This window comes from Hirundo rustica, chromosome 11 (assembly GCF_015227805.2).
Source record: "Hirundo rustica isolate bHirRus1 chromosome 11, bHirRus1.pri.v3, whole genome shotgun sequence".
Classification (NCBI taxonomy): Eukaryota; Metazoa; Chordata; class Aves; order Passeriformes; family Hirundinidae; genus Hirundo; species Hirundo rustica.
Genome location: NC_053460.1, coordinates 13,736,944 through 13,879,962, shown reverse-complemented (window position 1 = coordinate 13,879,962; position 143,019 = coordinate 13,736,944). Strand labels below are relative to the sequence as shown.

Below are 143,019 nucleotides of genomic sequence, written 5' to 3'. Positions count from 1 at the left end.
AAAATGCAAACTTTTAATGAAAATAAAGGAGGATATGCATACTATTCAAAATAATATAATATTTAAATGAGATTTAAAACCTTTCTGATGATTCAGAATTTGACATTCAACGTGTAGCTGTAATGACTATCAATTTTCATGCTGACAGAAACTGAATTTCACCACTTAGGTGATTTCTCCCCACACAGCTGCCTTTTCTGATCAGGATATACGGTCCTGCATATCCATTCAGTAGCTGCTGGCAGCTATCAAAGGTGACGTGTACAATTGCACAAAACACCTTTCAAAAATACTGAAATTGTTCCAATATAGAATTCCAGAAGGGAGAGGAGAGGAGAGGAGAGGAGAGGAGAGGAGAGGAGAGGAGAGGAGAGGAGAGGAGAGGAGAGGAGAGGAGAGGAGAGGAGAGGAGAGGAGAGGAGAGGAGAGGAGAGGAGAGGAGAGGAGAGGAGAGGAGAGGAGAGGAGAGGAGAGGAGAGGAGAGGAGAGGAGAGGAGCTTACACTGTATATCGCATCACTTATTTTAATGAGGTTTTAACTAGAAAACTATTGTTTTCCAAACAAACTGCACACTAAATGGAAACACCTCATAAAGTGACTAAACAGAGGCAAGTTCCAAGCGCCACCACTCTCCAGACGAAAGAATGCAGCGTTGGTGTATGGTTACTGCACAGCGGGCTGTTCCCATTTCTGGGGGTGCGCGTTGGAGTGTGACCCCCGCACTGCTCCAGGACAGCTCCCCGCCAGCCCTGCGGTCCCAGCGCTCCCGGAGATCCCGGTGCCGGCAGCAGCGCGTTCGGGACACACCTGAGCGCCCGGGACACACCTGAGCGCCCGGGACACACCTGAGCACACCATCCCTGGTGCTGGCAGTGGAATCCCGCACGCCCCGCACACCCGTGCTCTCCCGGAGCGGCGAGCAAAGCCCCGCAGAGCGATGTTCTGAAGGTTATCGCCTCAAATCACAGCGAGCACCACTCTCTTTAGAGAGACCTCGCTCCAAGCCGCCCGTGTTCGCGTCCGTCCGTCCTCACCGCGGGGTTGGCGGGCAGCTGAAGGGAAGTTTTATACCAGAGTGCCTTCTAGTGGTTCTGGATCTCAAACCTCAGCTCCGAACAGCAATCCCAACGCCCGCCAAATAATTACTCACTGTTATTCACAAAAATAAATCCGTAGATGCCTTATGGGAAATATTTGTTACTTGTCAGACCCGCAGTTTTCCATGGTAAAGCTGTTTTTAAAAATAGAAAAATAATTTCGTCATAAAAGGGTGTTATTTACCAAACACATAAGCAAGAAAATAATAGATACTAAAATGCAGCGTTCATCTTTGGGAAAATATTTAACCTGAATTTCAGGTTTTTGCCAACTAGGAAAATTAGCAATATTGTGAGTTCATTTCATTAAATAACAGAGAACAGTATTTTTTACAATTATTTTTAACTGTACCAGCTACACGTTTATGTAATATTGAGCTATAAAAGGCATAGAAGTTTACACTTGGATACTGAAAAAACCTCGCAGTCTCAACTGGAAATTCCCCAATATACAAAACAGTCTGAAAAGGGGAAAATGCATGGCCAGACTTCTCAGGAATCATTGCATTTTTCTCAGCCTATCAATCTGAGCTGTAAAGTGTTCTGCAGAAACTTTGCATTTTTGTATTTGCACTGCAGGTGTAGCTCCCTGGTTGCTGTGTTTAATGTACTTTCACTAATGGCAGCAGGCTTTGGAACAACTCTCTTGCTTAAACTGTTATATGAAGAAGTGGAAACTACTGGTGATGGGGATTTGTGCATCTTGAGTGAACCCCTGAGCTGTGTCAGCAGCACTGCACCACATTGGAGCCACCTCTTCAAGTTCCCTTTTCTGTAAATATGGCAAACCAGTGTCCGAAAACCCTGGAAAACTAACATTTCCAAGGAACCCCCAAACATGCTGGGTATGCACCAAACTGCTGCTGCATTTATTTGAATGTTCCTCAGAAGAGAAGCTTAATAGTTACAGAAAATGTAGAGGGAAAGCTTCAGTCTAGCTTTGGGTTCACTAGTAAAAGTAGTCAAAGCTGATTAAAAAATTCTATAAAAAAGAAATAATCCTTAATTTCTAACTCACTTCCGTAACTGCCAACCACATTATTACACACACATCCTTCTTAATTACCCTTTTTAAGCCCAAAAGTAAATGCTACTGCTCCCATAACCCCCAACACAGACCTGTCAATTAAGACAGCTACATACCAGAGGATCTATTTCATTCTCAGGATGCTGTGTTTAATTTACTTACATTTGTTGATAAACACAACAAAAACCTCTGGCAATTTAGGGAATTGTTCGTGCAGATAAAATCTGCAAACTCTAGACACCAGCTGAAGTATCAGTGCCCCTGCAGTGCCCTCAGGTGACCTCTGAGACAACCATTTCATAGGAAAAAAGGTGTACAAAAATAGAAATAGAAAATGAGGCAGCTTTGCTGTTTGCCGTGGGGCGACCACTGCTGACCCCCCTCAGCATCTGAGGAGAGGAGGAGTCCTGTGGTGAGAAATTCCTTCACCCTGCCCTGGGTTGGGGTGGCACAGGTGTGTCCTCAGGCCTGGGATACAGGAGCTCCATCCCTGGGTTGGGGTGGCACAGGTGTGTCCTCAGGCTGGGATACAGGAGCTCCATCCCTGGGTTGGGGTGGCACAGGTGTGTCCTCAGGCTGGGATACAGGAGCTCCATCCCTGGGTTGGGGTGGCACAGGTGTGTCCTCAGGCTGGGATACAGGAGCTCCATCCCTGGGTTGGGGTGGCACAGGTGTGTCCTCAGGCTGGGATACAGGTTTCTAATATATGACCACACCTGCAATTCCATTCTCTCCAAACCACTCTGCTCATGAAGCAAATTCCCTCCTACTCCCCCGCAACAGTCTATGTGCTTGTGGTTATATATTCCTTCTGGGTTGGGAAGTGATACCAAGGTGAATTTTCCATACCAACACTTGACCCAACACATTAATAGTACAAGAATACTTCTCTGTTTCAGCCTCTCATCTTTCTCTCAATATATTTGTAGTAGCTATTGTAATACATGTATTGTGACAGATTGCACTCTGGCAGCAATTAGAAAGTTTGAAGTGTGTGCTGGTTATTTTAGGAGCATTTCATTCCAAATCCAAGCACGTTTTCTAAAGGTGTTTGCTTCTGCTTTGTTTCAAATACATTTGGAACTTTCACTGCATCTTCACTCTACTCCATCCTGCTGCTGGAGTGTTCAAGTGCCCAAAGTGCAGAAAAGCACGCCTAAAAGAAGCTAAGCCCTGTCTGCTGGTACAGAGACACCACCAGCCACAGGCAACTGAAATCTAAAGCACTTGGAAGTCAAGAGATGGACTTTCAGACATCAGTTGCTTTTTAAACAGGTGCTTTATGGTTCTGAGAAATTCTAGGAAAGCTTTCATATGACCAATGCATGTGAGCAGTATTTCCAGCTGAATGTCCTGATTACCAAGAGGGATCCCATCAAAGACAACAAGAAGAGGCTGGGTTGGCTTTTACTGAAGGAAGCCACCAAATAGTATATAACACTAAAAGAAATCATTAAAAATGCAGATCTAGAATTCTGGAAATATAAACGGCATTAAAACAAGTGGGAAAGTTGCAATGAGACAGTGCATGAATTTGGCAAACACTTTGTTAGAACAAATAAAACCTGTTTTTTTTCAGAACTTAAGCAAAGAACAGCATTGCTGCAGCAGAGGGGACTCTCCAAAGATTCTTGTCTGAGTGGTATGTGCATTTTTTACACCAGTGCAGAAGGAAATGGTTTAGATCAGTTAAAATGGAAAGAATATAATGTTGGCTGCTTCACCAAAGTAACTGAAGAAATCCCAGCTTTATGGTTTTGCTCTTTATCTATATCTTTTATTAAATTGCTTCATAAATAGTCTTCCTCTGAAACAAGAGAAAGCTCATCCTCCCCAAGGTGGTGAATCGATGCAATGAATATCCATTTCTGATTGCTATCAGGCAGACAGCAGTTTAGGAGAACACTTAAGCTTTAAGGAACAAGCTTAAATCTTACTGGAGACAATTATGTCCTTTGCTAACTGAATAAAATGGTTATAGTACCTTTAACAGAGGCTCGTGGTGATGTTCAGCAGTAAGAAATATAGTATAAATAAAAGGTAGTAATAGAGTAGCCTGGACACAAAAATACATAAGACAAATAGAAATTACCTGCTGAATTGGAGTGTGTTATATTAAAAAAAATAATAATAATAAAATGTTCCCCCAGTTCAAACTGAAAACCAGGGGGCCAGACTGTGTATTTCTGTTTGCCAGGACTGAGGTGGTTTCACAAGGCACAGAAAAGAACACATGTGCAAAACCATCCCCAAGCATTCCTGGCACTGAGCTGCTGCCGTATCCAGCACTCTTACAGCTCCCAGCTGGAAATAGCAGCCACCAAAATGTTCGTTTGTAACTGGGAGAGTTGCTGGCGCTGGGCCAGGAACTGGAGGTGCAGTGGAGCCCAGGAATCAGCACTTTGGCTCAGAAGGATCAGAGAATGTTCTCTCTTTCACACCTTGAAGGAGCACAGACACACTTGGCAGCATAAACCAGCACGATGATGATGCAAGGAAATGTAGGATGATGTTTCTCTGTCAAGGGAATGGAAAGCAGCTTCCAAGAGTCCAAGGCAGTGGGAAGCTGAGAAGGAATTTGTGCCACTGTAACCTGCTCCCTGTGGTGTTAGAGTGGCACAAATTCCTCCTGGGCCATCACTACCACATTCCAGAGCCCATCCAGAGGGCTGGGTGCTCCCAATGGCTGGAACCAAACCACAGCAGCTCCAGGGGTGGGAATGTTTACCACTGGCACTGTCCTGAAGGACCCAAATAGGCAAGAGACTCTGGGCAGTGTCAGCCCTCCCACAAATCTGCTGATCTGTTATACCTGACCGGGTATCAGAGCTCTAACCCAAGGTCGTTCATTCTAAACCATGTTTACTTTATATCCTTCTGCAGAACAGGACAGTTCTCTCTGAATTTTGGTGTTAGCCTGTGTTTCCTTTGTACATCTGCAGCTCAAATTATGATGGAGCTCTCCCCCATATGGTGCTCTAAGCTTTCCTAAATTGATTACAATTAAAATAGACAGTTCTTTGACTGATCCTCTTTTCTTAAGCACAGCTAATGCAGATTAACTGTCCACAGAAAGAGGTTTTAAGTATCCAGTGCAAGGAAAACCTCGTATTAAACATTACCAGTGGCATCACCACGTATCACTGTCATAGTTTAATCCATTGTGCTGTTTGACAATATAATAAAAATTAGCAACTAAAAATACTTCTGTGCTAAAAGACCCACAATTTATTCCCTGTCATGCATTTCATCTGTGCTGTCTCATTGAATCATAGTTCAAACTACAGCACAAAGTAATCCCTGGGTGTCCTTCTGCCTAAGAATGACCGCAGTTGTATCTACTGGAAAATCTACTCTGTACACAGAGCAATAAATTGGAAATTTTTTAACTACTGTTCAATCTTAATTTTGTTTCTAAACATATCCAAACACATAAAATGAAAGAGATGTGTGATATGAGAATGAAAACATGACAAACTCTCATATTAGAGCAGAACATTTTTCACTACTTTCTAAGAAAAAAAAAAACCACAGTGCGTGAGCACACATAGATTACTAAATGACTGGACTTTGAAAAATACATTTCTTAATTTTGGAAAAGGGTTTTATTCTGTTTTGATGAAAAGTAATGGTCAAGGAAAGAATTTCCAGCACAAGGAGGCAGATGAATAGAATTTGTACAACTTACTATATAAAACCCAGTAAGTTTTCTGTAAGATAAACTGTGCCCATAAAAAGCAGATGGATGCAAAGGACTGGTTCCTAGGATACTGTGAGTGAAATAAACAGCAACCTTGCTCCATTGCGATTAGTCCTCACAGAACAGGTTGATGAGTATCTCAATAGCTGTTGAAAGCACAGCAATCAATGCCTGTGAAATTTATGCGATTTAAAAATCCTTGCTGTTATGAGGTTTTTTAAGTATTCATTTGCTCATCTCCATTTCTCCTCCAGTGACTCACAGAGCTTCGGCTGCAGCTATTGAAACCCTCCAAAGACATTCCTGGATAAAAGCAAGAATGAATCCAAGGCTAGGGGAAAAGGAGCATGTCTGGTTCTTAATGTTCCCAGACATGACTCCTCAGGAATTACCAAAACAAAACGGAAGGGTTACTCCAACACAACTAAGCAGTGGAATGTTTGTCAGTGCTTCCTTAAGAATTGCACTTGTTTATCTATAATCCAACTTCTACATGAAGATTTGGCCCAGCTTTGGGAAAGATTTTCACTCCCAAATGATTTCATGCCTTATATACTTTACTGTATAAAGAATTAAATATATATATATCCTTTCTATGCTTCAGTATCTGAGGAAGCTTTAGAACTAACAAAAGTATGTCTTAAAAATTGCTTTGCAACCACTACTTTCTTAAGAAAAAGAATCTTTGATGACTAATTCTGCAGAAACGCATTGGTATTGAATTTGACTGGTACAGAGTTGATAATGCATCAAAATAAATGCCATGGTGAAATGTACCTGGCCTGATATCAGCATGAAAGCCCAACCAGGACAGCCATACACCAATTGAGATAGTTGAACGGGACAGAAATTTTTTTTTCAAACTTGTATATTTTCCAATAAAATGGTTTAATAATAAACTCCAAAATTAGGGTGATAGTTTCTGGCAGACACAAGAAGCAGGGATGAGCCATGCTCCCTGCAGGCCATTATTAAAAACGTGAACTTAACCACACAAAAACCAGCTGGCAGGACCTGTTCAGGCTCACAAAAGGCCTGTGACAGAATTCTTCATAGGAGTCTGCTAGAAAACCCAAATGAAGATACAATAAGAAGAAAAATACTTGCTCCAAACTACAACCTGTCCAGAAGATAGACATTAAAGAAAGAATAATAGGTTTACTGTCATTATGGCTAACGAGTAACAGTAATACCTCAAGATTCTGTGCAGAACTTTTCTCCTCAATTTAACAGAAAATATGAACATTTTCTATCTGTCGAGCTTGGTCAGAAAAAAAAACATCAGAACAAAACCAAATGGATGATCTGGAATAGAGATGGTAAGCAGCATCCAGCGGTTTTGTTAGGTATACTGTGTCCTGCACACAAAATGATTGCTGTGAGAATTGTGTGTGTGCTCCTGCAGAGCCATGGAGCTGTGCCACTGCTGCCAAAGAGCCTCTGCCAGGATTCCTGTGCTTCCATGGCCAGGGCACCTCTGCTCCTGAGCTGCACTCTGCCAGCTCCTGCAGGTTTATGCACCCTATCTCCTGAACAAAGCAACTGCTCGTGTAACTATTGATAATTTATCATAATCACAAGATGAATTTTAGGCATATGTTAGATTTTCTATTGAAGAAGAAAATTACTCCTGTTCTGTTTCTGAATGAGTAAAGTCATCAGGAGGCAGCTTCCACCTGCCAGTCTTCTGAATCACAGGGTAGAGCTGGATTTTTTTAAAATCCACAAACCTTTTTTTTTTTTTAATGATAAAATGGAAAAGCTTTCCGTGCAGCTTTCAGCATGAAAGCCATATAACTCCCTATTCTTTGCACTGATTGCAGCACTTATCGAAGAGAAACATCTCCTAGAGTACAAATACTGCAGAATAATCTTCTTTGGGTTAACAGTCCGTATTACCATCATGATTTTTTTTTTTTCCCTAACCAGATAGCTATAATAATTTTAAATCAATCTAATGTGCTATGATTAACTACTGTGAATAAATGAAGGAGAAAGTTAAGACCACAGAGACCTCAAGGCTTCTGCAGCATCCACTCCCTGTTGTAGGTACAGGAGGGACTTGTTAGAGATGGCAAGAAATTGAAACTTTCCACAGAATCTTGACATATCACAAAGATCAGATATCACGTGATATGCAGTAAACGTAGCTTTTAATTGCAGAACTAAACTACTTTGCACTGCATTGTATACAGGTGAGAAATCTAAATGAATTATCATTTTTGGCAGTGACTATCAGCGTTTTTTCACTTCTAGCAGGTGAGCAGAATTCCATAGAATAAAGAAGGTGTGGCTGGGCCAGTTCCAGTAAATCCTCTCCCAAACAGAGCCATGAGATCCCTGGGCCACAGGGATGTGGTTGTCTTCAGCTTGTGCCAAGCTCCCCTGCACACAGGGACACCTGCACTCGTTGTGGACTCTATATTTTACAAAGGCTGTTCAGGCTACAAAGACTGACCAATTTACTGTCCAAAATCACCACTGCTTTGGTGGAAAGCCCAGAGCAGCTTTGAAAAGTCACTTGTGAAGTTCTTTCCCTTCCTGTGAACTGGTGTTTTGTGGTAGCTGAGTATTTCCCAAGGAAGAGGGCTGAATGTAAAAGCACAATTATCCCTCACCCATGTTCATCCTTTTTCTCCACTGACATTTACCATACCCTTCACTCACTACCTTCCTCTCCGGCTGTACTTTTGCACAATGAAGCTGCTGTGGCTTTCTCTTTTGTGCCCTAATTTGAAAGCCCTGACTGTGTCTTGATATATGAAACTGTCAAGATTTACAGGCACTTTTTATGTCCACCCACTTTTCCTGGTGTGCTCACCTTGATTTAGTGTGGGGGTTTTTTTGTTTTTTGTTAAAAAAAAAAAAAAAAAAAAAAAAAAAAAAAAAAAAAAAAAAAAACACTAATAGATGTATTCCAGGAGGGAAGGAGCTCACATGCAGTACCACTACCTTCTGACAGTACAGTCTTACACACAAAAGTGACTGAGGGGACAAGAGAGCCTCGGGCAGAGCACTCCCACAAACCAGTGATCTACACAGGGGAAAAGTGGTGTATTCTGTAAAAAAGGCTTGTTCTGGTTTCCCCTGTGTTTCATCTGTTAATGGTTTGAGCCAGGTTTTGTATATTCCCCTCTGTTCCCTATATGATCATTCCCTGCCTATTTCCCCAGTGCCTTCCCTGTCAATTACCCAAACCCTGCCTTCCCTCCTCGTCCATTATTGCAAACCCTACCCTTTTATCTAGAATGTTCTACGTTCATCGCGTTTCCTTTGAAGCCCTATTGGGCTGGGTCACACAATCCCTCCTGCGCTGTGCCCCAATTGGTTTCCCTCATTGTACTCTCCTCCCTCGGCTCCTCCCCGGTTGTGTGCCGCTGGGTGGATGTTTGTATCCTCCCCCACCACTCCTTCAGTTTGTGCCGGTGCACTGCGCTGCTCCCCGCCTTCCTTCTGTGGATCCTTTCAGCCCTGGGACCCGTGGATTTATCCCAGAGAAGAGGTCTCCTCTAATCCTTTATCCCGGTCCTAGCAGACAAGGCCAAGGCTGCAGGAGCTCACCTGTGCTCCAGCCGGCTCCGTGTGTCCTGAGGAGCTGCTGCAGGAGCTCACCTGTGCTCCAGCCGGCTCCGTGTGTCCTCAGGCACTGCTGCAGGAGCTCACCTGTGCTCCAGCCGGCTCCGTGTGTCCTGAGGCACTGCTGCAGGAGCTCACCTGTGCTCCAGCCGGCTCCGTGTGTCCTCAGGCACTGCTGCAGGAGCTCACCTGTGCTCCAGCCGGCTCCGTGTGCCCTCAGACACTGCTGCAGGAGCTCACCTGTGCTCCAGCCGGCTCCGTGTGCCCTCAGGCACTGCTGCAGGAGCTCACCTGTGCTCCAGCCGGCTCCGTGTGTCCTCAGACACTGCTGCAGGAGCTCACCTGTGCTCCAGCCGGCTCCGTGTGCCCTCAGACACTGCTGCAGGAGCTCACCTGTGCTCCAGCCGGCTCCGTGTGCCCTCAGACACTGCTGCAGGAGCTCACCTGTGCTCCAGCCGGCTCCGTGTGCCCTCAGACACTGCTGCAGGAGCTCACCTGTGCTCCAGCCGGCTCCGTGTGTCCTGAGGCACTGCTGCAGGAGCTCACCTGTGCTCCAGCCGGCTCCGTGTGTCCTGAGGCGCTGCTGCAGGAACACGGTTCCTCTCTCCTCCGTCTGCCCCGCAGAGCCAAGGCGCTGTCACAGACAAGTGCTGTACTTGCCCTGGGACTGCCTTACACCGGCTTTAAACTGTTTGTGGAGAGACATTACACTGACATGTTTCCTGTCTGAAGCAGTACACAAATAGAAAGCCACGCACACGGTGAAGCATCAAATTCAAACCAGCCTCCATTGCCTGTTTCTATAGCTACCAGCTGCAGTAAGTGCTTGGCAGAATTCTTAGACTTAGCCTATATGAATTGTTTGTGTAATCATATTTTACATGCAGACAGATCTCTGCCTTAACAAAGTCACTGTATCACAGGAGAGATGTGTGCTTTACTGCCTGCATTAGCAGGACAGATGGAATGCACGGCCCCACCATGAATACAGCAGGAGACTGAATTTTCACTCGGAATTTCTGACAGTTCTGTCACATTATTACTCTATGGTGTGTCTGTTCTGGGACATGAAACGCAGCATTCTGTCCTTAGAGCTGTCAGCCAAGCATATCAGAAAGCACTAAATTCGCTTGTAAAACATCTAAGTGGTGTTTCTCTTACAGTATAAATATTTTCCAAAATTACTAATATTTTTACACAATCAAAGAGTTTAGAGGAAATAAAAGTCCTGCTAGAGGGACATCTGCAATCTGGAATGAAACCTTAGGAATGTCCTCAGAATGCGCAATAATCAGTCAGCTATGCCTGTTTTGTCTGGGGAGATAATCTGAAAGTTGAAGCCTCCCATGAATATTTTGTTCTCCCTTTAAAAATGCTGAATTTCTTGTAAAAAGGAATATACTCAAAAGCTCTAGCCCTTCCTGCTGAAGTCTAAGAAAATGCAAAATAGGAAAGTGATAGCTATTAAATGCAGCATTAGTAAGATTTAAAACTTTGCTTGTTACAAAGCAGTGCATCTAACGAGAGCACAGCATTTCACCCCCGTACCCCCAGGATGTGATTAATATGCTCCAAAACATTATTTTCTTATGGATTTGAAAACACTGAAGCAAGGGAAGTTATGATGCTAGTCTGTGTTAATTCTAAGCCCCTTATTAACTCATTTGAAAATAAGGTCTCCCAAAAGAAAGGCGTGAGTAGCACAAAGTAAAAGCATGTACAGCATTCTGGTAAGATTCGTCAGTTGTTCTGTGTTCATTTCTTCCTACTTTTGGCTGAAGCATTTCAGAATTTAGAACAGAGAATTATTCGTAGCAGGCTACGCTTTATTTTTAACTCTCTACATAATCTGACACTACAGTCATGGAATTAATATAAATTTAAATCAAACTCTCTTAATGCAATGTAAGTTAAGTTCCCTTTAAACCATTTTGTCTTCAAGAAAGTTCACCCTGCTACTTTATTTCTCTGCACATTTGGTGGCATAACTGCTTTTTAAGGCTTTTATTCCACCGTTCTTTGTTTCCTCACTTACTGACACACTTCCCAGGTTAGAAGCTTCTTGGCTATCAATGATCTTTACTGGATGAGTTTTTCCCTATTATTTGTAGAAATAAAACATTCATTCTGTACTTTAGATGTAGCTTCTAAAACATTTTACTGGTGTTGTCCGAGGCCTATGTTCTTAAATAATTCAGGTAGTTAATTCTATTGCAATCACATCTTCAAAAAGCAACATGATAAGGCCAGATCAGAACAGGCAATTTTATACAAAGTTTTGTAGAAGCAGCACTACTGGCAGTAGCAAAAGTAAGACAATGTGTTCCTGTAAGATACAGTTCAAATTAAAGTGGCTCCCCAACCCATAATGGAATTATATTCTAAGAAGTATCTAAAGAGCACATGAAACACAATTCAAGGTGGCTTCTGAGACTGCTTTCCACATTAGCTTGTCCTGAAATTAGGCTGGGAATAGAAATGGTGGATTTCACCACAACAAAGGGGTCTTATACATATTAATTGGTCTCATCAAGGTTCCTATCACAGCTTTTATTTGCTACAATATACATTTATCAGAGCGAGGATTTCCTCTGTGCCTTTATTATAATTTCCCCATAACATTAGAGAAGTCTCAGACAAGTTTTCCCAGTAATATAGCAACAGAGTCAAAGAAAATTCTAAAACAGCACTACCAAGATAATTATTGGCTGGTTGAAATTACTCTTCAGTCAGGGAAGGAACATAAACACAGATGATGTTCAAATTGAAAACTGCAGAGTAACATCCTCAAACAGTAGGAATGATCAAAGTTACCTTACATTGAAACGATGAAATTGATTTTTCATTAGGAGTAAAAATGCAAGTCCCTCATATACCTAATGGAAAAAACAAAATCAATGTTCATCTGTGTGGGGGTTTTGACAATTTCTTTATTGAATTGAAAGAAATTGCAATTTTGTAAGTCCAAAAGATTAATTTATTATATCACTTTACTATTCAGCAAACAGCAAGAGTTAGCTTGGTATGCATGGCCCAAAAGGCAGAATAAAACTTACCATAATGAAATGTCCACGCATAAATGGATACATTGAAATAACTTAAATCTGGCTAATTCAGCTGCTGTCTTTAATTATACTAATTAAAATCATCAAGCATCTATCTGCCATCAGACAATTACAGGCTTGCATTTTCATGTCCAAAAGAAAATGCAAAACTTCACAACTGAAAAGCAATCTATTACTACATGAAACAATGCCAAAAAGAAAAATATGATCATCTATGAAACCTCCCCCAAGAATGGAAATGGAACACAAGACATCTGAACAGGGAATACTCCAGGCAGTTGTAGTTTACAGTTTATTTCCACTAAATGAGGGAGCAGAAGGAAATGACTTCAAAGACCAGAAAACTGGTGAGATGCACAACAGAGGCTTTCACACCTCCTGTCATCCCATCTTAAGGCCAAAAGGTTTCTGCTGTTTCTTCCTATATATCAAACAAGTCAAAAAGGAAGAGATTCTTCTGTACTTAAAAAGACAAAAGTAATGAGCAGTTCTGTCTGCCCTCAAAACACCAACACCCAGAAGCAGGGAAAGGACAGCACGCTCCCAGGCTGCTTTGTAATTCAGCATCTAATGTTGTAAAACCTTATTCCTTTATCTTGCCTTTTGTATCACCATCAGCATAAGGGAAACTTTTGGAACTCAAAGAAGAAAAGGGTGGCATAATAGTACAGAAGCTGTAGATGTGAGGTGGTGAGGAACCAGATGCCCAAAAGCTAGGCTGGAAATAAATCCCCACAGACCCATAGATGTCTATGGTTCTTGTTTACTGCAGTGCTGGAGCTGAGGGGGATTTCCCCTCCTAACTCACCCACCTTTATCAAGTGCTGTGGTGTATTTATACAATAAGGATTGCTGAGTGCATGGACCAGGCTCTGCTCCTGGGGCTCAGCAGTGGCACAAGAGGAACAGGCAGGAACTGATGCTCGGGAAATTCCACCTGAACGTGAGGAAGAACTTTGCTGTGCAGTGACTGAGCACTGAACAGGCTGCCCACAGAGGGTGTGGAGTCTGCCTCACTGGGGACATTCCACAACAATCCTGGACACAATTCTGTGCCCTGAGCTCTGGGATGGCCCTGCTGGAGTAGGGAGGCAGGACCAGATGACCCACTCTGGGCCCTGCAACCTGACCCTTCCTGCCCTTCGGTGCTAAAGCTGATTTTAAAAACAGAGACAAGGCATTGTCGAGAGCTCAGCCAGGCTTAAAATGAAGTGCAAGGGAAAGAAGTGCTACCCTGTGCATCGCAAAGGCAGCTCACCCAGCAGATTTAAAGCACGGAGAAGATGAGACAGAAGAACCAAGTGAGTTTTTAGTCACAGTCCTTTAATAGGGATTACACCTGGGTAATAAAAACATAACACCATAGCACAACTCTTGGCATGTGACCTAATCAATAACGTACAAATCCTACCGCAACGCCAGCAGGAGTCAGGTCAGAAGAAAAAGATACCAAAACTTCCTTTCCCATTCCATTTGAACTGATTGCCCTCAACAGAAACAAACATTTCCTGTGACATTAAGTTGTCATCAGCATCTGTAAATCCCAGTTCACTCAGTCTTTTCTTGTGTTTTTGGCTCTTCTTCGCAGAAGCAGCCCCAAGTACATTTGCAATTTCAGAGTTGCTTTCAGTTTGTTCAGAAGTTTCAGCTCGCTTACAGAGCTCCAGCTCATCAGTTACACATCCGGGTTCTTGCTGGGAGCCCTCTGCACAGGCTGTGTCATCACCTGCCTGGGTAGGCTGTGTATTCCCTAAGGCAGGAAACACAATGTCACCAACAGTCATGCAAAGCAGCCACATCATTAAAAAGTCCTGGAATTCATTTTCTTCAGTCTTAACACTGTCAACCCATCCCACTCTTTGGTTAAGTACTTCATGACAGCTACAAATTTCAAATACAAGTTAGGAAGTATGCAATCCAAAAACCTGGATATACTAGACTTAGTTAGTAGTTTTAGGAGTTCCTTCTAGGAAAAGAAAAGTACCTTTTGTTTCCTGTGCTGAAGCATCCTTCATTTCAGAGGGCATCGCTGGTCTAACCAGGACCACACCATATCCTTCATTATTGTGGATCATATTATTAACCATGGTTATCGTGGGAGCCTCATAATCCTCATCTAAGAAGTTCTACAGAACAAAAGAGAAATCTAAAATGTCATGTCCAGCTTAAGGGACACAAAAATCTTCTAGTTTTAGGTAGAATCAGTTCTCTGTATTAGCTAGAGCTAATTATTTATCTACACAGGAGACATTTTCTCCGTCTGGCAGATAAATAAAACCAGGTGACTGCTGGAGTGGATAAAAATGAAAATATCACACTGCAAAGCTGTCTGTCTGTAGGAGGGGTTCGTCCTTGCAGAACTGGTTCATCCAGCAGGGATGAAGGCAAACCCAAGGCAAGCATCATGTGTGACACATAAGAGTTCCAGTGTAGCACAGCAGGGTGTTGAGCCAACCCAAACCTATTGGCACTAACTGTAGCAGTGATGAGCTTTTGGCAAACCAGTACCTTGTGCCTGGGACTGACCTTGACCAGTATTCCCTCCTTGCAGTGGTGGATCCCGTTGTGCAGCAGGGTGCACACACTTCCTGGATAGATTTCCACACCAGCGCCCTACAAGACATAGTTGGGAGCAGTTCATGAGTAGTTTAGACACACTTTTAACCCTACAAGCTGTAGCTGGGAGCAGTTCACAAGTAGTTTAGACACAGTTACCATTGAACTTGACTACTCCATGCGCAGCTTTGTGTTCATCTACCAGTTTGCACAATGCAAAACTGTGTCACCCCTCCAGCTTCACAGCTTTGTCACCAGCTCAGGCAGCATTACTCAAGGCTGGGGCCCCACAGCATGGGGCACCAGTCCATGAAGGACTGGTGATGAGTAGCTGAACAGCCTTGCCTTACTTGCTTGTGCTTTAGTCATCCCTCAATATCTCAAGGCCATCACACTTCAAAATATCCAAAGCAGAATCCATTTTTGTGTTTATCATCCCTCTGTAAGAATCAAAGGTGTCCAAAAAGGGCATTTTGCTTGCAGAACAAATGGAAATGAGAAAACTAATTATGGGTAGAGAAATCAGAAAATCACTTTAAAGTACTGCAGGACAGGAATCAGCTATGCAGCAATGATTATTTCACTGATGCCCCCTGTTACTGCTTCACTTTGCTATCATCACACACAAATCAGCCTGAGACATTCACTAGGTTTGTAAGAGGCTACACGACCCCTGGGACTAATCTTGATTCAGTTACACGTAGCTGTCCAAAATTAATTTGTTCTCTCCAGAGTAACGGAAGCCACCCTGTGACTGCCTGAACTATTTCCAAAGAGAAAACTTTCTTCTAAATTAGGAAATAAGCCAGAGTTAGATTGAGTGTGTACCTTTGCCCCATAGAGATCTGAGTTTCTCATCAGTAGCTCAGCGGCTGTCCTCACTGTTATTCCAGTGGTTTCACACTGTAACACACAATTCTCCAGTGTGGTTTTCCCATGATGGACATCTGCATACACAGAAACAAGTATTGCTGGATGAAACAGTTCTGCAAAGACAAACCCCTACTAAAGACAGACATGACAGCCTTGCAGCAGCTTTGCAGTGTGATACTCTCAGTTTATCCATTTCAGGTTCAATTCACTCATTTTCTCATGAGTGGTTTGAACTCGTGCTGTCTTTCTGGTCTAAGCAGAGACGCTGCTGCAAGGGAGCACTGGTTGGAGATTTGTCTTAGAGGTTTTTTGACTCCTTTTTTTATGACAGCAATAATTATTTTCATTACATTCCTAAGAGACTTCTGGATTCAGGAGATACTAAATACATGCATATGAGTGTTAATAAACATTTTAACATGTTTAAAACCCAAATGTCTGTTGAGGAAAAATATTAGTTGGCATCTTCTGCAAAGACAAAGCCACAGCCAATAAACTACTCTAATACAACTTAGATTTAGTTGAGTGTCAGTTTGAAGATGGTGGAAACAAAGTTCTACAGCACTCCCACAGCATATGCTGTTCCTCAGGGGAGCACTGCCTGGGGTCAGCTACAGCTCAGTATTGCCACGGGGGCTTTTCTGTGGAAGGAATTGTTTCCTTCTCCAGGCAGCCTGACACAGGCTGTGCTGCACTCAAGAGTCAGGCTGCCTTAGCAGCAGAACAATGATCAAGTTAATGATCTTTAACCAGTAGAAGAATAAAGCATAAGAGCCACAACAGCTTGAAAGTACAAACAGAAGTTATTTTGATGTCCACATTAAAAACAAGTTAAAAAAAGAGGGGGAAAACTCAGTATGTATACCTGTAAGGCTCCTCTCTACGATATATGGTTAAACTGCAACACTGGGTCCCAGCTTTAATTCTAACACTAATTATGAAAGAGTCACAAAAAGGTCAAGATGCTTTTACACTTACTTAAAATCCCCTCCACAGCATCATGCTGCACTAACTTCAAATTGGAGATCTTTATATTGGCTCCTGTACAGTCAAAGAAGTTGTCTCCTTTCCCTTGTTTTTCTATCACGACATCATCTGGCAGGCCATAGCCTAAGAGCAGAGGTGAAAGATGCAAGCTCAGAGAATATCTGGTGACAGTGAGGTGCTCAGTACATAACAGGCATTTAAATCAATGACAGAAGTTTAAAGCTTGATGTTTTAATACCTTAAAAACAGAATTTTCAACAAGTGGCCAGGCAACACCTCACATCCCCTCTGTGCCAAGGTACAGGCACTCCCAAATAAATTCAAAAGTTACCTTACTTGAATGGCACACAACAAAATGCCAAGTTATCTGAGAAAGTTGAACAAATGGATAACTCAGCTCACATTTGCCAAGGCCAAAGTTCTCACTCCCAAAAGTTACCAACAGCACTGGGGGGATGCAGGAATTGAAGACACACGGGCATCTCCAGCCTGCTCTCACAGGACAGAAGTTCACTACAGCAGGCAGAGGTTCCAAAGAACACAGAGCAAAAAACAGTCACAACAGAACATGAGGGGAAAAAAGTGCAAAGGGCTAGATATTGTTAGCATGCTTCATTCAGCTTCCCTGTTTACACAGAATTTGGGGGGAAATTCAGTGTTCCTGTGTTTCACAGGCTTCCAGATTAATTCAGTTTAAAAAGCAGCTTTCACAAGCACATGCCAACATTGATTTACTAAGCCATCCACAGTTGTCAGCATTTAAGCACTTACAGGAAAATTTATGAGCATGTAAAGCTTTTATTGCGTGTCACTGACAAGAATCATGATAAGGAAAGCAATAATGCAACATCCATTAAAGCAGCACGAGTCCTATCATTTTCTGAAAGCACACACAGGTAAGAAGTGCCCGAGCAGGATGCCAGGTTTTAACCAAGTACATAAATAAATACATACTGCCACATGCAAGTAGAAAGGTTAAAAACAAAATTAAAATAAAAACCTTTGAACAAGAGTTGGCAGAAAGTTTTAAAGACAGGCAATTCAACGCAAAGTTAAGTGATTGATACTTCAACACATGATAGTACCTAGAAATCTTTTCCCACTGCTACTGATTTATGGTCACCCCTGAAGAGGAGGTGGCATGGGGCAATTCCAGGATGTAAAAAGAGAGCACCACAGGACAGTAGAAGTTTAACTTCTCACCACTACAGAAAGATGCTATTATTCAAAGCAGGTGATTCAGCAATGTTTGTCCTGCAGAGTGCCTGCAGTTTTCTAACTGTGCCTTTAGCTTGCTTTACACTTCACCTCTGGTGTGAAGCAAGATTCACCTGCTGCCCAGTGGTGCTCACTCCCAGCAGGGCTGTGCTGAGCCTGAGGGGCCCCACAGCAGCCAAAGGCCACTGTCATCCACTGCCCCTGAGCACAGACAGAGAAGGGCTGATGATGCAGGTTCCCAGCCAGCTGGAACAACTATGGCACAAGCAGAGGGCAGTTCTTAGGTGCCTCTGCAACACCTTTTGGACAGGCATGGAAGTTATCTTTATCATCGCTTCCTGCAGCTGCTACTGCTTTAACCTTATTTAGTTCCTGTAAGTTTTTATCTATCCCTGATTTAATAATCTTCATAATTTCAGCCTTAGTACTGACTGTACATTGGCTGGGAAAAAAATAGAAGCCCTACTAAGCAAAGTGACATATCTTTCATGAGTCAACCCTCCATCCCAAAAAAGCCACCAAATCAACCAGCTCAGATTAATGCCAGCAAAGTTTGTCTTGATGCTCCTACTTCAAATGTTCCTGGCTGCTCCTTCTGCTATAATACCTTATCTAACAGGAGTCCTTATAAGAAGATTAAATACCTGACAAGTACTTGTTATTCAGAGCATGGTTTGTTCTAAAAATATATATTTATATGCCTTGCTTCTTAAAATAGAGCAGCTCATCCTTAATGTGTGCTACTGCACCATTTGTATTTCAGTTTCCTCAAAGCTAGAAAAGCAATAAATAGCACCACACACAATTTTAGAACAATGTCATTCTTGAGATAAATAAAGCACTTTATCGAGGTCCCTTGTCCTGCAGGTGCACTGGTTATCACAGTGTGTGTCTGTATAAATCAAACACACATGGGAGATGGGCAAGAAAGAAAATGACTCATAAAACAAGAAGGGCGAGAAAAATAAAGTCCAGAACAGCAGGAAATTAAACTCACAGCCTTCTTCTCATTAAGAAGCTTTGACAAGAGAAAAATGCAACTAAATAAGTATCTGAACAGCTGCAGAAGCCCCAGTGATAAACAGACTGTAACACTACAACAGTGTGTGCCTGCCTAAAGCAAAGGGATACACTGAGAAATCAAGAATGGTGAGGGAGAGATAGCAACATATCCTAGGCAAAGCAGAAGTATTTAAAACACAAATATTTTGCAAGAAAAATCCTAAAATCACATCTGTTGTGTCTGTTTCTGCAGAAAAAAAAGAAGTGTTAATCCAAAGTTCCCTCCTCCACCCGCACGCATCACACTGCAGAGCCAGGCTGGCAGCTCCTGCTCCCCCAGCACCGAGATGCTCCGAGTGCCGTCAGTAAATCCCAACAGCACCTCCTGGGGCTCCTTCCCCTGCACTCCCTGTGGCTGGAGCAGCAGTGGGGCTCACAGCCTGCCCCTGAGGCACATTCAGACACACAGAGTAACAAGGACATTTCTCAAGTACTCCTAAGGTAGTAGAAGCCTCTCAGAATTACTTCGCTTTTTTCACTATTACAACCATCAAGTCCCTTGGGTTTCTGTTGAATCCTCTCTATATAACCACCACTTATGCAGACAAATAGGAGGAAATGATGGATCTGTTATTAATCTGCAAAATCTGCAGTTTATCTGCACTGTGGGTGATGAAACAGCTCACTCCACCCTGCATGAGGCACAGCTCTACAGCAGAAACAAGAATACTTTGAAGAAAAAAGCAAATGCTCCTGGTAAACTCTGAAAAGAGTAAATCCTTACACAGAGCTAGCTTAAGACATTCCATTTACTTGTCTGGGGACCTTTAGACTAGCAAACCCTCTACCTTCTAGCTCTACTGAATCAGCAATGGAGAACACGCCATCGACAAAATAATGGCCAGGACAGATGATGACTCTGTCTCCTTCATAACAGGCATTTACAGCCGCCAGTGGATCACGGTGGAACTGCAAAAGAAAAAATACAATCCTAAAGGATGCTGTAAAAATGGATGCATTTATGCCTGTAGAGCTTGCTTTCAATTAAATGTTGCTGCTTTTGCTTAAAAGAACCCCTTTCAATGGCACTAATAATACAAAATTTCTACTTTGAATTCAAGAATTGTAGCCCTCTGCAGACAAAACCAGCCTTAACACATTACTTTGATGTTTGTGTCATGCCCATTCCCCCCAGGAGAAAACTGTGGCACACACAGATCAAGGAGCACATGCACCCCAAAACAAATTTCACAACGGCCTTGGTTCCAGGCCAACACTTCAACTGTGCGACTCGCCATGAAGAAATAGATGACAGAAGGTAAAGAAAATAAAAACCAAACAACTCAGTAAGTAGATCAGAGTTGGTCTGAACACTGTTTTGTTTGCTCCTGGTATAAGTCATCCCCAAACAGAGTTCAGGTACCAGAGTGGTAAATAGTGTTCACATGACCCTTTTCCTTGATAAAGAGGGCAGGCTGATACCCTTCTGAGGGATTCCATATTGAAGGATAACAAATAGTACATAAAAACTACACATTTATTGCTTCCCAGCAAATTCCAGGGTAAGCATAATAAGAGCACTTTTTCAGTTGCAGTCAGAAACTCAGATTTATAGCCTAGAAGTTACTCCAAGACCTTCCCCATGGCTCCATTTCAGCAATCTGTAATTCACGAACATAATCAGGATACAGCAAACCTGTATTTCATTTGGGTCCAAGGAATTCAACCTCTTCTTAACTGCTGAAGTAGCAAGTCTTGTCTGAATTCAACAAAACTAAACATGACTGCTCCTAAAATAAATGTATTTCCTGTGCAGTACCAAAGTGAGAAAACTACACTTCTTCCTTCAAACTCTAGATCATCAGCAGCATCAAGAGACATGAGCATTTCAAAACTAAATTCAAGTGTCATGCCTTAACAGTGGTTCATTGTACAATTATTACAGGTTCATCTCACTTCCTACACATAGGAAGCTGCTTGTATAGAGTACTCAACACAAATGAATTAAAAGAAATTATCTGAATCATCCAATTTTACCACTTACTGTTTAAATGACAGTGATTTTTTTTTTTTCCCCCAAAACAATCCCACCGCTGTAGTACCTAGCTCATGCTAACTTATTCTTCCACACTGTTTCTTGAGAGGAAAAGCCATTAGCAGACAGAAAATTCCTGCTACTGCACCTGTATTTCTACATCTTCACAAGATTCTGGGCAAAGTTTGTCCCTTGCCAACAGCTGGAGCAGACTTGCTGTCATGGTCCAGGGCACAACGTGAATGACCTTGGCACCTGTTGGTCTCAGTCCTTTAGCCTGCAGGCTGCCGTATTTTTGGTAACCAAACACGTACCTGCAACAAGAGCAACAGAGCCAGCAGCTCTTCTCAGTAAGCACGTCCTCTGAGTTCTGTGATTCCCTTAGGAGCCCCCTCCCTGCATAAACCCTCCAGTTACCTCAGCAGAGGATTCTCAATTAGTTTTAGCTTTTGTTTTAAGTGCTCCACTTTGTCATACAATTTTAGTCCTTCCACCATGGAAACGTTTTCTGCTTCTGAGTCCGAATCATTGCTTGATATGCTGTTTCTCACATTTAAAAATTTCTCATAAAGCTCTTCACATTGAGACAGGAAGTTCTGGTATTCAGCTACCAGCCCAGAAGGCACCCGGTGTTCCAGGATGTCATAGTGCCTGCAATTCAGAGCAAGGGGTCAACACACGGCACATTCACAATCCTCAAAAACCGAACACGAGACTGGACAGAACCTGAGGAGTTCTGCATCAGTACTTGAGTCAAGGCGCTCTGCAGTCTACATCAACTCCATGCTCCATTTCATTTGAAAGCAGCAAAACCAGAAAATCGTAACAGACACAAACACTTTACTTTCTAAACAGCTGCCCACCCACCTTAAAATATTGTCTACAACTATCAGAAACTCACCCTAAATAAAATGCGTAAGCACAGCGATAAAAAAAAGAAAAAAAAAAGAGTAACAATTTAGAAGATAATATCTAAGCCATTATTAGAAAAGCTAAGAAAGATACACACACCTCATGATCAGTTTATGAGGTTTTGTTTACATTCAGCTCTGTTGTAGTTTTTCTTTTATGCCCAGAGATAAAGAATGGAGCATCCCATGCCAGCTTTTGTTAGGATTACAACTCGCACCAGCGTGAGGATGACTATTGCTGAGTTTGGGGCACCACCTGATGGAACACCAAGGCTCAGAAATCAAATGGCAGCCTCAGATGTGTTCTCTTTCCATACAAGATTTTGACCAGCAGACAGTGAATGCTGTTAGAACAAACTTGCTTTGGTTTACAAATCAACAGGGGCTTTTTATACCTAATGGTTCTGCCCTAAGAACAGCAAAGGTGTTGCACTCACAGTCTCAGTCGGGGCTCAACACATCGCACGAAGTAATCAAATTCATCCTCCTCCTCCTCGTCCCACGTCCTCCAGATGCAGCGGTAGAAGAACCTTTGGAAGCAAAGTGTTAACTCATACAGAGGAGAGCAGAGTCAACAGCACTGGAAACACAATGTAACCAGTTTGAGAATTCACCTCTATCTAAATTCATGTTACTGTCCTGTAAGCTGCTCAGTACACACAAAGTCATCTTTCCTGCCTGTTGCTTACCTGCAAAGTTTTATTTTGTGTCTAAGCTCAAAATTCATAATAATCTGTGTCCTACTTCCTCAAAAGGAAGTGAACAGCTAAAACCCAGATTTGAAAAGCAAGACTGATACTCTTCAGATTCTGAGGCTTGTTGGTTGTTTGGTTTTGGCCAATCACCCTTCAGCTAAGCTTTCTTTCTACTAATGTAGGTAATTCCTTTTTTTGTCCAGTCTTACAGCCTATTTGTAGAGAGGTTTCAAACAGCTTGTAATGCCTGAAAGAAACAGAGGTGGAAAAGAGACAGATAATAAAGAAGAAAAACAAAAGAAAATATGTGTAGAGACACCTAAAGAATAAAGAGTAAATTTAGATGCAGAAAGAAGAATAGGACCAAAAAAAAAAAAAAAAAAAAAATCCACCAAAATGTTATTGAAAGGAAAGAACAGTGTACTAGCCTACAAGGGATACAGTCCAAGGAACTCTGGGGTGAAAGAGAGAGGGAAAACAGTCTCCTCAGAGCACCAGGCATCAGATTTACTTAAGAAAGCTTGGCTTGTGGAGCTGCCAGCATGGCCCAAGAACTCACGACAGGACCCACTGGGTAGCAGCAGGGTGCAGTTGTCCTACCTGACATGCTCTATGGCTAGTGCTGTCTGGTCAAACTCTCCTGACTCATCATACACCACCCACAGCTCCTGCAGCAGGATCTGATGTTCCTTCAGCTCCAGGAGCTCCTGCATGCACTCCAGGGTAAAGCTGCTGTCCTGGGACTCGCACAGGAACGGCTCACTGAGCTGCACAACTGCCTTCAGGGCCGGGAAATTCACACCAACCACCTGCGGGAACAAACAGCTCCGAAATCCCTCAGAACCGCAGATCCAGCTGAGGGAGGGGAATGTGATGTGCCTTAGTCAGGGCCATGTGTGTCCCAACTGACCTCACACAAACAGCACTGTACAGCCAAGGCCATCTCAGCAGCTGAAGTTACCCAGCTTCTCACAACCCCACAGCTAGAGAGCCTTCTCCACATCTAAACCTTCACTCAAATCCCTCATAATGCTCATAACAAGGCCAGTAAGTTGCTTCTCCCCCCTCCACCTCCTTGTGTTGTTTTTTTTTTAAAATGGCAAAAGCAATATCAGACTCAAATCAATACCTCACAGCCCTTTGGGACTCCTTTGTGGCTGATTTTCCAAAGTGCCCATAGGATACAAACAATCCAAAGAGATAGTCTGGGCCAGTGAAAGCCATTTTGTCACTAACTGGGCAGAAAAGAGCTGAGGAGCCACAAAGTTTATCCCTCCTCAACCACATGATGGAACTGCAAGTTTGAACATCCAAGATTTGCAACACAGATGTATGACCTGGACACTGAGAGACTTTGAAAAGTCTGTTAGAGAGGTAAATTATGCTAAGTGAACAAATGCCTGAGCAGCAGCGATCCACTCACCCCAACAAGGACCTCAAACACATCAGTACGCCAGATCGCCTGCCAGCCAGAGGGCTCAAGGACCTTCTCCAGGTACTCAGCTATGAACCGCTTCACCTCAGAAGCTTTGCAATCAGCTAAAAACAAATTGAAGACACTACATTTATGCAAGGAATGGAAGAAAAGTCCTCCAAAATACTGAAAAATTGAAGTCAACACAACTGAAATGTTCCTCTCCCACCTCTAAAGCTGGACTTCATTCTGGTAAGCTCATGATAACCATCAGCACTTTTGCTGGTTTGTGCTCCTCTGAAAGATATCCAGGACTCAGCCTTCCAGACACTGAAGGTTTCAGTGCCAGTGGTATTAAACACATAACCTGTGCCTTATCTTAAACAGATTCACAATACACAAAAAAATCTTAGGAAGACCAGCTAAAGCAAGGCACAGAATCCACTACTTATTAGCAGCTCTGTCTTTGCATCATTCATATTTTATTTACTTATATCAAAATTACTGCCTCCTGGTCCACCAGCTAGAGCAGCTGAGGTTAAAACATAAGTGATGGCAGGACACTGTATCTTTTCCAGCCCCCATTAATATATGCAATTGGCTCCACTTAAACCAAATTGTTTAGTTACTACAAGAAAACTAACACCATGAAAAAATTACTTACCCAAGATGTAATCCTGGTAAGCTCTAAATCGCTCATAAAACAAAAGATGATCGGTGTGAAAAATATCCGGAAAAAGCACGTTCCCGTCTGGCACAGTCCTGCCCAAAGTAGTCCCTGGTTTGTCACGACTGCCATAGTCACTCCAAGAGTCAGCACTCCAGTCACTCTCGGCATCTTCCCGTCGCACTTCTGGGAAGGGGAACGGGAGTAAAGCAAACCCCACGAGCTGTCACTTCAGCTACTCACTAACTCACTCACTCCTGTTCCCAAAGAACTCCCGTTCAGCCCAAGGTCTATCATGAACCTGCCTTCTACAGCACGTCTTAAATTACCCTTGGTGAAGCGTTTCAAACCCACATACGTTCCAGGACGCCCATTTCAGCGCCCGTAGGTAGGCACTGAGAAACACACCAGAAATTCACGAGTAAAAGAAAAATTAGTGTTGATTTCCAGAGCCATCCCTACGCTTCTCTCGTTTCCAGCCCGGTGCCCACGCCCCGAGGCAGGGCGCGGCTGCGGGGCCGGCCGGCAGCAAGGGACATCCAGCCAAGCGGGCGTTACCCCGCCCGGGGCGCGGCCCCCGGGCCCGGACAGCACGGCCTGACCTGTCCGCCCCTCGTGTCCACACCGTCCAGCCGCATCCCGCGGGCACCGCCCGAGCGCCGGGAGCGGGCCGGGCTGCCCTCCCGGCCCCCCGCGCCCTCCCTGCCCGCAGGCACGCGCAGCCCGTACCCTCGGCCTGCTCGGCGGGGTCCCGCGGGCCGGAGCCTGCTGCCGGCGAGTCGCCGCCGTCCCCCCGCGCTCCCGGCGGCCACAGCTCCGCCATTCCGCCCGCTCGGCTTCAAACCGCCCGGCGGCCGCCGCGCGCCAGCGCCGCGCCCTCATTGGCTCGCGGCGGGCAACGCCCAGCTCTGATTGGCTGCCGGGCGCGGCGGCCGTTGGCGCGCGGAGCCCTCAGCCGCCGCTGCCGCCCCGTGCTTGGCTCTGGAGCGGGGCGGGAACGGCCGGAGCCACCGCCTCCGGCCCAACCCAGCATCATAACCCGACCCAACTCAACACACCGCGCGAACCGCTGCGGGCCCGCGGCTACGGGCGGCCCTGCCGGCGGGCGCGGGTCCCACACACAGCCTGGCTCCGGGAGAGAAGGAGCGGCCAAGCCGCAAAAAATGTAAAAGCACCCAACAATCAGCACCCCCAACAAAAAATTAAAAAATAAAGGGAAAAAAATCAACAGTAAATCAACGAATTAAAACCCCAGCCCACGACTAACAGAACGGAATTCTCTGGAGCGCCGGGCAGCCCCACTTTATTTTCAGCCCTGTCCGGTTTGTACACAGAAAGCACCCGATCAAGATGTAAAACACGGGTCTGTGTCACGTCCCAGCGCTTCTCCTGAGGCCGCTCCGTGTGTTTCGAGCTGTGACAGTAAGTGGCGATGGGATCAAAGCCACAGCAATCGCTCCGAGCAGCGGCCACGGGAGGGCCGCCTTGGATTTCCGACGAGGCGAGGCAGCAGCTCCCCCGGCAGAGCCGGCCCGTGCTCGCTGCCCGAACACCGCTTGCTCTGCAGCAGCACCGTGCCCGCGGCCCCGAGCACACCAACAGCACAAACCATCCCCGCATGACCGGAGTAGGAGCTTCTGCAGGTCCGCTGAAACCATCCCTTGCCCCTCATAACCCCAAGAAGAGAATGGCTTAGTCCCCAAGAGCCTTCTGTTGACTGCTGTCAGAATTTAACCATTATACTGGGCATAGTTGTTTAACCATACCCATATAGTTGTCATCTATCACAATTACCTACGAATTTACAGTTAAATATCTGAAACCCTCCCAAAAACTTAACGGCAGTATCAGGCTCTCAGAGAAAAGTGTGTTTGTAAATAAAGTGTCTTTAAACTGGCACATGTTAAGTACTTAAGTGTAGGGAAGGGAAACCATCCATCCAGTGGATTTTCACAGGCTGAAAGGGGCCTCTTGGCCAACCCCATGCATTTGAACAAAGCCAAGAGCCAGATTCTGCACAGGTGGTACAGGCTGGGCAGAGAATAGACCAAGACTATTCCTGGGGAGAAAGACTTGGGGACATTGGTGGATGAGTAACTATATAACCATAAAGTAATGACTATGGAAGTTCCCATATTTAGATGTTTCAATTATTTTTCCTCTAAATAGGCACAATGAATTCAGGGACTCCTCAGGGTTTACAGTGCGAAGATGTGTTCTTTCTCACCAAGGTGAAACATCGCGGTGCCTTTCGAGGCGTTGTCTCACACTCACCCGGGCTAGCTCGGGCACCATGGCAAGCTGAAGGTACGGACAGCAGGCAGCATCAGCTGAGCCCATCCCGGTGGGTCCTTGGTTCCCTGAACCTCGTCGGCAGACACTGTTAGAATGCTACGACAGCAGCAGAGGAGTGAAGGAAGGACTCTGTAAAGTAGTCACAAGAATTTTACTACAGCATCCGGGGAGACCTCATCACCACCTCAGAGCCCCCCAGGCTCCCTGACAGCACCTTTTTTGGGGGGGTGGGACAAGGGGAGGAGGCAGGGATTCAGTAAATCTCGGATCAATAGGGAGGAGTCACACGGGTGAACGACATTTCCATAAACCAAACACAGATGGGTAGGGAACTCCTCTAGATCCGACCTACCACTTGACGCCCTTGGTAGAACTTTCTAGCTCCAGGCGAAGGTCCCGAGATGACAAGCAGACCCCAGAGGAGGAGGAGTGGGGGTCTGACCGTTAACTGTCGGGGGGGAATTCCAGGGAGGAACCATGTAGGGAAACAAACAGGGGTACGTCGAACAAATCATTTGACAGTAAAGCAGATACCACAACTAAATAAAACTTGCATCACAACAGTGAAACACTGGCACAACATTGAGATCAGGAGAACCCATTTACCCCTATTTGTTTTGTTTACAAAATAGCTGAGGGCAGACTGTGTTCCATTATATAAGACTTACACAGTGTTTGGTTAATTATCCCCAATTTTTGTAAAAGAGCTGTGTTACTTCAAAGAAACACAGCCTTGGCAGTTGATTTCCAGAGACAGTGATTGCTGCTGCAAGTGTCATGGACATATTAAGCTCCATTTGGTCAAAAAACTCCTCTGCATTTGGTTTCCTTATCCTCATATTGGAAATAGAAACAGTCCTCTTATTGTTGGAAACCTTCCACTTTTCAGCTTGCATGTATGTGCAGACCATCAGTTATTTTCTTGAACTCGAACAGTTATTTTTCTCCATGCAATGTTATCAATCCAATTTGTTATTGAGTGTGATATATGTCCTAAAGTTAATTCGTGTTAAAAGATATAAAATGTAACACCATCCCTGTAAGTTTTGTTTTAATCCAATATGCTATGAGTTAACTCAGAAGAAAGTAGCTCAGTAAAGGTGCAAGAATTTCTCTTGCCTGAAAAGACAGGGGAGGGACACGAGACAAAACATGATTAGAATTACCAGAAAGGAGGACAAAAAACTGTTACTGCCAGGAATCGTTGAAAAGAAACAAAAGGCAACGGAAAACGGGGATAATAGCCCGGAGGACCCGATGATTGTATCAGATCCGTATCTAGATGGTCTCCGGCTGGAATTAACATCTCCACACCACACCTGGACCCAACCATTAAGAGCATTGTCCTCCTCCGCTGATCCATTCAGACTCTTAGAACTGAGACCTGCATGTTTAATGAAGATGCCTCGGAGGGAGGACCGTCGACATCCCGAGCCTCTCTCCGCGATCCAGTGTATAAAAAGAGACTGCTGCAAACCACAAATGTGAACTTGGGGATAACAGACTGGCAGAGTGTGTTATCATTGTTCACCCAGCGGCGACCCCGGGCTCGACGCTGTCCTTTTAATTGTGGCTGTCCGAGACTGTCATTTTGTCTCTCAATAAAATTCCAAATTTTGATTTATCGAATTTGGTCCATTTCATTTATAACATTGAGCGTGAATTAGTGCTTTCCTGAACCTCATCTGGCAAGTCACAGTCTCCTTTTGCGCAGCACACTTTCCACTTACCATACCGCTACTCTTTTTTGCACTTTTTCCCGAGCTGATTTTTTTCTTGTGTCAGACTGACAAGGTCCAGAGGACTGGCGATGTTTTATGTGGAACATTGACACTCCTGAATTTGAGAGGAGGAAGAGAAAGTGCTTGCCCTCACACTCTGTTCTCAGCTCTCACACTTTTGAATGAAATCTCACTGCTTGTTGCTCCTGTGAATGAGATGAATCACTGAGCTCTTTTTAAAACCCCCAGCCATATCTTGGGCCCCAAACAGATTTTTCACTTGCTGTTTCCCCTGAAATACTAAAGCAGTAGAGGTGCTCGTATGCAGCACTCTGTCTTTTGAAATCTGAAACAGGCCTCCACTTCAAAACTTGACACAGCAAATAGAGTTTGAAAATCGTAGAAGGTCATTAATTGTTTTACTGAAATGAATACAAGTGCAGCTCCATAAGCCTAAGGAAATACACAGCGGAACTAGTGTCTTACTACTAAAAAATAATTGTCTTTTGGTATTTCAGCAATTTTAACTGAAGAAACACAATGGTAAAGCAGACCCCACATGTGTTTCTGGCTCACCTGGGTGTCCCAGACATCAGGAGCAGTCAGATCACAGTAGTTCCAATGCAGGTGCCACAGAGGCATCAGTGAGGTTGTGGTGGCACAAAGCCTGGTGGTAACACACCCCACTGGGTGAGAGGAGCCTCAGCTTTCCACGGTGCAGCTCTGGTGGCTCCAGCTATTACAGGTAAGAGCATGCAGCCAACTGGGCCAGGATATCCCTGCCTTCCATATGTGGGCTTATGAAAAAAAACACCCAGGAGTATATGTAAGATAACAAACTCACTTGGTCACTCTCAATCAGACCTTCATTGTGCCACTGATCTCACTGGAGCGATGTCTGTTCATGCCAAATAAAAATCTGATCCAGAGTTAAAAACCTGAAGAAAAAATAGTAGAGTGTTTTAACCAGTGTTCTTACCCAAAATAAAAAAAATCTCTTCATTCTCATTTACTGTTGGCACTAATTCTCTTTTGTGGATGTACATGTATCTCATTTGAGAGCAGAGACTACTTTTGCTTTAAGATGTCTTAAAATAGTCTCCTCTTAACCACGCCTCTGTAAAAGGCAACCTTAAACTACAAATCAAATTAAATCAAATCAAAAGATTAAATTATTTAATTATATGCAATGAAAAAAATTGTTAGCTAATATAAGGCTTGCAAATCAGAAAATGTCTATGAAATGCGGGGAATAAGCAGCTGAGCCAGGCCAGCAGAGATGTGACAGCGATGGGAAAGAAACAAGTATGCACAAAAGAAAAAAATTTAGAAAGAAACCACTATATAAGACAGTAAAACATTCCTGTGTACCTTTCTCGTTTTGGCACACATTTTCTTTGTTGCCATGGCAATCACTGAAGTCTTTCTAGGCATCCATTTCTGCACTATTAAATGCAGATAATATTTTTTACTGCATATGTTTCAGTAATGCATTTGCAAACCACTTTTATGGCAGGGGATGAATGGTGTCACTTAACTATATATTGCTGTCAATTAGTTGGCTTATTACAGATTGGCTTAGATAGCTGGTGTTCTTTGACAGGTTTTCAGTCTTTAGATTTTCTTTTGTAGCAGTATAAACTTAAACCACTGTAAACATAAATGCATTGATCCTTACAAGGAAAGGAATTAAATTTTTCAAACCTGCTCTCAATAATTTTCAAAATTTTCTCAATATTGGCTTCTTCAGGAAAATACTGGCTGGCTTTAGGATTGTTCTAACAGCCACTTTATATTTAAAAAAAAATATTAACAGCATTGGTTATTTGAATTTTCATGTTTATAGATTATTCATCTCTTGCAATTCACTTTACTGCTTACAAAATTCTTACTGTTTTTTCTGCTGGGCATTGTGTTTTCCTTAACCACAAACATGCCTGATACTGCCAACCACTTATTTTTCAGAAGTGCAGGTTTCAGCAGACCAACCTTGCAAACTGAACCTTGTTGTGAAGAGCCAGTTCAGTTTTGTTATGCCTCAACGATGGTTGTCAGAGGCACATGGGGAGGGGTTGCACTTATGCCATATCCAAGAGGTACTGAGGATAAGATGGAGCAAAGCCTTGTCTCTGGGGAGACTGCCAGGCAGCCAGTTCATGTCTCACATGGGACAGCAGTCAGCAGAGCAACACCAGAGCCACTGTGTGGCAGAGACACTCAGCAATCCATGGCAAAAGGTCTCTGCCAAGGGACTGCAGGAGACATTGGACTGGGCCAGTGGTCTCCTGTCAGCAAGCAGTCTCGAGGAGGAGATAGGGGCATAAAAGTAACTGCACCACAAGCCTTGGGGGGCTGTTCTGTCCCTTGCCTTTTGACTGTTTGGGGACTTTTGGAAATTGCTTTTTGAGTGTGGGCTTTTGGCTTGGGGGTGTGTTTTTGCTTTTGAGGCTTGGTGATTCGAGGGGCTTTTTTGAGACTTGCTTGCCAACACTTGCTTTTGAGTCGGGGCTTTTTGAGTCTTATGCTTTTGCCCTGGCCCCAGCTTGGCTTTTGGCTCTCCTGCCCTCGCTCACTCTCGTTCGCCTTCGTATCTGTCCTGCCTCCCTGCGTCCCTGATCAATGCCCTACCTGAGCCACCTGTGTCCATCCCTGGCCGCCTCTGAGCCTGCCCAGCGCCATGATCCTCGCCGTGACCCTGTGCAGGCTCCCAGCCCTCCTGCCCTTGTGCCCACACCTCGTGTGCGGCCACCTGGGCACAGTCCCCAGGCAGGCAGCGAGCACAGCCTCGCCTCGGAACATGGACAGCACTCCCCGGCTCCACAAACCCTCTTTGCCCTCTCTCCTCTCTCTCTCTCTCTCCCTCTCTCCCATTTTTATTCCTCGTGCTCTGTCTTCTCTAGGCTTCCTTAGTAGGATAACTCCTTTTTATTTTTCTCTTTTGTTACCAATAAATGGTTCTCAGATACAATGTTTGCCCTGTTTGGCTTAATTTTGTTCTTGACCATCTACTTTTAAAAGAATTTGCAGTTTCCCACAGTGGAACGCAACTCTTGTGACCTCATATCAGGAAGTGGTAAAACAGATTTTAGCCCTTTGGCTCATTGAAGAGGATGCTGCAGTTCTGTTTTCAAGACCCACTGAAGAGCAATAGAATACAAAGGAACATTCTAGGAGACCCTGCTTTGAGCAGGGGGATTGGATTAATAACCTCCAGTGGTCCCTTCCAACCTTACCCATTCTGTGATTCTGTGAGAATGCTTGAGTACAACTGCATACAGCTGAGAACTGAGGTGAGGGGGGGGTATTTTTTCCTCCTTTTTTTCCTTTCCTTTTCATTATTTTATATATATTGAGACGTATCTGTACTTCAGCCATGCTCTCACCTGAAGGAACACTGATTTACAGTAGGACTCTGCATAATAATGGAAATTCAAATTCATGCAGAGTGCTTGACTAAGACTCAGCTGCAAAAGAAGAGCTATTGATCATGTTTCCTTGGGACTAGGAAGGCCCCTCCTCCAGATACTCATCTTTCTGGGGAAAGGCCTTAAAAGAGCCAGGAAGCTCCTTTTGAGATGCCTCAAAGTTGTCAGGAGCACCCAAGGCATAAAACAAAGCTCATGCAAGGTGTTCCTCAACTGACTGCAGAGTACAATAGGAACACAGCCCACAACAAAATGTTTTCTTTGTTTGGAGATAAACAAGAGGCAGGCAGATTTTTCCAACAAATGTTAAAATTGAAATTATGAACTATGGGAATAAAGAGAGACTTTGGGCAAAACCAGAAACTGTAAACAGGCTTCAGCTTTATGACTAATGCCATGAGATCATGTAACAGGAATTTAGCATTGTATTACAGAGTGAATGCTGGTTTTTGCCTTATTACTGTCAAAATTTTCACTGGCATCATTGCCATTACTGACTCCTCAACTTCCTGGCCCTCTAGAGCTGCTGACCACATCTTTGAAAGAATAGCTAAGATGCAGTGATTATATGTAAAGATAAAATCATGATAACACCAGATGCAGAATGCAACAGATTGTGAGGCACAATTATGTCAGGAAGAAGGCATGACTGAAGAGAATGAAAATCACTTGCACTAGTGATTTTGCATGATCATTGCACCTCTTCATTCACTGTAAACAAAACAAAATTAAATTTACTAATGATGCAACAGAATGCAGCTGTTGGAGATGGGATATGTTGTTTTGATCTACACTTTCTTTTCATCTCAGTTAAAATTTTGAACGTGGCCATTTAAAAGCAATTCTCCTATAATTTTGTGATAGTTCAAGCACTTAAGGTTCTTTTTTCCAGAGGACAGCTGTGTTGTTATCTTGACAACTAATGTGTTGTAATGACAGATTAAGGTCTTAAAAATTAGCTACTAAAGTGTGTCAGAAGAGAGATGAATTAGCCTGAAGTGATTTTTGACAAACCCTTGTCAGTGGGTTTCTGATTGCCTGAGCAGATGGCAGTTTGGGAAGCTGGAGCTGTCTCAGTGCGCTCCCTCCAGTGCCAGTCAGAGCAGAGAAGAACAGACACTTCAGCCTGGGCAGGAGAAGCCAGAAGAAAGAATACAGAGTACACTGGACTTGTGGATTTGCTTTTCTGGTATTGACCCAGTTTTCTGCAATCTGCTTGGCAATTTGTGCATAATCACCATGATCTTACTACATGCTCCAATAATGACATAACATGTAACTACATGCATGCTAAAAAGATAAAGCCAATTCCTGTTCTTACAGAATTCTTAAAATACTTGGGAATTTTAAAAATATGTTTCAGGGAAAAAAAGTGTTTCAGAAAAAACACAAGTTTTCTGCTCAGTAAAGCAGGTACTGGGGTACATCCTCAGGTCTGTGGTTTATAAAACAATAGTGTCGCAGTGTCCTATGTGCGCTGACCAGCGCAGCCGCAGGCTAGCTCAGCGGGTTTCCCACTGCGGCAACGTGGAATGGTCGCGGTGGCAGGCTGGGCAAGCCACCTCCTCCCAGTGGGGACTTGGATCCCCCACACCAGCGACAGGCACGAAGATGGGAAGGCAACCGCGGCAACTGAATAAAAGGCTGACTCCTCTGGACAGGATACAATGTTGGTTTATTGGGGGAGAGGGAGCACGCACCTCTGCACTCTCTGTCCTGCTGCCCAGAAGAGCCCTGAGAGCAGGTGTGCAGGAGCTTATAAGGAGGGGTGGAAACAGGTGTGGCTACAACCGGTCAGCAAATCACAGAACTTGGGGGTGTAACCGGGGGTGTAAACCACAGAACAGGGGACCAACCACAAAACGCTGGGAGGGGATTTCCAGGGCCCCAGCCTATCACTCGACACCCTCCCGGGAGCTTTCCAGAAGCCAGGGAAGGGTCTTGGAGTGATAGACAGGGCACCCAAGGGGAGAGAGAGGGAATTGACAACCTGGGTACAGGGGGAAGGGATGTTTGACAGAAAACGAAGTGGGAGCACTTTGGAGTAAACAAGTCTGAACCAATACAGAAATAGGGGGGTACAAGGAACGAACCATTACAGAAAACTGTATAAATTTACATAAAACAAAGAAAACAAACTGCGCACCACCACACAATAGGATATGTGACCCAGTGATTCCAAAGAACTGCAGTCTATGCAATTAACTTCTTATTCATTTAGCTTGTATGAAAAAAGGAGCGCTCCCCCCCCCCCCCAAAACCATATTTTGGTTATTTAGTGAAATGTTTTAATTCAAATATGACAATTTAAATATGCATTTTGACCTATATATATGATCTTTATACTGAAATAAATAAATACAATAATTATTAAGTAGTGTAAAATAAAGCATTATTTTTCTTTTGAAAAAAACCCTTTGGTTTTATCCAAACCAATTTCCTCTCTGGTAGCCCTTTAATTAGCTGCAAATCTTACCCTTCAAAACCAGACCCCTATTTATGTAAAAACAAAAATGATAAATCTTAAATTATCTGAAGCCACTGCATTTCTTTCCTTTGTACACATCCCCACTCTGGAATAGTGTCTGTGATGTAGAACACATTCTACTGAGGTGGAAAATGGATCTTGGCCAGCTAAAAGTAAAATGAAATTAAATAAAATTAAATAAATTCCAAGTTCTTAATGTTGTTTTTATGCTCTTTCTTTAGATAAACCTTTTTTGTTGGGAACAAAGCAAAGCACTGCGTGCTGATGAGAATCCATTGCTCTGTCTGCACGGTCGAGCTCCTTCACAAACCAGCCAGAGATTGTCCTTAAAGCAGCACTGCTGCTAGTGACCCCTCTCCCTTGCCAGCTTCCGTCCTTGCTTCCCAACACAGGAAAAACACACAGCAGATAATCCAGCATGTGAAAAATAGTCTAAAGTATTTCTAAAGCATGCAAAGGCGGTAATTTTGCAAGTCCCTTTCAAACATAACATTCTGTAAGTGCCACTGTATGACCAGCAGGATCTCCACAGGCTCAGTCCATCTCTCAGCTTCCCCAGCACGGTGCAGAAATGCTCACAGGGACCGCACAAAGGCTCAGATCCACCCCCGCTGTGAGGTCTGGACAATCTCATTTGCACAGAGGACCTGATTTCCCAGCTCTCCAGGGACCCATTTCCCCACTGTCTCTGCAGGGAACCAGCAGGGGCTGTGCTCAGGGAGCCCTGAGCAGCATTGCAAGGAAACCAATTCAGCACCACAACTTCCATCAGCTGGGCAATGACTGACACCGCTGTGACCTTTAGTTACAACTTCTGGAGGTACAGCAGAAAAATGAAACACCAACAGGAGTGGCAATATCCCCACTAAGTACTTTAAACAAAAATTCTTCTCTTGCTAATACAAAGGCAACTCCATTTAAATACCAATGTAAGACAAAATTACTTGTTAAACCTCTACGAAAAATAACAGTAATAAATATTAGATAGGTAGAAGTCTTAATGATATTTTATTGCTTTTTATTTTACTACATTCTTTTAGACCCCCTCCTCTTATATCCTTGTTCTCTGAACAGAATGGCTGTTATGCTGTTTGAAAAGCTTAAAAGCAAAGAGTATTCCTGAGGTGGAAAACTCAGCCCCATCCATAGTAGGACAGTGGCCCCACCTGTGGCTGGAAAAAGCTTGGTGGAAGAAAGCAATAAAAATCCAATTAAAGCTGCATTAAAGCACAGGCAGTAGAGGGTGGGCTAACTCCCCCAGCTCCCAGGCAGTATTGCTGTGGTGTACTCAGCAGCTGTTCCAGGAGCTGGTGGCACAGGGAAGCATGGATGTGCCCAGCTGGGTGAGAAGTGCCTGGCAGTGTGGTACTCCCAGGGCCTGAAAACAACTTTTTGTGTGTTCATGACAGTGCTGGTGCATAAAGGATGACTGGCTTTGCTCATGCCCACCTCCTATCTCATCTTAACTCACTAAATATGCAGCTAGACAGATAAAACACCAGTATTCCAAATCTTGTTCATAAAAAGCATCTTCTACTAACATCCTTCTCTTGATATCAAGCATTCTGCAGCACTTGTAACCACACCCCTGGCACACGTTTGTCACTGACTTTTTCATCCCAGATTCCTTCCATTCATTAACTCCATTCCAAGTACGAAAATGCCGAGGTTCCCCTGTTGTCAATGGCAACAGTACATCAGTCATCCCTACCACAGCCTCCTGTGTGACACACCAGCTCCTGTTTTCCTGCTGAAGTCTGGAGGAGTGAGCAGGCACTGAAATACAGCAGATGACCTGAAAAGCCTTCACAGGAATATCATCAATATGCTTCTAACAAATGTGCCCAGTGAGAAATCCTGCTTTTGGCCAGGCAGCAGACAGACTCCTCTCCAAAGCTGCCAAGAAACGCACAGTTCTAATTCCCCATATCACAAAAAGGTGCTGCTATCCAAGAGTTAACACTGGTACTGAGCCAGATCTTTCACCTCTAAGAAGAAAAGGCTGAGAGGGGCTGGGAGACACTATGGTTTTGTTCATAGTTTTGCTACTGGTAATAGTAAGATAACAGCAAATGGTTTTCTCTTAACTGTATCGAACAAACCCAGTCCCAGATGGAATATCCCATATTTACATACATTTACTTTCTATATGCCTCATCCATCCTGATCTGTAGCTATTTCCTTGAGTTTATCAAACATTGTTCTTTATAGAACTCTGCTAATACCAACACACAGCCTGGCTTTTCAAATTATATAACAGATCAACATGAAATGTCCCAGATATTGCACTGGAAAGATTGAAAGGAGTTACTGTATTCATCTCTTGTCCAATCAGCCTGGTAAAAACAACTTGTCACAACTCCTTGCCAGAATAGATACATACTTGGGAATGACAAAAACCAATAGCTCTTAATAAAAGGCCAGAAGAGAAGGTGGTTATTTTGGTGTGAATCACAGTGCAATGCCACTTACATTGAGCTGTTGTACTGCATGGGAACAAAAAAGTCCTCCAGAAACTTGTATAGCCAGGACAAAACTCGAGGATAAAGCATAAAAGTGGGGACTGAAACACCAAAACAGTAGCAGAAACCCAAGCAAAAGCAATTAATTTTAAGAGAGGACAGAAAATGCATTTCAGGTGTGTCTGTATCCATGCATATAAACATGCACGGAGAAACCTTAGTTTAGGAAAAGACAACAGGAAATCAGTAATGGAGCAGACTACAGCTGCACCCAAAAAAAGCACAAGTGATACAAAACCCCTTTCCTACGTACTAGAAAGAAAATACAGCAAATATTTTACCTGTGACTAGAAGAGGGACTGACTTCTAGGGAAATCAGGTTAGCCTAAATACTGTAGATATATGGTGTGTGCTTATACTTTACTCATGACGTTATTCATTTCAGCTTTCTGAGGCCATCCGTGGATATAAATAACAAAAAATAGAATAGAATAGAGTAGAGTAGAATAGAATAGAATAGAATAGAATAGAATAGAATAGAATAGAATAGAATAGAATAGAATAGAATAGAATAGAATATCTTACTCTAAAATAAGAAGGCTCAGCCTGCCACCACTGCTCTCTTCTAAAGCATCTCCCTCCTGATGCCGAAAGCTAGGCTGGAAATAAATCCCCACTGACCCATAGATGTCTATAGAGCAGGTATTTGTTTATTTCAGCACTGGAACTGAGGGTCATTTCTCCTCTTAACTCCCCCATCTTTGTCAAGTGCTGTGGTATATTTATACAGTAAGGGTTGCTGAGTGTTACTGTGTCACTACAACATCATCATATAGGTGCCTGAACTAACTTATATTGTAGAATCTCATGTTATAAATAGTTCTTTTGCCCTGAGCTTGCATCTCCCCAATTCAGGGGTCCTCAGGGGTCTTTGATGAAAGCTTCCAAAATCTTCCTCACATCTGAACTTTTCAACTTTGTCTTCGGAGCATGCGCAGTTATGGTGTTCCTTGGTCTGGTCCTACCCGGCCTAAATTCTTTGTTTTGTGGTTAATTGGTTTTGCACTTGCCAATTTCTCATTAGTACTATACTTATCTATCTCTAAAGCTACCCACCTAGTGAGTTTTTTCTTCTTTTTCTGTCTGTTCAGCATTAAGCAACTAGTTAATCATATATTAGCCATTACATTGTACAGAAAGTTATTTATATCAGGTTATATAGGTATAAAAAGCTATGATTCTGGTTATATAGGTATCAAGTTATATAGATATATAAAAAGTCATGATTTAGGTTATATAGATATCTAATAACTCAATTATATAAGCACTTTGTAACTTTGATCTAAGTTGTAGAGGCATCACTCGAAAGCAGCTACTCAGCATGGCCCTTGTTGCAGGCTTAACATCTTTAACAGTTACTGCAGAGCCATGAACTTCAAGTATAACTGAGAATTTAAAAGTGCAAATACCAGCTCAGAACCAGGAATCCTTGCTCAAATTACTTTTTCACATAGTTTGTTGGTTTTTAAGAGGGATCCTGGTCTGATAAAGTTATCTGGGGATAGAAACAGATCCTTCAGACGAAGGTTTTGTTGCAACCAAAACAGATGGAGACACTATGTCCACAGAAGCAGCAGCTGGAAAAAGCAGCTGCTTCATTCAAAGCAGGCAGCAGCTCTGCTGGTTTTAGTTAGTCTTGTTAGCAAACTTCCTTGTCTGGAACAGGAGTGAAGACTGCTCAGGATGTGGTGATGAATGTGCTATTCTGCTGCCTCTGCAGCTGATCAAAACACAAGCTGTTCAGGGAACATCCCTCCTGACACTGGCTTAGGAGCAAAGTCTGTATGACATTTTGAATAAGAAAATGAAGCTGCTATCAGCATATCAAATTGTGAGAGTTAGTTAAAGCAAAGACTATGGCCAAAGGGAACAAAACAACCCTTATTTTTCTTAGTTTCATGTCACAGATGACTATGTAGAAAAATATTTTAAGATGACACCTTCTGGTTGGTTTTATACCACTGACCTGCTGATTGCCAAGAATCCCATCCATTGTGCATCTCTGCTTCTAGGAAAAGTTCCTGTGCGGCCTCAACCTCTGCATAATGACTAAAGAAGAGAATCCTAGGAGGGAGAAACCCAACAAAACCCAACCAACCAAAAGGTGCAGAAGAGACACACAGGCAACTTCCACAGGTGTTGATGTATTTCATAAGGAGGCAATGGGAGCTTTTTCTTATGGAGTAGATCCTTCTTAGCCAATAACTTCTTATTAAGTGTTCCCATTACGGCTAGACTCAAAGGGGTGGTCACAGCCTGAACAGATGCATCAGAGCTTGATTCTAACGGTAAGGAGCCCTTGAAAACCTACACAGGGGATGAAGAGAAAAATGCCAATAATATCTATCATTAGCAATTGTAATAACATTTCTCATTTACCATAGTGTCACCTCTCAGAAAAACCAGCATGGATCAGCCATGATCACCATAGTGGCTAACACCTTTGAGTATCTGAGAAATGTTACACCCTCTTCATCTGGAAATTTTCACAAAAATTCTTCACCCTGTCCATGGAATAAATAAAGCTGTTGCTGCATCACAGAAAATCTGAAGGTTGAGCTGGTGGAAGAAAACTCATTCATCTCTACGATGAGATGACAAGTTCAGCACATAGCTAGAAGTGCAGCACCTCTCCATTTCAATTACATTCTTTGTACAAATAACAAAATTGAACTTACCATCAAAGAATGAGTATCAAATTTTAACACAGCAGATTTTTTATCATCCTTCTTACAAGCAAGATGAAAGATTAATCTGATGAATCTACACTGTGTCCCATCAGCCAGACATGGGCAGGTGAGTATTCACAGGAACTTCAGACATCTAATTCAGGTTCCAGTGTTCAAAGCCAGGGTCACCCTGGATAGTCTTTGGGAAGCACAGACCCCAAACACAGGTGTCTTGATTAACCCTGGGAGGCACCTACTCTATAAACTCAGCGGAATCTGGTAATTTACATCAACACCCCTGCAGAGCAACAAATGAAAAGACATGTACTTCACTGAAAATTTAGACTGGGATGTGAAACTGCATGAAAAAAAACCACTGAAGAATCTCATTGATTTCTATAAATCCCAGATCACTTTCTTATTCTGACCATCTCTTAAATATTTCATGGTCAGAACCAAACATTCCACTGAAATCTGGGTTTTGGTTCTCACAGATAGCATACACAAGTTGTTTTGGTGATGATTTGAAAGCTACAAAAATGCAGAGCAATGTCAGAAGCTGTTTTTTTAATGAGTCAGACATAGTAAATACACACACATTGATACACAAAACTTTTGTGTGAAAGGCTTAGGGAGAAAACATTTTTTTCATAAATAAGATGAGGTCACTTGGAACATGAAAGGAAGTATAAATGAAATCACAAGTTAAATCAAAATGCTAATATTAACAGCTGAAGGAAGATAAAAGGGGACGGAATTCCCATCCCTAAACTGGCACTGAAGGCTGGTTCAATGACTATAAAATACAGTGCAAATCTGAGGGCAAGACAATCCCCGTGACAATAATTACCAGGTCCTGGTATTAGCAAGAAAAGGGCATTTTTATCATTACAGATGTACCTAGCAGAAATGTTACTACCCATTAAAGTCCCCCATTATTCTGCTGTCAGTTACCATCTGTTAATGAAGTCTTCATGATCTGACAGCTCATTCTGTAATTGTCACACTGTGCCAGTCTCTGGTTCACAGCACACTGTGAGCTGAGCCTTCATATATTATACATTTCATGAGCTGAGTTTTCCAGGCTTCATCTCTGATGTGATCTTTATCTCCTCCCTAAGTGAGATCCTCCTATGCAGCCAGCCCAGGGCTTCAGAGAATCCTTTGTGGACTGATAAATTACAGACTTCTGTGCTATTCTGACAATGGAAGAGTATCCATATGATCGAGCATTTCTTTCGAAGTTTGCAAGTCTCCTGTGAGAAGTGTCAACTGGAATGTTTGTCATTAAGAGGTATTTAATGCTAATTATCCTGCCATTCCTCAGCCTTGTCTCCGGAGTAGTTTTTAAGTTTCCATAGATACCAGCTCTGTAGCTCTGTTAAATAGCACCCTTTCAGAGAATTGTATTTTTTTCCCCTCAAGAAAAGACTATTTATACTAGAAAACTGTAAAACTACATTTATGTTTTAACATCTCCTTTGCACTCTGATGCCTCTCAAATGCTCCTCTCTCCATGTGATATTCCCACCACTACACAGAGTCAGGTGTTCCAGGTGTATATGGCATTTTAATAAAAGGTCCACAAATATTCAGCACAATGAGACGGAAGCCACAAAAGCTAGACAAAAGGAAACTCTCAAAGAAATAGATTTTAATTACTTCTTTTCTCAATTTTAGATGGCAAAGTCTCCTTTGCAAGGAGCTGTGTATATGCTGGAATTCTACAATTAGAGCATTCTCCTGGGGAATAAAAAAAAGACGAGGGGTTATTCATCAAAAACCAAAAGAGATGTCCAAACAACCAGGTAGCAATTCCTTCATCCCCCACTCTCCCTGCAAGAGCTGTCACTGCAGCACCTTTAGAGATTTGGGGAACTCAAGCTCAGTCTTCTCCTCAGTCTTTTCAGTTTCCATCCTGACCACATGAATGAATGGAGGGCTAAATGGATCTACCTCTGGCACATCACAGAAGGAAACATGAGCCTCAGACATGCTGCAATATAACCAAATTTCATCTGTGTAACTCAAACACATTGCCTTTTCAGCTCTGAATGGTCTGACATCAGGCCAGGTCTGTGCACTGCCTTCTAACACAAATGGCTAATTTCTAATACTCTCTTTTGAATTTTATAAATGTTTCTGAATTTTATAAAATGTATCCCTTCCTCCAACACACCAGGTATCTCAGTTTAGTTTCTTATGAATGGGAGTTTTCAGAATTTATGTTAATTTATGATTTAATCTTGCATTGTCCTGCTAGATGCAGTCTGCTCTCAACGGCAAAGCACTAATTATGTTTCCCTTTGATGCAAGAATTCATCATCTGGCTCTGCTTATGATCAAGGCTGAGATTTTGAAAACCCAGGGCTAATATAAGAACATCCAAACCAGATCAGGCCCAGTGACTTACATCCTGTCTCACACAGAAAGCTTTCCTGGGAAAAGAACATGAAAACAAAGCAATCATAATGAAACTTCCCCAGAACACCCTCCTAGTCTCCAAGGATTTGCAGCACAGGGAAATCTTGAGAATGAAGTTGCAGGTTTGTGTGTACTTACCCTCAATGGATAAGTTTATGGTCAGAAGTTACATGAACTTTCAGTATCCACTATGCCCAGTGACTTCTGATACAGACAAAATGCATCTTTAGAGGTGCTGGGGAGAATACTGTGAGTCTGTGCTTATTATCAGCTTGCCATAGAAATACCTTCCTGGCTGGGGCCAGGGGAGATGGGGAGAGCTGATGTTCTTCCACCTTATTCCTTGGGAATGCTGGACCAGCAGGAGATACAGAAAGCAGCCATGCCGGCAGCTTATTCCTGGGGAATGCCATCTGCTGGTGGAAAAGAAGGTGGTGTGCAAATACATTCAAATGCCAGAAACAGTTTGCCTAGAACTTGAGTATCACTCAGGCTAGAATGTCCAGAATAGCTGGATTATGTATCTGGACATTATCAGTGCAAATGAAAGAGGTGACGAGTCAGAGGGAAAAGGAACTTTTCCAAGAATTAAGGAAGAAGGAACTCAAAATATGAAATAAGCCACAGTCTGAATACCTCTGATTTTTGCAATGCTCTCATCACCAGTACAATGTCAAGAGATATTTTTGGAAGTCTGTCCAGCCCTCACTGAGTGTACCCGGAGAACATTTGGTCCTCTGTAATGCACTTGCAGCCGAGAGACAAAATCGGGATGACATCCTTTGATGCTGGCAACATAAATGAAATTGCCTAAGTGAAATACTGATGCGTCAAGTGTCCAGGATGGGGAGCACACCAATGCCAAACATACCAGACTGCTGAACTGGTAATGCAGGGTACCAAGAGTAACAGGTGAAACTGCTTAATGTATCCAGAAGGAACAAACGGAAATAAAATTACTTGTAGTGCCTATATTTTGTTACCATGCTTCTCAGTGCTAATAAAATTCTGGTGTAACCTTAAGGGAATTGCCTATGGGATGACTGTTTCTATTTACTGCAGCCTAATTATCCAAGTCCATTAGTTAAATCATATTTCAAATGTCTCATCTGCATTCATCAAACTGACCAGTCTTCCTTCTTGAGAAACGGTTATTAAAACAATAAAGCCAGACATCGGGGAGATCTCAGGCCCGTGATGTTTGGATAAATTCCCACAGAGCAGGACGTGGCAATCACAGCCTCCCCTGAACTGCACAACACAGAGCAGACCTCACTCATCGCAGCCTGGCCCCTCTCACCTCCCTGCTTCTGCCTCTGTCACATGTGAGCACAGCAGGGTTTCATTAAGCAGCAAGTCACACTAGAAGGGGATGGAAACCAGTTTCTTGATGTCTGAGCAGGTAATGATGCCTCTCATCAAGAAGTAGAGGGGTTGCAGCCTGCTTTCTTTGTGCCAGAGCCATTCCCTTCCAAGTGCCTTAGAAATGGGCCGGGATAACTACACCACCTGCTGCAACTGACACCTACACCAAAGGTCCCACATCCCTCACAGGACTTCGGTCTAGTGGATGTTTCCTGACTGAAGAAAAGCAAATGGCTCCTCGGTAAATGGTAGGTAACACCGTGAACTCTGAAGCAGATGCCTTCCACTGGCATAGATCAAACTGATGCCTTTTTCCTGCATGTGTGGGAACAAGAAGATGTGAACTGCATCATACAAAGGAAGACTTCAACAAAACATTAAAAAAAAAAATGAAGGGAACCAGTAGACAAGCAAAACCCTGGCTGGCAGGGAGTATAAGGTGAATAAGAAATGCTCATTACAGAATTTGGTTTTCCCCATTCATTTAACTAGATCAGCTCCAACAGCATTATTTGATTTCCCAGGTGCTAAAGCCTTATAGGCATTTTCTCAGAGACTCTAAATATCATTCCTCTTTTCCTGGCCAAAGTACTGATCACTCATAGCAAAAGGATCATTGACAACAACATCTAAATATAAAATGGGGCTATTAGCAAGTAAATATTCTGTCAAGAATTGCAAAACTACTAATGCATAGTTTCTTTTAAATAAGTGAAGGTTCCAGCTATGGCATCCCGATCTTGAAATGTGCACCAATTGCCCTTTAGCTTCAGTAAAGCTTTGGTACCAGAGAGCTTGTGGCACACTGAAAAAACTGCCCTGCATGTGAGATCTTAGGACTAAAAGTATCTCTGTAAAGAACAACAAGAAGAATATTATGTACACTGTGCTATTTGGAAAGGGCACAATGATTTAGCTTTGGGTTCAGATTCAGGCAAAGACCCAATGTAATATATTTATTATCTTACTTAACTCTAAGAAGATACCAGCAGAGGTCTTCAGCACCCTCTGGCCCTACAGGCTCTACAGCCAGCTGGAGTGTGCCCCCTCTCCCTGTGGTTTCCCAAGTCTTTTTGGAAGATAATTTTGGTCTGTTGTGGGAAAAGTGTTATCTGTCTGCAGTGTGGGAAAACCATTCTGTTTTTCTGTCATTGCTCTGGATATACTCACCCACATATGCTCGAGTCATGGGAAATGGCATGATTCAGACAGCTCTCAGAAATTACTGAAGGATGCCTTTGGAAGTGAAAACAACTGTCAGGAAATCACAGGAGGGAAAAAAAAGTTAAAATTTCAGAACACATCAGTATGTATATGCCTTGGAGAACAACACTCCATCTTTAATTTTCTTGGGCTATTGTTATTCCTCTTTATTAACTTTAATAATTCATGTTTCTTGCTCTGAGGATTAGAAAAAGATAAAGAACAAATTCTGTTTTCAGAAAAAGACAGTAACTCTCAGGACATTAAAAAAAATCTTTTTCAGGGTAAAATAAAATGCTTGAAGTCTGGATTTTAAGACCTGCTGTTCTGAGAGTGCTGCCCACCTAATGCACATTTGTATCTGTTGTCTGCAAGGTCTCTGGACAGCACTAGCACATTATTCAACAATAAGTCTCCAAAACGCAGAGTTATGGACTGATAGCTCATGTTTTTAGGAACAGAATTTTGTTAAGACATCATCTCTTGTCAAAGCAACAATAATAAAGAAGCATTAAAAGGCAGTAAAGGTAATTATGGGACTTACTGAGAATCTTAAAATCTGCCAGGAGGTATAACACTACAAAAGCTACTTCACATAAAGAACACACGTTTACATGCTGCAAATTCACTGAGCTGCTGTAAAATTACTTTACATTAGAGGAATTAAAGAATGTAGCAATTATTCATGAAAGAATAAATTCTCCCATGTTTTCCTGGTGCTTGAGATATTTATTTTTTGTCTTTTGAGTCTCTTGGCTGACTCTTTATCTTTTAAATACCACAACACAATCAGAGAGCAGTAAATATCACAAACTTGATCTTCTCCAAATTGAGGTGGACGGAAATCTGCCGATGGGGTTCAAAGGGTAGAGAAAATGAGTCCCCAAACTAGGGGTTAATAATAATCACTCTGGTAATTAGCTTCATTGTTCCTTTCACTTTTGTTTTGCATGGCTTTACTTATTTGCTTTAGGGAGATAATGATATGGGGACATGTAAAAAGAGTATTTTCCTCACACATATTAGATATGCAGATGCCGTTTCTGTCTCTGGACTGGCCATATCATAAGCAGTTTAAATTGCAATCCATCCTCAGTGGAGCTCCTGATTTACAGGGATTAACTGGCCTGGCATTTGTACTTCTAGCATTGACAAAAGGCTTGATCTTTCCCCCTGAGGAAAAGGCTGGTCCACTTACCCTGAGAGAACACATGCTCCACCCCAGACAAATAGTAGATAAGTTATTCAGCTGCTCTTGTTGTCTTTACCTGATGCCCATTGGAATAGTTCTCTTTAGAAAGCTGCTGTGATTGCTTTGAAACTTATTTCAAACTTCTGATTAATGCAAATCTTTTATAAAAGAGTTTACCACATGTGAAACATTAGCTGAATTAAGGGAAGATTATGCATTGGTTTTGAGCAAGTTCTGTTGTTTTTAGTGATAAAGGGGCCCTACCGAAGGCAGCAAATCCCAAAGTGCTCTCAGCCTGCATGGAACTCTCACGGAAAGTGAGGCAAAGCCCATCCCTCAGTGGTCACGTATTTTAAGGCAGATGAAGATCCAGTGGGCCAAATCAGGAGAGCAGAGGTAAAGCTGCATTTTTTCTTCTGAATTACCCTTCAAAGTCAGCAAACCTCAGCAGCCCGAGCACGCATTCAGGGATCACTGTGTCCCGCTCCTGCTCCCCAGCCCCCTCAGCCCTCATGCCAGAGGATGAGGGAGGCCCAGGCCCTTCCCTGGCTGCTCCTGGGTTTGGGTTTTGGAACAGAGCTGCCTTCTGTGGTAAAACTGGCTCCCTAACACCACTGCTACAATGCACTTTATACACTGTCCATCCAGGGCCACTGCCAGTTTCGAAAAGAGACGTCTCACAAATACCTCATTCCTGCAAATGCGGAAAGGAGTAGCCAGGCAGGGCAGTGAGCCCCAGTTAGCGCTGTCCCGGAGGGAAAGGCTGAGGCGGCCGCAGGCAGAGCTCGGCAATGGCGGAGGATGGATCCCCTGAGGGCGAGGGGGCACAGCCCGCCCGGAACGGCGGAGAGCAGAGACCATCGGGGAGCCCCCAGGGCCACGGGGACGGGCTGAGGTGCGGGGCAGGCAACAGGGCAGGCAACCGAGCCTGCCCCGCCAGCGGCTGCGAACGGACTGGGAGAGACTGGGAGCGTCCCTGCCCGGCTGGAGCCCCGCTGCTGCAGCGCCCTGTCACCACCGCGGCCGCCGGACTCCGGGAAGTTTTGACGAAGCAGCGCCGTCTCCGGCAGCGGGCGGGTTGGGCTGGGCAGGACAGGGAAGGACAGGGCAGGGCTGCACCGCCCGGCCCCTCGCTCCGCCCGGCGGGGCGGTGCCGCAGCCGAGCTCCGGGTCCGCGCAGCGCCGCGGGCTCTCCGCCGGCACCATGGTCCGGGACGGGCCGTGGCTCAACCTGTCCGGCAGCGCCTGTGCGGCGGGCGGGCCCTTCCCCGCCGGCACCGCCGCGCTGCTGGCCGCGCTCATGGGGCTGCTGGTGCTGGCCACGGTGCTGGGCAATGCCCTGGTCATTCTGGCGTTCGTGGTGGACCGGAGCCTCCGCACGCAGGGAAACTTCTTCTTCCTGAACCTGGCCGTCGCCGACCTGCTGGTGGGTGAGTACCGGGGCGCCGCGGGGCGGGAGTTGGCTTCGCCCGTGTCACCGCCGAGCTCTGTCCGCAGGTGGCTTCTGCATCCCCCTCTACATCCCCTACGTGCTGACGGGCGAGTGGAGGCTCGGCAGGGGCTTGTGTAAGCTGTGGCTGGTGGTGGACTATCTGGTGTGCACCGCCTCCGTCTTCAACATCGTCTTGATCAGCTTCGACAGGTTCACCTGTGTCACCAGAGCGGTAAGGGCTGGGCAGGGGGTGCCAGCGGGGGCTCCAGGCATTCCAGGCAGCGGGGCTTGCTTAGGGCACCTGGCTCTCAATGCCCCTGAGCCTCTCTGGAACAGCACATGAGACAGGGGCGATCGAGGCAGCTCCTCTCAGTCCTGGAAATAGTTCTGGGAGTGATCAGCTTTGCCAGAAAATGTATTTCCTCCTCACTTTTACAGTGGAAGAGGTACTCTGCTTTAGAAACAGGCACAGGCTGTGTCTACAAAGGGAACAAGGTGTACTTATTTCCTCCCCAGCTATAGATTGAATAAGCTTTAAAAGTATTGCCCAGCCGAACCAGAGCTGCTCCCTCTGGACACAGCCATGCCCCCATTGGCAGCTGACAGCCCAGGACAGCCCAGCTGCAGCACAAGGCAGAGACCTCCCTGCAGTGGGTATCAAACTGGCAGGGGAATGTGATGCGTACGTCTGTGTATGGGTCAAAAGTGGCAGATGATAAATTAACATCTAGCACAGGATGCAAAAGCCATTTCCATGTAACAGCCACAGAAGTAGCTCAAGTTGTGTCTGCGACATGCCACTTATGAAAAAAGGAAGATTAGACTTTGCACTTAATTTTCACGTAGCCCATAATGCCTCAAAGTATTTTGGATGGTGTCAAAATAACACATTTTACCTGTTAATAGGTTTCACACTTCTACACACACTTCTTAGTTATGTTCCACGCACATTTTCTTATGTTCACTTAGGTTTGTTGTTCATTTAAATCACGAATTATAAGTACAAAGAGAGGCTGTAGAATCAAGTCAGCAGTTTTACCAACTTCTTTTTGAAGGGGGAGAAATGAACAGATTAATTCTTAAACCGTCAACACTCAGAATTCCTTTATTTTCTAGGTTCTGAATTAGCCATGAATTTTTCTTTCATAAACCAATCTCTCATGACTATGCACATAGTATAAATATATAAAGTAGATGGTTTCAGAAACAGAAATGGAAACTGGTCATAATAAATGAAAATAATCATCCACTTTAAAATACTCCAAATTAATCCCTCATATAAAAATCCCTCCCCAAGCAAGAATACAGAAAATGACTGTTGGGTTAGGGCAGTATGAGAACATGTAAACAGGAATATCTGAAATTCCAAATTATTCTCCTGAAATCATTCGTAGCTTTGTTAAGGACTGCAAAATCAGACCCAGTTCAGACACACTCAGGTTTCCTCAGCTCTATGGCTCCTCTACCAAGGCCCACAGATGGGGGGCAGTGAAACTGAACCCTGTATAGAATTTAAGGCTGAGGACTTCATATTTCACACACTTTGTGGCTGCACCGTGGAGACGTGAAGGGTGAATTCCAAGCCCCTACATGAGTATTTGTCCAGTGCCTCAAGGATAAAACATTCCAGGGAATCAGAATAGAGAAGATGATCTTGACTTTAAGATTCTGATGAATTCCATTGCTGATATGGCTTACTGACTCAGTATTACTGACACACTTCTTATTTCTGCACCTTAGCTTCTCTATTTTCTAAATAATGGAAATCACTTATTCTGTAAAGCGCTTTGCAGACTAGAATGCTCCATCTATACACCTTAACTGCAAACAGGAATTCTGCAAGTACTTAATGAAAGAATGAAATTAAATATATCAAACAAAAGAAGATGTCAATTTTTTGTGTGATTTTCACATTAGGAAAAAGAGTCTTATCTACAAAGTAGAAAGAAAAGAACTTACATGACATTCTGTGAATTCAAACCCTCTTATGTATTTCAAATGATTTAAAAAGTCCAAATAAAGGGTCCAATAAATGTCTTTAACCATTCTGCAAACAGGTATCACAGCTAATGCAATTAAATACGAAGCAACTGGTGATAACCAATTCTAAGAAGAGCAATAGTTATTTGCTTTGAAGGAGACTTGGTTTTTGAGCTTTTAAGATCTGATGCACATTCTCAGAACTTACCCAATCACCTTGATACAGTTTCTTGGAAGGCATATTTCAGAAATAACTCTTTTGTGATACCAGTGAGCTTGGTCTAACCCTCCCTCATCCCAAAACCAGTCTCTCACCAACCCTCACACGTGACAGAGAGGGCCATGCTCGACAGCAGCCACAGAACTGTTTGGGATATGTGTAATGTGTGTGACTTTTGTCCCTCAGGTCAGCTACAGGGCTCAGCAAGGGATGACCAGAAATGCAGTACTGAAAATGATGACTGTATGGATTGCTGCTTTTCTCCTCTACGGGCCAGCCATTCTCAGCTGGGAGCATGTTGCCCAAAAGAGCATTGTCCCTGAAGGAGAATGTCATGCAGAATTCTTCTACAACTGGTATTTCCTAATGATTGCCTCTACTGTTGAATTCTTTACACCTTTCATCACTGTTACATACTTTAACTTAAGCATTTACCTTAACATCAGGAGACGCACATTACTCCGAAATGAAAACCTCTCACTTGGTCAAGAGGACTGTGAAATGAATTTCCAGGGAGAAAAAAGGGAACACGCTGTGTTTTTTGTAAAGCCAACTAACAAACATGAGAAGGGAGCAAGCAGCCTTCTTCCCCCAGGGAAGGCTCCAAGGCTTCAGGCCTCGGCTGAGCTTGGCAATCAGCCATCAGACCTGAGTGTCAGTCCTGACCTTCCACCCCTCCAGGTGGATGTAAAGATCAGGCCTCCCAGGAACAGTTTCTTCAAAGCAACAGAAAGCCTTTGCCACCGCAGCAGCAAAGCGGACGTTGCTAACATTATGGCAAACAGATTTAGACTTTCCCGGGATAAAAGAGTAGCCAAGTCTTTAGCAGTTATTGTCTGTGTGTTTGGGTTGTGCTGGGCTCCATACACACTCCTGATGATCATCAGGGCAGCCTGCCATGGGCACTGTGTGCCTTACTCCCTCTATGAGATCTCGTTCTGGCTTCTGTGGGTGAACTCGGCCATTAACCCTGTTCTCTACCCACTGTGTCACACGAGCTTTAAGAAAGCCTTCATAAAACTCCTGTGTCCACAAAAGGCCAAAATTCATCCTGACATTTTGATGTAAAAAGTAGGAAGGCTGAAAATTAGTGCATCTTGTAGTTGGTGGGAGCACCAAAAAGCAAGTATTGCATACCTGCAAATATTTATGGAATACTGGTAAGTAGGCACAAGTGTAGATATTTATGAATATGTAGAAATACAGTTATCCACATAGCTGGGAAAATCACAGCAACGAAAAGAAAAGTCATCTTTCAGAGCTCTTTGGGAAATTACACCAACAGTATATTTTCTAGTAACAGTGCACTAGTGTTGAAGCGCTGAAAACAAAAAGTAACGCTCATGGCTAGTAAATAGAGTTCAGGTTCTGTCACTTCCAGTAACTATAAATATGCTGGAATTTCATAAAGCATTAATCTTGGATCTGTTATATCTTACCCCAAACCCACTTGAAGACATCAAGGGTCTCAGCTGTTAAGTCTATGATGCTTTCCCCCTTCCACTTAGTGGCAAGCCAGACAAGACACGACCAACAATAAAAATACAGGAAAAGCATGGGACAGGAGGCAGCACTACAGTGATGTTATCAGAGAAGCTGAGCAACTTGTAGCAGGTAAGGGAGCACTGATTTGAGTGGAAAAGGTGATGGAAATAGGAGTGGAATATTTAGTAGAACAAAGTCCAGAAACAGAAGTATTTAAAGGGGTTTTGAGCTTTGTAATAGGAGATACAAGAATATGGTGTATAAGAATACTTATACAGTGGAAGAGTTTCACTAGAGTTCCCTCCCTCAGCAGTGACCTCCTGCTCCCCACCTGACCTCAGTAGATTCCTGCATGGGCAGGAATCTACTGAGGTCAAAACGCTACTCCTTACAGGGCTGAGGGTATTACTCTATGCTTTGCTGTAAGGACTGAGTGAGCCTAAGTAGCTCTATGAGATCCATGACAGAGGTTTAGGTAAACTTCCCTTCCAGTAATTTCTAAAACATTTACAGTTGGACCATTACTACTTCTGGCTAGATCTAAAAAGTGTTTTCCCCTACCCCACCCATGGAATCTTTCCATCCATCGAGTCATTAGTGATGAAGAAAGTATCACTTCAAGTGTTGAGATACTTCCCGGGTTACGCATCATGACTGGCATGACAAAGTCTGTTACAATTTGCAGCCTTGCTACTGCCCAAAAGTGTCTCTGCCATTGTGCCTGTGCCACAGAGCAGCTCACACAACTGATCTGAGTTTGGAGTAGATTTGTCCCACAAGGTGTCACACTGAGCATCACTAATGATACAAGTTTGTTCCAACATCACCAGCATTTCCTACATAACCTGACAGATGCTTTCCTTTGCTGACAAGTGATAGTTACTGTGATAGTTACTGAACAGCCCTAGTTGTCCACTGCCACAGTCAAAACGCATGGTAATACAACTGATCTTAACGTTTGCAGGCAGTAAAGTTATTTACTTTGTAAACTTTCAATAAAAGTAATTAAGAGCTGTGGAAGAGTCCTAACTGTGTAGCCCTAACAAATGAGAGAGGGTGAAAAAGCACCAGTCTACATTTGGGTGACTGCAGTTGGAACTGCAAAACTGGTATTTCAAAGACACTTTCTAAGTTACAAGGACTGGCACTGAGAACTAAACAAACATGGGTAGCAAATACTGTAAACTAGGAGGGCATATCCCTATGCTATGAACATATCCACATGAACATCATCACCATATTCTGCTATGGATGTACTATAACAAAACAGCTGAACAGTTGTCAAAAGAGGAACAGTTTCAACAGCTACAGAGCAACATGAAGACTTTTGAATTAGCATAACTTATAAACCTGGGGAAGTAAAGCCTTTAAATTATCTCCCCATTCATTCCTCCTCCCTTCCAAGCCAGACTTATTCATCAGTATATTAATGATCTAATTGTTGTCTACTCTACAATTGTTTCCTAGGATTCTATTTGCCTTTTTCAGAAAACACGTAGCATTAAATTACTGAACAATTCCACCAAAGTTTCATTTACTATGCAATCAAGCCAGGACACATTTTCAGAAAACAGTGGTCACTCAAGAAGTAATGCAATTCAATCTGTTATCTTTAGGACACCACATTCAGTAAAGGCAAACCAGATAGATCCAAACTTTCAGCAGCTGGCATTAACCCATGGACTGGCCCAGCTTTGCAGCAGCTGCCACTGGCCGTGCTCTGCTGCTCAGTTTTCTACAGCACTGTCATTCAATTGCCACTCAACTCTCTGGCACAGAATCCAGTAGGATTCTTCCTCACTCCAGGTAGTCATAAAAGCATTCCGAAATGTGAGCACACATCATCTCAGCACCCTGTGGAGAAACACTGGGTTTGCATCACAGACTCCTACATTAGAAATGGCAGCAGCCACCCAGCTCAGCCAGGGTAATTACACCTTGATTTTTCTGTCACTACAAAACAAAAGTTCTTTCACTTTTATCAGAAGGTTCAACAGTGGGCTCTGAAGAGACATGAAACAACAGGTGTTAATAGCAACTTTATTGTTTCACTGGTGCAAAATCATGATACTGAATAGACTTGTGTAATGCATTTTCCCCTAAATTTACAGTAATGAAGGTTATACATATCTATATAGATTGCAATTTCTCTATTTTTTTTATACTATTTGGAACAAAATTATCTTGATAAATATGCCCTGTGCACAGTACTGGCCCTCACTGAATATCAAAGAGCCTTAATATGCAAAATATAACTTCTGTTTTTGAACATGGTACTTTAAAACTCTCCAAACATGCATTAATATATTCTAGTTTTAGGGAAAAATATTACACTTATTCTTAACTCGCATTAAAAGGAAAGCACAAGCAGAATTTGACGTACAATAATCCCAAAAATCTGATGCTCTGTAAGGATCAGACACAGTTTCAGCTGACAGTCACTGCCAGTTTAGAGCTCTAGTGCTACAGAAGCAACAGTGAACAGACAGAAGAGAAATCAGAACTGAAGAGCCCTACCATGTCACATGGACTTCAAAGAAAGTTTCAGCCATGCTAACTGATGAAACCTGTAGCTGCTGGTCCAACCTTCCAAATTTGTTAGAGTACTCAACACAAGTGTTTGAAGTGCCAGACTGAACACATGAATGTTAATTTGACGTTTCTGAAAGGCACAACCTAGGAACCTATCTTAAAAAAAACACGGTATGTAAATGAAAACAGGTACAGTGAGTGTCTTTCTAAAGAACAAGACCTTCATAAATTGGCCCCTCAGATTCTGGTGATTCCCTCCTCAGACGCAAGTGCTCCAGTGTGTTGTGAAAGTGTTTGTTAATTTGTTCTGTTTCTTCAGTAGACTCAAGGTTCGGGAGGTCTTCTCTGATCTTCTGTATAAGCTGATTCAAAACCTGAATTGTCACCTACAGAACATAAAACAGAAGTCATCAACACCAGCTGTGTACAAGTGCACAGACATTAGTTTTAACAGGCTTTTCTTTAAGCTATCTGTATTTGGACAGTCCTTCTAAATGCTGCTAAGACTGTATGTAGACAAGCTGTTGGGGAGTGCCTTCTCTGGTTCCCCACAGGATCCTTTCCATCCAGCTTCAGAGTTCTGGGGAAACTGCGCCATCCCAGCAAATGTGAAAAACTTGTCATTAGCCTGAGAGCTTTTTAACTACTCCAACAGCATTTCTTGCCAGTGTATTCAACACAAATTTAAAAAGCTTCAAACAAATGGCACACACAATCAGATTGTATATGCACTGCAAGATAATTGTTTCTTATAGAAATCAGTCAGGATGGTAAAATCAGATTTAAAGTTATTCTTAGAGAACAAGTCATAGCTGCCTATGGGCTGAAGTTCAGCACTACACAAAACAGTATCAGCGAGCCACCAGAGTATCCAGAGAGTATTTTTACATCTGCCAGGTGCTTTGAAATTCAAAGCTTTATTTTCATCTCCATCAAATACAGCATCTCGTATGCTAGAGCACTCCTATACTGAGAAGCCAGTTCAGTTATTGGAAAGCCAGCAAATCCCTCAAATTTCTTTAGGAATTCTCTCAGAACTACAGGGTATTCTTTTAATGTCTGCTCTCAACCAATGAGGAGACACTGATCTCTACTCGACCAAGCAGGTTTTGCAAACTGCGTAACTCTTCTTTATCTGCTAACAGAAAATGGATCAGGTAACTATCTCAGATCATACACACATACAATATAAGCTGAGTATGTATGGTGTCATATCTGCTTTGTGAAATTAAAGCTTACACCAATCTGGCAGAGTCAGCAGTAACCATAAACACCTGTAAAGAATTTTCTTTCCCTTATGTACACATTAATAAATGTGCAGCTCTAAAGCCAGGATCTTACTACTTTCTCGTGTAAGTTCCAGTAAGTTTTAATCTAAAATATTTCAGGTATACAAGTCTCACTATTTAAATTCATAACTAAACTGCAAACATTTCCCTCCAATGTGAGAACAGTTTAATCCAGTGGTTTTACTAGCACATCAAGAATTGACTCCTTTCATCATGGGAACTTGTGCCTCTCATGAGACTACAAGGCAAGCTGAAGAGAATTTGTGGTGTAAGTGTGAATGAAGAGTTTAAAGAAACGCTCTTTAAAAAAGATGCAACAGAGAATGGATTTCCACTCACCGCCTCATTTTCCTTTTCATAAAAATAGATATATCTATTCAGAATTTCTATGAAAAGCTGGACTTGCAGAGAAGGGTCCATGCACTGATTTGCTATCTTCAGAGCCTTCTTCAGGCATTCCATCACTCTTTTTCCTCCATGAAGCTAGAAGGAAAAACACCAAAGTTACAATAAATAAAAGAACCTTAGGGAGCTCCAGTATCTCTTCCCTTAGCGCACACAGTGTTTCCTGGGGGTCTGCCACAGAAATACAAAACTACACAAACTGCAAAGAGCAAGCTGTCACTGAAAGCCCACCCTGTCTGACTGCCACCAACATTAGATTTTGTTAAATTGCACAGTAACATGAATAGTTGTTGAAAGCCTTCCATTATGAAATCAATTAACTCAATTTTGTAACATGGACCATAATGCATACTTCAAAAAATATGTTTCAAACACTGCTCTTTAAAATGACAACAGCTTATGTGACAAGGCCTGAAGAACAGAGAGGATTTTTACCTTAACTTCACAACAACTTGTGGCTTTAATTTGGAATTTTAGTAGTCGACGTGCAAACTGAGTTAATATAATAAATACAAGCAAAGTGCAGGGCAGTCAACTGGCCTTTAACTACATGACACTCAAAAGCTTGCCTGGTACTTCCACCCTTAAATTAGAGTTTTCTCCATTTTCTTTATTTATGCAGTTTACACTGCAGCAAGTATTAGAAGTTTCATGTATTAGAATAAATGCCAACCAAACCTACTTCACTGATGTGTCTACTTTAGAAGTGTCTACAGAAGGAAGGCAGAGCTGTTACTGTGGCAGGATATGTCCCACTGCTGTCACTTTGCTCATACCTCCTCTCCATTCTTGTCAGTGTTTCGGCCAGACCAGAACAGATGGGCACAAGTGCTCACAGCTCGGCACTGGTCTGGCTTCTTCAGGAGTTTGGAAGCTGCCAGTGCACACTGAGTCCTCAAAGGCTCGTGGTTCTCCTCACTGAAGCACTTCATCCTCTCAAATGTCCCAATTATCAAGGTGATTGCAGCCAGCTGTGCTTTTGAGTCACTGATTTCATCTTCATATAGAGAGAAGGCCTAGACAAGGCAGAAAGCAAGACTCAATCAGAACACATCAGGAAAAAAAAAAAAATCACACCTGCTACTGACACAGCAAGAAACTGTCCAGATTTGCATTTGTTAAAAAGCTTCAGGCAGGAAAAAACATCTTTCATATAGTGTGTAAAAATCAAGTAAATCCACAGACCAGAAAAAAGTCTTACAAGAAACAGTATTCAAGTGGTCATAGCAAACATGTGAGATCCCATATATAATCTGAAGATTGAATTTTTCCACATTTCAAGCACTAATTCAAACACAGAACTTCAGCAGCAGAAATAGTCCTCGAAGAAGATTTGGTTCTTTGAAACACACAAATTAGCAGAGCAGAAGTTGATGGCAGGTCAGTGATGACATAGTAGGTAAGAAAAGCACTTGCACTGTTGCTACATAGATGGAGGATCTTCAGAGAATAGACAAATCTTGAACCGTATCTCTAACGACAGACCAGTACATAATTGCCATGCTGCTCTCATCTTCAGAACTGTGCTACAACAGCAACTGATACAACACAGTGAGCAAACCCAGCTTATCAGCAACTCTGTTTAAAAACATGCATTTAGTAGCAGTATTAGAAGAAAGATTAGGACAAAGCTACAACATGGATAACGTGGAACACTTTGGTTCTTTATGTGATGGGTAGGAGGGGAAGGTTTTTGCAACAAGTAAGACTTAAGACCGAGTTACAAGTTCAAATAGATTTTCAGAGTAGTTTACAATAGGTTCCAATACAAGGATTTTAATTGGCAAAGCCCAGCATAGCAGTTGTGAACACTGCAGATTTTAGAAAACTTCCAAAGAGTGCTTGTGGTCAGGGCAATACCAGCTGGATATCAGGAGCTGGAGACAGAAGCAGTGAAGGAGCATTTTATGCTGAGAAAACTACACTCCTCCAGTGAGCCAACTACACGAGCAGGAGGCAGCATTGCAACATACCACTGTTGTCAGACTGAGTATTCAAATCAGTAGCAATGGAGCTTAATTCCACAGCAGCCTGGGAAGCAAGAATGAAATGAGGAGTTTCTACCTAGTAGCATTGGCTGTCCATCATTTCAGGTGTTTTAATCACACCGGATGGTTCAGTGTTCAGCAAACCTACCCAAATTAAAGGCAGCACAGGACACCAGCCCTAAGAGCTGGACACGCACCTGGGACATGAACTCATAGGCCACAGTTTCGTGATTCTCAAAGCCAATCTCTCCTGCAGCCAGTGCTCCCTGCAGGAAGAGTCGGAGAGGCAGCTCTGCCAGCTCTGCTTTGATCAGAGCACTGATGGTCTGATGAGCAAACGAGAAGATCTTCTGGCACTTCTTTTCCCATTTGTCATCCTAGACAAGAAAAACAAGTAAAGGCTTGAACAAGAGCATTGCTACAAGGAAAAGGGAATCTAAATTGTACTAAGATCTGTTAAGTGCTCCAGTCTGTTGCCCTCGGATGCCACTTCAGTCTCTCCAGTGCCCCAGCAGTATGGCAGCCCAGTTGGCTTCAGTGGGTCTGCACAAAGTATTTCTTTCGGTTACAAAAACTTCACACACATTTTTCCTACCAGCCTTCCTCAGAAGCCTACACGTAAACTGCAGTTCGGGCAGCTAAGCTTAGCACATAAAGGAGCAAAAGCCTAGGGGAGAAAAATTCTGTTCAGTCCAGAGCAATCAGAAGTGGAAGAGAATTTTAACAAACATTTAAACTTATTTCCCTATAATGTAGGAAATACATATTTAAGGTAATTATCTCAATCAGAAAGCATTTGATAGCCAAAATGGATCAGTCAATACTTTAATGTATACTTTTACTATTACTGCGTAAGTTAAAGCAAGTGCTTTTTTGTAGATTTAGAAACATTACAATAATGTAGCTACAATTTAGGAACGGATGAACTTCAATATCCATATTTAAATCAGTTTCATGCCATCAGTTCTGGTCCCCAGTAAAGGCACATAATCAGTCACCTTAATGAATAAACAAAACTGGCCAATTTCTGCTTCATCACTTCTCAAGTACTAAAAGCATCAAACCTCAAGAAAAAAAAAAAATCTGCCTTGAGAAAAAAACCCCAAAAAGCTAGCCTTCTGTATCAAGTCTGAGCACACTTATGCAGCCAGACAAAATGCATTTTCAAGAAAATAAAGCCGAGCAAGCTTAAAAGAGCAAGCTAGAGGTGAACTTACCACTTTGGAGTTCTCTTTGTAGCGAAAAGCGAGCTGGTAGGCAGCAAAAACCAAGGGTGGCAGCGTGAAACGAATGCGCTGGTTCCCCCCTGCCCCAAAGTGCTTCCGGGCAGTGTTGAGGATCTAGAACAGAAGCACTGTGAGCTCAGAGAATCCTTCACAGAAACAAGCACCCAAGGGAAGCTCAGTGCCCCACCCAAATGTATTTTTCAATTAGATGTAGAATTCATGTAAATAACCTGAATATACAAAAGTCTGTAATCACACATTACACACTGGTTAGCCACTCCGGCTAATACACTTGGACTAGGCTGTTTGAATTTGCATTTCATGTATCTTCCATACAGAATGCATAATTTAAAGTGAGATACTGTGAAAATCCTATAGCCTTGGATTTTTTTCCTGCTGCTGCTGCATTGTAGAAAAATTTGAGGCAAGCATTTGTGATGCTGAGGAAGCTATTAAGCATTATTACTAAAAGGTGTTACTTCGCTCATAGAACTGTACCCAAAAGATAATGTGCCAAATCCCCTGATGGTATTTAAAGGTGGCCAATGTGATTAAAGCAAAGCACTGCTAGATGAGAAAGACAGACACACAGTATCTTTGCAAAAACAGCTTCAACATCTCTAGCTATGTAAATTCTTTTGGGGTAGAAATATCAATTTCCTTGGTGCCAGCATTCCTTTGAAGGAAGCTTTGCTCTCTATAAGAAAGAAAAAAAAAAAAAGGGTGTGGTACGTTTTTTTGGTTTGCCTTTCTGCTTTACTCCAACAATAAGGTCTTGAAACACAACAGTCACCAATTCCTGTAAAGCTATGCTTCTCCCATTACATAAGTTTCATTACACTTCAAGCAAGAATTTTTTATACCAGATCTTAAAGCCAAGCTACATCAATGCTAGTTGTGTTATGCACAACTTGCACTTCATTCTGTTGCTCTATTCTCACTGTTTATATACATTAACAACAGAACTATATTAAGCTGCCAGAGATCAACTCAAACCATTACAAGTACCATAATGCACGAGTTTCAAGGACGTGTCAAATCTATTGTTACAGATGGACCAAGCAGAGCGGAAAAGCATTTGGAACCAAGCAGCAGGACACCGTATGGTGTATAAAGACCCCATCGTTCCAGAAATTAAATTCTGTAGGGCCAAACAGACTAAGCTGTATTTTCTGAGATTTTTTACATTCTCTTGGTATCAAAATACACAAATAGCACACAAAGAGCACTTGCTGTGTTTTCAGTCGATGGTCATATGAAGTTGTCAGAACACTAAGTGTTCCACAAACTAATACAGATAGTTGCCACCTCATGGGATCAAAATTTTAAATCAACAAATGCTCAAGTCCTCATCTGCTTTTTCTGAATAAAAAACATATCCTAGCCCTAAAAGGTGTTATACAGAACGTTCACTACTGAGTCTGTAGTGCCAAGTCAGTGACCCCCAGGCTGCCAGTTTCACTCAAGTGTTGTGCAGTCAATAATGCAAGAAGTGTGACAGTAGAGAGCACAGACATTGAGAAGCACCAGTCACCAACCAGGTACTGTTGGTCAGGGTCATCAGAACGCAGCAGATGAATAAATCTTCCCACAAGACTTTGCTCATCAGCAAAGTCCTCAGGGTCAGGATCTTCAGCAGGCTGATCTGGCTGATCCTGGATCAGCGTGGAGACCAAATTCATGATAGCATCAACCTGTTAAAGGTAACAGAAGCTCTGTTTAAACTACAGCACTCCATAAGCATAAATTGCCACCAACTGGGAACATCTTTACAGCCACTCACAGTGGTGATGCTTCAGACATATGTGCCTTACACCCTGAAGAAGGGTCCCTCTCAGCACAAGTGAGACAGGGCAGCACAGCCGTGCAGAGGAAAATTCAGATTACAAAGGCTGTGCAGCCTTCTTTAGATAGCAGACACAGTTTTCAAGGGATTCAGGGTCTTTGTTCACACCTAACAGATTACTGTCTAGGCTGAGGTGTAAATCAAAAGCAGCCTCTAGGATGAGGTTAGGTAAGATTGTTCAAAGACATTTAAGAACACAAGAGGAAGAATTACCAAGTGAGATATAGTCTGTGCCAGGGGAGGCAGGGGCACGCAGGCTGGGAAACAAAGCAAAGCGTGCCCTGTATGAAGTCACTATGTGTGTTTTCAGGTCTTTGAACAGTCATTTAAATACCTAGAATTTCAAGTTAACTTGTATCATACCTGTTCTTGGGACACGATTTCTGTGTTATAATCCAATACATTGCTAAGCACGTAACAGCTCATGCTCTTCCTGGACTCGTAATCAAAGTATTCAAAGAGTGGGTGAAAATGTTTTAGTTTCAGAACAGTCAGGATATTGTTGTAAGTATCAACTGGGATTTTCAGAAGTCTAGTCAGCTCCTTCGAAACAGCACTGCTTGTTGCAATACTAAAAGAAAATAGATGCAAAAAGCCACAATTAATCAATGGTTCACATACCTAGACAAGTTTAAAGTCTGCTTCAGAGTATCAATTCTGAGGTATACAACAACCACAAAGCAACTTAGTGCTAGGGAGAAAGGACAGAGTATCAAAATGTCAGAGCTTGCTCTTTGGGACATACAGTAACAAATGCATGTTTTAATTTGCTGCCAGCAGAAGCAGAGAGTGTGGCTGCAATGCAACAATAGCAGAACTCTAGAGTGCTGTAAGGGATGCCTACAAAATGCACACACATTGTGTGGCTGTCCAGCACAACTTACGCACAGGGGAGCAAGTCCTGGTGAGTCAGGAGTTCATCAGGGCTGCTGCAGCTCAGTCCAAAAGCAGTGACCTTACACATCCAGAGCATGGCTCTGCTATCTCGCCAAAACGTGGTGAAATGCAGGTGGTCTGATTTTAGGGTATTAATTGCAATGCCAAAGAAAATGCAAGACATGCTTACTGTTCCAGATTAAGTTTGTTGAATATTTCCACAGTAGTCTCCAACACCTTGTCAACATAGTCCACACGGTCTGGGTAGCATTTCATAGCCAGATTAATGAGAGAAACTTGCAAAGACACCACATCCTCTGAGGGCATATCCTGCCGAGACTGAAATTTAAGACGGCACAAAGTTGACACTAAAACACAGAAGTCTGCAAAAAAAACCACCCCCAAAACTGCATGCAGGGATACCCAACATACCTGTATAACAGTAGCAACCTGCTGTGAAAAGATATCAAAGAGTTTGATATCTGCTGGGATACCAGGTCCATCTTCACGATGTGCAAATAAAGCTAACCTGGTGACAGAGCAAGGAAAGCAACTTGGTCAGGATTGCTTTTCCACTCCTCAAATACAGAGCAGAAGGAGGGACTGGCAGAAAAAGCAAGTCCTTTAGGTATATTTGGAAGCTCTATTACAAGCAAAAAGGAAATTAATGGAAGTCATAAGCCTTATGAGCAACTGAGCCTGGTAACTATCAGTCCTGGAAAAGAGCGCTGATAGAAAAGGCAAGGTGAAGAAGGAACAGGAAGGACATTTCATAATTGATGTTTTTCAGCTAGAAGCAAGTGCTCTGTTTTTTCTAGCTGATAAAGAGGTATAGAGTAGGCTGATGGAAGAGCAAATATCCTGCATTTATTCATTCAGTGGTATTACTGAAATTAGGAACCCAATAGCATCCTCCACAAAACAGCCTCTGGAAACAAAACCACACAAAAGGAATGTGCTGACTTAACTATTCTTTGTCACTAAAGACCAACCAACATCTTTGGAACTTACACTATTTGCAGAGAAGAAAATACAAAGAAAATAGAAAATTTGAGAAGGAAGGAAGGTGGGGGGGGCAGTGGGAGGAAGAAATCACCATCCAGCAAGCATACAGGAGATGGTGAGAGGCATTTTTATCTGTAAGAGGAGAAAGTCATGCCAACCACCATTTCTGCAAAAATGAGATACAGGACAGAAAGCACCACTATCAGAAGACTAACACTTTAACAGAGTTGCAGCTTAAGAAGCCCAGCACTGCTATCTTGACTTCCTAATTATTGAGATTATTCTACTCTGAACTAGAAAAATAACTACAAAAATACTGAGGAAAAGGCATTGCAATAATTTTTTTTTAAATTCTTTCTACAGGGTTTCTCAGTTTTAATTCTGAATGAACTCTGGATCTGAAATAAAGAGACGCATAAGAACAGCCTGGGAGGCCAAAAAACTTCACTGCCAGGAAAAATAAGACATTGAACTAATCTTATATTTGATTAGGGTGGTAAGACGCAGACTTTCTAAAGCCAAGAACAATCACTGCTTTTTCTTAGAGGCATAAGGCAGCTTTCCTTGGCAACAGCTCAGTGTAAAGCCAGCAATGCTACAAGGTATGAACAAACTGCAGGCAGATGGCAGCATAATTAAAAGTCATGAATGGTTTAGTAAGGCAACAAAGATCCCAAAGCAGCAAGACAATTTGCAGAGATTCCTTTAGCAGGAAAGCCCCACAGGAAAAAGGATAAAATTTTCACAAGCTTCTTCAGCAGTCACTGATGTTCAGATTCAATTACCCAATGCCAGCTGGAAGAAAGATGAGAAATGCCAAGAGGCACAACTATACAGAGCAGCTTCACATCTTAACTACACAACACTGAAGCTCGTGGCCATTGCTGCTACCAGCTCCAACACAAACACAAGAGCAACATCCTCCCTACGCACATGGATTCCAAGGACAGATCCACTCATATGCTCCAACATTACAGTCAAAATCTCAAGCTGTTATCAAAGATAACCATCACACTGCTACCTTTCTGCCCTTGTCTTACAGCCCAAAGACAGAGCTCTGGAAACCTTCAGCCTTCTGCCAACAGACCCCAGCAGTGGTAAGGCTGGGAAGACAGAGGGTCACTGCTGGTCAGTCCCCTACTGGTGTTTGTAACAATAAGAACACAAAAACCTTACTGTGGAGGTGATACCAAAGTTGAACAGCAAAAACTACACAAGGAAAGCCTCCTCACAAGAATGACACTGCCACACTCCAGTGTAAGAGCTTAGCAAAATATCCCATGACCTCTTCTAAAAGTAATCAAGATAGTCTCAAAAATCAGTTACAGGAACATTTCTTGGGATTTGTGGGTTTTGTGGTGTTTGGGGTTTACAGTTCTGGATTTTTTTTTTTTTTTAAGCTATTGAAATTATGAAAAATCTGAGTCACAGCATCAAAGTGTGGGAAACCAATGAACTCCTGTAAACATCCCTGTATGAGATGTCAAAGTCAGCACAGTGTCTCGGACAAATGCACAAACACTGAAAGATATTCCAATAAAACCAAAGTCTTGAACATACAAATCTGACGTAACGTGGAGAAAACTAACTACAGATTTGCTAAGTAAAAAATTCAAGCACCTGAGTTATACCAATCATGCCCAATACACACAAGTCCTCTCCAGGCGCTGGAGATGATGCAGTAATCCTACCCAATTCTGAATGCCAGGGGGACCCAAGATCGCTGTGGTAACTGAAGTCCATCCATTGGTACATGGACCAGATGTATGAAGGTATATGTTTGGATGCAAATGCAAAGAACAAGGCTTTTCTAGGGCCTGAGACTGGCCATGCAAGTGCACTTCCTTTCTGCAGTAACAAAGTGCAGGTGCTCACTGAAAATCATCGCTTCCTTTCAGAATACAAATTAAAACTTTAGTTTGACCTTAAAAATGTTTTCCAAACTAAAGGATTCTATGATTTCTCCCGAAAATCTGAACTCAGTGCAAGCAGTTTTAAGCAGTATCTCCACAGGAAAAACACGCTTTTGGGAGAACAGTCAAGGTGCCAGTGGCAAGCTAAGAATTAAGAAGGTAGCCCCACTTCCTATTAGCTCTGTTCTGAAGAAGCACTGTTATGTTCTCTGATCTTTGACCCTGCAAGGTAAAGATGATTTAGCCATTAGGATCTTCAAGTTTTCAAGAGGTACCTATGAGTGATATGGCGGTCAAAGCAGGGCACTGCTGTCACTTCAGTTCCAAAGCATGAAACTGCTCAATACTAAATGGGCTGTTTCCTGGTTTACAAGTCTTAATCCATCCATAAAGCAGGTTTCATTGGAAGCTGTAAAAGCAGAGTTCAGAGAGTAGAAGCTACAGAAATAATATTCTTCACAGCTTTAATTACAGCTGATAGAAAGACAAGGAAACAGTGAAGTGGTATCAGAAATTAAACATTCAAATGATAGAAGAATTATCATCTGCTTGTGCACAACACAAACTTAATTTTGAGTCAAGTTCCACCCCCTTAGTCACTCACCTGTCAATTAAAGCAATAATTATATTTTTCACATTCACATTTTGGTGCAGCTCAGCACAGGCTCTGAGAAATGGGTTCAGGGTTTGGAGGTGAAATTCATCTGGGAAAACCTGAAGTTTTAGATCAATAGTCATCAAGTTATAAACTGAATTTGCCCATTGTTACACAGAAGAAAAACGTTACACAGAAGAATAATTCTAAAGCAGATAGCCACATAGTAATTACACTCTGGCCTATGAAGCTGACCTTGACTGGGTAAATGCATGAAGCAAGAGATATAAGACAAAAGGGTAACTCAGGGGCCCACTTTTCTATTACAACTCATAACACAAGCACTGCTGCTCAGGTGCTTACAAACTACTGCAACAGAAGGAGCACAAAATGGATCCACCTCCACTCTGCCCATCTGGTAAAAAGTAAAGGACAAGTCACTGTGTACAGGTCCCAGTGATGAAGTTTTCCAGTCTGAGGAAGATGTGAAAGCTGCCTGATTCTGACTAAGTGTACACAAGTATCCCTGTGTCCCATCACTGCAATTGAACCTAAGCAGCTCACCTGTATGATGCACTCCATGAGGTACTCCTGAGCTAAAGCATCTCTACAGTTCACAACTTGCTCCAGTATTCCAGGCAGAACAATCTGGAAAACAGGGAAAAGATCTTGCAGTGATTTGACAATTACCTTTTAAGTTTATATTCATATGCATGTTATCCAAACAGAGCAGAACTTCTACCAGTTCTCAGCTGACTTTCTATATAAAAGCTTTCTGATAAAAAGTCCAATTTTTCTGCAGTTCCTTCAGAACTTCAGAGAAAAAAAAAAATCTACCAATCTCAGCAGTCTGTCCCTTTCATACATTATGCAAGCTTTGATTTCATAAGTCAGTGCTACTGACTTTGCTGGCACATACCCAGGGTCTCAGCAGCACCACTCAAAGCTGTTTTCAGCAGCTGTATGGTAGAACTTACAAGATTTTTAAATAATACATTTCCTTCTCTGTCATTTCACACAGTAACAGTTCTCTTGAATGCTTTGGGAAGCACAGCCTCACAACTTGTGAAGTCAATCCCAGAACACTGGATGTACACATATCCCTTAGACCAACCCATTATTTTGCAAGAAAAACAGGAATCTGGAAGGAAAGTTTTACAATTTCTTGTCACTGTAGACAGATTTACAGGAGAACGTGCAAATCATGTCCTTGGCCTAAGAACACACGGTATACCTTCAGGAGTATCACCTTTCCTCAGGTGAAGAGTTTGAGAAGCACTGGGATTTCCAAACTTTTGGCAAAGCTATAACACTTCCAGGTGCTCATCTCAAGTGTAAACTAGTCTGAACAGTCTGAGAAATGTTGGCAGAAGTCAGAAAGGATGGAGAGCCACCCCACCTGCTTGTATCGCTCCACATTAACCCCTTCCAGCTGACTGAGGCGAACCAGGTTTGTTCCCACGAGGATCCTCAGCTCCTGCCTCTCACGCTCCCTTTTCTCTCTGTCCCGACTGTGGCCCTGGTGCTGCATTCGCACCCAGAGCTTGTTCATCTCAGCAAAGTTCAGCAGCACAAAATCCATTGAGTCACTGATGTCTCCAGTGGTTTCTTCACTGCAATTGATAAGAGGTCAAGAACAGAAAACCTTGTCAGAGGTATTCATCCTTCCAGCCACCGGTGAGCATGTAAGTTTTAAGAAAGAGGGTGGGGAAGTGTGGGGTGGGATTTCTGGGTTCATAAGAAAGGCTCATATCTTGTGAGGAACTTTAGTGCTAGAAGGACTTCTTAATGGACTAAACACCTGTCAAGTCTATGGAATTCTAGCATAGCTACTTCTCTCAAATCTGAAGTAAGTCACACAGAAAATTTAAATAAGCTCTATTAACAGCAATTTTATCAAGTAGCCCATCCTTACTCTGCTTGCTCGCCTTCATCGGGTAAGATGTTCCTGGTACACTGCAGGAGATAGTTTCTAAGAAAGAGGCCTCTGAGAGGATGCTGCACTCCACGACACATCTCCACTAGGTCTTTCAAAATATCTTTCCTGGACTGTGGAAATGACTTGACATAGACAACACCCACTGTTATCAGCAGATACCTGCAAAAGGCACAGAGTCAAACAATCAATCATAAAGTAACAACACCACACTTAATTGTCCATAATGGCAGCATTACCAAAGCACAAAAAAGCAATAAAATTATCACCTGGGTCCCATAATTTTGGATATTTGGTCAGCTTTCAACTCCCATTCTCCCCTGGTACAGAGCACAGGAAGTCTGAACAACCACTAGACCTCATTACAATGCTTGATACACTGAATGTGTAAATGCTCACAAAGTTTTGAATGCTCTCAGACCAGCTCATTTATACTCCCAGCATCCCACTAAGCTGGAAAACAGCTCTGACACATAGAGATAAGTAACCTATGATGGCGAAGGAGTTAAGCCTCTCTCACGCTGCAGTCTAGCAGGATAGGAACTACTGTCTCTTGTGCTTATTCCCTCAGCACCTCTGCATCAGGTAACGGGCAGCAGGAGTATGTGAGATGCAGAAAACTGCTGCTCCAGTATATTTGGATTCCCCTTCAGCTTAGAAGAAAAAAACTACGATACTCAGAACCTAAACCATTCAGTTTAGAGGTCCTGCCCCTCCCTGCCTGCTCCTCTGCCCCATGCACAGAATCTCCATGAAAGCACCACAAGTTTCATCAGGGAGAACCAGAGTCTACAAGCAGGCAGGAAGACAGCTCTGATGGTTACACACAGAGGTGAAGACACTGTGGTAGCCATCAGCCAAACTCCAGAAATTGCATGAAGATGCAGCTTGATGCGTCCAGAGCCTCTTCCTGGCATGAACATAAAGTTAGGAATGAAAAACTTGAGTACCAAGCAAAACTTAAATCCCAAAAGTGACTATGTCAAAGATCTACTGCAGCCCAACAGTCATATATTTAAATACAAGCCTCACAGGCCTTCAAGTATTATTTCTGGCAAGCTATCACTTTGCAAAAAAAAAAAAAAAAAATTTCAGAAACACGAAGATTCTAAGAGTGAAGTCACAAACTTTCAGCTTCCTCCTGACACTTCTTATTCTCTAAAAAGGCAGAAGGTTATGAAGCAACTACTGTATGGGATACGGTAAGATCTAGAGCCTCAGTAAGAGAAACAGTCAATAAGTGCATAGTCGATCTCCCTGATCAGAGTGTGGAACTTGGTTATCTTCAACTGACCAGATCTTTACCCAAAAGCCAACTTTATTCCAAAATTGAAAGTGCTTTCATCTCGATCATGTGCAAAATTAACACACTGACAGGAAGAACTAACCTTCTGCACCTGCACTCTTGGCCTAATCTCAGAAGTTTCACAGTAATCCACTGCAGACAGGCAGAAATACTATGGACCACTATAAACTGATTGAGAAGCCATTCACTGTCTGCACCCAGAGTTACACAACTATTCACCAGTTTGTAAAAGAAAAAGCAAACAAAGCCAGACACCAACACACACGGAACACTTACAGTCTTGGAATGATATTTCCAGCATACTGTACTAGCTCATAAAGGTCTGCCACTTTCCTGCCTTTGGCAAATTCATCTGTCAGGTAGACTTCCAAGTAGTGTAGCTCATCAGAAATTGCCATGTCTTTTTCTCATAGTTAAGGATTTTAAGTTAGAATGTCCACAGCATATTTTAGTAGTAATTTGCTCATTCATACCTAGGAAGAAAGATGCTATACCAAATACAAACATGCCCATGCAGGCAGTACTTCTGAACAGTAATCATGACTGGGATAAGTGTGCAAAATTAACCTCAAACCTTTAATCAACTTCTAGCATATTAGAAAAGGAAATAAAACTGGGAATAAAGGAGCTGTTTTACAGAGCTGATACTGTTTTTAAAACTAGATTCCTGAAACTTCCCAGAGGAAGATATGAAAGACAATAAAGACCTTTTTTACACCAGAGAGAAAAACTGAACTTAAACAGTGAACAAAGCATATATTCTCCTACAATATATACACATAACTGAATATTGGAGAGAACAGTGCCAATAGCTATCTGACACAAGACACCCTTGTACCCAAAAAAGCAGATGAACATCCCATTCCTCTTGAAAGGATACAGAGCTCATAATAGCTCTTTGGAGATAACATAGAAGTCCGCAGCTCCCCAAGCATGTTGGAAGCGTGTTTCAGAGCATCCATGAGCTTGTTCTTGTCCTTCAGAGGAAGAAAGAGAAAAGTCTGTTAGAAATGACACCGGGCAAGCGCAGGATATTTTATCTATTAAAAAAAAAAACCTCAAGTGGTTTAATATCTAATTATACTACATTACCCATACTAACTAAATGAACATTTTACCTGGGGTGATAAGAAGATGCATCTGAAGACAGAGCTACAGCGAATCGCAATCTAATGGTAGAAAAATCTAAAATCATTCTGCTTATGCAGCAATCTCCACCCAACACTCAGATTCTATTCAGCAAGCAAAACAGAACAGGTTCCCCTCCTGCAAATCTGCATTGCCATTTTGCTCAGATCTCACAGATCTCCTAGAAACCTCTAGGAGACAGACGATACACACTGCCATCATCACCTTCCCCTCCTCACCCACACAAAACACCTCACTGAAAGCCACCCCTTACTAGTCTGCATTTAAATTACACTTCTGGTACATTTAATCACCTAACACTGAAGGATACAACCACAAACCTCTAATCTACCACTTACACAGATTTGAGCAACCCATCATAAGCAGTAAGTTTTGAGGGAAAACAAAAAGAATTGCTAGTGTGATCCATTTAGTGTATTTATACTGCCACTTAATCACAGATAGCAGTGAAAAGTGCAGCTGCAGCTACTTAAAGATTTCCAAAGCATTCCACTGAGCACAAAACTGGAAGAGGTGTTACACTTCTTGCTACTGTCACTTGGCTGCGAACAAAGTTAGCTTGGCTAACCACAGGAAAACATATGGGAATATTTAAGTTTTCATTGCAACTTTAAGCAATTTCTCCAAATAAAAACTGAGGCTTCTCAAACCCAGGAAAGCTATGTGTGATCACATAATCTGCCTGAATTGGCTACAATTCACAGATAAAAATCTCAGCACAACACTAGCCCGTGGTGTTTTCCAGTCACAGAAGAACTCACATATCCATCTACAACTAATCCCTACAAAATTGATCCTATACAGCCTCTCAGTCTGACAGTCACACCAAGAAAAGGCTACATGAAAAAAACCAACAGAATAGTGGACATAAACAATGATCTCAGAATAAAGTTCATCTTAGGTTTATTTAAATGCAAGCACGTAAATTATAAAGGTACATCTTTAACTGATCTTGTCAAAATCGGGAAAACACATTCAAAGAATACCCAAGGTTCATTCTCAATGAGCAGCTGCCTCATTTATTGGCAAAGCCTCTGGCACAAAGATACATAAAGGGTTAATTCTCCTCACAGCACCAGAGATTGGTATTGATCGACTCGTTTATTCCTAGCAGACAAGAAGCTCCACTGCATTTTAAAGTCACATTCTTACCAAGCATCTCTTCATCTGGAACGACTGCACCTTCACAGCCTGAATGGCTTCATCCAGGAGTTTTTCCTGTTCATCCTGAGGAGATTGCTGTGTTGTTGGCTGGAGGAAAAAAGAAATCAAACAAAATAGAATTCAATTATTTTTATGAAGCTGTTTATGACTAAACCTGGATTCCCACACTTTCAAATGCACTGCAAGTGACACTGCAGCATGACCACTCAAGGGTTGTCAGAAATAGTTGTGTGACATGTAACTGAGAAAGTTCACGTGCTCTGCAAAAACCTGAGGGGAGGTTACAGACAGCCTGTGAGCACCACTGCACCTTGGACAGCAAAGCCATGGGGGCAGAGCAGGGCCAACTCCTCCCTTCCAACATTAGAGGTCAAGAACCTAGAGCAAGTATCTGGGAAGAAAAGCTCCCATAGAATGCAGAGACACGACTGTGCTGAGGGGAAGCACCGTTGTTACTTCTGTCCACAGAGCTTCAAAGCAGTGCCCAGACCACACACTGCAACTGCACAGGTGCCTTCTGTGCTCACAAGTCACAAGTTCTCAACTGCTCTGAGCCACACCATTCCATTCAGCACAAGTTTCAGATAAGCAAAGGATAAAGTACAGTTAGTGCATTCCAGAAGGTAGAAGCTACTTGCAGATTGGCTCAGAAAGCTGAAGAGAAACAACTCTTCATGTCTCCTTGTCACAGTTGCGAGTGACATTCTTGCTTCCCCTCAGAGAGGCACATTCTATACCTTCAACTGAAACTTCCACTGTCTTTTGACTTTCCAAGGTTCATACTGCATTTTCTTAAAATATTAAATAAATCCATTGCTTACATCCTGCTATTTCCCCTCAATCTAGCTATAACAGGCCTTCTACTGCAGCTGCTACCCTCCCTCTACCAGAATAATGAGATCAGTTTCTACAAGCATCTTTGAAGTTATTTGCTAAGATGACCAAACTTACATAGATCAGAACTCCTACTGCTGTCCCCACCAGCAGCAGCCTTCCTCCTAAGGCTTTACAAGGAAACACTGCCATCCACCTCTTGTTCAGGATCAGCCTTCAACACCTCATTAGAGCATCTGCACTTCTCTCCATCATGCATTTTGTTTTCAGGTGGCCCCTCTGAAATACCGCTGGAGGCAAAAGCACTGATGCGATATCCCAGCTACTTCTTCTCTAGTCTTGAAAAATGCCAAGCACATAGTGATTTGCACAGCAGGTTCTCTGAGCCTTCAGCTTCAGTAAATTCTCAGCTATTTATACTTGTTCCCTTCATTCATCCACTGTGCTCAGAAGGTCCCTGGTCTCCTCCTTTTAACTGCATTTCAGGAACAAGCTGGAAGGCCATGAATTACATCACCCTAATGTTTTTAAAAACTTCAGTAACTCCCACATGTTTCATGCGAGGAGTCCCCAGAAGTATCTGTTGAGGACTGAGATTAAAATTGAGGGCTTCATTAAAGCAGAGAAGTTTTACTTTAACACCAATTTAATGTTTACAGAGCATTTCACACCCCGTTACTTCCCATATTTAATTGGGTTCTTGTTCTGCAGTTGAAATCTCCCCACTATCCTTTTCCACATACAGTAAACACAGTGCTCTGCAATACTGTTCCTGCCAAGATCATCCTCTATTGGAATTCTGCTCTTGAAGCTCCTCAATCACCCAGCTGGACAAAACCAAGGCTGATCTGATCCAACACAGGTGACAAACCTGCTTCAAAGATGTTAAATGAGAAAAAGGCTCCTTCCAACCAACACTTCTGTGACTCTGTGTGCCTCAGAAATACTCCAACTATACACAATAACTAATTAAGAAGTGTATTTAGTCAACAGAAAAAGCCATCTCTACTAATTAGAGTGACTGCACCTCTTACAAAGCTCTCCCGGTATATAATTAATCAATGTGCAGGTCTTCCAAAAATGATTTAAGCTTAAGGAAAAAGCAGCAACCATGGCTAGATGATCCTATTTGCCAGGCAATTCAATAGCTACAAACCCTTAGACAACTTCAAACCGTCAAACAAGTATGTTCTGCCAGCAGAAGTTTGCTGTAATTGCTAAGCTTTAATTATTCAATGGTAGATCAGACTTTTAAGGAATATAAAATGACAGTGCAAGGACTAGTGTGCAGTAATCAATATCAGAACATCACATAACAGACTTGCTGAGTTATGTCTGTGCCAGAAGGTTGCTTACACTCTACAGTCCCCTGAATCCATACCAGTGCTTTAGAGAAAATAAATCACAACTGAGCTGAATGCCATATGCTCTGACCATATCAAATCCCATATCAAATCAAAGCACAGCTAGGAACAATGCAGCAATGCTAACACTGACCACAACTTCCTAAGCCCCCTTCTCCTGATGGGCATTAAGTTTATACAGCCACCAGCCCTGCTCTTCCATCCCAGCTGCTCATGAGGCCAGGCAGTGCTGTGAGAGCAGTTTAGGCTATAAACCAGCAAAAAAGCTGAAAGATAAGCCTAGATGATTAATAGATTACCATTCACCTGCTTCAACCTAAAGCCACATAAAACACCGCAAGCAGGGCTCTGAAAAGGCTTTTTAACAGCAACACCAAGCCAAAGCATTACTGAAACATACACATATTTGCTACAACTCCAAGAAGTATTTGGCTGAGTCCATGTGCACCAGTTTCCTTACTTTCAGTGCAAACATGTTGCTTATAGAATCATGGCTACAACAAGTTCTGGACTATACTTTTCATGATACCGATTATGAGCTCAGCGGATACATTTGTATCTTCTTACAGAACTTTAAGCACTGTAGTTTAGCTGCAGTTGGGGAAAAATTGGAGCTTCATTCATTTATAGTGTCAGCTTTACATCAAACTCTGTCTACATTAACAGAAGACCAAGAACACTTCCATTTCTGCTCTAAATTTGAACAGCCAGGTCCCACATTGTATTCAACACTGAGACTAAGTACTGAATTCATCAACAGAAGCATTTTCATATTAACACAAGATATTAATTTATTTCTTCAATATCTCTCCAAGATATGGAGAATTAAGAAAGGAAAATTCAATCTGTATGTGTGCTGATTTGAGAACTGAGAAGGTGATCAGCCTCAACAAAGATGTCTTTACTACAAGGGCACTATACTTCATGTCTGAAGAGAAGACAGCTACAGCATTTTCAAGTGGCACGGGTAGCAAAATAACCTACACTGCTGTCAAAAGCATATGACAGGAGCAGTTGTGTCACTTGAGGGATTGATTGTAGCAGCCTTTACTTCTGAAGGAAGGGAAAATATCTTAACAGCAGCACTAGTGAACAAGTTCTTGAACTCTTACTTTTCAAAGTCTGAATATGTATCAGCTTAACCTTTGCCAGCTTTAGAAGGCAAGCTACTTTCAGCTTTAGAACAGCAGGGGTTCCCAAACATAACCTGGTTATTATCAAGTGATACACAACATCACATCAAGACACACATATCCTACTAACAGGTGCCTGAAATTTGAGGCTGTGGTGACAAAAGGCAAATGAAGGAAAGAGAAGATATAGCAAAATCCTACCAGTGACATCCAGCAGAGCACACACTGAATCAGAACATTCTGTCAGAGTCCATGTTGAATAAAGCTATTTATGTTCTGCATCTTACACTTAAATTACCAACCTAGTAACCTAAGATAGTATTTTCAAGGGTCATTTTATCAAAAAAGCAACTGGGGTCCTAGGCCCATCTACAAAAACAGTCTTGAACATCAGCTTTTGAAGTGGAAGATACTTTGACCCTGGACAAAACCAGCAGTACAGAATATCCTGCCTTGTCAACTACATGTACAATAAGGTACAAACCCCTGCCTGAGCACAAGACAAGCAATTTACAGCAATTATGCAGCTATTTAGACTTTAGAAATGTCTGAGTTACACCCACACCAGATAGACTGCAAATGTTGTAGAGAAAAAGGACAGTTGATGTGAGGAGTTTTGCTTTACTCATTTTTCCTCTGAAGCAACGAGGAAGCAAGTGAGCAGTGGAGAAGGGACAGAACTGCCTCCCCCAGCTGCACCAGCAGTTTCTGCACAAGAGACAAAAGCCTTTTGCCAGCTCTGAGCACAGGGCTAGCTAGCATAAGTTACCATATGCAAGTTATGGAAGTCAAAACTCACAGCAAACTAATTTGGAGAGGGAGTGAGGAAAGCTAGCTTTTGGTGTGGGGTGGGTTTTGTTGTTGTTGGGTGGTTTTTTTGTTTTTGGTTTTTTTTTGGTGGGTGTGTGTGCTTTTTTCCTTCCTTTCAGGTTTTGTTTCTCTGATGTTTTTGATTTTTTAGTTCCGTATTTGACACTCAGCTGAACTCTAGGGAAGGCCCAAAATAATAACCACTTATTACACTTAAAAATCTGGTACCTTGGAGTACTCAAGAATGACACAGTACTGAAAGAGAGCAGAGTTCAAGGAAGTTTGTCAAGCATAAAAGCTCATGTTCTGACACATAAGTGCCTTAAGCCACATGCAGAGTATAAATAATAATGCGTAAAAGGTTTTGCTTCCATTCCATTCAAAAATGTATTTTCATCTAATCTCCAAAAGTCCTTTTCTTTAGTTAACTGATGTGCTTACAGTCTGTTCCACATGGCACTTCCTTCTGTTTGCTCATACGCCTGTACTGAATACCACAACAAATGACATTTACCCAAGGAGGTTTTCCTGCCTCCTCCGAGATGGATGTTATGAAGACTACCTGCCAACACATCACTGCTGAGACATTTCAAATGACTGCTGCCCAAGAGAGAGCATGGATGAGCTACAGCAGCAGATCAGCACACTGCCAGCCTACAGGTGCACACAGGGCACTGCTGGGTAACCTAGAGAGGGAATTACCCCCCACCAAAAAAAAAAGAACATAAGCATTTGATACCATACAGGAAGCATTTCCCTGCAACACCGAAGGCTCCAGAACTTCTATTACATCTCGCAGTATAGGAGCTCAGAGATAAACCAGAGAGATGAAAGCATTTTTCACGTGTTGAAACTGGTGCTTACTGCTACAGGAAGCCACAAGACACAATTAAGTATTAAAGAGATGGACTTTTTATTCAGGGTATGATCAAAAGCCGCCAGAGCCCTCTTAAAACAAGTCATGTTAAAGGTACTTAACCATTCAGCTTCAAGGTTTAAACCAAGCTCAGCCACAGGAAACCATAGGGGAGCCTAATTTGGTAGAGGGAATTATCCCATGTTCAACATCTGTAACTTTATTTTTTCTGAATCACCCAACAACAGCTATTCTTAGAAAGAAGCCATGAGACCAGACAAGTGTCTGGCCAGTTCCCATGGAAATGACAGGCAGAGAAAAGTAGTTTCATTGCTGAATTAATTACTACCACAAAATATTTGTGTGGGGAACACTGGTGGCTATATAGATTTAGTATTTCTCATCACCCATTTCAGTATTTCACATTCCTCTTTCAAGTAGCACTGCAGGTTTTGCCCAGCCCCAAAGATACAGAGATCAACAAACATATAACTTTAGAAAGAAAGTCTGTTTCAAGAACCTAAGAACTGAGCAATCTCTTCTTTATAATAAAGCATTCCATTCTTTTCTGCCCCACTATATACTGTTAGTACTGTTTACCTGCCACACTTAGCTTAACTACACACTGTGGAGGTCACAGCAAGTGCTGCTGAAAATTTTATTCAATATTACATACCACTGAAGGCAAATTAAAGATATTTGTGTTTTATTAGGAAAACCGATTGTCCCCTTATTTTCATTGAAGACTGAGAAGTATTTCTTAGTATGCATTATTTCCATGTGGAAATTTCAGGTTCCACAGAATGAATGGGGTTGGAAAGATCGAGTCCGACCTGTGGCGGAACACCACCTTACCAACCAGACCACGGCATTCAGTGCCATGTCCAGACTTTCCTTAAACACCTCCAGGGACCTCGACTCCACTGCCTCCGCGAGCAGTCCATTACAACGTCTAATCACCCGTTTTGTGAATAAATTCTTCCAAATGTCCAATCTGAACCTCCCCCGGCACATCTTAAGACTATGCCTTCTCGTCCTACTGCTAACGGCCTGGGAGAAGAGGCTGACCCTCGCCTCGCTGCCTCCCTGCCTAACAAACATCAACATTTGCGGCAAAGAGCGCTAATGAGCTGCGCCCACCAAGACACAACCACCTCTTTTGCCGGAAAAGAAAGGAAGTTTGCTGTCGAGGTTTCCCGAGTAGTCTAGGAGGGTCAGGAGGGACTGGAGCGCAGGCTGCAAGGCGGACAGCCACGGCACACGTGCACAGAACCGGCAATGACACAAGCCCGGGTTTAACAGAGACAGCACGGCAGAACAGAGCCAAACTGACCGCTGGTTCGGCCGCGATTCCCTAGTAAAAACACCGCCTTCCCCGGCCCCCCCACGAGCGAATGGGCTGAACCCAGCGAGGCGGCGACCCGGCGCAGGCCGCGGGCAGCGTTACCGCCGACACAACGGGCCCGGCCCGCACCTCGGCCCCGCCCGGACCGGACCGCGCGGCCTCCGCGCCCGCCGCAGCCCCGCACCCGGCCGGGCCCGCCGCGCCGCCGGCTCAGCGCGGCCGCTGAGGGCGCTGCGCCCCGGGCGCAGGCCGGGCCCGTCCCCCGATCACCGGAGCCCCCGTCCCGCCGCAGCCCGCCCGGGCAGGCTTGCCCCGCGCCCCGCCGCCCCCGGCTCTGCCCCTCACCATGGTCGCGCCGCCGCCGCCCCCGCCAGCGCCGCCCCGTCATGTGACTGCGCCGCGCGCACCGCCCCGCCCCGCCGCCGCGATCCGCCCATTGGCCCGCTCCGAGGAAGCGCCGCTCCGCGCTCCCATTGGCGGAGCGGGCGGTGATTGGCGGCGCGGGCGGCCAATGGGCCGCGTGCGCGCGAGGCGCGGCGGGCGATGGAGCGCGGGGCCGTGCGGGCCATGGCGGCCCGGCTGGGCCTGGCCGAGCCCGCCCTGCTCAGGTACCGCCGGTCCCGCCGCGGGCCGCTCCGCGCTCCCCTGCCCGCAGCCGGCTCGCTGCTGCTGCTGCTCCTGCCCGGGTCAGCGGGTCCGGCCGGGACAGCCCGGCACAGCCCGGCACCGCGGCGGCGCCCGCCTTGGCTCTGGTGGATGCGCTGGAAGTCCCCCTAAGGCCGTGCTGCAGCCGGACTGCGGAACCTTGCATCGAGCCCTGTCGGACAATCTGTTATGTAGCTGTGGTTTTGACGAGGGCTTTGTGTTCTGGGTGTTTTGCAGAAAAGCTGAGGAGTATCTGCGGCTGTCCCAGGTGAAGTGCACGGGGTTCATGGCTCAAATGACGGCGACAAGCAGTGCTGTGATGTGCCTGGACCTGGCGGCGAGTTTCATGAAACAACCAGTTGACAAAGTAAGAGAGAGTGTGTGACTTGACTGGCTGGTGCATTCTGCCTGACTCCACAAAGCCATTGTTCTGTAGTGTGTGTTAGGAGCAGGAACGGGAAACAATAGCTAACTTTCCCCTAAATCCTGCAGCGTGCTTTGTTAGACCTTTCACTGGTCAGTCTGAAACTGAAAATTGAGATCACTGTCACAGTCCCTTCACAAATTCAGCTTGCTTTGGTATAATTTCAACTTAATTTCAACTCTTGTAGTAATAATAAATGACCAGCAAGGATGTTAAATTTAAGATCGGTCCCCTTTTACTGTGGGAAGAAAGAAAACTCCCACTGTAGACCTCTAAACCTCCATCTATAAATCTGGCAGGTGAATAGCACTGAGCTGTCAAAAGAATGCCTGGTACGACCTATTCATGATGGTCCATTTACTGCAGAGGAGAATTTAGTTGGACCTGACTCCATGGAGGCGTTACTCATGTCTCCAACCCAGACTTTGGTAATTTTGTCACTAACTACCTTGTGATAAAGGGGCCGTGTCATATATGGAAATGTCAAACTTCACTTCCAATGAAACCATCTAAAAATATCACTGCATTTAAAGATGTGGCATTTCTAGGTGGTTAGTCTTTCTGTGTGTAGTCAAAACATACATTATTCATTGCACAAATTTGTTTAATATAGCAACTGAACTCAATGGTTGTGTTGGTTGCCTGATTAAGATGTCAAGAAGGAATCTTGCTAATTCCTGGGGCTTGTCTTTCGCTTCTTGACAGAGCTATTGTGTTAAACTCTCTGGTTTGAACAAGACCACCTACCAGAGCTCCATGAAGTCTTTGGAGTGTTTGCTAGAGGTGAACCAAAAGCTGGGGATGCGAGATTTGGCTGTGCAGTTTTGCTGCTCAGAGGCAGTGAAGATGGCTTCAGAAATCCTGCAGAGGTGAGGAAGCTCTTGTGGGCACACTGGGAACCACACGTAGGGGTCTTTGTTCTTTATGGGTGTAAAGAGCTTGATGTTTGGAAGGGCTGGATATCTCCTACTGATGTGAGTTCTTAGCACTGAAAATCCAGCCATGAGCTGGGCCACCTTTTAGAATACCTGTTAGAAAGATATACTCTGTGAATGTCAGCAAGTCATTGTCTAACTTGGAATTTTTCAGCTGGGAATAGTGTAAAAAATACAGGACTCTTAATCCCTGTGTGCTATTGCCCATAGCATCATGCTGTCATCCACTTAACTGCTGCTCATGGCACAGTTCAGAAGTAATGCTCAGTAGAAATAAATTCTCCCTTTTGGGGATGCAGATCTCTTAAATTGTACATCACTCTACCTGTAAAACCAATAGGTGGAACAGCCCAATGGAGATTCAACAGAGTTAACTAAAATTTTCCATTCTGTATCTTCTGCTTTAACCAGAGCAGTCCCAGAGGAGCTCTGCTCTGCAATGTGTCACCCTGATAGCACACATTGAAATGCTCTTAGGTCACTGCACAAAAGCTCTGCTTGCTTGGTGCTGCATAATACAAACTGGAAAAAAAAATAGCCTGGGGCAGGTGGACAGTAAAAAATGACATTCTTCAGTGCTGCACATCCACTGTGTCATTTTCCATTTAAAAGCCTTCCTCTTTGTAACATACATATTACAGGAATCAAAGAAACTGTGATGTTGCCTTCTATTGTAGGATGGATTTATGCAAAGCGTCTCACTGTAAATTTTAAGATGATAAGGAAAGCTAAAAGTGCTGTGTGGATCAGGAGCAAAAGAAGTAGATTTTACTGACATGCCTTGATCCAGATCCCCAGTTTAAAACACCTCCAATTCCAGAAGAGGAGGTCATCCCAACCCCCTTCTTTCCCTCATCTGTTTTGCTCCTCTCAGCCAGCAGCAGCTGTTTCTGTTTGACTGGGTTGCAGAGGCCCAAGTGGTCCAACAGACCTGTTCAAGGTCTGAGTGCCCTGTGACAGATGGATTTGAGAGCTTCCTGTGAGGCAAGCGCCCTGTCCAGTTATCACCTGCTGTCCCCAGGTATGAATGCAGCCTCTCCGAAGCACAGCGAGTGGACCTGGATTTCTCCAAACCCCTGTTTCTAACAGCTGCACTGTGCACTGCCTGCAGGTGAGTGGAGCCTGGGAGACCTTCTACAGGCTGAAATGCCTGCTGAGACACAGCCAATGCCAGCAGCTCGTTCATTCAGGGTCTTGCTGGGCATATCCTGCTGCCCTGCTCCTGCGAAGGGAGACAGCTGGAGCAAACCATTCGTTTCCTCAGAGTGAAGTCTTCAACGTGCACTGCACAAAGCAAAAACTTACGTGGCTTTTCGTGAAATACTGCTCAAGGTGTAAGAAGGGCTTCTGAGCACCAAGAAGCAGCCCTTCTGAAGAGGGAAAAACCCCAAGAGCTACACCATGACATCCTGAGGGTGCTGTAGCATTTGGGAGATGGCTCTGATAGCTGTAGGCCTGTGTCAGCTAAGAGAGGTGTCTGACTCAGCCAGCACTTGGGAAGAATTTGCTTGTATGCAAAGATCTTCCTCCCTCAGCATTACAGCTTGTGACAGTCTTATTCAGCAGTACAGGTGCTGTGTAGTTGCACAGCTCCTGACAAGGGTTCTCTTGACACAGTCACGTTCAGCTTTTTGCTGTAGTGGCATTTTGTCCTGGTTCCTTGAAAATCTGAGAAGTTACCTTTTCCTGAAACAATTCCTTATGTAAGTTGAACTCACCCTGAGTTTCAGTTGAGCTGTATTGACTGAATAGTGTAGGTGTCTGGTTTTTTGAGCAGATTTGTTTCTGAGTGAGACAGGGATAGGTGGGACAAAAAGTCAGGCCTGCCTTCCTCATTCTCACAGGCAGTGTTGGTACAGTAATCATCACCTCACCTAAATGATAGTTGCTGGAGGGTTGCTTTGTACAATGGTAACTTTCTCTTGTAGGTGTTTGAAGCTAAAAGTGGACAAAACTAAAATGTTGGCTACATCTGGAGTGAAAAAAGCCATATTTGACCGGCTGTGCAATCAGCTGGAGAAGATAAGCCAGCAACTCAGCAGTAAGTTTTTGGCTTTGTCCCTGTAAGACAGCACACCCATCCCATGGCCTCACAGTGCCCCATCCTGTTCCCCATGTGATTTCAGTCTGATCACTTTTAGCTGTCCCCTTTCAGCCAAATCTGCCCATCCATTCCAGCGTGTTCCTGCAGCCCAGTTCCACTCACAGCCCTTGCTTCTGGAGAAGTCACAATAGCTTAGCAAGGAAAAAAAATTATATTTTCCTCTCTTCTCAACTGCTTACTGCTCTTTACAGTCTCTGCTGCTGCAATTTATTCCTTGCTTCTCCCATACTGACCTATCTTGGATTCCTCCCTCTTGCCTGGTTTCTGCATCCTGTTAACATGGCAACCTGACACACAAATTATCACAAACACCTTCCTCAGGCTGACTCACTCCTTTGTTTCCTTTCCCCCACTGCAGGATTAACAAGCAGAAGCCTTGCTGTTCTGGTACCAACTCAGCCATTCCCTGGCACCACCCCTCCTCATACCTTGGGCAGATGTCAGATGGGCCCATTGTTGAGCACACAGCTCTCTCTGCTCCTTTTTGTGGGGGGAAAGCCTGAAATACAATGTGCCCTAATGTCCTTGTATTTCTGCTGCTTCCTCTTTCTCCTTTTTCCTTTTCCAGGCTTTCATTTCTTACCTTCCCACTGAAAGTTATCCTCTCTCACAAGTCTTCATACCCTGATGTTTTCTGCAGCATCCTGCCTGAATCTAACCCAAAAGCTGCTACTTTCTCCTAGGCATGTGCCCTATAAAAGCCCAAACATTACCCCAGCACTAAAGCAACTAAAGACAACTGGGAATTTCCATAATAATTCTGGGAAGAGTGTGCATCTGTATATCTGGACAGCCCCCTGCCTGTTGTGGGTTTCTATAAAAATTGTGGGAATGGAATAGAAGGGAAAGAAAGAATTGATAATCCTGCCTGAGTGACCTAGAAGGGTAGCAGTGTGGTTTGGGGCAATGAACATGGTGGATCAGTGTGGTGACCAATGCAGCAGCCTGCTAATTAAAGCAGCCAGTCAGTCCATGTCATAGTTGAAGTGCTGGCACCTCTTGTAGAGCTTGAGCATCAGTCTGGACCAGGGAACTGCTCTGACTGCACAGCAGTACTTGTGAAAGGTGGCACTGCGTTCACAGAATTACATTAAGCCACCCTTGGAGCCCCAAATACCATTCAAAGCAAAGCAACTTCCTTGTTTTTTCAGAAGATGTTCCAGTGGCTGCAGAGACACCTGACAGCTTGCGGAGCGCCCTGGAGCAGTGTGAGCAGGAAGCTGGTAAGTTGTGTTTAGCTGTGAGTGAAAATCACCTCACTGGAGTAGTTCTGAGCTTTCTTGCTGCTCAGTGTTTTAGTTGTGTGCTGGGCCATGATGCTCCAGCTGCCAGCAGCTCTCAATCCTGCAAACCTTCGTGGAAGCACAGGGAGCCTGGCAGCAGGACAGTGGAGTTTATAGGGTAGTCCCAGTAGAATGAAGGGCAGCTGCTCTGTTCAGACACACAGGTGACTGTCCCAGCAGGTGAAGGGAACAGTAACCAGCATTAGAAACCACAGGGACAGCTCCCTCCTGGTGTGTGCACGTTTGCTCAGTGCCTGTTACCCCACAGCATGCTGCCCGTGACGGCCTCTCATGGGCTTTCTTGTTTCCTCATAGACTCTGAAGAGGATGAGGAAATGCCATGTAAACGGCCAAAGACTGAAACAAATCAGGACTATGAAGAATGGAAAAAGAAAATCCTGGAAAACGCTGCTAAGGCGCAAGAGACAAGGAGAAGTGAGTCTGTAATGCCAGCCAGTAATGTAACTGCTGCTTGCTCTTAATTTTAACTCTCTGCTCTAAACAAGAGATCCAGTAACATATGAGTGATGGCTGCCTGGCAGACAGCTGATTTTATTTAGGTTTTAAGTGTTTAAGAATGTTATTTTTAATAAATGACACCACGGAGTGATGAATTTTACAGAAGTGTATGTGGCTGCTCACCAGGCTGTGGCATTAGGGGTAGAATAGCTTCATTCTCTTGCTGCAAGAAGCAGGTAACATTCTAGTGCCACTTTCAGTGTAAGTTATAAGTTCCAGGCCCTTGGACCCCTACCTGGAAGCCGTCAATGAAATAAGACAAAGGGGAACTAATAGTGCCTTGTTTAAGTGCAAAGCTAACAGAGAATTAAAACCTTATTTTTTTTTAGGTTTTTTGGGTTTTTAAAAATAAATATTGTTTAGTCAATGAATTTTACTTCTTTTCATGTGTACAGAAATTAAATCTCTTGTGCTTTTGTAAGGGGTTCCAAATATTCCAAGAAACAATAGAAGTACTGGAAGGAAAAGCTTTGTATTATGACATCATGTTCTTGGCACAGGTACTTGGAATGCAAAATAAAAAACATGGAGGAGATGCCTGTGCCTTCAGAAGGAAGATATCCAGAGGAAAAGGATATTGACTGGGTAACATTTTTGTGTCTCAAAGTCATAAGCTTAGAGAAGAGGTTTTAGTTCCATTTTTCTTGCATGTTTTCTGCCTGTATCTCTGGACCTACCCAGAAATACTTTCAGGTTTGTTTGGCAGGAGGATTTAAACCAAAGTGGATGAATCTTGTTCCACTTTCATGAAATTTATTAGTATTAATTCAGAAATATACAGACCAATGAATACAATGACATTCAGCATGCAGAAACACCGTGGAAGGAAAACATGAACAAAAGTGGGCCTTCATAGAAGGTGATAAATGACCAAGATTCTTCTGTCCCAATTCTGGAAATGCTGCAGAAGTCAGGACTAAGCAAAGTGAGAAGTCCTTGAGTGGAGAAGATAGCTAGACTAGAGTAAGCCAGTCTTTACAAACCTCATCATTATCAACCAACACTTCTGCAAATTCAAGGGAGGTGAAAGTCCATAAAGTTCAAAGGAGCTTTACAGGTGCCTTTGCTGGAAAGCTACTTTTAGTAATATTAGTTTCCATTTTTCCTAAGAGCCCATCCAGTTCACACTGGAATCCGGAACAGGAAACCGCAGATTTAATAAATAGTGTTGAACTTTTATCTGAGAGATTGTAAGTTGCTCCCACTCTATGCATAAGAAAAGAGTTTAAAATCCAAAATAAGTTAATATTGTGAAGAAAAGGTTTAATGTTTAAGAGCAAAGTGAGGGGGAAAAGGGCTTCAACCTCCTAACTGGACTAAAGGCAGAGTCTGGCAACACTCTTGTTTCCCTGTCACTGAATCTATTAGAAATTAAACCTGTTTTGCATGTCACACCATACCAGCTCCTCAGACTGCATTAAAATTTCCAGAGAGGAGAAACAAATCCTTAAACTAAAACTTAGCAACTTCAGGGCTGCAGTCATAGATAATGAAAAGCACTTACAAGTTTTAAAAGCCTAAAATCTCTGTCACTCTCCTCTTTTCTCTACAACATGAGATGTTTTTGCATAGACCCAACAGTCATGAGGTGATTTGTATTCACGGCAGTTTCACACATCTCCTTCCAGAAGTTCAATCAGTTCAGCTCCATTCAATTTGCCCTGAGAAACAGCAGCCATGGACTGACTTAAGTTACTTCAAACCAAGGTTCCTCTTAGTTCCTAACTGCAGTGACTATTTAAAGGAGAGAGTAGAATAATAATAAACCAAAACAACAAACTAAAACCATCCACGCTGGAGTGGCACTAAAGCAGCTTCATGTTGTGGCGAAATTACCTTTTGGAAAGAAATACAGAAGAAAATGATGCCTGTATCTTTTCTTTTAAGTAACCAACACCTGAGGGACAAGTTGTGCCACTGTGCAGCAGTTCTCTAAAGCTGCTAACATACATACATCAGTCAGGAAGAAAGTCTTTAGAGATCCCGTGCTTGGTGTGAGAAACCAGAGAAAACTGCCAGGGGTTTTCTGCTATAAACACAGCAACAATACTCTGCGGAATCAAAGCCTTCAGCAAGAAGTCAGCCCCAGTAACAGCCATGTTTTTCCACCACTGTATAGAACAACTAAAAACTTATAAAAACAAAGTAGCTTCTGCTTTTAGAAATCTTGTGCCTCTTCCTTAAGGCACTTCTGGAACTGCAGCACTAACACACAGAATAATTGAGGAAGACAGTCCCAAACCCTTATGTTATAAAACAGGGATAGAAATTGGAGACACTGAGTCCTCCTGCCACGGCTTCATGTCCATCTCCAGGAGTGGTGAAGGTTTCACACAAGCTCACGCAAGCTTGACAGACATACTCTGAAATCTCTTCAACCTGTTAGCAGCAGCCACCACATAAAAGTGTTTCTGTGAACAGAATAGAACAGTCCAAGCGTGAGTGCAACCAAGACAAAGGAACGTTTCTGTACCTGACAGGGATTTTTCTTCCTGGTAAATGCATTTCCCTCTAGTGACCCCCAGCTTGTGTGGGTTGCAGTGGCTCCTGCACAGCAGCTGGCACTGTGAGGTTCTTCAGTGTTACTATTAATTGTACAGTGATAGATCTTTAGATTGTGTCATCTTTAACATGCAGGTGCAGAAGTTTGCCACCAAGGAGTTGCAGTGCAGGACTGAAAAAAGTGTGAGGCTCTGGGTTAACTCTTAGCAAGGAAATGCTACTCCCCAGTGACAGAAGAGAAGGAAATGGTCCTCACTGAGTTTGCCTCACAATTCCACAGGCTTCTTTCTAACCAGATCACTGTGTTCACATTTTAGGATCAATTATCTACAATCAAATAGAGACTCAAGCACAAATTATTACCTATCATTTCATAAAAACTTAGTTCAGAAGGAGCCTGGGGTTATCAGTAAGATCCTGAAGAGCTCTCTCGATGGGTTTAAGGCCAATTTTTCTTTCCTCTCTCCCACATTTCCATTCTGCAGTGGGAGGCACAAACTGCCTTAGGTTATATCCCTGCTCCTTAGTGACAACAAATCAATGCAACTGTTAGCAATGGAAAAAAGTATAAAGAGAATGAACTTTTAATATAAAGTAGCATCTGAAGCCTCTGGATGTGTAGAAAGAAAGATGTAAAAACCTTTTAAACACCAATCGGCATGAAAATTGAAACCAAACTTGCTAGAAATAGAAGCAATATCCTTCTGCAGGACCAAACACTTCCTTTACAGGTTAAAACCAGACTTCCCGACTGGTACTTACGACCGAGAAGCCACCGCACGAGAGCAGGGGACGGCTCTGCCTGCGTTGTGCCGACCGTCCCGGTGGGAGCGGGTTTGCCGGCTTTGTGCATTTACCTTCCATTTCCTGTGGGCCATGTAACTCTGCAGCAGCAGCTGCGACTTGAGGCGGAGCTGGCACTGCCGGGCCTTGGCGGGGAGGTCGCGGAGCCACTCGTGCTTCAGACACTGCGCGGCGCTCATGCGGCAGCTGCGGGGGGAGCGGCCGTGAGAGCCCGGCCCCTTCTGCCCCCTCCCCTGCCCGGGGCCCTCTACCGCTGATCCACAGCTGCCTCCGGGGAAGGGACAAGGGGCAAGCGCTGTGCATCCCCGTGCAGGGGCTCCCAGCAGCGTCCTGCGCTCCCCAGCGCGAGGAGAGCGGCCTGAAGGACTGCCGGCGGCTCTGCAGTGGCTTGCTTGGGCTGTGGTTGAGTTCATGAGGTAATGTTATCACTTTATTACGCAAATTCAGGAGTTTGCTAGCAGAAAAGTAACATTTGTGGTGTTATCTGTCTGTCCTGACAGCACAAGCTCATTCTGTGCCTCATACATAAAAAGCACCGTTGTCTATTCACCCTAAACTTGGATCAAGCTGAGCATACTTTATATCCTGACATCTAACAGTAGGCCCAAATGCCACAGCCTATGCTAAAAGGTTTGAGAAATATATGGTAATGGAGACGATCTTGAGGTAGACTTGTTGAGAAAAAAAGTTGAATTTGCCTTTTTTCAAATCAAAAGCCTATGCTAACTCTTGGGCTCTGTCTGAGCTGTCACTGAGATGACGAGAAGACAACTCCTGCCTGCTGCCCCGATTTCAGCAGTCAGGGGAGGGGGCTGCACAAGGCCAGAGCCACTGTCCCAGCAGGGCAGAGGTGCCTGGGCTGCAGGGGAGCAGAGGCTGTCACACACCTTGTGAACAACTGGGCCAGCTAATCACTGCTCTCTGCAACCCACTGACAACACTCTCCTCTCACATACTCGTTTCATTCACAGCTTCTGACCAAAGTTTGCAGAGTTGGAACACTCTAATCCTATTGCACAGAAAAACTGAAGACTCCAGAGTTTACAGTCTCACAGCAAATCATCATGGGAGTCTGAGAAAAAAATCCTTTGATGTCTCCTGCTGGCAATGTGCTCAATTTCGGTTAATTCTTTGTTTTTCGAAGGAACCTACTGTTCAAAATAGAATTAGTACTAGAACTGATTTAGGTAATGGTCTGGAAGTTGTTAGTATTCTAAGCACTCCTTTGAATTCCCCTCACAATCTGATACTGTATGCATCATTTCCTGATTTGATTAGTTTTGTATCACTACTCAGCAGGAGAAAAATTTCTGTACCCAGCCAACCCCCCAGCCGTGGTCTGACACCAGTATGATCCTCATTCTCTGCTTTGTTTCATATGTGCAAACACTTTGTCTCAGCTGAGCCAAGAATGAGAAGCCACAAGCAGAATTAAGTCCCAGATGCTTCCTAATATCTCCCAAAAGCCTGTAGACCACTTTAGAAGAGAACAATGCATATTTTCACAGCTGCAGCTTCCATTTATCCTCCATGATATTCAAGAGGCATTTTTGCAGTTTCTGTGAAGGCTTTTGAGAGTCCAAACTAACAATAGAAAGAGTTTTTACACAAAGAAGCAAAAGCTTTAGAGACAGATTCCTATACTGCAAATCCTTCCAGATTTCTTGTATTCTGCCCGTATTGATGCTACTGTGAAAAGCAGCTTTCCTCAGTCAGGGTACACAGACACCTTCCTTTAAAACAGGGGCTTCTGAATCACTGAGGAACTGCCCAGCAAGCCCAGAGCCAGCACACAAAGATGTCACATAGTAAGTTCTCATTGTTGGCTGCAATCCCAACAATTGGCTGGTAAGAATTTAATATCATTGGTGCTACTGTCTTCACAATCAGACACAGAGGTACCTTTTCTCCTTCACAAGCAGTCTGGATATAAAGTCTTTGGCATCCTCTGAGAGCTGTTCAAATGCTTCTGCATCGAAATCCCAGCTGCAATTGACTACATAATTCATGGTCTCTGCATCAGTCTCTCCCAGGAATGGGGACAGGCCACTAAGCCTGAAAAAAAGAAAGATGGTGTGGGGAGAGAAGAGCAGTTATCATATGCAAGGTGTGTTTTTCCTTCTATGAATCCTCTGCTCTCTAACTGTTGTTATCTTACAGAGGGAAAAGGCTCTCAGCTATGGAGAGTTCCACTGCTCAGTCCCTGCCATGATAAGGCAACAGTTTAGGGCAGTGAAGGGTTGGAATTTAGTGTTACCCCCTAGCAGGTCACTCAGGTCAGGAAGCACCTTTAATAGATCCCCAAGGAATGGATTCAGTGAGGATTTAGGTGCATCCTTCAGTGCTTTCCCAGCTAGGAAAGCTAGAGGGACTCAAGAGCTTTCCCCAGTCGGGGCCCATATCCATATGTGGCTTGAATTAAACAGAATTCTGAACAATAAATTACTTTTAACAGTTAGTCTCTAAGCCCAGATTTATTGCTTCCATCATTTAATACTTCATTCAGTTGGGTTTTGGCTAACATACAAATTTAAACCAGAAATTTATCCAGTTCACAGAAAATGTCTGTGAACGATTCCGGGATGCCAAACAAGCTCATCAGAAGGTAGAGACTTTGGACAGACAAGCTGTCCATGGTTGCCATCCAGATATCAGAGAAAAGCTCTAGCCCAGTTCATGACAGGTCATTTCTTAGACCCATGGCCCAACACACATAATATTAATTCTCCTGTGCAGATGCACACCAAGACTAAGGTTATAAAATGATCAGATTAGAAATTTAAAAATTAATTCAAGTCCTCAAAAACACATTCAAAATTAAATTTCTCACATATATTGGGCAACTTTTCAGAGTAAAAAAAAAAAAAAAAAAGACCTGACCCATTTTGCTTTGCTAAGTAAGATGATAAGGGAGAAGAACATTTACAGATTTATCAAAAGGATCATTTGTTGTTTAGACACTTTGGACACACAGTGAGCTGCCTCTGTATGAAAAGCTGGGGGTTTGAACAGAATTAATTAGGAGGAGTCAGAGCCAGATGGGCTCAGTGGCTGCTGCATCCCTGCCCTGCAGGAATGGCCCTTGGAGCCAGCACAGGAGCCCTGGCAGGCACTCACAGCATGTAGGTGATGACCCCCACGCTCCACATGTCCGTGGGGAAGGAAACAAAGTCGTAGTTCACCACTTCGGGAGCCAGGAACTCCGGAGTCCCAAAGTTCACCTTCAGCTTCTCACAGGGTTTGTACCTGTACCAGGAAAAGAGCCACCAGTGAGGAGCTGGGAGATCACCAGGGAAGGGCAAGGGCAAGGCAAGGCTTTTGGGAGTGTGGCAGGGGAGCAGAGCCCAGTGCCTGGCAGCCAGGGCAGCACTGCTGTGACCTCAGGGGAATATTCCATCATTATCCCTCTGCCAGAGCAAAGCCAGGAGGAATACAAGGACACTGAACCCTGCAAAGGGTTCTTTCAAAGGGTGGTAGCAGCTTTGCCCTCTGCCAGGCACCACAGGATGCTTTCCAGCAGATGTTGTCCAGTTTTGATTATACAAGATTTGGAGATCATTTGATTAGTGGGATGCACCCAGCTACAGCCCAGGGTAAACATCTGCATCACAGATGTGAACACAATCTAACCACTAAGGTGGGACTGAATAGGATTATTTGGGCTGGGGAACAAGTAACAATGACCCCCATGGTGGGGAAATGACTCTGCTCTTTTTGCTATTGCTAAACAGGGAAAGGTTACCAGACTGAACCATTAACAATTGCCACTGACACCAGTAACATCTGTCTTCAGACAGAACAAACCACTGAAAAGCACTGCTTGTAAATCTCTTTTTCCTGGATGATCTTGCTAGCAAAACTGCTTCAGTAGAAGCTTGTATCTTTACCCAGTTTAAAAACCAAATGAACAAAACCCCAAACTCAATGTACTTTTTTTTTTTTTCTTTCACAAGTATTCTACGGAAACAAAGTCCTTGAACAGATGCTTATATACAAGCACATAAATATATATATACGCATGAATGCACCAGCTTTTAGTTTAAGAAAAATCTCAAAGGGTTTAGAAAATAATTAAGGAAATATTATTGTTCTTACTGTCATAGTAATAGAAATAATTCCTTTTTATTCTAGAGCAATTGACTTATGCTCTCACAGCTTTTCTTTAAACTCATGCAAGCAAAATAAAAGACTGGAGAAAAGTCCCTATTTTTCTGAGGGTTTCCTCTTTCACATGGGATGGCTCAAACATGCCTTTTTTTTTTTTTTTTTTTTTTTCCTTCAATCAACTTAGCTACTTAAAGAGTTTAGCAGATAATTTCTACAATTAGAACATGCACCATGAAACCCTGCAATCAAGAAGCCTCTGGGAGCCTTCACAGAGTCCCTAGAGTAAAAGCTCTACATGGGGAATAAATTTGAGATAATTAGAACAGTAGTAAAGCTTTATCCAAGAGAAATGTTATTTGAAAAAGTAATTAGATAATTAATGCACACAGCAGAAAACTCATGCCTGCAAAAGCATAATGCTTAGCTCATTCACACAGAATTATTACAGAGCCATCAAAACACAACCCCCACCAGTGAATTACCAGAAATGTGTCAGAGGTTTGGTTTGTTTTGGTTTTGTTTTTTAAAATAATTCACAACTGAACTTTCTTACCTCCTTGCTAATCCAAAGTCAATAATTTTAATCTGGTTTCCTGTGTGATTTACACATAGGATATTTTCAGGCTAGAAAAAAGAGAAGAGGGTATTTTGATTTAAATGTTTGAGAGCAATACCTAGCAAAAGATAGTATAAAATTCCCTCCATAAAAAGCCACAAAAAACAGATCTTTTTTTTTTTTTTTTTTTCCCAATGAGAACATTTTTCCAGGTGGGGAGGAGGTGTGATGGGGCCCAAACATGTTACAGCTGCAGATCTGTCTGTGAGCCAGCCTGGTCTAATGTCATTTGTGTAAGATGTTATATAAACAGGCAGGAAAAGGACAGTTTGTATTTCTGTTTAAAAATATCAGTTATTAAGGGACTATTAGGAAAACATTGCAATTTTGCTGCAGCTTGGTTCCAGGCAGTAAAAATTACAAACTATACAAGATGATTGAACAGGTACACTGTTAAAAAGGGATAGGGGAACTTAAGGGAAGACTGGGCTTTTCTAGCCAAGGAGGTTTTGGGTGGGGATTTTTTCACTGATGATAAAAGGGGATTGTTTAATGCTACAGAGAATGAAAAGCTTCTGATTTCAGAAAGGCAAAAGCCCAGAGTCCTGATGATTCCAAGCAAACTACTGAATAGACCTTGGAAAAAATAATCAAACTCTACAGCTCCATTCATTGCAGGTGTTAAGTGTATTCCTTTATGACGCGAGTCCATGAAATGAGAAATTACTCCTCAGTAATCAGAGGCTCTGTGGTGCCTAAACCAGCACCATTAAAGCACAGAGAGCACAAACAACTGACCTTCAGATCTAAGTGGAGAATGTAATGCTGGTGCAGGTAGTGCACTCCCTCACAAATCTGTTTGGTGAACAGGATGGCATCCAGCTCCGTCAGATGGTAATTTTCATCTGTGATCCGGTCAAATAATTCCCCACCATCCAGACTAAAATTTTCACATAGAAAAGCATTAAAAACTCTAAAATTCCTTTTATTTCCAAGTTGGGAATTAGGCTCTGTAACTGAGGGTCCTAACAAAACATCCAATATAAAGTGTATCAGCAGCCTCAATGACATCAAGAGACTTTTTTCTCTTGAAATTAAGTATCAATCTAAATTCAAAATTGGGAAAGTTGTCACTAGTGTTTGGGGGGGACACATGTCAAACCCAATCCCACATGACCTGGTGATCCTGTGGGACCTGGAGAACCTTCAGGGAGCACCAAAGTATCTGTTATTCACTCATCTTTCTAGTCACGGGAAATAAGTCTTCATCCTACAAAATTTACTGAATGGAACTTCTCAAACTGAAAGCTGTTTCCCATGAGCTGGCAACGGAACTTAATTCTGCACAGAAGTTAAGAGAAAATTAGTCAGAGATAAAGCTCTGAAAAGCTTTTAACCTGAAGTTACCTTTAAAACATTGGTTTTTTCCTTCTGAAAGTGAGTTCAACTCTCTCTTAGTCTAGAAAACTACTCACTTCTTCACAGCTCAGAGTTGTCACTCTCTATTTGCTTTAGTGACCCGAGAAAACCCAAACATCTGACAATTCCTGAGATCATTTAAACTTACTATTCCATGATCAAAGTGATGTTATTTTTGGCTTCAAAAGCATCATAAAGCTGGATCAGATTCACGTGATTTAACTGGTTCATGATGTTAATTTCATTTTTTACTTCCTCCTGAAAAAAATAAAGTAACAAAAAAATGAGCAAAATACGTTCCTAAACTTCAACATAGCAAACCAGAACTTTTTCTAAAGCCCAACAACAGCTACACCACAGATCTCAAGGAGGTGATGAAGAGTCACACCAAGCCCAAGATTTTTCAGTATTTGATGGTACCCGAGGATCAAGGCAGTGGTGTTGGGTCTGGCAGGGAGGGCAGGGTCAGAGCTCCCAGCACTGTGGTTACCTTCTCTTTGGCTCCTTTCACTTTTATAATTTTGGCTGCCAGGTTGAGCCCCGTGGATATTTCCGTGCACTTGTGGACTTGCCCAAAACGCCCCCTGTGGATGCCAAGGAAAAGATGGGAAAGCAGCTCAGCACAGCTCGGCACAGAAACCTCTCCTAGAACTATTCTTATCATGAGCAAAAATAGCCCAGTACAAAGTGAACGGAGTCGGGTGGCCAGCAGCATGGAGCTCCTCTTTCTCTCAGCTTATGAAGGATTAGTTTTATCTTTCCAGCCAGTTGTTCAGTGCTTACATTAAAATATTAAGCCCCATTGGTCCTGCTGAGGTATGATGGCCTGGCCGTGCTCTGGCTCCCTTCTGTAACTGGACCCCCTCGCTGTCCTTCAGGGATGTGTTAGTGGGTATATTAACGAGGATATTTCTGTCCTGATCTCAGAACTTTTGAAATGACCATCAGACCAGTAACTGTAGCCCCTCCACAGCCTGCATTTCTGGCGTGCTGGAAATTCTCCCCCATGTCACGCAGGTATGTTAATGCCCCGTGGGATGATCCCTAAACACCATCTTCCCCGCTGTTGCATCACATTGCTTATGCTTATTAAGCCATATTTGTCCGTGGATCAACGTGTAAATCAAGCCTTCTTGTCACATAAGTAAGGATACAAGAATACAAAAGCTGAAGCAGCTGCAGACTTCCTATGACTGAAAACTAAACATAAGGTCAAAGTAATTATAACTCTTCCTTAGTTTTCTTTAATGTGCAGCTCAGCACAGAAAACAAAAGATTTTGGGAGCTGCCTGACCTAACGGGCTCTGTTGACTTTTCAAATGCTCTGAATCTATTTGCTTTAAGGGCACAGGTTCTTCCCACAACACTGAGGCCAGGATTATTACAACAAATGAAAAAACCACTCACCAGGATGGCAGTCAGGCATCTGACAATGGAGCTGGGGCAGAAACCAGCCATCTAAGGGACATCCTTGGTGTAGGAGCAGCTGTGATCACCCCAAGGGCTCCAGGACAAACCCACGCCCTCTGCCTGCAGAGAGCTTGTCTGTCCCTCACACACACACACCTGGGGGGCAGCTGCAGGGCTCTGCAGCTCCCTGCATTTCCCCAGCAGCAGCACAGCATGGGGACAGGCACACTTACCCCCCCAGCACTTCATGACGACACACGGAGTAGCTCGTGGTCACCTCTGCTTGCCTGACACTCACGATGCGGTGCTCAAAAGGAGCTGGAGGAGAGGGGCTGTCATCTGCAGGGGAGACACGCTGGTCACTGACATTTCTGCACACATCACCGCCCTGTTTCACCTCCTCACACAGCAGATTTCACCCCACAGGATGGCAGGGCCTTCACTGCTAAATCCCTTCTACACACAAGGAATACAGTCCCAGAACTGAGGTCAGGATCCCTCCTCCTGAATCTCTGCTTGGTTCTTTTAACAGAGTAAACCTAAAGGGACACCTTTAGGGGATGAACCTTTAGTTCATGCATTAACAGAAAGTGCCACCAGAAAATATTATCTGAAAGTTTGAAAAAAATTTTAAAAAAATACACTTATCATCTTTTAATTGTTACGTGACAGCCAGAAAAACCAGCAAAAATACACAGCACTGAGGAATGAGGACAGTGATTGATAAAATCATGAGGTTCCTCTTAGCAGCAAAAATTTTGCAGACAATTTCCAAATTAAAGCTGCAAATATTAGTATTACAATTATTAAGTTTAGTCTGTTTGTGGTAAGCTAAATTAGTTAACTGTGATCCCTTAATGTCCAAGGTTTTCTAGGGTAAAACTTCATTAAACCCATTTTTATGTCCCCCATTGAAAGCAATTTTATAATTAATCTCTAGGTATCTCAGGCTGCAATTTAACAGGTATTCAGCTCATCTCCAGCCCTGCTCAGAACACCAGAGCAGTCAGGTCCTGTGACCACATCTGTACATTCTGGAACATACACAGTATGTGCTGCCAGGAGAGAGCATTCCCTGAGACAATGCAACCAAGTGTTCCCTCAGGAGGCAAGAGATCCATGGCCAATAACACAACAGGCCACAAGAAGAAACATTTCCTGCAGTGCTGTGCTCTGCATCTCCAGTCCATAGCTGCTGAAGTGTGCCTGGTTTGCATGGTCTAGCTGAAGGAACAAATGTTTCATCTAAAGAAAATGGATTTTTTCAAAACTCTCATACTTCTCATCACACATACACTTCATGCTATTTCATTTTAATTTTTTCTTTTTTTCTGCAAACACACTCTAAAAGGAAAGTTACTGTTAAAAGAATCTGTGAGTTGTTATTCACACAGTCAAAGGTACCCAATGCAAAACACCATTGAAGTGTAAGACGTGGGTGTTCTGCTGAGCACTGCTCCTGCCCTTATTGTCTATACAACAGGCAGGGGTAGCACAAAACCCTCAATGTGCCAGTGTCAAGAGTAACTGTGAGCAGCTTACCAATGATTTCTCCTTGAGTGGGAAGAGCTCTGCCAGCTTCCAGAGACTTGGTTTTCTCTGGTGCCTCTCCTGTACGCTGCTGAGCATCGCATCTGCTTCCCCCTGCAGTCTCAGACTCTCTCCTCTCAGACTTGGTGTCTTTTGGGGATTTTTCTGCCTTTGCTGTTTCTTGATGGGTTTTCACTTCTACCCCTGCATCTTTCACAGGCTCCTTTGCAGAGGTATTCTGTGAGGTTATGGGCTTGCATTTTAATTCTGATTTCTCTTCAGCTTTTTCACCAGTTTTGGGCTTGCTCAGGAACAGCTGTTGCTTCCCTGTTTGAGGTACAAGTTCATTTTGCTTATTGTCCCCTTTAACTTCTGAATTTGGCTTGGAGCTGATGTTTTTAGGGCTCTGTTGAAGTTTTAATTTGTCAGGCAGCTGTTTGACTCCTTTCAAGTCTGCCGGTGTGGGTTGCACTTTGGGACTTTTACCTTTGCTGTCACTTACATTTCCCTCCTTGGACGTCTCAATCTTTTCTTTCATGTCGGTCATATGTACACTGATGGATATCCTGCAGAGCAAACAGGAGACATTTGATGCTGATGCTGGTGGGCAGCCTGGTTTTTGTAACTTTGTGGGGGAAGAAAAATCTGTAAGTTTCCAAACTCATCAATTTCTATAGTATTGATAAAACCTAACTGTACCAATCCTGCTGGGAAAGACTCAGGAACACCAAGGGGAGAGCACCAAAAAGCAGATTCTTTTTCTGTGTCTTCATCTCTCTACGTCTGCCCTTCTGCTGAACAAAATGTCTCACCCTGCAAAGAGTTAATCCCACATTTGAAAACTTACCCACTTTTGGCAATCATTACAGTTGGTCTAATAAAACACCACTCATCTGGGCAGAGAGAGGAGAGTGATTGCCTGTACAAATTACAGACTGATTATCTAAATGGCTGGCTGCTCATATGGCTCTACAAATCTGATGGTTTGTATCCTTATCCAGCTGGCTGACCCGCACACTCAGCCATCTGTGTTTGGGTCTTCTGATGGGCTAGCATTCTTTCCACATCTTTCTCTCAAGAACCTAACTTTGATAAACTCTCTCACTCCATCAATACTATTTTTCTTGGCATTTTAACTACTGGAAAAGATTAATGATTTTTTCCCCCCTCTCGTGTTGCCTAAAAAATATACAGGTTAGAACCAATAGAACCAATTCTCTGTGCTCCTAAACTCCATCAAAGACATTTGTGTGATAATGTTTGAGTCAACTCTTACTGCTCCAGCTGCCATGAGCAGTCTGATTTTACTGAGGATGAACTGAAATTTGTGAAGCTGTGAAGTAGATTTTATACAATGGCAGATGAATTCAGTTTCTGAGGTCTGGCAGAGAACATACCTCATTTTCACAAAGGTTATTGCCTCTTTTGGTGGAACAACCCCACTACAGAAAATGTTATGAAAGAAAATGTTTCTACTTTCGTAAATCAAGAGTCTGAAATGTCTCATTTTCAGCATCTTTAACACCCTGGTGCAGTGCTGTGGATCTAAGGTGCTCTGGTGTGAGCTGTGAGAGCAGCTGAAGCCAGCTCTGAGCAGACACTTCCGCTGCTATCTAAACAAGCCTGAACTCAGTGGGACTCAGGGCATTTCTCCAAGCTGGGGAACACAATGTCCCTTTGACGCCTCTGTGTGGGCTTACAAACTTCATTAAAAGTTGCATCCATTTTAGAGAGGTGTTTACCACCCAATGACTTCACACTCCCAACCATGACAGTGCTCTGGGCTGCAGCTGCCCCTAGGGTTTACTCCAGCTTCTGCCTTCCAGTTACCTGCTGGCTTCCCTTATCCCAACCCAAAATCTGGGGCTCAGACACCGAGCTTGTACACATGAACAATGTAGAAATTCTCCACCCAAAGTCATACACACCTTGGTGGGTGTGTATGGATGAGTGTCTATTACCCCAATACACACACATATATATATATAAACCAATTTACAGACATCCACCCAGTCAGAGGAGGTACTGGCAGTTAAAATCTGCCACAAAAGCTCCATTTGTTGGGGTTTAGTTGGTAGGGGTCTTTTGGTTGTGGGATTTAGTTGTTTTCTGTTGTGTGGGCTTTTTCAATTTTAAATAAATGGGATTACAATAAAATCCTAGGTAAACAATCCAAAGGAAAATGGACTTTGAAATGCCTGTATGAGGAGAACATTAGCCTAGTAGAGATGAATAAATGAACAATCTTTAGGTGACCAAGACACTGAAAATACTGAGGACAACAAACACGAGTTCTTTGGTTTTGTCATACACTATTAAATGTCTCAAATTCCTTTCATCCCCATGGCTGTAGAAACCAAGGAGTTGGGAGGGAGATATGGTTTCTAACCACCTGAGCTCCTCTGTGGTGGTCACGTTTCTATGTCAGCACACAGAAGTGCTGATACCTCAAACCCCTCCCTCCCTCCCATCCGAGCCCTGGCTGCACAGAACTTCACACAGGGCCCCCTGAGCCTTCTGCCTTAACCATTGTAAGGTCTCTCCACTCCCACCCCATCACCCAGGAGCTGCCTCCTTTAATGGCCTGGCTTTCCTCTTCTCCCTCCTAACACATGAAACGTTTCAGGTCGCCCAGAAAGCTGTGAGGCCGTTACCTGGTATGTGTCACTTCACAGCCCGTGTCAGATATAGCCCGGGACGTGGAGGGCACAGCTTCCCGGGACACCACGCTCCGTGCTGCAGGTTTGTTTTCATTCTTGCCAGCTTTCTGATGAACGAGCTGCCTGTGGCACTCCTCAAGGCCTGGGGCCCTGCCCACGTTCTGTGCTCTAGCAGGAGTGTTTTTGTTGTCTGCGTGATCGTGGTGTACAGAGGGAAGACCATTGTGTTGATCCAAAGCTTTGACATCGATGTCCTTTTGCTGAGGACAGCTCTTGGAGCTCTGTGTTTTGCCAGCACCCTCTACCCCCTGCTGCTGTGCTGTCCTGTCTTTAAGCTGGGGTTTGGAGTCAGATTTGTGGGCTGCAGCACTGGAAGTGTTCACTTTCTCACATGCTCCCTTGTTTTCATTCAGCTTTTTCACGCTTTTTGTCTCTGAATAAAATAATCCATTAATAAACTATCCTTGGCAAAAGCGATGGCAAAACAGAGAAGGAATAAAGCAACACACCTCTCAAAAAACCCTACAGAGTTATGCCTGAAAAGATAGCAAGAACCCCCAAAAAGGTTTAAAATCCTTTAAAATCCTTAAAATCCATCAGGCTCGAGATCCTACTAATGCTCATGGCTTAAAACCAGAGATTTACCTGCTCTGGTGGCTTTCCAGCAGTGCCACGGACTGAACTTGGATCCCTTGAAGCAAACAAAAAACCTGCAAGGCTCAAGTTCATTATATCTAAAATCTGAAATCACTTTGTGGGCAGATATAACAGGTAGCTTAAGGCACTGCAGATCCTGCAGGACCTTCCTGATCCCACTGCAGCCTGCTCCCGAGCTAGAGGGGCAGAGACACACCCAGCAAGGCTCCAAGGGACATTGAGGCGTGAGACAGCGCCCACTTGCAGCTTCCCCAAAAGGACTAAAAGGTTCTTGCTGCCTTCCCATGACAATGGCTGTCACTATTAACATTCAGCATGCCCACATCACCGGCAACCAAGGTTTGCTCACGACCCCATCTCGCTTGAGTCAGGATTGTGAGCATTTGCTTTGTTTTTGTCACTTCCAAAGCGATGAAGCTAAAAAGGGGATTGCCCACAAGGCAAAGGATTCACTGACAATTTGTGAGACACCAGCATGACAGGGCCTGCTCAACATCACATTCACCCCTGTAGCAACACCACAGGCATTACAATGGATGCAACAGGGCAATGCCCTGACAGATGCACCCGAAATAGGAATCTGGCCCTGGCACACCAATGACACTTGCTGGTCAAAAAAAGATATTCCCAGTGTCAACATGTCCCTTGTTCAGGGAGGGGGAAGAGGGAGGGCTGCTTCAGATGTATTCATGGAAAAGAACTTATTAGGTTTGCTATGTGATAGGGCCACTCTCTTCACAGCACCTCCAAACAAGCTCTGCTCTCTGAATTCAGCTTACTGAAAGCCAACTCAAAAAACCCAGCTCTGCAGCTAAACAAAGGTGTTCCTTTTAATTTCTTTATCTTCTAGATTTTTGTGGTGCTTGATCCTGGGGATAAATCATCTCGTGAAGGTGATGGGAACAATTCTATTTTCCCAGTACTGAGGGGCAAAGTTACTCAGTTCCATTTGAGTAATTCAGGTAGTGGGAAATAGCAGCCTATTAATTTCCAGTTTGTCTGCTGCACATTCTGGAGTCAAAGCTTGCAGCATGCCTGGAGTGGTACATACCTTCCAGAGGCTTCTTGCTTTCAGTCTGGGTTCCTCTGTTACTAAGCACATGCTTAGGTTTTGCACCACTCTCCTCAGACTTATCTTTGGCCTAAAAGTGACAGGGGAACACAGAAATTACAGTTACAGCCAAGAGTTTCTATTTCTCACTAGTTCCTGCAACTGTGTAGGCTTTCAGACTATAAAATGGACAGTTACACCTCTTCTGAGTTATTAGTCAGTGTTGTGTTTACCTCCTTCTTCCAACCTCTCCCTGCCTTTGCAGGCAGGCATCTTTTAAAACAACACAACAGATTAATACATTAGCTCACTTCTTTCCAAAATTTTCACTGTCGGGGTTTTTGCCTCCTGTCATCTTTATTCACGTTGATTAAAAAGCATGACATGTGAAACATGAGACAGTAGGAAAAGAAATGACACTGTATTTCTGTTGCTTTTTGGCTGGTGACAGAATGAAAAGTAATGCTTCTGAATATATTTGTTGAGACATATTTGTTTCAAGGTATCTAAAAATTCATTATTTGACCTGATAAGAGGTGATATCAACAAAGAACCTCTAGGTTTATATCAACTCTTGTGAGATACTTGACATTTCACATGTCACCTTTAGAATTATTAAAAACAGAAGCAGATTTTTATCTTAAAGCAGTGTTTTCCCCCTAGTTAATTTGAGAGGAAGGATGTTTTGTAACAGGACCACTAAAGACTGCACACAGCAATACGTGGGAAATCAAATTACAACTGACTTCTATGTAGCAAAAAGCATTACGCAAAATTAGGAAAAGGCATAATATTTCCTGTGGTTGGCATATAGTTAAAAATCTAGTGATGATCTAGCCTCCTGTCCTGAATTGTACAAGCAAATAAGCAACAGGTAAAATATTTCTGCAGGTAACTGATTACAAGACAGCTGCACATCAGCCCTTCACCTGTTAGTAAAAGCAGTTAAGGATTTCATGCACCAATCATACAGACTGAACAGAGCCTCCCCACCTCCCCATTCCCAAAAAACCCAAAACACTCAGAGAGTAAAAGTAGGAAAAAATCATTACCCTTTTTATTACAGCTCTAAGCAAACCTGCAACAATGACCAGGGTGAACATTATTCTGGCACAATCCTACATGCAAAGAGAGCCTTGGGTAAGTGACAGTTTAATGCTGGTGCGTTTTTTCTGGTTTTTAAGTAAGAAGTTAGATGTTTGGAACTTAGGAAGCTCAATTCACAGTCATTTGTTGACTCCAGCCCCACAAAACTTCTTCCATAAGCATTCCCAAGGCATCCCTGGAATGCTGTCAACAAAGTTTCACCCAGAAATGCAAACACGACCTCCCCACTCCCAGCCCATCCCGTGATAAGCAGAGCCCTGGTGCAAACAGCCAAGGCTGGAGAACAGGAACAAGCAGGCAGCAAGTTCTTTTTCTGTGCTCCCCCTGCAACTGTGAAGCTCTCTGGACATGTCTGTGCTGCTATCACACACCAGGCTGCAAAATCCAGCCCCAGGTGAGCAGAGCACAAGGTAATTTGTTCTTATGTTCACCTGTGCCTTGCCCCACGTTTCCAGCCAGGTCACGTACACACAGCACCTCACTGACTCGAGTCTAGTTCAGATACCACTCAGCAGTCTGTGATCAAAACAGACTTGCCTTAAGATCTCATAACTGACCTCATGCTCCAACTTCAAAAAGCATTCATGACCAGAAACAAAAAAGGAGGACAATGATGGTCATATTGCAAAACTGGAGCTTGCCATAAAGCTGCTCGCCCACTACAGCCTGATTGTTCTCCAACCAAGGCACAGGTTAGAGCCTGGGACGCAACCTCCACGCCCTCCCAGCACACCAGGCTGTCACCAGCAGGTTATTTCACCTCGATCTCCATCTGCCTATGCACAAAATCAAGCAAAGGACAATATCTGTCTCCAGGCATTTTGCAGTGACAGCAGGCAGTGTCTGTAATCACACAGCTTTACCCAAAACACATCACATTGCCCATTTCTCCAAAAACTTGTAGAACTGAAGCTGGAACTGCAAGTATGGGCTTTATCTCTATCTAGATTTAAGGCTGACAACTAAAGCATTGTTCTCAACACTAATGGAAGCACTTTATAAATCCTTCTGTCTCCTAACAGGCCAGCTCACTTGCCAGCATCACTTAAAAAGGGAGACCAATAGAGGACTAAAAGCTTGCAAAGATACACTGGCATCAAGCACTGCCCTGTTCTTCTAATGAGTTAGATGTACCTTCCCATCAAAGGATTTTACAGTTTTGGTGAAAAAAATTTGGATTAAGATATAAATGGACATTTTCATTTGAGCTAAATTCTCCTTACTGTAATCATATCTCTATATACAAGGAGATTCTTAGAACGGAATAATGAAAAAAGCTCTTGCAGTTTTCCTTTCATTCCCATAGTGAGGTAGAAGCCATAGCAAAAAACGGAAACCCCCATTAACTAGAACTAATTCCAGATGCCTAACACTGTTAAAAAACAAGGTTAATCTATTTTAAAACACTGTATCAACTAAGCACTGGTCATGCCTGTTCCCCCCATCACTGTCCTCAGTAATTAAGAAATGCCTGGGAACTGATGTCTGGGAACTTGCAACCACAAGAACTACTTGATTTCAGGAGTGAATGATGTCAATGGAGTTGATGAAGTCACAGCTGCATCACAAAATTGTAGCTAAAGGCAACTAAGGTGTCTAAGGACATGTAAATCTGCTCAGTAACATGACCATAAGTCAGCACATGTCTCAGGAACTGGTGCTGTGTTCAGAATTTGTGAACAAACAAGAAAATAGAAGCTTCTCTCAAAAAAAATGGAAAGCTTCTAGTATGTTACTCATACTTTTCACCAGGGCCTCAATTCAGTCACTAATTTGGGTGACATTGCTGAGCTTTGAGCACTGGCAGAGGCTGAATTTTCCTTTCCAGTAGCAATCTCCTTCTCACAGCCATTACAGGACTGCCCAGCACCCTTCAGGAACCTCAGACACTTTTGAGGTTGTTCCCTGCCTTAAGAGCCTCGCAATTCAAAGGTCCCAGCAGTAACCTGCACCAGCGATAGAGAAAGGAAAACCTGAATTAAACGTCATGCAAGAGATTGACAGGAGAGCCTAAAGGCTTGCTATGTCATAAAGTGAAATGAAGAACAGTAAAACTAAACCAACCTCAACAGGGATTTCCAGCAGACTCCCCTTCTTCCAGGGCACAATGCCTTTGAGAATGAAATCCACTACTTTAGAATTTTTTAATACTTCTCCCACAAACGTAATAACTTTATCCAAGGTATCAACCCTTTTCTCTATCTTTGCCAGCCTCTCCTTATGCTTGGAGGCATCTAGCTGGGCAGCTTTCATCAAATTCAACACTTCTGAGCACATGCTCTGGACGTCAGCCTGGGCAGCACTGTCCGGTCCCTCCAGGCCTTTCTGCATGGCATCTGTGTCATCAGGAGCTGCTCGGGATACTGAGAGCTTGTTAATGCTATTTCCTACATCAGCAATGCCTCTGTCAACTCGTTGCAGTTTGCCTGTCAGGTCCTCTTGGAAATGCAGCAGTCTGTCCACCTTTTCGTTCAAGAGATACAGTTTTTTGTCCACCGTGCTTAAACTGTTCACTTTCGCAGGCTGGAACTTTGTCAGGGCGTTTCCCTCTGCGAGGTCCAAGCTCCCCGCAGACATTGTGTCCAGACAGCAGGAAGTCAGACAGATTAGGCTGGCTTTTCATTAATCATAAATTAGAAAATGAGGCTCTGAAAGTTCATCTTCTTCAGCTCTTCCTATACCAGACAGGCTCTCTTACTGGAGTCGCTAGAGCATATCATGAGATAGCTGCTGCACAAAAGATTTATTTCTGTGTTATCTGTTTCTTACTGTGTGCTTTCAGTGATGGAGGCAATTTGGCACCAGACTATGTTTTCTTGTGCCTCCTTGACGTCACAAAACCATTTAAAATTCTTTCTGGAGTGGCTGTTGATAGGCAAGCATCTTAACAATGGCCAATGCCCGTGCAGGCCTCTGGAGGGAGGGGGATTGTTTTCATGACCAATTTTAGTTCTGTGATAACGAAAGGTGCTAGAAATTTCCCTTCATTAAACAGGAAAAAATATAAAAGTAAACTGGCTGAAGCTTGGAAGAATTCAGCTTTGCAGCACTGATGTAGAACACCCAGCAGAGACACGGGGTGCTCTTTCAGTTGGCTGGCACTCGAATTTAAAAATAGAGTACAATGACAATGATCTGAAATACGTATCTAGCACCAGCATGTCTTTGTCAACTGAAACTTCTAAAATTAAATCTTTCTCCCAGGTTATAAAAATGAACCAATTAAAAAAAAAATCATAAGGAAGGCACAGCAGAATTAGTCTAACTACTAGCAATGAAATTATTAAATCATCAATCAACTTGTTTTTCACTTCTGAATCACAGCATATCTCCTTTACAAATTACACTCACTAGAGAACAGAGGGAGTCACTTCACAGTGCACAGGCTCCACTGCCACAGTTCTGAATGCTTTAGAAGCATTAATGAATGTCCCTTACAGTACCACACAGAAGGGGAGTCAGTTCTCTCACAGAGGATGAACTGTGGCATCAAGAGAGCAGTTTGTCCCATGCCAGATGTGACACTGTCACACAACTGTGTCTGCTGCTCCTGGGACCCTTTGCACTGCTGAGTGTAGAGCAGGGAGGAGAAACAATGGAACCACAGCAAAGCTACAGCCTTTGGGATACTCAGCACCCCTCTGCCTCCAGTCCCTTCCTCACTTTTTGTAAAGGGCATATGGGAAGAAAATGTCACTCTCAAAGTGAATTTCCTGCATGGCATAGGACATTCCAGACATTAATACCCTGCCCATGGAGCAGTAGCAGCATTAAAGTTACCCTCTCAAGACAATGTTGACTCCTTGACTTCTATAAGATGAGAATTTTTATTTACAGTTAAAAAATAGTGTTACATCCACCAAGGCCATCATATAATTATATCCAACCTGGTGGTTCTGTGACATTTAGGGGCCAATAACCAGCTTTAGCAAACACAGCCAAAGCTGTGAGTGAGAATCTGAGTCTAAAGTGAGACTTGGACTGCTCGTCACCTTCACAGAAGAGTTTGAATACCAAGCAATGACTTTAGAGGAAAACCTGGCACTTGGTGCCATGTCACTTCTCCTGACCAAAAAGATATTTTGAAGTCGCTGGTGTTTTACAGTGGTCTGGGATAGAATGGTGTGAGTTTTGTGAGATACCATACAACACAATAAAATATACAGCTCTGTCTTGAAGGTTTAGGACATGGGCAATAAACGCCTTGCCAACTCTACTCAGTTAAAGAATTAAAGTTTTCAGCCAAATGCCTCCAAGTAATTAATTCTTTCAAGCCCACAAACATGCTTGGTGACAAAAAATAAAAACAACCAACATAATTCACTAAATCAAGAGTACCTGCTGAATGTTGTCCTGTCAGGAACAAGAAGAAAGTGGTGGAGTCATTAGAGCGTTATATTTAAAGTCAGACAACTTACAGCAAATACTTCAACAAGGAAGCTTAGCCACAGAGAGTCATCCCCAACTGCACACTCAGAACTCAAGTTGCCACCACCAGGGCTATTCCAGACACAGCACAGGGCCAGGAAACAATGTAAGTGTGGGCAGTGAGCACCGCTGGCCTCTGGGCGTGCTTGGGGGCAAGCAGGAGTCCTGCAAACCTTGAACTGCCTTCTCAGTTATTTAACAACTGAGAGCAAAAAGCATGAATGCTGCCCAATTATTCTTATCTAGTGTTATTATTCATGTAACTGCTGATTTAATCCTCCTCACGTACAATGGACTGTGGTAAATGCTGTCTAAAGCAAAAAGTGCAGCTTAAAATATAAATAAATAAATAAAATCCCATCCCTTTCTCCTCTGAATTCGCCAGTTGCACTGAGTATTCCAGCTACACGGAACAGATTTCACCACCCAACTGCTCACACAGTGTACTGAGAGATGTTTGAGATAATGCTCTATGGAGAGTTCCTGCTAAAAATATACAACAAATACTCCTTGCCAGTGTTGTCTGAGGAACAGGGAGGATACAGCCATAAGTGCCTCCTTCTCAGATACAGCTGTTTGATACTATATTATAACACTTACATCAAACTGTGCGTCCATAAACAGCTGCAAAATTACAGATGGGATGAAGGACAGAGAGGAAAACATCATTTGGACCAAAGTAAAAAGTTTTAAACATCTGTCACAAAGTTAAGGTCAGCTTTTCTTTATTCTTTTCATTTTCTCCTTCACTCTCTCCCCTTTTGCACTGCTGGAAGCACACAAACAGAAAAAATAGATCTGGCAAGCCTAACAGTTTGTCTTGCCTTCAGGATGATAATGTGCTCAAATAGTGGCAAAACCCCTTTTATTCCTTTTGCTTTGAATTACAAAAGCAGGCAGTTGTTGTTCAGAACATTGATTCAGTGCCCAGTGTTCAGTTCTTGCTTGAGCAGCCTGCAGAGAGTATTTATTTCCACTGCCAGTCCCAAGCCTTCCAATAGTTACCAAAAAATAAGGGAAAAATCCTAAAATGCCTGACACCACAAAAAAGCACAGCTGTTGCGACAAGTGCCACAGCCTAGCAAATTCATTTTTTCTGTGTGAGGAGCTCTTGCTTACAATGACACTTTGCACTTAGATCCCACAACACAGGGTGCTTCATCTTCAGTCCCCGACTTTCAGAGTGTTGTATAAACAACAAATACCAGGGAATGCTGCAGGACTTCTGCGGAGAGCAGAGCTGTGTTCAGACACCGTTGCTGGCATTGCCAAAACTGGTGACCCACAAGACCCCATCATTGTCTGGATGTGCCTTGAACAAAGTTTCTGATGACAATGGGTGGGTTCCTGCTCGCTTCTTCCAGGTAACAAAAAATGAGCACTGGGATCTGGAGTGTGCAACTGCCTGGATTCTTCTGTCTGCTGGACTGAAATGAACTTCTCTGATCCCTCTAAAACACCTCCAAGGTATCAGCTATCTCAGGAACGCAGAGAAAAGGAACACACACGCTGGAGAAACAGAACTACAAGTGACCTTGAACCAATGATGACAAAGAGGCTTCTACTCCCAAGGGGGAGAAGAGTTTATTCCTCTTTGGCTCACACCTCACACACACTCCCCCAGTTGCGAGAGAGATGTCAGAAAACGAGAGAAAATCAGATCAACACAAAAAATCTATCATATGGCAGTTTAGTTACAATTTCTCCTTGCTAGGTCTGACCCAAAGGAAGAAGAAAATCCTCAAAGAAAGAGTGAATAAAAAACAAAATATCTTAAAAAAAAAAAAAAATGTTGACACCATGTACTAAAGTGACAGCAGAGACTTATACCCCAAACAAGAAATGTCACAGAGGTTAAAACCAGCTGCTCAAACAGATCATCTCATTACATTGTTGCTTTGCTTCCAACAACATTGTAAAACCGGAGATGGCTGACAATACAAAAGGAAATTAAAAAATAACTTTATATATGGCCTATAAAAAGTCAGAGTTTAATACAGAACTTAAAGGCTTTGGGAAAAGTTTGCAGTGCAACAGAGTTCTAAGGAGATGGAGAACTCGATGTGGCAAAACATCAGGAGATTACAAAAGGAAAAACCAAAGCAAATAAGCTCAAAGCAGTCTGGCTACATCTGATAAACACTGCTCAGGAAAAAACAAAAGTATGTAAATTATTTTACAAATATCTTTTACATATTTAGAAACCAGATGTCAGCTTTTTCAAGTTATAATGAAAATCTACTTCATCTACATCTAATTGCTGCAGCTCATTAACATACATTTCCTACTTTTCTCCCACCAAATGAAAGGGTAACTGAACCTTTTTAGGGTATGTAAATTTTTGAAATACTAAACCTAGTTTCTCATGAACAGCACAAAAGGTGAATTCATTATATCCACAGGGTAACGGTTCAGCAACAGACCAATTCTAACAATGGCAAGCACAAAGGAGGCATTGGCTCTAATTCAGAGGAATAACTCCCAAAGGCAAGATATGCCATAGAGCCTGGATAAATCCATCTAGTCCAAGGGCTGGCTTTCCTGCTGGGACCAGATCATCCTGGAAACTGGACCACGCCTGCTTTAGAAGGCCAAGAACCCCACATTCAATGTATCACTGTTGGTTGAAATCCACCTGCCCAGTGAAAGGCTCTGTGGAACACTGGTGGTATCCCCAAGTGACCCTGGCAAGAACAACTCAATATCATCTCTGTCACAACATGACTGTACACTCAGCCTTAGCAATCACTGTGGAAACTTGGGGTTTCTATGTATTTAATGAGAGAAAACTGCTAACGCACTCAATTAGGAAATAACCCTTGCAAGCCCTGACTTCCTTCCTCACTTCCATTGCATTATTTTTCAGACAACTGAATCTAAGGATGTCTCCAGGCAGCAGCACAGCTAAGGATAGGTTACTGAACACGATATCTTGTGCACTATTGTAATGCATCTCAGGCAGGCAGCTGACAGCAGAGAGCTGAACAGATCAATTATGACATTTCATTTACATCAAAGTGATGAGATTTCTAGATAACACTGTTTACCACTTGCCCACAGTCCTTCCACCAGGTTACTCTGTCTCTCAGGAGGCCAACAGGACACCAGCTGTCTATCCACACTCACCCACTTGACCCCAGAGCTTATTCTCACTGCCAAGTCTGTTACTCGCTGAAACTACATTAAAAAGCTCATTACTTGTAATTTTCATCCTTTCAATTTATTTTCTTTTTAAGCAGCTATTAAATTATTCAACTAACTTGGAGCAGAAGAGTGGTAACTGAGAATGTTTCCCTGGTGTGGTGGTAAGGATTCACCCTCCCTCTCCCCCTTCAACAAAGACCTCTCCTCTGGAAACTGAACAAAAAAAGTCATGTTGTTCCTGCTTCCCCTGGATTTCAGAGGTTTTATATCTAATGCAGTCAGTTCCTCATAAAGCCTGCTGATTTTAAGGGTCAGCCACAAAAGCTTCCCTCAGATTCAAGAAGCCTCTTAATTCCAAGATGCTCTCTCAGTGCTATTGGGAGCTCAGCACTTGACTCCTGCCAAAAGCTCTTATGTCAATGGCAGTTTGCTCAGGTACAACTCATTCCATGGCAGTAGGGACCTGCCACAACAGAACAGCCCTGGCTGTGCAGGAATGCCAACAGGAAGAAAATCACTGAAAGCAAATTGTCCTCACTGAAGTGATGAGATAGGCCTCTCAGGATACACATAGAGGGAACAGACCTGTTGCATAAGAAAGAGTTATTTCTAGACAGTCAACTTTTCTGGAAAACAAACTTACATAATCCAGAGTTTGCTCCAAAACACATTAAAACCAGCACAACTGTTCTTGCTGACTTGAAATTTGACTGGCTTCAAATCAAATCCCTCAGAAAAGCCACTACTCTTCCAGCAATGTGCTTTTGTTTGAGAAGATGCAAATCCCCTAACTACCTGGTGCTTTCTGCACTTCTCCTCCCTTCCTACTTCAGAAGATCTTTTTAGCTTCAAGTCTGAAAAGATACAACAAGAAATCACACTCAGAGCTGTGCTTGTTAATTATTAACCATCACTTCCAACTTCACCTTTCTCACCACCAGGACTGGCCGTTGTTGTAAGAATTTATCATACTGTTTTCTTTGCTTCTCCACTTACATTCCCAAGGTTGAAAGGCAAGAACTCTGTCCTCCAGCCCTCCTTCTGCCCTTCATGGATACTGACTGAGGTAGGATCACCTCCAGCACAATCTGACTTCACAGTGGTTCGGGTCCTTGACAGGTAAAACACACAAGCACCTCAAACCGTGCTGGATTGTACTGGAATTGAGTGACACAAGTGTTCACAGGCAGCCTTGCAAGAGGCAGCCTCCAGCCTCCAAAACCATCCAGCTGGACTCCAGCATCCTCTGGCTACTGCCACACACCCTTGGAAACTCCTCCCAGGTGGAGTTCACACAAGCAGCTCCTGCCCTCACGTCAGGTCTCGTGAGCTGGAGTGTCAGCCCCTGATTTTTTCTCTCGCTCACATTCCCCCCTGACAGCTCCAGCTGTGGTACAGCAAACACCAAGCACTGTATCCACTGCTCCTTGCTGATAATGCTCTTTACAGGAATTTACCAGCAGGGGATTTTTTAAGAACTCTCTGACACTGCTATTCCTCACTAAAACCCAAACCACCATGTTAACAAAATTTTAGATCAAGTAAATATTTATCAGCCCTATAATGAAGTCTGTTATGTGCTATATTCACCTGCTGATTTAGATCTCTGATATTTTGCTCTGACATCATTCACAAACACGGGAATAGCCATCAGTTCGGGCTTAGTCTTGACACAAACTGCTTTGAAAAAGATTCAGAATAAAAGAGTTTGCATACAAAAAGCAGTGGTTTTGCAAACTCTTGTCAGTAATCAAAGCTCACACGGAAGCCACTTGCTGTCCTTTAGGTGAATGTTTCAATGTCTGGCAAAAAGCAGAGAAATTGCTGCATCCATCTCAGCTGTGAAAAACATCTCCAGCTAAACTTGAAATGTTTTTAACAGGTTGGAAGAAGTACACAGGAAACAGACAAAAGAATGTGACCTACAGAAAAGCAACATTATACCACATGCCAGTAGACTTGCAGAAAGCAACTACCAACAGGAATCAAGTTTCTCAGAGCAAGAAATGAGAAGGCAATTTTCAAAGTTTATCTCTCTAAAGCAGATAGCTTAAGAACAGTTGGGTGTGAATTAGAAGCCTTGAATTAGGGCTCCAGTGGTATGATTAAGCACAGTGATCCATTTTTCCACCTGAGGTTAGCATCTCAGTACAAACATCTAGTAAAAACAGAAATCCAGAGCATGTGGTACAGCCATTTCCACTCCCAAAACAGTAAGCACCTCCCAGTGCTCCTCTGCAAGGCTTCTATCAGGACTCGGGAAGTTTTGCTTCTGAACCACCTTGCTACCTTAAATCAGCAGGCAACAGACTGCAGAGTATTAATTTTCCTCAAGCACACAGATATTTCTCTGCATTCATAGGAGCTCCTGAATTAAAACTAATAAATTATCGATTTTGGAACTCTGCTATTAGATCAGTGACAAATTAATCTCCAGCTGCATTGCAGAGACAGCTGTGGTGTAAATGCAGACACACTGATTATCAGTGCTAGACTGCAAAAACAGCCCCAAGGCCTGGCACCATAAAGCCAAAATCACTCAGAGGAAAGCAAGCAAATAACAGTGCTGATAAAAGACCCAGGATATAAATGGTTTGGATTTCATATTAGCTGATACCAGGAGTATTTGTCACTAATGGGTAGTAGGGCAGTGCCAACCAGAAATCCAGTAACAGTACATCAAGATCTTCTCAGTGTAAGAAATTAGGAGAGGAGTTAAAGCACGGGGCTGGATGCTAGAAAATCCTGCTGTAATATTCTGCAGAGAGGTAAGCAAGTTACAGCTGGCAAGAGTCCCTATGTAATCTCCCTGAAAATGGTGAAATACAGGGGTCTCATGCTCTTGTTCCACCACAGAAGGAGAAATGGGAAGATTCTGACAAAGGTTGTCTGAACTGAATCAATCCAGTGAAGAGTGGATTCTGCACTGACCATAAAACAGATGAAAGTGCCCCAAAACAAGCCCAGTGTCCCACAGCAATGACTGGCAGCCTTCTACCTGCCTTACCAAGACAAACCATCCCTGCTGGCCGTGGTGACAACTGCCTCACGCTGTGGGATGACCCACAGCCTTTTGGCAGTTTGTACCAAAGTTTTCTGGCCCTAAACCTGGTAATTCTGCATAAAGCAAACCTAGAAACGAGAAGGTCAGGCAGTCATCAAATCTGTAGCAAACTTTTCTTTTATAGCAAGACAGGTCAAGGGAGATGCAAATCAAGCTGTGCTGATTCCTAAAGAGGTGCTGAGAATTAACCAAACCCTGAAGCTTCCCACACTGGGCTCCTGGGGACTTCAACTGGAACTGGGAACAGAAACCCACCAAGAAAACATCCAGAACAGAGTTATTTACAGAAAAAGGGCATTTCTTTTCAACTCTGCCCAGCCCCACACAGTATCAGTGAACGTGCCATGACAGGGCTGGAAGGAATCGGGTCTCTGAAGGGAAGCATTCGGGACCTGCAATCAGAAATACGCCTAAGATAGGTGAGTCAGAAAGGACATGGACTGCTCAAGCCTGAACAACAAAACAAGGACACAAATGAGAGAGTGAAAGGTGAGCCACAAATATAGGAGACAACAGCAGGAGGACCTGTTAGCTCCTGCTATCTCAATTCAGCCATGGAGAAGGTGAAAACAAACCTGCTTTGTAATGTCAGAGACTATATATAGTTTACTACTTTAGTTTCTGGGATATGAACTGTCTGAAAGGATACTCAATAGAGTATATTTAGACTGCAGACCACTATGGTGCAAAATTTAAACTGGAGCACATGACATCTTCCTCTTGGGTTCCCACAAATCCTGGAGAGACGGCGTTAACAACTAAGATGCTCAGAAAATTTTCAATCATGTATTTTTCTAAAAATCCCAATCCTTCAGAATGGTTTCTCAATTCCATTAATTTCTTTCTGTCTGTCTGCCTGTGTGTGAGCTCTCCACAGCAGTGTGCACACAGCCTGCCAAGAATCTGGACCCCAGAGGGCTGCTTGGGCCCTGCAGTACACGGACTTTCCAGAGCCTGGATCCCAGAGCTGCTCTGCTGAAGAGAGAGGAGTGACTCCCCAGGTAAACAGGAGTCTGAACTGCAGGTGCCAAGGCCTGATCTCCGTCAGCACCTCTGCAGTCCAAGCATCAACTCCACAAAACAGGAGACAACTCTTTAAAGAAATTAAAGGTAATTGTTGCACAGCGCAAGAACAGCACCGGAGGAGTTCCAAATAACTCTACACAGGACTCAGAAAAATATCTCTGAGTAGCAAAAGCAGCAAGATGCTAGCCCCTCCAAAAAAAACCCAGAGTGGGACACATACCCCCAATCACAAACATGAATGAGGAGAGGAGTATCAAGATTAACCTATGGGAATGACTAGGTGACTTGAAATATCTCGTTAAGTGGCTGTGTCCTGAAAGAAGATAAAAAAATAAATCAGGTCCAGCAAGTCAGAAGAAAGACAGCAGCACCACTAAGGTTAAAAGGACTGATGTAGGTGAACATCAAAGTTGTTCAGCTCCAGAATGGAAAAGCCTGAAGGAAATACAGGAGACTTGATCTTTAAGCACATCTTAGAACACTCCTGTCACTGCCTCTCCTAAGAGTCCAATTAATTTCAGAGAAAAAAATGCCTCATCTTATTGCTTGAGCACCAACTCCCCCCTCCACTGTACCTCTGAGCAACAACAGCTTTCCAATCAAGCTGTAAAATCATGCAGGGCACTGCTGCAGAGCTGCCTGGGGTCACGAGTCCTTCCACACCAGCCCAGTCAGCTGAGCCAGACACCTGAGTGAGCAGCAGCAGGCAGATCCAGGTACTGCACCAGCCCACAGACATGCAGCCAGCAGATTCCCCTGCAAGCACTGCCATCACAGCTGTACACACGCCCACTGCATCCTGCTGGGACCGGCTCAAACCCGACCTGTAGGCTGACACTGCGAGAAGAGAGCTCTCCCTGGGGTTAGTGTAAACTTACACATCAGAGCAGTTCTCACCCGCTTTACTAAGAATTGCACATGTGGTCCAAGACTATTCATCCTTCTATGTTCTCTGCTGGTCCCATCCTCCAAAAGCATCCTCCCCTCTGCTATCTTCCAGGAATTTGAGTGCCAGCTTTGTGAACAAAACAAAGAATGATTTTCCAAGAGATAAACATAATGAGTTGGGTAAACTGGCCAGAGTGATGTAATCCAACGCGAGACATCCAAAACAAAGTTTGTTTTGATCGTTAGCACACTGAGGACAAGGATAACAAATAAATCAAACTGAATCTAGGATAACTTCCACCTGTGGACCTTAATGTGCTTCCAGAAGAGAAGAAACATTATCACTGATTTTACAGAAAAGGAAATTGAAGTAATGAATATGAAAGAATTACTCAGTCACCCAACAGATCAATTACAGTGAAACAAGATATTCTGAATCTCATTATAGTCTTCATTGCAAAACACTAACACTAATCTGCACAGAGCCAAGCCACAGAATGCCATGGAGACAGATAACTGCAGTACTGACTTATTTGCCCCCAGTCCAAAAAACCCTGGCTCATTTGTTTTTATGGTTCTAGGGCCACCTTCTGTAGCCCTGAAAATATCTTTCATTTGCAATCCTTCAGAAAACAGAAAATCGCACTTATTTCAGGTTGTTTATTATCTTTAACGAAAAGCTGAACATGAACAATTCAAACACATCATTACCTCTTCAACACGAACAGCAGGTAAGTAGTATATTCAAATTAATGTACCAAAACGTTTTTCTGCTACGTTGCCATAAATAGACAACAAAACATGCAGTCACTGGGATATGAAGTGTGCCTGGTCAACTGAGCCTTTTTGTTTCTTATGTAGTACATGATTGAAAAAATCATGTCGTAATCATGGCTATTAAATCCACTACATGTTGTTACGTTAGAGGAATTTAAGACGTTGGAACAATATCCTGCTTATTGAAAGTAGTAAAAAATTTGTCCTTTCTTCAACTGAGCCAGAATTTGGTTTATTGCTGTTGATTTAGTTCATTTACTCCATGGGCTCTTTAAAAAACAAAGATGACTACAAATACAAGCTCTTTAAGAAAAGCCATTACAGCTATTATTGAACAAAATACATGAGGAAATCCTTTTTTCAAAACTGAAAGAGAACAATTTCAAAAAACCCACAACAATCTGATCTATTCTAATTTAAAATGCAATTTTTACAATTTTTTTTTTTAAATTTCTTGAACATTATTATATGTCCATGGAATTCTTTTTAAAGTTGCTTTAAGTACATTTTCTGCTACTGGTCCTTTCAGCAGCTCAACAAAGTAGATAAATGCAAACAGGCTGCTGAAAACAAATACTTTTCCTAGACTTTCTACCACAGTAGCAATTGAAACAGAACTTCCCAGGTAGCTTGACAGCACAGTGGTTTTTAATGAGGAGCTTACAAAGGTAGAAAAGCAGATTCCCATGCTGTGTTCCACCAGTGGCGTCCCCACGGCTCTCTGCGCTTACGGGGTCTGAGCTCCGTCCATCAGTGCTTCAGCTTTGGAGAGAGCTCTCTCTCTCTTCTGCTTTGTTCCTCAGAGCTGAGCACTGGGGGGTTCTGATCTCACAGCTTTCCAGGACTACCCCAGAGCAGCCCCGGAGGCGCTGAGTGCCACCGCTCAAGGTGATTGCAGTGCTTCTACCGCAGGTCAGACGGGCTCACGCAGAACTTGGCTGCTCATTGAATCACCCCAGGGTCAGCCTGCCGCAGAGTCACGGCCTTAAAACGCACAGACGCATGACAAGCAAAGCAAAAAGCAGTAACGACCAACCTCCACGTAATTTGAATGTCAGCCTGCCATCCTATACAACAAGTATTCCAGTCAGAATAAAAGTTTTAATGTGCCAAGGCTCCCATGAAAAGTAAATTTATTTACAAAGGCAAAGCTTGCAGTCATCATTTCAGAAACACCTCCTTGACGCTGGCAGGTGTTTCGCAAGCCAGCAGGCTGCACAACCTGGCCAAGAATGTCAAACACACACAGCACGTTGCAAAAGGCACAGAAAACAATTCTGTGCCATCCAGAAAGCTTTCAGTTTCAAACCAGGCTCACAATAAAGCACTAAGGAGTCCCTTACCGTAAATCTCTTTATGTAATCTGAAACACAAAATCCTCCCACGCTCAAGCGTAGGGATCTGTGCAGGGCAGATTCTTGATATAAAGTCCCCATTCTGTTTGTCTTGTCTGGTGGCCACCCTGGTAGCCTGCAGCCTTTTACTGAATAAAGCTGCACAGCCTCCCCGGATCTTGCTAGAATTCTGCTGGTGTGATAAACCAGGCATTCCATCTTATCTGCCACTACACCAGGCATTTCAATCATGTCACTGCCTATCAGCAGCACTAAGTTCTACCCATATCCCAGCAGTTCACTTCCTGAATCACTGATAACAGATACTCCAGGGCACAGAAACAATACAAGAGGACAGCCAGACCTCTGGAGTCACTGAGCAGTCCCTTCTTTGCGTTCCTCTGCTCCTTCGCTTATTTTAATCCAATTTTACTTTGCTTTAGCTGTAACTTAAGGACAGCACGTTGGCTTCAGCCAAGCAGTGACAAGACTGTCATTTATCCAAGTGCTATTCTGTTTTGCCGTGACACTGATAACTGCTGCAGGATATTGGCTTCAACACAACACAAACATAATGCATGTGACAATTTCTTCCATGTCCAATTTCTTAAGCACTGGAACAGAGGGAACAATGAAGGAACTCAAAATGACCATTCAGGAGGGTCCATCCTCCATCGGAATTCACATACCTATTATGCCTTAAGCACTGTTTCCACATCTGATGCTATGCACACAGGGCCATTCATTCCCTTCCGTCTCCACTTACTTGCACAAGTGTATGTTGCCATGATGTCCATGTAGGCTTTTTTGTGAACCCCCTAGATCTAGGATCTTTTAATTGATTTCTACCTACACCGTTAAATATGCAGCCACTATGAACCCAAATGATGATCCTGGTGTATTTGGTTCTCAGCTAATGAATTCCTTTTTATTTTTCCCTGTGTAAGACAGACTTTTTTAAAAACAGAGTTCTTACCTGTAAGTTTGTGTCCATGGAGGACAAATATATAAACAGAACGGAACCAAGATGCTGGATGACCTAGGAAGGAAATTAGTTCTAGAGAAGTAGAAGCAAATCTGCTTTCAAGTTTTAATTTGTGCCTTCGTTTCCCACTCAGCCAACAAGCTGTAATAGAATTATCTCTGATTACAAGCTGCAAGTGATCTAACATTGAGATGAATCTATCAGGCACGGGCACACAAAATGACAGCCTCTCACGATGGCCCTGCCTTTGGGCAGGAGAACAAGCACCTCAGGGCCTGGCATGGGCCATGTCTTCACTGCTTCCATCCCACCAGAAGAATGTTCTGCCACAGGATGGGTGCAGGGCACTCTGCCCTGACACAATCAGGTGAGTGATGGAGATAAGGACTGTACCTTTATCATTATGAGCTAAGAGATGTCAGGTCCAGACGTGTGGGTACAGAGCTGGCTGCCCCGCTCACAGCAAAAACAAGTGGTGTGCTTCCAGCTGGATTTGTACAGCAAAACAACAAATATGCTGTTAAAAAACAAAATGAAACCAATGTAAGTAGAGACAAAACCAGAAACAGGTGAGTGAGGAACTCTTGCAGGGCAAAAGCCAGGGAGGAGATAGCCATGCTTGCTCTGCTGCCTGGCAGGGAATGTTTTTTCAGGCTCTTTGACAAACAAGTGAACAGGGGCTGCCTGGGGCTCAGGATGATTTGAGCACAGCTCGTAGAGGTGAGGGCTGCCTCAGATGCTGGACTTAAACCCCCAGAGATGAGACCAATCTCAACTGCCAGACCCCTGTGTAATTCCTAACTCAACCTCTGTGCCTTGGCTTTTCCACCTGCAAAGCAAAGTTAAACCTTTCCTAGCTCATAGAATATTTTCACAGCTTTAAGATCTATTATTATCATTCTGACCTTTTAAAGGGCGAGAGCAAACCATAAATTCTAGGCCAAACTGCCCCAAGATTTTTAAGAGCCATCAGTTTGGTGCATGCAGAGCACAGGAACACTGGTGCCCCCTGAGCTGACAGCCCTGCCCCTGCTGAGCCATTCCACATGGACAGGCCAGGGATGCTGCTTGTGGCAGCACCTCCAGCAGCATCCCTGGCCCTGGGAACACCACCCAGCCACTCTTGGTGGAACAGGAAACCATCCACATGGGCACCTAGGTCTTGAACACAGCCTTCAGCTCTTTCACTACCACACAATTCACTGTGGGAATCAAAGGCCCCCATTCCAGTACCTAAGAAAAGAACAAATACTGGAGCAGCTCTAGAGGTGCAGGGCTTCACAATGACGACAGACCCAAGGGAGGGAAAGAAGTATTTTTATATATTTGTGGCTTCTTCCAATAGCACAAATAACCATGCAGTTACTCTAGATTTAGTAAAGAGACACTATTACTTAATGTGGCAGCAGAGGCATGTACAGCATGCAAGCACCATGCCACAGGGGAAAGCTTGCATGACAAAGAGAATCCTTTAGAAACTCTGGCAAGAACTCTGGAACGAGCAATGCTCAGCCTGCAACCTTCCATTAGCAGATCTAAATACAGAACCATAGTGTAAAACAACACCTTCCTGCAGTATTTGCATGAATTAATATTAAGAATATCATTATTATGATGAGTTTCACTGACTGCTTTTTCTCCATTTAGGTTCTGAAGAATAACTAATTTGGAGCTTCTCTCTCCCTCTGTTTAATTTCCAGTCTCACAGCGTCAGTAATGGACTGTGTGATTCTGTACTAAAGGCAGCAATTTAGTAGCAACTATGTAACTTTCAATCCCCAACAAGGAAATAGTCCACTTTTCACAAAGTTAAATGTATTTCCGTGACGATGGACACAGGATTATGTTATCTTTAGTACCTGGCTAAAGTCTAACGGATTTTACATATAAGGAAATACGGATCTTGGTGCCTTGCCCTTGAGCTAGAGGCAAGGAAAGTAATCCCTTGGAGTATAGGCTTTGTAGGTGTCACAAGTCACCATTTACTTAGAGATTAAATGCAGAACTTTACCAAAACTCATGCACACAACATCCAACAAATGAAATCAAGGTCAAGGTTAGTATTTCAGCTTTTAGAGGAACTCTTCCAATCTGCTATACTTACACTCCAAATCTCCTCTCTCAAGCTACAGAAGTCAGCAGCACATCAGTGCATTTGGAGCACAGACCAAGACAAGGGAAGAGGTAAAGAGGTTTACTATAACTGGCTTCTCCAGCCAGCTGCTGACAGATTTGCCAACACCTGTCCTAACTACAGAGGAAAATGAAGGGGCTCAGCATTTTTGAGGTGACCTCTCTCATCTCCCAGCACAGCCTCTGTGAATTAGGAGGAGATGTACTGGTTCAAAACCACTTCATTTTCAGGGAATTTATAATCTAAACAACATTTCTTAGATCAAATGGTTAATACAAAGTATCTTCCTTCCTGAAAACGAGGGGAAGCTTTAGTCGCTTGGCACGTTTCTTTTACACACACTTAAGAGTCATGAAATCACTTAAGCATTTTAGAACCTTTTTGTCATTAATAATCAGGGGCAGGGAGCTACTAACACTGATGCCAGCCAGTGTAAGTCACCGTGACTATGCCCTGAACATCAGACTGAAGGTTCCCAGTTCTCCAAAGGCACTTCCAGCCTGCACTGGTAACTTACCCTTCCATCACGCTTCCATCCATGCAACAAGCTAGAGCTGAAAGCCAGCACACGGGAGCGTCCCCAGGGAAATGCACACAGCATCAGCAGGCAGGGTACTGATACCAGAAATGCTCAGGTGCCCTTCTGTAGCTGATCAGGACAAGTGCTCAGGAGCCTGTGAAGACTTTGACTGATGAGGCATTTTCTAAGAGCGGTCAGTTCCTGGTTGTCTCTGCGCCAGCATCAGCTCAGCGCTAGAGCTGCTCCACTCACAATGGATTAGTGTTAAAGGACAGGTCTGCAAGCCTCCCCACCTCATTAATATTCATTTGAGACTTTAAATTCCAGCTACACCAGGACTCATGCCCAAGGCTAGAGGCCTCATAAATTATATTCCATTTTTAAACCTGCAGCATAAGCTCTCTATTTCAGAAGGAAAACACTAGCAGAGACAGTTTTAGGCAAGCTGCTTTTGTTTAAAAGAATACTATCTAAAGCCCTGCTTTAACTTCATTAGCCCACAAAGATTTGCACTACAACGAATCCTGCCTGCAAAGCACAAACACAACTGCCAGCAATTTTAATTCTGTCATTATTCTGCTTTTGTTCCAGCTGCCAAAGCAAATGCATATAATGTCTGCAGCTGAATAAACTCACAAAAGGCAACTTACCGAGGGAAGACTTGAAAATAGCCACAACCACCATAAAGAAACCAAATTAAGAGACAAAGTGACTCAGTATGTACTTTGTACTGGCACACATGGGTGGGTGACTTAGATGATTTTGCATCAAGAGCTACCACATTACACAGCAAACCTGGCTTTGGTGGTCAGAAGGAAGGTACAAAGGAGAAGAGATTGAAGCCTTCTCTGTAAGGATGGGAGCCAATTTTTGGGTAGCAGTCTCTGCCTCCTTGGTGAAACACCAAGCCTTGTTACAGAGGTCACCCTGACAGCACCTGTATCCTTCTAGTCCCCACTCCTGAAGGAATGAACAGCAAAAGGAAAAACAAGCTTTCCTCATTTTACCTTTACAAAGGTAAAAGTTACTGCAGGCACAGGTTCCACGTTCAAGAGCCTGTTAGTTTAAAACATGGAGAGGTAACTGGAAACAAAAGTATTTGACATCCTTCTTCTACTTGCCTTCTAAAAAGCCTTCAGCAGGGAGAGGAGCAGACCAGGCACATTTCCCAGCACGGGATGAGTAGCCTGTCACTTGCATGGGATCAGAGATTTTTATCAAGCTCCTATTCTGCAGATGCACTATCCTGTCATTCTTGTAAAGAATTAACACATATCCTCTTGCCCACTCTGAGGCAGCCACAGAGGTGGTAATTACAGCCTCTCATTTAATGGTGCATTAACTAGAGGAGACATCATTTAAGTGAGTAAGCCCCAGAAAGTACACATGAAATACATTAATATATATGATACACATGGAAGTCAGAATTATAGAATCCTCTAGACAGAACTTGAAATTCAAAGGTAAGTATTTTAGCTGTACTTTAACTTTGGCAGCCGGGAGTGATGACTTTTTTCCCCTATCTTTAAATCACTGTCCCCTAACCAGTTTCATTCTAGCCCTCAAAAACCCTCTCCACAAGATATTTCCCCATTTTGACTCAGCTCTGAGAAACAAGGCTCAACGCTCTCTATGCCACTCCCAGTGCTGTGGGATCTCCCTGTCTTGGTGTTCACCTTCCATATGTCTGAACCTGTTTGCCCCAGAAAAGCCCAGTAAACTCAAAAATTAGGGTACAGACGGGGAAGACCAAACACAGCAACAAAGGAACTCAGCCCCTGGAGAACTCCTTTTTCCAATCACTTCATTTCTAGGTATAAAGGCACTGCTCAACTCTGGGAACAGCTGGAATAGCAGTATCCTTACTCCTCTGCAAATGCAGCACCCCTCCAGTCACTCTCCTTGTTCTCCATAGTGCCCTGCTCCCCTCCCAGCTCCCCAAGGCTGAAACAACGCACTGCTTCCTTCAGTGATATCCTGCAGCTTTCCACGTCGCTCTCCAAACAGCCTGAACACACTCATTGTCAATTCCCATCGTCAGACCTTTCTCCATTCTCTGGCCAAGTCCAGCTTGTCTTTTTCCCACCCTCTCCATTCCTGGCTTGCTCTCCCTGCTGCTGCCTCCCCGTCCTGTCTGGAGCCAGCTGCAATCACCTTCCTGCTTTTGCTATATAAGGAAACCCCACTGCAGCTCCAATGCTGGCTAATAAGGAAAACTGCATGCCTGAAACCCCAGAAACTGAGATTACTGTAATCATAACACAATCCAGTAACAGGCTGGCAGTGGCCTTTTAAGTCACTGTGCTTTTGAGTATTACTGCAGTCACGGAGTGCAAGCTGTCAAAAACCCACGAAGATTTCACAGCTTGATCAGCAAAAAAAGCACTGGTAAACTGAAAGCAGCAATCAACAATCAGCAGCAATTAATCTAATATAATCTCAACCCATCTGTCAGTCTCACAAAACGTAATTTTTATGTCTTTCTCAGATTCCCAATGTTCAAATAATGAATCTTCTTGTTCCCAAGGAACGCATTTGTAACACGGGCATTCAAAACAGAACGTCCCCCTGCTCTTTACCATTTGTGGTGGGTTTATTTTTGATTTTTCTGTAGTTGGTAGGAGTAAGGTTCTTTTCATTTGGATCTCAAATTTTTGCAATACAATTAACAGTCTAATAAAGATTTTAAAAGACAAAATATTTTCAGACTAATTTCCCTATGTACTATCGCCACCAGTCTCAACCACCGAACCGTACAAATTGTTCAAGTATCTGTTTCCCCTTCCAAACTCCTTTAACCTTTTATTTTTTTTTTTTTCCAGAACTACATTTAGATGCACACGCATGAGCTGTAAGCAAACGTGAGCTTCCCTGTTGCTAAGAAACCGTGTGCCAGAGCCAGCCCTGCCACTGTTGTGAGCAACAGCACCACAGCTGCCACGTTTGGAATCCGGTCAGCGTCAAGAAATGTAAGCTGAATGTTTTGGATGAGGCTCCCAATCTTCTTAAAATGGGTGTGAGCAACAATGAAAGAAAAATAGATCTCGAGATGGCCAGACTCATGAGTAATCCTAACGCTGCAGGACACTTTTCCCTGTCAGAATGCAGCTAGAAGTATTTATCTAAATTGGGCTTCTTGCTCAGTTTCCACTCAGCCCATTACACGCTGCTTTGAGGTACTATTTTCAAAACATTCCTCTTTGTAAGTGTTAGAAATAATAATTGTGATCATTCCGCTAAATAAAAGGTTTGTTTTAAAAGTGCCTTTTTGAAAACCTTTCACAGGATGTCAAGACCTGCCATTATAAAAAGAAAATGTTAAAAGTAAATTCTAGTGCTCATTTTCTAATCTTAAGATAGATTTGTCCTCACAGTTGAGTAGGGAATTCTAGTTGTGCAACTAAAAACCACTTTTTTTTATAGTTTCTAGTTTAGTTTGTTGCTTGTTAACACAATCAGAGGTAAAGCTACCTCAGGATGAGGCTCTGAACCAGAACTTGGCCAAGACTCAATATATCTGTCTTAAGCATTTCCTAACTTACTGCACCACTTTTCCTTCTTTGGAATTGCTCTGTCCTAACGAACAGAGATGTTTGTTAGTTTGCTGAGATGACAGGAAACAGTCTCCATCCTCCACTCTTTCAGAAAGCCACAATAAAAACCTTGAGCCTCAGGCCACAGTTCTTCGGTGAACTCAAAGAAATTGAGCTTTATTCTAACTTCATTCACCTGAGGTTACACACCAAGGTTTCACAGTTTTAGCAGTCCCCAGCTGAGAGGATCATGCACAATAAACAGCTGTTGTTTCCCAGTTCCTTACACTCCTGCCTTTCCTCTGACTGTGCAACAGGACCTGTACCACCCCCAGGACACCGTGTGGTTTCACAGACAGATTTCAGACCCACTGCACTCTCACACAGGTTATGACAAGTCTGGATCTGAAGATCCTGAACTCTGCTATATGCCATTCCTTAAAAATGTCCTTTAGCACATCAGAAGTTTTCATTTGCTGAAGAAGTCAACTCCACCAATAAACACTACTTTCAAATACACGACACACTGCCGTGCTAGTAAAATCATTGATTCATTTCACTGAAAACTAGAACTCCTGGGTGGCCCCTTGCTCCGGAGAGTTCACTGACCCTGAAACCCTTCTTTGCTGAGGATCAGGAGCTGGAGCCCAGAGCACCTTCACAGCAGTCTCCAACTCCAGCACCCCAACCTCCCATCACTACATCTGCTGGTAGCAGCCACACATGCAAACACACACATTTTGCTCCACAACTTCAAATAAAACTCCAAATAAAGCAACTCTGACCTCAGTCTAAAGATTTCTCTTTATTAGCACAATATTTTCCATTAAATATTCGTAAGTTGTTTGTTCCAAGACAAAACAGAAGCCACAGAAACTTGGTAAACTGCCAGACTATTAATATTTGTACTCCTGGTATCTGGAATTTTCTTAACAGCATTTTATGGTCCTCAATGCTGTCCAGGATTAAAAATAGTATTTAATTAACTCTTATTAACAAAATTACTAAGTTATAATTGAGAGAAATAACACACAGTAGAAGACCAAAGGCAGTAAACCAAGACAGAGCTCAGGTTTGATGTACAAAGTTAAGAAGCACCAAAAAAAGCAGCTTATGGGGGGGAATGAGGGGAAGGTGAAGAAGAGGTACCTGACCTTTTCCTGGGGAAATGCTGCATGATGACACCAAGTAATTCATGGGGACCATCTTCTGGGCTTGAAATTTTAAACAACTTTGCTGAAAGCAGGTTTAGGTTTTCTTCTGCAGAAAAAAGGAAATACAGAGATTTATCCACTTTCATTGCCTCCTGTCTAATCAATTCCTTGCCTCTTACTTGGATGGCACATCCCAACCAACAGCTGGCAGTGCCAGAAACCCTTTTAAAGTAAGTGCAGGGACAAAAACCCCAAACACTTCAGTACATCGATTCACAGATATTTTCAGTTCATTATGAACTCAGAGTATCTGTGGAAATCACACAGTGTCTGATCTGCCATAATGCAGAAAACCTGATCTTCATCTCAACCAAAAAACCTGCTAAATCATTTATAACGTTGGGACAACCAGACTTAAAATTCTGTAACGTGTTTTGAAAGTGGTAACCTAAAAAAAGAGGAAATAAAATTATTCTATTATTTATTAGAGCTGTCCTACCACCACTGCAACAAGTACAGTCCAAGAAACAAGGAACACACACAGCTGCTAATAGCCTACTACATGATCACTGTTTCACTCTAAAACACCCCCAAACCTAGAAAAGCTACAAAAGGAAAAAAAAAAAAAAAATACCAAAAAGCACTATGTAAACCAACCTAAAGACCTTGTTTGGGAGCTGATATTCAAAGCCTGTTCAGTGCAGAACATTCTGTTTCAGTGCAGACAGCCAGTAACACCCATTAGCAAGATCTTAATTTCCCACGTTAGGTAGGAGTGACGTTCTAAAGAAAAAATCATCTTTCAGGCTGCTTTCGCTGAAAACACGTCCCTCCTCCTGGTCTCCATGGGGAGAACGCCTGAGCAGCAGCGAGCTGCTCGGAATACGGCTGCCATCTAGGAGCAGAGCACAGCAAATGCACAGAAACCACAGCAGATTTTGAACGGAGCCCACTCGGGGTCACACATGCTAGCACACAGAGCTGTGAACACTGGAAGCACACATCTTCGGGAGAGAAAAAATATGGAAAAGAAGCGGCAGGAAACAGAACTTGTTAAAAGGTGTTTTACAAACACACAGTTGCCAGTACAATCCTAAAAACTATTTGGTTCACAACAGTTTATCCAGTCGGGCAAGTCAACATGGACAGAGGTGCAGTGGTATTTCACTTTATCTTCTTTTGTTCATTAAAAACCTGCAGCCTAATTCACTCTTTCTGAAAGACTACTTTTCCATGTCAGATTGCAGGCTACAAAAAATGCAGGGAAACAAGCGAAGTCAGCCAGAACCACACTGACAGCCAAAGGCAGAGCCTAAAATCTTACACTGAAACTAGTCACTAAAAACCCTTCACACAAGCGACTTCCTGAAGCCTTACTTACCGTATTTATTCTTGCTTCTCAGAAATGATGCCGTTTCCAAGCAAGTCGGAGCTGTGGTACATAGAATTTTACTCTTTCATCGTTCAGCTGTCACTGGCTTTATCTTAGTTTCAGACTGAGAACAAATACAATTTACAATTATAATCTACAGTGATTTGCCAGTGTTTCACCCATGGATCTTCTCTAACACACAAAAGAGAGTTCTTGAGATCCATCTTGTTGATGCCTGTTTTGTACAAAGCAGACACTTCGCAGTTCAGTTAGTGAGTATGTTCCAAGAAATGTGTCTGGGCACTCCACAGTACCAGGGCTTTTGGAACGGGCCAAAATGTCCTGTCTGTATAGGAAAGATGGCTTGTTTCTGGTCAGTGGGAAAAGAAAGTCAGGTTTCTAGCTTTGCCAGATCCCCTACCAAAGACCCATTCCCTCCTGAGGGTGTTTTCAAGGGCACCTGCTTCCACCACAGCTTTCTCAAATAAACTGGAAGCCATCAGGGGAAGAAGAGTAGCATGAGGGTACATGGGAAAGAAATGTCAGAAGAGACCTGGGGAATACAAGGAGAAGAAATACAGAAGTAGAACTCAACCTCTGTTTCAAGAGAGCCTCCAGCAATGAAGAAAAAAAAAGCCTTGCACGTTTGAGAGGTACCAACATGTTTCAAAAGTACTGATCAGAAAAGGCACCAATCTAAATGTAAAAACTAACTTACAGTTTTGTCACATCCAACAACATTAACTTCGGGCCTGTGACAGTAACCAATTCCATGAGCAGAAAGAGAAAAAAACCTGTAGGAAAGCAGGTGAGAGCACCAGAGAGACCGCCTTGGCAGCTGCCTCCATCCCTTCCTAACACAGCACATCTCATTCCAGCAACAGAAGCAACACCAGCCCGACCATATCCCTAAGTCAGAACTTCCCTTTTGTCACTGGGACTTTTACAACTTACCGTGCAAACATATTCTCTACCCTTAAGATTGACTCATCTGTCCTTACTTCTGCTATCTGTGACACGCTACAGTTCGGGGAAGCACAAGTTTAATGATGCAGAGAAGTCGGTCTTGTATTTGCAACTTCTCATTTACCGGAATAAAGACAAATGTGCTTTAGTGGCTTAAGCATATTCCCACACCATCTCTCATCCAGTGTTACTAAGGATGCAAATTATTCCTTAGGAGTTAAGAAAAAAGAAACACTCTCCATGCTTCCTGCTTTTACTCACAGTTTGCATTTCATCAGTGCCTTGTGGCTTAACTTGAAGCTATAACAGCTCCTTCAGTTAATCAGTAACTAATAAACAGCCAGGATTTGATAGTCCAGCTTTATTAATAAACATCTCGGCTTCGACCCAGAGCTCAGTTCTGTACTGAACCTCATTAGGCAATTCTCATTACTCAATGTGATACTGAAAAGCACCAGTAATACTGAAGAAAAAGACATTTAGTTGCATTCCCCTTCCTGCAATAGAGCAGATGAAAGGTGACTAAATCCCAGTGTGTCAGATTTTATGAATGTAATTATCTCCTACACCTCCTCCCTCAGGATTTTACACAGCTTGAGGCTTTGGAGGTTTTTTTCGGTAAAATAAAGCCCCCGTACAGTTACTAAAGGAAGAGTTTTGGCTGAAATTGCACGGCAGCACTTTAAGAAAGACTACTTTGTTGAATGTCTTCCCCAGAACTGTTTCTATCAAAGCAGTTCATTGTTGCACACTCAGGTAGACTTTGCTTTGGTGTTTACAGTCAGCAATCCAAACACAATACCAATTAAGAATTATGTTTTTCAAAGACAGACAAAAAAAGCTATGGGGAGTAAAAGGAACCACCACATGCTCGTGTTTGGAGATACTGGCCACAGGATGCCAAGTGCAAATCTGCATTTCTGAGGTCTCCTTCTCCCCCTCTCCAGTAAATAATGGGCCAAGAGAGAGTACGGGACAAAAACTTACCAGCTGGACAAGGCAGGCACTCAGCAAATAAATGTTCAAAACAAGTGCTTGGCTCTCAAACATCAGGAGTCTGACCCCCAAGGTATATGATTTTTAAAAAACTCTATGGAGCAAGAATTTTATTTTCTAGAGATAATTCATAAAAAATAAGAAGTTGTCTAACAAAATAATCATCCCATATTAAACCATTTTAATTTTCTTCCTACCAGAATTATATCAGACCGATTAAAAACTGTAAAACTGAAGTCGTATCTAGGATGAATACCAGATTTATCAGAGGATTAAAACCAACACACCCTGAGTATCACAAATGTATTTGATTCTCATTCAATAAAATATTGGAATATCAATTTATTAAAAAGTTACGTGAACTGTACATACATAAACTGCAATATAGCTGAAAAATCTGAAATATATAATTTTAAAGGAAAATCATTTATTTCTGAAAATATTTAAAATATTGCATTTCTGGCAGCAAATTCAAAAGAAGTGCTCTGGAATGGGTGCAGTCTCTCTGTGCATTTGTCTAGCATTTGTCTTCAAGGTGTGAAACATTATCTGCTTTCTGATTTTTCACAGCACAATCTTGTGGCCACTTTCTTTCTGACTTGTAGAGACAGAATTCGATTTCCAAGAACAGGAGAAGAATTTTCACAGGAAATGCTACGGTCCTTGTTGGTGCAGAACAACACACTTTCCGAGAGTCCATGGCACCTTGGAAGTCTGCTAGCCATCCTGCATAAAACTGCATCAGATTGTGCTCACAAGTTACAGAATAAGTCTTTGATTGATAATTTTTCTGTTTATTTCCGCCAAGGCCACTGAAAATACGAAGGCCTTTTCATCTGAAAGGTTAGCATACATGTCAACTTCTTTTTCTTGTTTCTCTGTAGAAAAAAAAAAAGTCACTATTAGAAGATTTCTCCATTATTCACAGTTAATGCAAGTCACACAGAAATTAGTAACTTATCTGAAGCAGTGGAATTGAAGTTAGACAATCAACTCCTATGCACAGAGGGAGTGAGAAAGAGGAGGAAGTAATAGAGGCACACAAAGGTGCTGGAAGAGCCCACAGAATGAGTCAGCCAAAAGCATGACTGAATTTTTCTTCTTTAAAGAAGAAGGAAGAATGAGTCGTTAACATAAAGATAAACAAGTATTCAAGTGTTCCTTCAGGTTTTTTTTGGTTTTAGTGGTTTGAGTTTTTTCTTTTACATAACCACGTCCCATCCAAGAAAACAAAGTTATTTTACAATATCCTCACTAAACACAAGATCTGCCCTCTTACTTTACAGCTACATGAAAGAAACCCAAGAGTTTACTGACAGTGTCAAAGGCCAAAGAGCAGATACTTGGATGAAGTCAGGCTCCAAATTTATCATCATGCACACTTCTGGACTTTCTACACTGCAGACTTTCCATCTTATCCCAGCTGTAGAACAATGCTAACACCTCACTGAGCCAGTAAAAGCCCCTGAGTTCCCTGTGCTGATGTTGGCTTGCTTCAATGCCACAGACACACAATAGGAAACTATCAAAAAGTTTCCATACTCCAGTGCTCAAATAAACTATGTTACACTACAAAAACTCATAAAATAATACAATTTGAGAAATACCACTTTCATAAATACCACCTCCTCCAGATCATGACCAGTCCTATCCCAGTGTATTCACAGGTAGCTGACACATATTTTTAAGAAAATAAAGCCAACAAAGGAACAGTTTTGTCAGCAAAAGTCCATGCTTGTAGACAGAAGGAAGAGAGAAATACATTCAGAGCTTTCAGCCGTACAACTCCATCTCTGATCCAGGTTCCACAGTGGTCTGGACTCATCTACAATCACAACACAAAGCTCACCTGAGACCCCTCTGTCTCACTAACACACAGTCACACACATCCACACTCTGGCAACTGCTCCACCAAGACACCTAAACTAGCACGGGAAAGCCAAAGAAAAGGCAGCACTGGAAAATAACAGAAAGAACGATCAGGAGAAAAGATCCCAGTATCTCCGATCTCCACCCACCCACAGGGTTACCCTTCAATGGGTTCTCATCCATAACAATGGGCTCAGATTTGGCACCACGTTTGTGTTATTACAGCTCTGGAGAGAACTCCAGCAGACTGCCTTCCATGTGAAATCAAGTGCTTGTGCTCCACAACTAAGTGGGAGAAGCTCCCAAACCCCCTATCACCGTGTTCTCACGTAATACTGACACAGAAACAGCAGAAACCAGCTTTTTATTGACTTCCTGGCTAAGCAAGGCAATATCCTCTAGTGTATTGAGTTTGAAAGTGACTTTAGCTGCCAGTCCTACCCTGCAGTTTAAGACAAATCAGCTTCTGTATGTACACTCTGCTCCACTTCCTCCCTCTCACCACTGAAAAATTAACAATGCTGGGAGTTGTTCTGAGCACAGACACTACACACACTGGCTATTCCACATTAATCTTTCCCATTTTCATATCTAAGCTCCACCCCTTGTTTCATACTTCCTGATCCAAACGAATCCAGCCACAACTTGAACATATCAGCACCCAGCAAAATTAAAAATACTCCCCCTGCACCACACCCTGGTTGCTGTTAACACACTGTGGACTTCTTAGTTTCCCTTCCTCCCTGTCCTCCCAGATCAGCCTTATTCTGAGACTTCAGCTCACTGAAATCTTGATATCAAAGAGTATGAGGGATTAACACAGGTGTGCAAGCTTCATGCACTCTCAGGACGACTGTAGTTCTCGTCAGTAACAACTGAGGAGCTCACACCTGCATGACATTTTATCATACACTAATCCCAGGATACCACAGCTTCCACAGGCACTCTGAAAACTTTCCACTTCAGTCTTATCTCAGTGCAGTTCTGACTCATTCCTCTATTATGAGCAAAAGAAAAATAGTATTGTGTTTCTACGAGACAGTACAACATTAAAAACTAGAGGGGTTTGCTACACAACTAAGAGGCTATCTAGGCAAAAATAGTTTTTCTGAGTTGTGACTCTTGCATCCCCAGATCTCCTGCAACCCTCTTATACTGCAGCCCTTAAGACAGTGATTATGTATAAATCACATATGGACCTCCCCCTTCACAGATTTGGTATGGATTCATTTATCAATATAGCAAGTTACTTCAAATATGCACACTGGGCAAGCAAATGTGTGAGTAACGCAGCTTGAAATTACTGAAAAAAGAAAACTTGCATCAAGAAGATGTAGTCAGCTTGAGTTTTATCAACATACTGAAATGTATGTATATACCTTTACAAAGGTTTGGCTTGCTAAGTAACAAGTCTGCTTTAGCCAGTCTACTACTCTTACTGAGACTTACTTGCTGGTAACCTCTTTCAGAATAACCAATACCACTTCCTCCAGTATGTAAGTGGTTTTGTTTGCTTTAATGCAATCAGGGTTATACCCAGATAACAAGGCAACCTGGGAGCCGGTCTAGATGTGTCACAGTCTCACACAGTAAAACAAAGAACACACCTCCACAACTAAATCTGAGTCTAATTATTATGGAGTGCTTGTATTTTCAAAATACATTGTAGTACATCTGACAAAGAAATTAAATTACGATTTTGACAAGCCAAGGCTGCAGGGACAAGTTCCTGTTTTCCAGGGTCATCACATGGCTCTGAAATATGTGACAGGATAATTTTCTGGGTCCCAGTACTGCCATATCCCCTCAATCTACATCTGCTTCCTCTGCCCTCCCCCTCTATTCCCTCTTGCTCAACCTGTAGGAAAAAAATAGCTTGTTTTAAAAAGCCTTTTTGCTTATTCTATTCTTCCTAATTGCTGCAGATCTTTGCTCTAATGTGAGCCAGTCACGAAGGACACAAAAGAACCAGTCAAAGGCACAGACATAACTGGGAACAAGCACACTGTGTATGGAATTGCGTGACAAGCAAGGAAGCAAAGCTACAGATGTCATCGGGGCCTTTAGGAAGGAAATTTTCACAGCTGGCTGGTGTTCAAATGTACAGATAATCTGTTCTTCCATGTTAATACAACTGAGGTATGATTTCCTGCATTTTTCCATCTACAAATGCATTAGGAATCAAATATTAAACACCCCATACAAGCAGTGGCTTCTTTTCAAGTCTTTGGGGCAAAAGCACAACCTCTAGCAGCAAGCAACACCAAATATCCTCAAAATATCCTCAAGACATACAACAGGCAAGGAAATAAGAAACAGACATCTTGCACTCCAGAGCAGACTTTCAACACACAGAGACTGCTACAAGGACTAGCAACCACTCACACAAAAACCACCTTAACTGTGGTAGAATTACAGTTACTTAATATACACAAACAACACTATCAAGCAGCAGATGTGGTAAAGGAAAATATTTCTAAAATTCCCGCTAATTACTCCACACATAGTAGTTTCAACTTTGAAAGCAACTTGAAAAGGGAGAGGTCAATGTTAACTTGTTTTAGTAATTACTTACAAAAGGATCAGTTCCCAGCTGAATTTATTTCTATAACCATGACAGCCTTATATATGCTTTTTTTTTAATCTGCCTGATAATCTTCACAGTGGTCTACACACACTACAGTCTGACATAACCAGAAGTAAGAAAATATTCTAAGCCTACTTAACTCCTGAACAATAAGATAAGCTGCACTGGGGTAAAAAGACGATGACAAACAGGTGTGAGCCAAATCCCTGCACAAGAGGCTGAGGAAGAAACAGCCATCACAAGATCAAGGAAAAGGGATGGTAAAAACAGCACAACAAGATCAAGGCAATCTTTATCAAGATTCAACTTGAAGAAAACACCAAGAGAAGGCACTCCATGCACACTCCTACGCAAAGATCCCACTATATCCAGATCTCTAGTCTTCCACCTCAAAGCACTGCAGTATTGTCACACTTCAGTTTGCAGCAAGAGGTTAGAAACTTTCAGCCTGGTTTTGTGTAGGAAACCATGCTCTCTAAATATCCCTCCTGCTGTCAAATTCTTGCTTTTTGGAAACTATAAAACATATCTTAAGAAAATGGATCTCTTCCTTTGGTTGCTTTCCTCTTTGTCAGGGACAGAAAAGAAGATTCACTTTTATAGGGCAACGTAAGCAGCTTGCTGGAATTTTAAAACCAGGGCTGTTTGTGAACTAGATTGGCAGTTAAATGCCTAGAAAGGATCCTAAAGCTACCAGACAAAGTCCAGCTTGGGTCAGTAACAAACAGGGAAGCTACACACATCAATAAGTCATATGCAATAGTGAAGAGATTAGATACTACAAAGTGCATTTCTATTATAGTGAAACAATCGCCATCTGGAAAATATACACAAATGAAATTCCACCTCCTCTTCCCACACTGAAAGCACTAAAAAAACCCCAACAGATCCAAATTTATACTTGGTTTTTGCATGAAAGAAACATTAAGAAACAGATTTATATCAAACAGCAGAGATATAAAATTGGTTTTGAGAAGTCAGAAATTAAAGGAATTCTCAACATGGATTAACACTTTTTTTTTTTTTTGTAAGGTGGAAAGGGAGAAATAATTGCATGTCTGAGTCATGCCACATGATATACTCCAAGACTTCAGGAGTTTTAGGAACAATATCTGCTGAATATCTCTATGAAGTCTTGTTACTGCCCTTTTATCTGCCTTCCAACCTTCTGAAGCCCTTGCTAAGTTTTGGATTCATAATTCAGGCCAAAAAATACTATCTCCAAAAACACAGCAGCAAATGCAGTGTCAGCAGGCTCTTAAAACAAGAGGAGCCCTAAGTGACAGTTACATTCTTGAGGGGTTCTAGAATTACTCTAGCTATGTAACAGCCTCTTTACTGTGTAATGATTAAAAACAGCAGGGCACCAAGGAACCTTAACAAGCCAGGAGGCATTCTTTCCTCCAGAAACACAGGACCAAAATACATGTCATAGCAGTGTTTCAAGATGCCCTTTTTACTTTGGCCCTTCAAGAAGCTTTTTAAGTAATCCAGTCATCCTAATCCCCTCTCTGACAACAGACATCATTATATGGCTTGTCCTTGTGATACATAACAGCAGCACCTCAACAACAACCCAACAAGACCCCAAAAGGAAACAAAAAACCCCTACTTAACACTTCAGTCCAAAGGCTTCCAACGTACGTGTTGAAACTTGATACAGTGGCTAAAAATACAGATTTAGATCTTTGCAGTTAGTTTCATCAGACACTGAAACATAAAACCAGAGGTCTCTACATATGCAAATCAGTCCCTTCCCCACATTAAGGTATCAGGTACTGGCTGAACTAGTTTAGTTAAATGGTTTGCATAGTATAAAGGTTTACTGATTAAAAAAGATACAAATAGAAAATCCAACAAACAGATTTCTCCAGCTCTCATACCTCTTTCTTCCTCGTGCTTTTTCGCTGAGGCACTCTTAGGTCTTCCTCTTCCTCGTCTGCTATGATCTGAATGGCTGTTAGACCTGGATCTTTTTCGGTTTTCTAAGTCTTTATTTACTGCAGAATTTATCTTCTCTCGCTTAACTCTCTCTGTCCGCCTCCTTTTGGCCTCACTCTTGTTTTCTGTGCAAATGAACAGAAATGGCATGATCCAGGGTTGTTTTCACCTTTGTTCTTAATTTACTCTTAATGCTGACCCCACGCTGTCGACCTTTTCCTTTAAAGTGGTCAGATGCCTATTCCTCTACAGAACAATTGCATCTGCACAATATTCATGCAGAAATTAAGGTGCCAGACCCAGAAGGATGGCACTCACTTCTTCATTCCGAGGATCAACCCTTTAATTACTTCAAAAGCATTTTGCAGCATGAGGTGTTTGCTGGTACACAACAAGCTGCTTCCCAAATAAGATGGGGACACAAAGTGCCACATCACAGCCTTTAAGACACCCCATTGTATCTGTTCCACCAGCAAGAGTTTATCATACAGCAAACACCCCAGCACTTGGGCTTCTTATGATGCCAACAATGAAATCATTGCTGCTGCTCAGACAAATCAAGTGCTGAGTCAATGGTGCTGCCAGTAAATGCCACAAAACACAGTGTACATGTCCCATCACATCCAACCTGGGACAAGGCCTCCTCATGCCCTCTGCTGAACAGGTCTACTGTTTTCCTAAAGACCACAGTCACTAAAAGAAAGGAGTATTTACACGAGTTTTAGCTGGAAGTATGAATTAATGAGCTTGGGTACCAAATATAGAACAGTCACCACGGCACACTCATGCATTAGCTGCACATTTGTAAGGCTGCAGCACTACCCTACAGTAGCTGTACTGCTGAAACTACTGAACACCATTTTCTAAAAGACATTGTGGCCACTTTAGGAGCACAATATAGACATACACAGTCTCCTACTGTATCTCTCTGGGGAACTGATTTCCTTTGGCTGCAGCAGTCCCATTAATCTGTACAGACACAGGGTACAAGCTGGACAGCAGGGTCCAGTCACTAACACTCATACAGAACCTCTATTTCACACTGTCACAGCCAGGGTGAGGCAGCAGGGGAACCTCTTCAGAGCCACAGGCACCAACAGCCAGCTGCCCAGGACCATGTCCATAAGGCTTTTGAGTACCTCCAAAGATGGAGACTCCACAACCTCTTGGACAACCTTTTCCAGTGTTTGGTCACACTCCCAGCAGAAAGCACTTTCCAGAGCTGCTTTCCAGCAGGATGGCCCCAGCATATATTCATTTTGCCTCCCCTGGTGCATTTCCTCTGGACAAAGCTGAATTATACAAACAGATTATGGTCTTCAGCTTCATTTGGTAACCACTTTATCAAAAAAGCGAGAAGAGGAAAGAAAATTGACCAACACTTCCTATCTACCACAGACATTTCTTAACCTCCTCCACCTTGAAATTTCAGTTGTCAGCATAATGTCACTTAATTCCTACAAGTGGCAATCAACAGCTATTCTTCAAAACACTGATACAAAACATCAAACAGCTGACTTCCATTTTGTAGGTCTGGTAGATCATTTCAAAAAGTAGATATTATAGACCAGATATTTGTTGGGTTTCTGTCAGGACTTTTTGGTGTTTATATACATATATATATATACACACATATATATATACACACACACACACATATATATATCATCCCTGTCAAGCTCTTTTTCTGACTAATTCCTACTAGCAGAGAAAGTTATATAAATGAACACAAGGAGAATGCTACTCATGCCAGAAAGCACATTCAACTGACTTCTTACTGTGTCTATCAACAAAAGACACACAAGCTAGGCACAAAAAAAAGCACTATTTAATTCAATAGGTAGTGAGAAGCAAGATCCACCAAGTTTTAGATTAAACATTATGACAATTTTTTTTTTATTTTCAGAACACCCAGCTTCAATCAACATGTGCTCTGAAATCAGATCCTTTTGGGACATCTACATATTTCGCTTCAAAACAGGATTAGCACAAAGCATTCTGTAAGGGGTTATTTTGCACAGTGATCAATGTGTGCAGCTAGAACACATACAGAATAAATGCCAACAACACGAGTACAAAGGAAAACTGAAAACACAAACTTCCCTCCTCTCCCCAAAATTCAAGAAAAATTAACATATTCGAAATCTACCATGTACAAATTCAAGGGAAAGTGAACTTACAACAGTCAGAGAAGTAAAACTCTATTTTTTGTCTCCAGGAAATAAGGGGAAAGAACTGTTGCTCCCTTCCCCCCCTCTGTAAGCATTACCTGTGATGGGTGGTGATCTCTCAGCACGTTTAGCATGCAAGAGTTTTCGACTGATAAATATGTAGCCACAGGGACATGATTTACATGCAACAGGAACCTGGGAAAACAAAAGACAAGTTTTTCAGATAACTTAAAATTGTGACAAAACTCCTGTCCCATGAAGAAGAAAACACACTCAGTAACTCACATTGCGTCCTCAGAGATAACTCTCCAAACTCAGTCTGTACTGCAAACTACGGCCTGTCCTGTTACTGTATTTAAACATAATAAAAAGAGATTCTGTCCTAAATCACTCACCAAGCCTTTTCTTTATGCAGTTGTTAAAAATCAGGCTTGAAATGTACAGCTGTTGTGATTGCTTTGCACTACTTTTCCCCAGACTGACAGGAAGGGGGTGGGGGAAAGTAGAGAGCATTAAAGGAAGGCTGAATAAAAATAGAATTATAATTTCTCTTCAGAGCTCTCAAATATCAGCAGCCAAATCAGTCAAACATTCCCAGCTTTGCTTCCTCTACTTGTAAAAAAAAAATAAAAATTATGAGTTAAAACGGTCAGTACATTGTGAACACATTCACTTTCAGCAGCATTTGAAAGCAGCTCCTTTAGAGAGGAGCAGCTTTAGAGGCACAATAGAGCCTGAAGCAAAACAGATGCATTTGTAGCACACTCTGCTCCAGCGCTGCAGACAAGGCCGGGTGGGTACAGAAGGACCTCGTTAATTCAAAATGCAAATAACCCAGCCCAGCCAGGCAAAGAACTGACTGCAGGCCCAGGAGCTTGAGAGAATACAGTGCCTCCGATCAGCTAAGCAGACAGCAGCACTATGCTACCCCAGAAAATAACAAATGTCAAACAAGAAATGGAACATTTTATATGAAAAATAACAAAAATCCACTCAGAGCAATTTAAAAAAAAAAAAAAAAGCAACACTGATAATGACACAAAATTCATTTCCTCAGTTTTGAAATCTTTTAGAGCAGTAAGGAATACACCATGTTGCTTTGATTAGGTTTCAGACAGAAAACACAAATCAAAGCAAGTTTAGGCAGAGATCTGGAAGAGTTTAAATAGCACAGATTAAAGTGGAGTCATGCTGAAGCATGATAGTGGGGGGGAAAAGGCAGGAGGTAAATTCTCAAACGTAATTCTTTAAGACAGGTCGCTACAAGTTTGCCAATGTCCACTGAAACAAACAGGAGCACAGAACCACAACTGCCTCCCCAATTTAACCAGACATGAAGAAGAACCAAGCTCCAAACTTCCACTGACTCAAAAAACCCTGCCAAATTAGTATGTGAATTTGTAAAGGGGAACTGAACTGCTACTCAGAATAAACAAATTATTTTGCTTTCCGCAGCACATCCGAACTCCTGCACTTTACCCTACAAAAAGCTTATAGGATAGACTTTTGGACACAGGTTTTGCAGAACTAGAGATTTTAACTCCCTTTATGGAAACACTGACAGAAAAATGAGTCCAACAGAGGTTTACTGAACTTTAAAGGTCAGAATTTAGCAGACTTGTGTGCACGTTTGTCTCCTTGTTCATGTGTCAGTGTAACAGTACTAAAGCCCCACTATCTCAGATAATTTGTGTGTGTTCTTAAGGAGATAGAGAGTTCCAGCAAAATCCATACCCGAACACTTGGGTCTCTCCAATAATTACCTTTCCAGGCTTGGCCTAAACAAAAAGGAAAAAAAACCAAAAAGCAAAGCCACCCAAGGGGATTGGAACAGAGTCAGTATTTTTCAACGAACTCAACTGTATTTAACAGAACAATGCTGTTCTCGTGTTACAGGTTTAGCACCATTTGAGGGTGGGGGGCCTGGGGGAAGGGGTTTATCACTGAAACCTATCAGTTATCCTTTGAAGACCCAAACTGATAACATCCTGCAACATAATTAATGCAACAGAGTCCTAAACACTTTTTCACACTGTTTTAGCATTTTCCTGGAAAATGGAAATTTTCTCTTACAAGATATTTTACCTGATGATAAATTAAGAAGTCATAATTATTTCCTCAGATTGACTGCAAGTACTTCAGGCTCCCTAGTTTAATAAAGCTGTGATTGTGAAAATACTGAAATATGATATATTATCTAAATTACAACAGAAAAATGTTTTGAAGTCTAAGAAGTGTTACTCAATATTTCACTCCAATAATTGTGGCTGTCTAAATATTTCCATGCATGCCACTTCTACTGAAAAAATCAGAAACAAATGCGAAGCCCTTGCTCATGGAAGAATTTAAGAAACACCAGCAGACAACACAGTCAGTTAAGAATTATATGAGAGTTTCCTGCACTGTAGTCCTTAGCTCCTTGCTCCCTCTCAAATATTTGGCAGTGGAAAACAAGGTCCTATGAGCAATGTGTGCAAGGGCAGGACATATAAGCACATGAAATCCATGTAAGCCACAGAAGAGTTGCTAACAGAAAATCTACACTGACGAAAACTAAAACACATTATAGGCATATAAGTGCAGAACAAAGTGACAGTTCTCACGTCAGCTTAAAAAGCCTACATTTGCTTACTTATTGTTGGTAGTTTGACACCCATTGCATTTATTTAAAAAACCCAAAATAAACAAAAAACACCACTCTCATATATGACTTCTCCCTCGTTTTCGTTTCTCCTTTCACCAACTGAATAACCAGAACTTGGCACACGATTTCCTTCTCAGAAATAGTATTTCAGTGACGTGCTTAACGTGCATTTGCAGCGGTTGATCTGTTGGTTAAAACATGAAACGACGCCCACACACAGCTCAGCACTCCCAGCTGTGCCAGGATGAGTAGGAATACTGTAAAAACTATGCAAGTCAGAACAAAAAAAGTGATTTTTTTTTTTAACTATGCAAGTAGAGAAAAAAATTATAAGGCGCCTTTTTTTTTTTTTTTTTTTTTTTTTTTAAGTATGGCTAAACCAGTGACTAGGGGTGACTTTCCAGGGTCACACAAGAGCGCCGACGTTCCCAGCACTGCATGTGACAGGCGCTGCCCCTCGGCCGAGCCCCACGGCCGCCGCTGCAGCGCCGGGCCATTGTTCGGGGCTCCGCTGGAACGAACCCGCCTGCTTCTAATACTCACATCATCGCCAGTAAACGGAGACAAGCTCCTGACACGGCGGCGGTGCACAGCAGCTGTGTGAGTGCGAGCAGCTCCATTTTGTGCACACACGGAACCCGCAGCGGGACACGAACAGCTTCGGGCGCTTCGGGCAGCAACTGCACCAAAGGTCTCCATTTCGCCGCTTCCGAACCCCCCCAGGAGAAAACACCACCTCTGAGCCCTCTCCCGCGCAGCCCTGGGCACATCAGTCACCCAAAGGGCAAGCCGCATGATATAAATCACCCGGTCTATTGTATTTTTAACAGATCCCACGGTTACTAAACAACACCAGCACATAAACAAGAGGTGCTGCAGTCGCGCAGAAACCCCTCAGCACAATACAACTACTCCACTACCCTGCCAGAGGGACGCGGTGTTCAACCCGCACTGCACGCAGACGCTACAAAGGCTACAACCATTCAGTTCACACAAACACCGGCTGGCAGCCGCACGGAGCCGGCCTGCCCGCTCCGCCCTCCGCAGCCCAGCGCCCCTCCGGCAGCCGCTCACCTGCTGGTCGCACTCGGGGCAGGACTTGGTGGCCATCTTCACTTTCTTGGCCCGACTGGAGGACATGCTCGCTGCTGCCGTGGCTGGGCTGACACGGCCGCGGCCGGAGCGCCCGCCCCGGGAGGAGCCGGCGGGAGGAGCGGGAGGAAGGAGGTGGAGAGAGGAACGGGAGGAGGTGGCGGGAGGAGCGGGAGGAAGGAGGTGGAGAGAGGAACGGGAGGAGGTGGCGGGAGGAGCGGGGGGAAGGAGGTGGCCTGAGGAGGAGGTGGAGAGAGGAGCGGGAGGAGGAGGCGGTGAGGGGAGCCCCGCGCGACCCCGACAGAGGACAAGCCCCGCCCACCCCCGAGCGCGCGAGCGGCCGGCCCCGCCCGCGCCGCCGGATTGGCTGCGCGCGGGCTGCGCTCGGAGCCCCCTGGCGGCCGCGCTGGGAACGGCCCCGGGGCTGGGATAGCGGGAATGCTGAGGGGAGCGGGAATGCTGAGGGGAGGGGGAGCGGTGAAGGGAGCGGGAATGCTGAGGGGAGGGGGAGCGGGAATGCTGAGGGGAGGGGGAGCGGTGAAGGGAGCGGGAATGCTGAGGGGAGGGGGAGCGGGAATGCTGAGGGGAGGGGGAGCGGTGAAGGGAGCGGGAATGCTGAGGGGAGCGGGAATGCTGAGGGGAGGGGGAGCGTTCCCGCTCAATGCTGAGGGGAGGGGGAGCGGTGAAGGGAGCGGGAATGCTGAGGGGAGGGGGAGCGGTGAAGGGAGCGGGAATGCTGAGGGGAGGGGAGCGGGAATGCTGAGGGGAGCGGGAATGCTGAGGGGAGGGGGAGCGGTGGGGGGGCCGGGAATGGGGGAGCCTGACTGAAATGTTCCTGCCGTCAGGAAGCGCCAAACACCATTCCTCTGGTCTCCATCTCAATTCAGAAAAAGACGAGACCGCAGCGCAGGGGGATGTGTGTTGCCTGCTGCACTGATGCCTTTGGGAGCCTGGCGGTCCAAGAGCAGTTTGCCTGGCCCTGCCTCTTAGTGGGGTTACGCTCACAAGTGAGATGATTTCGAGTACAATGTCCTCAGACAACAGTGTGCTACTGCCAGACCACTATCAGGACCAGAACCAGAGCAACAGGAACAGCTATCTCAGCAGAGCCTGAATTTCTGACTCATAAATTGCATTTATGTCCTAGCGAGTATCCTCTGGATTGTCACGCCAGCCCTCTCCACCCTTACCAATATAGTATGATGAATAAAGAATCAAACATTGTTTACAGTGTCCTCTCCCGTGCCAGTACAACCTGTTGATTTTTTTTCCTTCCTCTTCCACGAGTCTCTGCCTTGAGCCCGTTTCCTACTGAGGGCCTGAGAAGGTCCCGCTCTGTCCTTGTCACTGCTGGGCTGCCCATGTGAGGTGAGGTGAGGTGGTTTCTGGCTGTGTACACAGTTACTAAACTGGCTCATTTGCCCTTTTCCTTTCCTCCTCAGTATTTAAGTTATGACTCAGAGGGTGGATTTGTTTCCCTGTTCTCTCTGCATATTTTTTTTCCAGCCTGTACCAGTCCTTTGGCACAGGTGTTTCTCCAGAGATACACAAAGACAAGACAGGTTTATTTTCCATATAAACTGTGACTGCTGCCAAAATGCAAGTGTATTCTATGCAGGCACGACATCCAGATTTCATTCCTGAATCCAGAACAAATCCATGCAACCACGACCTTGAGCTTGCATCTGGATTTTTAATTTTTTCCTTAATTGATAAGGTCCAAACAATAGCAAAACATAGAAAGGTATTTGAGGAAGATTTATAACAGCAGGGGGCTCTGCTGAGTACAGTAACAGTATCTAGTAAATAATGAATATACAAGAGAGCTCACAGAGATCTATGACAACACCCTGCTTTTCTTTATAAAGTAAATAAAGTAGTCAGGGACAGCTGTTCAACTACTCCATAAAAACAAAAATGTTTTCCTTATTGAATGCAAACAAAATAGTCCCTAGCTAGAATTTTTTTCTTTTTTTTTTTTTTTTAATCAGACATGTATTTTTAATGTTATTCTAATTTTTTAACACCTTAGTTTTGAGTTCTGAAGTCCGAGTCTATTTCTTTTACATAATTTAGGTTTAATCCAGCACTGAGATAAAAACAACAAACACCATTTTAAGGGTACAGGCGCTTTCTCTCTTAACAGTCAAGATACTTTGCAAGACCAAGCCTCACTTAAAATATGTTTTACATCAATTTAAAATAGAAAATAAGAAAATTATGCACTTTCTCTATCTTATGAAAAGCTACACGTGACTTTTTAAATGTCTGATGGCTTTTCTTTGCTGTAGTCACCAGAGACTCCGCCTGAGCTGAATGGCCTGAGGTGTTTCCACGGCCTGACACATCAACTGCCTGAGCATGGCAGTATTTTGGTGTGCAACTATAATTTTACAAGGAAACAAAAATTCCAAAGTAGGAACAATTCACACATCTAATCCACCTTAGAGTGGGAGAGAGAAGCACTCGATGTATTTCTGCTCAGCACTCCAGGCAATTTGGAAGCATCCTACGCTCCTGCAGTGTCCCTTGGGAGAGATGACAGCCTTGGGCTCTGTCAGTCCCAATGTGCTGATGAAACACAGCAAATTGAGAAATTAAATTCCTAAAGTGCTGTGCAACCTTGTGTCAAAAAGGTTATAAAACACATCCTGGTTAAGTAACAACTTCCTAATAAGTCAGCTATAGTCAGCAGGGGTATTATTCTTTCCACGGCCAAAGTACTACCTAGAGAATTCTTAAGTTTTATCTAAAATACAAGATTAGGATGCCTGAGAGCAAAATTACAAATACTAGGAAGAGCTAGATGATAATATTTGCAATGTTACCATGAAGGAATTGAAGTTATGTGACAGTATTCAACGGGCAAGAAGAAAGTACTGTATAAAAAATACACTGATTATGCAGACAAGCTTCAATCCTATTTTATTATTCTGATTTTGGTAATTTTGATAAAAATAGTAATTTGTACTACTTAATAATGTTACTGTGCTCTCACCAGTAGATTTCCAGGCAGCTGTAATCTGAGCCCCCTCTGAGTCCTTTCACAGGGAATCAAAGTCGTGCCTAACAAGTCCTTTGAGATCCCATTGCTCTGAACTTGGGCAAGACCAACATTTAAGCAGCACAGATGTTGGCTTTGTTCTCCAAGTACAGCTAAATATTGAGTGCTTCCCAATTACAAAGCATTGTCTAATTCACAGTGTTGTTAAGCATCGATGCCTCTCGGTTTCAGGAAGCCCAGGCTCAGGCTGGATCCTGCCTCCAGCTCAGCTGAGCACATTGAAGCTTGCCTGAGAAAAAAAGGCCACAGCCTCAGATATTAAAAAGAAGCTTTTCTTCAAATATCAATAATTTAAACTACTTGATAGCAGGAACACCTACTGTTCTCTAAAAAAAGAAAAGGCTTCCAAAATTTTATCCTCACATATCAGGCCTTTTTTGTGGGAAACTTTTTTAAAATCCACAGGTGTTCAGAACAGTTTGGTTTCTACCAATTGATATAATTTCACCAAAAGCTTACATTATTTTCATAGAGCGTCTTTTCAATTAGTTCTTATGAAGAGAATGCAATAGATTACTTTACACATTCCATCTGAGTTTGGGGTTTGGGCAGGAGGATGGGCTTTTTTTTTTTTTTTTTTTTTTTTTTTTTTCTTTCTTTCTTTCTTTCTTTCTTTCTCATGAGATAATGAAAGTTGTTAAACATTAAGATATGGAGTCACGTAACTGGTACTTTTGCAGTGGACTGCATTGAGCTTTGCAACAAATCTTAAAGTGTTATGTTCAGTTTGAGGAACACCAGAAACAGTAATTTCTCTGAAGATGGTCCTTATATTCTGAACTGCTACCATGAGCGGTAGT

General features: G+C 43.1%; 6 protein-coding genes across 14 annotated transcripts; 2 read left to right on the top strand and 4 right to left on the bottom strand.

The window, feature by feature from the left end:
- Window positions 1-13,768: 13,768 nt before the first annotated feature.
- Window positions 13,769-25,675, bottom strand: SHCBP1 (SHC binding and spindle associated 1). The gene is made up of 13 exons (XM_040075231.1): window positions 25,554-25,675; window positions 24,822-25,010; window positions 24,167-24,282; window positions 23,344-23,552; window positions 22,486-22,578; window positions 21,555-21,788; window positions 21,286-21,451; window positions 19,951-20,071; window positions 16,874-17,005; window positions 15,851-15,969; window positions 14,993-15,079; window positions 14,451-14,592; window positions 13,769-14,216 (listed from the first exon to the last, which is right to left on the bottom strand). Exons 1-13 carry the CDS (start codon window positions 25,645-25,647, stop codon window positions 13,900-13,902), a joined length of 2,019 nt encoding a protein of 672 aa, XP_039931165.1. The 5' UTR covers window positions 25,648-25,675; the 3' UTR covers window positions 13,769-13,899.
- A 21,530-nt stretch (window positions 25,676-47,205) lies between these two features.
- Window positions 47,206-52,265, top strand: LOC120757566 (histamine H3 receptor-like). Its single transcript, XM_040074991.2, has 3 exons — window positions 47,206-47,558; window positions 47,626-47,792; window positions 49,947-52,265. The coding sequence occupies exons 1-3, from the start codon at window positions 47,333-47,335 to the stop codon at window positions 50,826-50,828; spliced, it is 1,275 nt and encodes a 424-aa protein (XP_039930925.1). The 5' UTR covers window positions 47,206-47,332; the 3' UTR covers window positions 50,829-52,265.
- Window positions 52,266-53,271: 1,006 nt separating this feature from the next.
- VPS35 (VPS35 retromer complex component) lies at window positions 53,272-77,209 on the bottom strand. Its single transcript, XM_040074990.2, has 17 exons — window positions 77,163-77,209; window positions 70,464-70,562; window positions 69,043-69,139; window positions 68,439-68,562; window positions 66,836-67,018; window positions 66,320-66,533; window positions 65,485-65,568; window positions 64,930-65,039; window positions 61,840-61,936; window positions 61,598-61,746; window positions 60,895-61,102; window positions 60,224-60,379; window positions 58,677-58,799; window positions 57,657-57,836; window positions 56,248-56,487; window positions 55,406-55,549; window positions 53,272-54,163 (listed from the first exon to the last, which is right to left on the bottom strand). The coding sequence occupies exons 1-17, from the start codon at window positions 77,163-77,165 to the stop codon at window positions 53,984-53,986; spliced, it is 2,391 nt and encodes a 796-aa protein (XP_039930924.1). The 5' UTR covers window positions 77,166-77,209; the 3' UTR covers window positions 53,272-53,983.
- A 145-nt stretch (window positions 77,210-77,354) lies between these two features.
- On the top strand, window positions 77,355-83,466 carry ORC6 (origin recognition complex subunit 6). Of its 3 annotated transcripts, XM_040074989.2 has the most exons (8): window positions 77,355-77,425; window positions 77,700-77,829; window positions 78,592-78,755; window positions 79,843-79,932; window positions 80,750-80,862; window positions 82,077-82,148; window positions 82,524-82,643; window positions 83,228-83,466. In XM_040074989.2, exons 1-8 carry the CDS (start codon window positions 77,361-77,363, stop codon window positions 83,245-83,247), a joined length of 774 nt encoding a protein of 257 aa, XP_039930923.1. In that variant the 5' UTR covers window positions 77,355-77,360; the 3' UTR covers window positions 83,248-83,466. The 3 variants fall into 3 exon arrangements, with proteins under 3 accessions (XP_039930923.1, XP_039930922.1, XP_039930921.1); XM_040074988.2 differs by lacking the exon at window positions 83,228-83,466 and having other exon boundaries at window positions 82,080-82,148; window positions 82,524-83,091; XM_040074987.2 differs by lacking the exon at window positions 83,228-83,466 and having other exon boundaries at window positions 82,524-83,091.
- Window positions 83,445-119,080, bottom strand: MYLK3 (myosin light chain kinase 3). 7 transcript variants are annotated; one of them, XM_040074985.1, is made up of 14 exons: window positions 118,828-119,080; window positions 116,570-116,693; window positions 99,424-99,514; window positions 97,710-98,148; window positions 95,068-95,621; window positions 93,759-93,864; window positions 92,606-92,699; window positions 92,264-92,373; window positions 91,495-91,636; window positions 90,694-90,764; window positions 89,151-89,279; window positions 87,936-88,088; window positions 86,087-86,219; window positions 83,471-85,138 (listed from the first exon to the last, which is right to left on the bottom strand). In XM_040074985.1, the coding sequence occupies exons 2-14, from the start codon at window positions 116,576-116,578 to the stop codon at window positions 85,067-85,069; spliced, it is 2,103 nt and encodes a 700-aa protein (XP_039930919.1). In that variant the 5' UTR covers window positions 116,579-116,693; window positions 118,828-119,080; the 3' UTR covers window positions 83,471-85,066. The 7 variants fall into 7 exon arrangements, with proteins under 7 accessions (XP_039930914.1, XP_039930919.1, XP_039930917.1 ...); XM_040074983.2 differs by lacking the exons at window positions 116,570-116,693; window positions 118,828-119,080 and adding exons at window positions 100,476-100,541; window positions 114,522-114,605; XM_040074986.1 differs by lacking the exons at window positions 116,570-116,693; window positions 118,828-119,080 and adding exons at window positions 100,476-100,541; window positions 113,090-113,116.
- Window positions 119,081-127,178: 8,098 nt separating this feature from the next.
- C11H16orf87 (chromosome 11 C16orf87 homolog) lies at window positions 127,179-139,440 on the bottom strand. The gene is made up of 4 exons (XM_040075619.2): window positions 139,138-139,440; window positions 135,518-135,614; window positions 133,191-133,373; window positions 127,179-127,729 (listed from the first exon to the last, which is right to left on the bottom strand). The coding sequence occupies exons 1-4, from the start codon at window positions 139,201-139,203 to the stop codon at window positions 127,611-127,613; spliced, it is 465 nt and encodes a 154-aa protein (XP_039931553.1). The 5' UTR covers window positions 139,204-139,440; the 3' UTR covers window positions 127,179-127,610.
- Window positions 139,441-143,019: the final 3,579 nt, after the last annotated feature.

Coding starts and splice junctions, on each gene's coding strand:
- VPS35 (XM_040074990.2), bottom strand. Junction 69,140..70,463: donor TCCAGATGAAGAGATGCTTG/GTAAGAATGTGA, acceptor CTTCCTCTGAAG/GACAAGAACAAGCTCATGGA. Junction 56,488..57,656: donor CCTATGAGTTCATGTCCCAG/GTGCGTGTCCAG, acceptor TGCCTTGTCTAG/GCCTTCTCTCTATATGAAGA.
- SHCBP1 (XM_040075231.1), bottom strand. CDS start 25,647: ATGGCGGAGCTGTGGCCGCCGGGAGCGCGGGGGGACGGCGGCGACTCG. Junction 22,579..23,343: donor CTAGCCATAGAGCATGTCAG/GTAGGACAACTG, acceptor TTGCTTCCAAAG/GTTCTTCTACCGCTGCATCT. Junction 14,593..14,992: donor AGGAGGGAATACTGGTCAAG/GTCAGTCCCAGG, acceptor TTTGTTCTGTAG/AACTTCTTAGATGAGGATTA.
- ORC6 (XM_040074987.2), top strand. CDS start 77,361: ATGGAGCGCGGGGCCGTGCGGGCCATGGCGGCCCGGCTGGGCCTGGCC. Junction 78,756..79,842: donor GCTTCAGAAATCCTGCAGAG/GTGAGGAAGCTC, acceptor TGCTGTCCCCAG/GTATGAATGCAGCCTCTCCG. Junction 82,149..82,523: donor GCAGTGTGAGCAGGAAGCTG/GTAAGTTGTGTT, acceptor GTTTCCTCATAG/ACTCTGAAGAGGATGAGGAA.
- LOC120757566 (XM_040074991.2), top strand. CDS start 47,333: ATGGTCCGGGACGGGCCGTGGCTCAACCTGTCCGGCAGCGCCTGTGCG. Junction 47,559..47,625: donor CGTCGCCGACCTGCTGGTGG/GTGAGTACCGGG, acceptor CTCTGTCCGCAG/GTGGCTTCTGCATCCCCCTC. Junction 47,793..49,946: donor TCACCTGTGTCACCAGAGCG/GTAAGGGCTGGG, acceptor TTTGTCCCTCAG/GTCAGCTACAGGGCTCAGCA.
- MYLK3 (XM_040074980.2), bottom strand. CDS start 103,107: ATGTCTGCGGGGAGCTTGGACCTCGCAGAGGGAAACGCCCTGACAAAG. Junction 92,700..93,758: donor CGTCATGAAGTGCTGGGGGG/GTAAGTGTGCCT, acceptor TGGCATCCACAG/GGGGCGTTTTGGGCAAGTCC. Junction 91,637..92,263: donor ATCACTTTGATCATGGAATA/GTAAGTTTAAAT, acceptor TGAAAATTTTAG/TCTGGATGGTGGGGAATTAT.
- C11H16orf87 (XM_040075619.2), bottom strand. CDS start 139,203: ATGTCCTCCAGTCGGGCCAAGAAAGTGAAGATGGCCACCAAGTCCTGC. Junction 135,615..139,137: donor GCCCCGAGTGCGACCAGCAG/GTGAGCGGCTGC, acceptor TTGTTTTCCCAG/GTTCCTGTTGCATGTAAATC. Junction 127,730..133,190: donor AAAGCACGAGGAAGAAAGAG/GTATGAGAGCTG, acceptor TTTTTTCTACAG/AGAAACAAGAAAAAGAAGTT.